Source organism: Fistularia commersonii, chromosome 26 (genome assembly GCF_037954325.1).
Source record: "Fistularia commersonii isolate RoL2024-O1a breed Wild chromosome 26, RoL_Fcom_v1.0, whole genome shotgun sequence".
In the NCBI taxonomy this organism is placed as follows: domain Eukaryota; kingdom Metazoa; phylum Chordata; class Actinopteri; order Syngnathiformes; family Fistulariidae; genus Fistularia; species Fistularia commersonii.
Genome location: NC_141309.1, coordinates 14057325 through 14179220, shown reverse-complemented (window position 1 = coordinate 14179220; position 121896 = coordinate 14057325). Strand labels below are relative to the sequence as shown.

Below are 121896 nucleotides of genomic sequence, written 5' to 3'. Positions count from 1 at the left end.
TACCACAATTTTACATTCAACTGCATCAACATCTTGAAGAAAAGTGAAAAGATTATGTTTATAATGTTTTTTTCTTCTTATGGCATAAAATCATAGTCTTCCTCTCCGTGATGGGAAGAAGAATGATCACGTACTTGACAGAGAACAACTATATTCATACCGGGTGCCAGAAAGCCAGGATTCAAGGATTACCTGCCTATCCTGATCCCATGATTTGGGAACAGATCCAGACCACTTATAAGAGGAAGAAAAATCTGCACATCATAAGGCTGGACCTTGTCAATACCTATGGGTCAGTACCACATCAGCTCATAGCTTACATCTTGGAATTTTTCTACATTCCAGCCAACATCAGGGCCAGGATCATGAACTACCTCTGGAAAAATGCACAAGTTGCCATTAAGGTCACCTCTGGATGGCAACAACCAAAGGCTGGGGTCACAATGGGATGCTCCATTTCCTTCATCCTCTTTGTGGATCTTTTGAGGTCATCCTGATCGGGGCAAGGCAGGTAGTAGGTGAGGTCCGGCTGCAGGCTAGAGAATCCCACCCCTAAGGAGCTATATGGATTACATCTGTCTGTTACAAACTGCCCATGCACATCCAGGCTGTTTAAGAGAGTGGATGAACTGGTAACATGGGCCAGGATGAAGCTCAAGCTGCACGAGTCAAGGAGCTCAAATTAAACAAATGCCCTGCTATTTAATAAAAATCTTTTCTGCTACACTTTTTAGTTTCCTTCATTTTTGTTTTCTACAGAGACATTTTTACAAGGCAACAAACATGTTAAAATGAAAGAACATCTAGTTTGATGAGATTGAATAATCTCTTTCTATTTCAAATCTTTCTATTACACCAAAAAAACAAGTAATTGTCAAGCATCCATGTCAGACACTTTGTCTGAAGGATATTTGGTTGCTGCTTCTCATGTAATTCATCATCTTCTTTATTTCCAAAATGGAGGATTACATAGCTGAACTGAAAGAATTTTCTAAACTGGACTTTCAGTCGAAGCAGGAGATAATAAGTAAGGGAACACCGACGCCGGCACTAACGGATTTGCTTCAGACTAGGAGACGGAAGACTCGGTCCTTTCAAATGGAGTGGTACACTCAAAAAGGCTGGCTGTGTGGATGTCCAGTAGGAAGTTTTCTGCTTTTCCTGCATTCTTTTCTCAACTTCTGACAATCAAACATGAGCGGTTGGCCACTCACATTCAAAGTCAAATCGCGCTTAAAACATTCTGGATGTCCAGGATAGATTTGGCTTAGAATGAACAGCAAAGACTCAACATCAGCATCCACAATGCTAAGGTAAAGGAAAACCGCTCAGCGGGCATGGACTTCATTTATAAGTAAAGGCAGAAGATAATAACGTTTTTTTATGTGCTTTTTTCTATGCTACAGTTTGTATATGTAAAGAATGCTGATATAATATTTTAAACAAAACACGTTAACTGCTGTCAATAAAATGGTGAATAAGCTACTCAGTAGGGTTCATATGTTTGTAAATCTGACTAATGATGTCAGTGCTTCACCAGCCATGAACCTCACTGCACGTCACTGATCTGCGGTATGTCAGGTAAGCAATGATAAAATTTGCATTGATGAAATGGTCAAATATAAAGCGGCACTTCGAACAAAACCATGCAGCACCAGAGATCGCATTAAAAGTAAGACATATTTAGTTTATTGTATGTTGAAAATACGATATGGCTCTTAATGAAATATATTTCGACATATCTGGATTTTATGGCTCTCCCAGTCAAAAAGGTTCCTGATCCCTGCCTTACAGTATTCAAAGATAACTGATCATTTATTTTATTCATTTATTACACACTTTTTTAGTACAGCTTATAACACCTTCATTATGCTTTCCCAATATGAGGACCATGTAGATGTTTTAACACATAATATATATGTAATATATATATTCAATACTTGTAGGTCAAGCCCCCCCCGCTGACACCAATTTCCCTAAACAGTTAACCCATGGGAACTCTGTTAGTCACAAAACACCTCTGTGCCTGACCCCTCTAACCCACATTCATCAGCTACAGTGTTAAAGCGACAAATCCCTCCTTAACATGACTCACTTCAGCTTTAGTATTCTGAATAATTTTGGATTGAATACATACGTCCCCTAATTAAACCTGATAGTAGGGGATATAGATTTGATTAGATATGCAATGATAGATACCTAGTCAGGGAGAAAATTAGGAGAAGAATACAGAATATCTGCATGCCCTGAATAGCCTTCTGTGAGAGAGATTTAATGAGTAAAGCAAGCTAAAATTGATGGAACAACCCACGTTTTTACACCTGGCTCTTGTGCTCCCCCAAATGCCCCAGCCTGTGCATACAAAGACATAAGACGGATTACAGAGAAACAGAGAACTAGCCCTTAAAACTATGAATCACATTGATCCAATTCAGCTTATGGTGACTATCTAGTTTGTTTATTTTCTTCATAAACTGTAATTATGGGGACAGCTGAATAAGAGGTCTGTATCTGTTTTGATCCCCACTGACAGTGTCTATGTTGAGTTATTTGAGCTCATCTCCCAGGATACACGGCAATAGGCTGTAACATTAGCTGTCTCCTGCATACAGCTCATTGGGATGCAAGGGCAGTGCTGGCAGAGTAAACTGCGCCTTGGCAGGGATGCTGAGCAGTGGTTGTGCTGCTGCTGCAGCGACATGACAGCTAAAGTCTTCACAGCTATAAATCCCCCCACTCTCTTCAGGCCATACAACTACACCTGTGTATTAGGACTGAAAGACTGCTAAACTCAATTTGACCCATCAAACCATGTCAGTGGCCAGCGTTGGTCTAGTGTGTGACATTTCTGCTGTTTCATTAACACTGGTTATTTGTATTTTTTCTTTTTTCCTCCAATGTGTTAAATGGGAGTTGGGAGTCAACCATTCAAAACAGAATGTGAAAGCAATCTCTTTTCCCTTCTCCCACCAAACAGTGGTTGCTTGAGCCAATCCACTCACCTTTCCTGGCAATGTCTCTCACTGTTGCAGTTTTTAAGCGTGTGACATTTTGATAACTTGTAAAGAATTTAATGTTTTTTTTCTCTCATAGATTGTTTCAAAAGAATAAAAAAACAACATTAAATTTAGTCTCTGATTTTATGTCACCTGTTGGCACCAGCTAGGGCCAAGTGTGAGGGCAAGAGGTTCACAGCATCATTCAGCTGCTACAGTATATCACTTCTTCACCCTGCTCATCAGTTCAGTGTGACTTGCAATTTACTCAGCTACCACTATCTATCTGCCATCTTCACATCTCATATGGACCTTCTCTTAGATCTGAAAGGATTGCCTAGCAACCTATTTCCTCAATTGAAATACCATTCTGTGCACTTGGTGGTGTTACACAGGGATAAATGTTATTACTATGCAAAAGAGACCAGTAATTGAACATTAACATTTACAGTTTATAAATGCAGATATATACAAAACTACATGTATTTACATTGATTGTAGAGCTAAATCTGATTAAAATTAACAACATTTATAGAGCTGATGGAGCTGAATGCCACAGGAATCTCGAAATGAGTGCGTGCTTGATATTGGTAGAACTGAGCATACAGGTGTTCAGCTGTTTATATGGACTGGGTAGTATGGTGTCAGCTTAACTACAGCTCTATTTACCATAATTGATTTGTATTTCAAACAATGAATATGGTATTAAGGGAGATGGATTTTAAACTAAAAATAGCTGCAATTGACTATGGAATATTATCTCAACTTCTGGGTCTCAGCCTTGAGTGGAGACAGTGGATGAAACTAATGCAGTTACAGTCGAGGGGCTGAAGCATAATTTCCCCATTTCCTTGTATGTTTCAAGGATATAATTCACTTGCACTTCCTAGCACTTTCATTCAAACATCATATTGTATTTACCCTATTTTTGTGCTTTGACATGTCTGTGGAAAAACCTATAGATTCAAGGCAATAGCAGTGTAGCATTCTGAGTTGAATATTAAATCTCTCTCCAATAATGACAATGACCACAATCAATTGTTATAATTTCAAGTGATGGAAATGTATTTTGTGAGAAATGTTTGTGTAAATGACAATACGTAATTGTAAGGATTAAACAAAGCTTGGCTCCTCACTGCTATATTTTAGTGAATATGGGATTTCTTGATGCTTGGGTGCATTTTTTTCACTTGAAAGTAATATAATAATACATAATACATAATACATAATAAATACATTGATTTGCTTCCTATGAGAGAGGTAGGTGAGAACATCTGTGCAACTTAATCTCTTTTGCCTGACGTTTGTTAGAGTTGGATTCTATAAGAATATAAGTGCACTAAGGTGCTATTTAAATGACAAACCAAGATGAAGTGCCCTCGGGGGCAGGAATTTGTCCTTGACTCATGGCTTAAACCTGCCAGGGACTCCATGCCTTTACTATCTCCTTTCTTGTATGTTTATTTTACTTCTTAGTTGTTGTTTTGGCTTTTGAAATTAGTTTTAAGACAAATTTAGAGAATTTTGAACATTTCTTCAGGCTTAATTTTTGTCAAAGATATATTATTTCACAACTCTTTCAATTAAATTTAAGAAAACATGAAGTTGATTACAATCTTCACTCATTTATCATCTACCACTTATCCTGCACTCAGGGGTGCAGAGAGCTGCCGAATCCTACACCAGAGGTCATTGGGAGAGAGATGAAGCACATCCTGGAGTGGTCCCCAGTTGTTCACGGGGCCACATAAAGAGAGAACCAACCATTCACTGTCTCCTTCACAGGTTTGGGCAATTTTCAAAATGAATAGAATCTTGAAAACTAATAAAAACAAAAACTTATTTATCCCAACCTTCACAGGACAATATTTTCATACCCTTAAAAGTTATTGTTTTATGAAAACCATTTCTAGACCCCTCATTAGTATCTAGGAACATTACGCCTAGTTCATAGACCCTTATGAGACTACAAAGCTGTGAATTGAGTTTGAAAAAATGTAAAAAATCGATCCCAAAAGTTATCGAGGAAAGCAGTCAATTGCCTAGCAAACTGAGAGACAGATTTAAAATAAAACTGCGAACCCCAGTTTTATACAGGGTCTATGAGATGTAGAGTCAAAGCAGCCCTACAACTCTCAGGGGAATTCTAGAATTTTCACAGTTGCCCTACCTAACAGGAGTTGCGGTTCAACATTTAACTGACAAAGACATACAAGAACTTGACCTTGACCTCAAATAAAATGTTACTCCACTGCTTGCGGGATGGAGTTGGTTTTTAATAAGATTCTACTCTTGTAGCCAACCCTGATAGCATATATCCCCTTGCACTTCAAGTGCAACAAACTGGTCTGCTGTGAAAAATACATATCTACTTTGTAATATGGCAGCTCTACTTATATGAGAGAATTATGGGTCAGAAAATGCTGCAAGAAGAAACATCTCCTAAGATCTTGTTAGATTTACAAGAAATATGAAGGGAGATTTTTTTCAATCAACCAGATATATATCCAAAGGAGCACAAAAAGAAACAAAACAGCAGTAAATACCTCAGCTTCCTTAGCATTTATCAGGAAATGTAGTGTAGACTCTTGATGATCCTGAATCCCAAAGAAATAAGATCACCAGATTAAATCAGAGGAACAAAATTTGGGGATTTAGCACCATATGATTTAAAATGTTCTGTTGTCTTGCTTACGTTGACATTTTTGGTGAGGAAGAAAACAGCCTGTGGCTGTTTTCCAAGAAAGTGCCAAGATTGTCAAAGGGACTAACATGGTTTTCACATAGATAAAATGCCAACTGAGTAAGAAGCCAAGACAAAAATAAAAATAAATAAATAAATGAAATAAATGAATAAAAATTGCCATGAGCTTTCCTTTCTGAAAATCAAGGTCATGAATAAAAATCAAACAGATCCAACCCTCAGCCTCAAATAGCAAGATGTGCCTTTCATTGCAAGTAAAAATACAGCTCATTTAAAAATATTGAGCTCAGTGTCCATTTCCAACGTGACAATTTTTATTTCATTGTATTTCACTTGATAGTGTATGAATTTATCTTATTTTTTTCCAGACAACGTCCCTTCTCAGTTTGAAATATTTTTTTGCATCCCCGAATGACCCTTTGATCCATAAAATCATCTGTCAACCCTTCCTGCTTTAGACAATCTCCTGAGGGGAAATATCTTGTACTTCTCTTGCGTCTGAGTCATTCGCTTGCTTTAACACATACATTGGGTTGTAATCATTTTTTTACTTTCTGGGTGAAGTTATAGAGTCGCATTGGTGCCAGAAGTGCTTATTGATTGAAGTATCATGAGTCATCAGGCTATTAGTATAAATGCATTTGAACACAAGTCTGAGTGCAGATGTTGCATCTTCCATTCCTCTCTGTCCTGGTTCCCTCATTCAACGCTATTCTGAACACTTGAAGTGACTGCAGAATGCAATTTATCAGGGTCGTTAAACTGTTTGGTGTGTGCGGCTGGAGAACAGTAAATCCTCCAACAGCATGAATCTCACAAAGTGTTGTCATGAGCAGATATGTCTTCTGCACAGCCTATTTTTAACCTCATTTACAGACAAAACCAGGCAAAGCACTTGCCAAATGTCTGTTAATGAGGACTCATTGAAAAAGTGGAGAAAAAGTGTGAACTGCTTGAAGATATTAGGTGGTGAAATGGCTGTAAATTGTTACTATATGGATTATGAGCTTGATATAATATGAGCGATATGATCAATATTGGTGCATTAATGAACAAATTAATAAATCAATAATTATGATTATTATTCCTTAAGCACTTCTATAAACAATTTTATTCATGTTATACTTTGAAAATCAACCATCCCCCATGAATCCATCCTTTGTGTCAAGCAATTTTTTAAACTCTTTTGTTTTAGCAGCTAAAACATCCACCTCCCTGACAGCATACTTTTCTCTGACTGGTTGTCTTCCAGCAGCCGTTTGATGGGGCCGTATTGCTAGCTGTCAAGCTGAGTGTACAGCAGATTTGTGATAAACTGATGAGAATAGAGAAAAAAATCATTCGAAACATGCTGTTCACAGTATTATTGAAAGCAAGCTTTGTGATCACATTATTGACTTTTATATTTTTATTTAAAACTTTGGTCACATTTACTCTGGACATCAGACATTGAAAAAAAAATAAAAAGCATAATAGGTCCCATTTAAACAGTCTTGCCATCACAACTGTGCTCTTCAGATTTCAGTGTTCACCTACATCAGTTATTTAGGTTGATCTCTCAGAGCTTGATCTTGAAAAACACAGTTTCAGGTCATTCACCATACTTTATTATAATTTGTAACATCTTGTAAAGAGTACACACATATGGAATGTATGACATCAGATAATTGGTTCAAGAACACATTTTAGAAACAAAAAAAATAAAACGAGATAAAAGAGTGATTAAAATAAATGATAAAAGTAGGCTAAATATGTGAATGTCAAATATCTGTACTTGTTTATCTATGGTCTGTTTATTTCTCACATTATAAATTATAATGTGATCGACATTACAACTCATTAAGGAAATCAAAAAAAAATGTACTTACTGCAGACAAGATGTGTCCCTCTACATATTAGGTGACAATTATTCTCTGTTATTATCCTGTCTTGTTTGAATTTTTCTGTGCATCGTGTATTTGCAAGTGTATTTGCAATCCCTATGTCCTCTATTGTAAGTTGCTTTGGATAAAAGCGTCTGCCAAATGCAATGTAATGTAATGTAATGTAATGAATTTGGTAATTTTGTTGTGATGGGTTAATTTCTTGTTGTGGGAATTCCAAAGACTTCAGTTAGAGACAGAACCGTCTGGATAGGAGCACAGTCAGAAATAGCAACAGACAAAACACAGCTTTGATGATCTTTGAGTTGATGTGGCTCACTCTTGCTTGCCACACTGCTCTCATGTTCTGTTCTGCATGTGGTATTTTATTACCTTACCTGACATAGCAGATGTTCCTAGATGAGGAGAAATCAAGGCAAAATCTTATAATACGATTAACAAATCATAGAGCCGTTATCCACACAACACCTCAAGAGGCAGAGGAGAAAGTAAATACTCAAACTGCTGTTCTTTAAGGTGAATAGTGAACATTGTCGGTCAAGTGGGTTAGAAGCTCACCAATTAATATGGCTGCACCCCTTTATTTCCACAGAGAAATACTTTTATTTTCATTATCCTGGGTCTGGGAATGCTCTGTAGTAAATTAATTGTCTCCTTTGCTTCTACACCAGTGCCAATTCCCTCCCATACAATATGGTATAATATATGGTCACAATATATGGTTCATATGGTCTTACAATCACTCACTGGTGAAGGGAGTGGGTCTGGGGGAATGACACTGCAGGCTCAGAGAAGGGGGTAGTCTTTAGGCCCGGGTGGTACCTGGCTAGTATTGTACCTCCCAACTTCTGAGTAGCTGGTTCCATACCCACATTGAGGTGCAGTGACAGGTGAGCATGGCAGTAATCCAATGCTGACTGCTCACACCTGTACAATGCCAGAGCACTCAGCTGCCGTGGAACCTAGTGAAAGGAAAGAGAGCAGAAATAGAGAGCCATATATAACCTTTTAAATTAGCCAAAAAGCCTCAATTTCAATATTTCATCCGCTCTCAGAATATTTGGAATTGGCGTAATTTGCTCATGGCACAGCACAGTTATTAATAGTCTTGGCTGGTGATACAGTGTACGCCTCAAGACCTGTAATCTGTGGTGCTCAAACACCAACTTTCAGCTGGAGTGATTTATATAGAAGTTGCAAGCCTTGAGCAAGAACGTGCAAATATATTTTGCCCTCTTAAATGGAATCAAGGCCCCATTTCCAAGAGAGTGCTTATCACATTATTAGTCCTTCGCTGATTCAGATCCCCCTCTTACATTTGTGTGCCAGCGTGGTTTAGGTTATATGAATTCAATGGGCAAAAGCTGCATCATGCTTCTTGAAGCGTGACTATTAACATTTTAAAACTGATCAAAAGGTATACTTGAGCATCTTGAAATTGAAAAGAAGTTACAGATTTTATAATATGTAGACAATATGTTTATGAAACGTCAGAGAACAGAAATACATTTGATACTCACCTCTTCAGAGAGACATCTGGTGATTTTAAATTTTCAATTCAATACAGGACATACAGTAGCTGCACACATTTATTCAGCAAAGTTCAGTCAACATGCCATGTGACCTATGTGAGTACAATCTTTAAGGAAATGATTTTGATAATCCAAAGCAGATGATTAAATGTCAGCACTTTCACCAAAAGTAGCAAAATGCACATTTCAATAGAAAAGAAAATTAAAACATGGGATATTTGATATACATTCATGATATACACACCTCACTCTCCAGCAAAAAAGTAGTAGCTATGAATTTCACATACAGTATAGTCTCCACAGTTTTTTCCATAGTTTGATAGCAGATCAGCTGTAAGCCCTAACTGTACTTTCTGATTGTGCACCTTCCATTTTCCATTAATTAAATTATTTTTATCTTAATCTTTCAAGAGCTGACTTCATCTTTCTTTTACTGGCGGCACTGTTCCACATTGGTTAGCACTTTGGCCTCACAGTAGAAGGACCCTGGTTTGATTCCGACAAGGGGACCTTTCTCTTTTCTGTGTGGAGTTTGCATATTCTCCCAGTGTCTGTGTGAGTTTCCTCCCACAGTCCAAAAACATGCAGGTTAATTGGAAAACATGGGAAAATTGCCCTGAATGAGTGAGTGAGTGAGTGAGTGAGTGAGTGAGTGAGTGAGTGAGTGAGTGAGTGAGTGAGTGAGTGAGTGAGTGAGTGAGTGAATGGTTGTTTGTCTGTATATGTGGCCCTGCGATTGACTGGCAATCAGTCCAGGGTGTACTATGCCTCTCACCTGATGACAGCTGGGATAGGCTCAAGCATCCCCCGTTACCCTGAGTGCAAGATAAGCAGCAGAAGATGGATAGATGGATTTCTTTTACCCATTATGTCTCAAATACACACAACAAATCCAAAATCAGCTCCCTCCAGAGCCATAGTTTAGTTTCAAGAATCATATTTCAAAGAGTCATTATTCGAAGTTAAGTATTCAAGTACCACTCCTTGAGCCACCACCTTATTGTAGTTGAGGGGTTTGCGTGTCCCAGTGATCCGATTCCAAGGAGCTATGTTGTTTGGGACTTTATGCCCCTGGTAGAGGGCACCCAAGGAAAACTGGTCCTGGGTGAAGGACCTTACAAAAGATGGCTCAAGAGCACCCTAAATGAGGGAAAAGATGAACAGACGTAGTTTTCCCTTGCCTGGAATTTGGTAACCAGGGCCCCTCCCTGGAGCCAAGCCCAGGGATGGGGCCTGGTGGCCAGGTCTGCACCAGTGGGGCTCAATTGGGCTCCAAAAGGGCAACAAGGGCCCCCTTCCCTTGGGCTTACTACTGATAGAAGGGGCCATGGGGTTTGGGTGACATGTGAGTTGGGTGGCGGTCCAATCCACATTCGCAGAAGCTGGCTCTGGAAGTATGCAACATTACTTCTCTAGCAGGGAAGGAGCCAGAGCTAGTGTGGGAGCAAAGGATTTTCCGGATAGATGCAGTCGGACTCACCTTGACGCACAGCTTGGGCTCTGGAACCAGGCCTCTTGAGAGGGTTTTGGAGTCTTTCCCACTTTGGAGTTGCCCCTGGTGAGAGCAGGTCTGGGCGTATTAATTGCCCCCCATCTTGGTGCATTCATGTTGGGATTCGACCCAATGGATGAGAGGGCAACCTCCCACTGCCTTCAGGTTAGGGGATGGGTTCTGACTGTTGTGCGTGCCTATGCATTCAACAGCAGTTCAGACTACCCATCCTTTTGGGGTCCTTAGAGGGTTGCTAGAAAGCACTCTTGTCTCATCTTATTGGGAGACTTCAATGCACAATTGGAAAGGTGTGATTGGGAGGAATGGTCCACCTGATCTGAACCCAAGTGATGTTCTGTTCCTGGACTTCTGTGCCTTTCATGGATTGTCAATAATAAACATCATGTTCAGGCATAATGGTGTCCATATGGACTCCCTTGAAAAAGAGGTTTTTAATCTCAATGGGACTTTCCTTGTTAAATAAAGGAGAAATGAAAATATGTGCACCTGCCACCAGCACACCTTCGGTCCCAGTTCAATGATCGACTTTGGGGTCCTGTCATCTGACATGAGGTCGCATGTTCTTGAAACTCGAGTGAAGATCGGGCAGAACTGTCAACTGATCACCATCTGGTGATGAACTGGCTCCGATGGTGGGGGAGGGACGCCTGTCAGACCTGGCAGACCCAAATGCATTGTGAGGGTCTCTAAGGAACATCTGGCAGAGTCCCCGGTCAGAAAGAGTTTTAACACTCACCCCCTGCAGAGCTTCAACCACATTGTGGGGGACGTGGGGGACAGTAAGAGTAGGACATGCTTGTGTCTCCATTGTCCAGGGCTTTGGCCGTAAGGTGGTCGGCGCCTGTCAAGGCAGTAAACACCCAAACCTGTTGGTGAACCCCAGCAGGGATGGGGGTTGGTTGGCAGTGGGACTGGAAGAGATCCACCCTGAGTTCCTCAACCTCTGGATGTTGTGGGGCTGTGGGGCTGACATGCCTCTGTAGCATCGCGTTGAAGGCAGGGGCAGTGCCAGTGGATTGGCAAACTGGGTTAGTGATTCCCCTCTTTAAAAAGGGAGATTGGAGGGGGCTCTGCAACTAAAGGGAGATCACACTCCTCAGCCTCTTGGAAAAGTCTACTCAGGGATGCTAGAGGAGAGTCTCTGACAAGAGTCCGACAGCTCTCCCTTAGAGATAGAGTGAGGAGCTGTGTCCTTTGTCTTTGGTAATACCTGTACATAAAGAGTACCGATCTGTTGTGTAGGACTAGTTGTTGTTATCCCTCAATAAAAGCATACTTTGGGCACCGATGAAACTCTGTGTGGTTCAAGTGAGCGTTGGCCTCCTTCAGGTTGTCAAGTGTCTGGATGTTTCGCAGTAATTTATTTATGGAAAGAAGACATTCTGTTACTGTGCTGTTTGGGTTCATTTAACCAAAATTACAAATTTAAACTGATTGAATAAAGAAATTTCACTTCTAGATATGACAGTGGTCTTTAAAAATACATTTGGAAATGTGTGGTTTTTAATCGACCAAGAACACTAGTAAAAACTGATAACATGTGAAAGTCACCTGCTGTGGCTGTTGTATATGTCTTTGACCTTACATGTTTGTTGTGCCTCAAGCACAGACTTTTAACTCAGATTTATTTCTGTTATTCAACCACCAAATGTGGAACACAAAGGGGATCAAATCCTTTGTTTTAAGGATCAAACCCCATGCTGCAATAAACTCATCCTCACCTTTCAGGTACACATTCCTGAGGCAAGTGATAACAGGAGAGGCCGCTTACTGCGGTGGGGGTGTGGGGGGTCCCAGCACCCTCATCCATTGGACTACTACAAGGTACACAATGTGATGTTACCAACCCGTATATAACAATGCGTTTTGAACTGAAACGACACTCTAACAGCTACTCTTTAGTATACAAGAGGTGGCTTACGCAAAGACATCTTTCTTCCTGTCTACCCGGATGCTCGACGTCCCGACCCAACTTCTGGTACTGCAGACCACACCCAAAAACCTTCAAGAGACAGCCATGGTTCAAGATCACCAGCAGTCTCTCATACCTGGTGATTGATCCAGAGGACGCCTCACTTCTGTCGGCAACCACAAATCAACCGACGCAACCGTCATCGAAACATCCTTCTGTCCTCGGAACATCACATCACTGATAAACTCATTGCAAGATGCTAGTCATTGATCAGTGTTATGTTCATGTTGTGATCGCTGTTTTCCTGTCGTGCCTTGGGGAATCACTGTATTCCCATGCCATCGCTATTGTTACCTTGTTAACTGTTGCTGCTCTTTGAATCCTCTCTCTTCTTTCCTTTTGTTTCCTAGCACAAACACACCTCCATGTACATTTACACAGGACATTATCCATTGGCATCCCATTCATTCCTTTGTACCTTCCGGCCACATCACATGGTTGCACAAGGTGGCTGCCTTTTGACTACAACTGTCGCTATTTTGGCAGTTTGCTTTAAAGCTGCCATTTTGGTAGTTTTTCCGAGTCCGTCTCCGTTTTTGGGGTCCTTTTGAACATGCCCATGCATACACACACACACATGCACACAGACACGCACACATACATGTAAATTTAATACCAGTTTCCTGGTTTTATGAGTATACATATTGTGACAAGACTGAGACTGAGACTGAGACTGGGTCAGTGCTTGATACCTTACTATTTGATACTTTACTATATTTATTGTTTAATATTGACATTTTCAAAAACCTTTTCTTGAGACTGTATTTCACAAATTAATTATTATATTCCAACTTTGCAGGTGGTGCTCCAAACAAAGGTCAATATCAGTATTGGGTCAATGATACTCTGATAAATGTAATTAATAATTAATAATCATCATTGATAATTGTTAGTTATTTCTAATAACTGATTCTAGCCTCAACCATCGCACCACCAATGGTGCCCCATTTGAGGCTAGAGTAGAACAGTGCACAACACGTTGTTCTGACATTCAATTTTAGTCAGACAGCATGGATATTGCTTTCCCAAAAATCCTTAAATTTTTCAAAACATTCTGTCTTCCTCAATGGAAATGATCATGCCATTTTTGTACAATGCTTTAATAACTGTTAGTCCAAAATAACTGTCTAATTCAACTGATGAACTTTGCACACTCTTTCCAAAGAGTTCATGAAAAATGCGTGAACAACAATGTTCAGAATACAAAATAAGCTATTTTTGCAAGTGTGTGCATATGTATGTGTTCTGAGGCGGTCTATATCTGGGAGTATTTCATACAAATAGTCAGGAGTAGAGGTGGACTTATTTTCTCCATTATTACAGTAGTAAAAGTCAGACTTTCAGTACTAAAGTCAATATTAATTGGGCTGGTGTACCAGCCATTCTTGCTCTCTGTACAGCTGTGGCTGTAGCACTTACAACCTCTGTTTCCTCAACATTTCTTGCTTCAGCTGTTTAACTTCCATAAGGCTAGTTCATCCTTTGCAGTTCCAAAGGTGTCATACAATAAACTGAGCTCTAGTTACAGAGACAATAAATGTTTTTCTTTGCCCATCACCAGTGAGCTCTAGGGACTTTTACGGATCTGTAAATACATAAATACAACTGTCTAAAATATATTTTACGATTATTTCAATGATGTGATCACTGGACAGTTCAAAATACTTAAAATAGATTTTTTTTTAATTTAATTATCACTTAAATTGTTATGGGAGATTGTTTTTGTTTTTCTTCTTTGCTGTTTTATGGATCTCTGCCACATGCACTATTAAATGTGACTTTGACCAAGTTGAGTTGATGTAAGGGGTGCAAATCTGGGACTGTCATATCTTTTCTGATAGCCGTCATCGTATGGCTTCATTTCATGTTTCTTTTCAATCTAAGGATAACATATAAACATCAAGATCTTTGCTGCTGCTTACTAGTGGACTGTTGATATAATAAGAGTTGCTCCTTGCAAAATCAAATTATGGATACTTTTCAAATTGGGATGTCAATATTTTAATAAAATGTATCTGTAAATATGATGAAAAATGGACATGAATGATGAATCATTGTGAATTACAGGGACGTTGCTTTTGACCTTCAAATACTGAATTAGAGATATCTACAATTCATATTTCCAGCCTGTCAAAAAAGCAAGAAACAAGAACATTCACTACTCTATTTTTTGATTCAGAATTGAATATTTGAGGAATCTCCATTTTTTTCTTTTCCTTTTGGCTTTGCCCCTCACAGGTCACCACAGCGAGTCAACGTTCACCATCTTACACTATTCTCTGTATTCTCCTCTCTCACACCAACTAAGTTTAAGGCATGTTGACCCTTAGTACTTGAAATCCTCCAACTTCTTGATCTCCACTCCCTGTAAGCCTCACTGTTCCACCAAGGTTCCTCTCATTCACACATATTCATTCTATTAGCATCCTCAAAGAAAAGCTAATACTGCATAGTACTCGTTCTAGGCATGACGCCATACTGTTGCTTACGAATGCTGACTTCTGCTGTCAGTCTAGTTTCCACTACTCTTTCCCATAACTTCATTGTATGGCTCATCAACTTTATCCTTCTATAGTTGCCGCAATTCTGCACATCCCCCTTCTTCTTAAAAATGGGCACCATCACACTTTGTCTCCATTCTTCAGGCATCTTCTCACTCTAAGATCCTATTGAATTATCTAGCCAGAAACTGTGCTGCTGCCTGTCCTAGACACTTCCATACGTCCACATTATATCATTGTTAGAGTTTTTTCTCTATATTCATAGCTATGTTATTTCGACTACTCACATGAAGACAGCCAGACGTGTGAGCACAAATGGCCTTCGTCCTTAAACAGGAATCTACCCCCGTGATCATAAATTCAAATAAGCATAAAGGTGTTGCAGCTCAGTGGTAGAGCACATGCATGAGGTCCTGGGTTCAATCCCCGGCACCTCCACTGTAAGTCGCTTTGGATGAAAGAGTCTGCCAAATGACTGCAAAGCAATTCGGAACCTACCCCCTGATAAGGAACCTACCCCCCTGAATGTAAACAGGAATTACTCTCTTCCTGTATATGATCTTGTCAACAACACCAATACACTTTCACACAATAAAAGGCCGAGCAAGGAGGAACCAGGGGGGATTCTCTGGATCTCTTGTCTGTGTTATTTCTTGTGATAACCTCGGTCTCCTCTTTACAGGGTTCAACTTAGGCCAGCATGAATTAGAATTACTATCCAACAATCGTCAGGACCAACTGCCTTCCCACTCTTCTTCCTCTTCAATGCCTTCCTCAATTCACTTTCATTAATCTTTGCTGCTCTTAACCTAATGCCAGGGGTGGGCAAACTTTTTGGCTCAGGGGCCCATTGACTTTTAAAATTTGACGGACGGGCTGGGTACAAGATACTTCTTCTTCTTCTTCTTCTTTTGGCTTTTCCCTTCAGGGGTCGCAAAAGGGAATCAACTTTCTCCATCTAACCCCATTCTCTGTATCCTCCTCTCTCACAGCAACTACCTTCATATTCTCTCTTACTACATTCATATATCTTCTCTTTGGTCTTCCTTGAGACATCTTGCCTGGCAGCTCCAATTAAAGCATCCGTCTACCAATACACTCACTAGCCCTTCTTTTTATATGACGGAACCATCTCAGTCTGGCTTCTCTGACCTTCTCGACAAAACATCGAACATGTGCTGTTCCCCTGATAAACTCATTCCTGATCCTATCCATCCTGGTCACTCCCAAAGAGAACCTTGGCATTTTCATCTCTGCGACCTCTAGATCTGCCTCCTGTCTTTTTGTCATTGTAACTGTTTCTAGGCCATACAGCATTGTTGTTCTCACCACTGTCTTCTACACCTTTCATTTCATTCTGGCCAATAGTCTTCAATCACATAGTACCCCTGACACTTTTCTCCACCCATTTCAACCTGCTTGGACCCGTCTGTTCACGTCTTTTCCACACTCTCCGTTGCTCTGGACTGTTGACCCCAAGTACCTGAAATTCTCCAGCTTCTTGATCTCCACTCCCTGTAGCCTCACTGTTCCAGTCGAGTTCCTCTCATTCCCACACATATACTCTCTCTTGCTGCTCCTAACTTTCATTACTCTTCTTTCCAGCGCATACCTCCACCTCTCTAGATTTTCCTAAATTTGTCCTCTGCTCTCACTACAGATCACAATGTCATCTGCAAAGATCATGGTCCATGGAGATTCCTATCTAACCTCATCTGTCAGCCTGTCCATCACCACTGCAAAGAAGAAGGGGCTCAGAGCTGACCCTTGATGGAGTCCCACCTCCACCTTGAACTTCTCTGTAACCCCTACAGCACACTGCACCACTGTCTCACAGCTAACATACATATACTGCACCAGTCTAACATACTTCTCTGCAACTCCAGATTTCCCCATACAATACCAGAGCTCTTCTCTTGGCACCCTGTCATATGCTTTTTCTAGGTCTACAAAAACACAATACAGCTCCCTCTGGCCTTCTCTGTACTTCTCCATTAGCATTCTCAAAGCAAAAACTGCATCTGGGGTACTCTTCCAAGGCATGAAGTCTAACTGCTCTTCACAAATGCTGACTTCTGCTCTCAGTCTAGTTTCCACTACTTTCCATAACTTCATTGTATGGCTCATCAACTTTATCCCTCTATAGTTGCCGCAATTCTGCATATCCCCCCTTATTCGTAAAAATAGGAACCATCACACTTTGACTCCATTCTACAGGCATCTTCTCACTCCTGTTGAATAGATCCTAAGATCCTGTTGAATAATTGAGTCAGAAATTCTACCGCTGCCTCTCCTAGACACTCCACACCTCCACGGGTATATCATCAGGACCAACTGTCTTTCCACTCTTCATCCTCTTCAATGCCTTCCTCACTTCACTTTTACTAATCTTTCCTCCTTTACGGTCTACAATAGTCACCTCTTCTACCCTTGCCTCTCTTTCATTTCCCTCACTCATCAGCTCTTCAAGGAACTCTTTCCATCTTCCCATCACTCTTCTAGCATCAGTCAATACATTCCCCTCTCTATTCTTAATCACCCGGACCTGTTGTACATCCTTTCCATCTTTATCTCTCTGTTTCGCCAACCTGTATAGATCATTCTCACCCTCCTTACTATCCAACCGAGCATACAAGTCATCGTACGCCCTTTGTTTTGCCTTTACCACCTCTATTTTTACCTTACACTGTATCTCCCTGTACTCTGTCTGTTCTCTTCAGTCCTCTCAGTGTCCCACTTCTTCTCTGCTACCCCTGCTACCTGATTTCTCTGTATGTACTCCTGCACTTCCTCATTCCACCACCAAGTCTCCTCATTGACTTTCCTTCCAGATGACACACCAAATACTCTCCTACCTGTTTCCCTGATAGTACTAGCTGTAGTTGGTCAATCATCTTGAAGCTCACCCTGACAACCCAGCCTTTCTCAACTCCTCCCTGAAAACCATATAACACTCCTCCCTTTTCATCATTTACCATATTGTCCTCTGCTCTGCCTTTGTCCTCTTGATCTTCCATGTCACCAGTCATCCTACAAACCACCATCCTATGCTGTTTGGCTACACTCACCTTGGACTACTATGCAGTCAATGATCCTGTTCAGTTTACCTCGTCTTTACAAGATGTAATCTACCTATGTGCTCTTACCTGCGCTCTTTTGAGTTACCCTATCTTCCTGTCTTTTCTGGAAAAAAGTGTTCACTACAGCCATTTCCAGCCTTTTTGCAAAATCTACCACCGTCTGTCCCTCTGCGTTTTATGCCAAATCTACCTATCACTTCTTCATCCCCTCTTTTGCCTTCACCAACATGCCCTTTGACCTCTGCACCAATTACCACTCTCTCATCTCTGGGGATATTTTGCATCACTTCATCAAGCTCATTCCAGAACTTCTCCTTCTCCTCTAACTCACAACCCACCTGCGGAGCATAGCCAAGAATAACATTAAGAATCACACCTTCAATTTCCAGTTTCAGACTTATAAGTCTATCTGACATTCTTTTCACCTCCAGAATGTTCCTAACAAACTCCTCCTTCAAGATAACTCCTATTCCATTTCTCTTCTTGTCAGTACCATAATAGTTCAACTTAAAGCCTGCTCCTAAGCTTCTAGCCTTACTCCCTTTCCACCTGGTCTTCTGGACACACAGTACATTCACTTTCCTTCTCTGCATCATGTCGACCAACTGTCTACCTTTTCCTGTCATAGTCCCAATATTCAAAGTCCCTCCTCTCAGTCCCAGACTCTTGCCTTTTCTCTTCTCTCTGCTTCCAAACACCCCTTCCTCCTCTCCATCTCTGACCTACATTAGCCCAGTTTAAATTGGTTCTCTGAAGGTCATTGGTATCAATGGTGGTTGTTGTTAACCCAGGCCTCGACCGATCCGGTTTGATTTGGTTATTATGACTGATTCGCATTTTTGGTTTTGGCACAAACCGTTTTTTCCCTTGAAGATTCATGTCCAGCTCATTCATGAGTGTCATTATGTCCACAGTAAAGGCTAAATCACAAGGCCAATCTATGTCATTCAGCTCAGGAAAATTCTCAAGTAGCTCCAAAAATGAAATCATCCCCACCATCCTATGCTGTCTGATCACTCTCTCACTGTTAAAACGCCTTCCTCCTCTCCCTCTTCGATCCACAGTAACCAACTTTCCCCTGATAGCCTGTAGGTTATAAGCTCCAAAGGCTGTTGTTGTTAACCCGATCCTCGACCGATCCGGTATGGAATTCGTTGATTTGATTGGCATACCTGTATTTGCTTTTGGCACAAGGTTTACACCAGATGCACTTCCTGACACACTTCTGAATATATCCAGGCTTGGGAGGGTTCAGGAAGACTCTTGCCTTTGCTCCCCTGAGGCTGCATTGGACTTGTAGATATGCATTGCTTAAACAGAAAGGTCTAAATTTCTGCTAGTCTTGATAAACCAATACCACCATATGATATGTTTAAAATCAACACAAACCCCGGGTTCTGTCCCTGAGGCTTGAACATGGAGGGTTGAAGGTCGTCTATTTATCTCTTGGCATACTTTTCAATGTAGAATGGGTTTTTTAATCAACATCTTGATATGCTAATAAACATAGCTATGTATACCAAGACTGAAAGAATAATGTGTTTGCAACATTATTTCAACTTGTCAGCGTGTTAACTGTGGTATTCATGGGTACGAGTGATCATTTCCTCTGGATGTAAAAAGAAATTGAGCACACTGTAAGTTTGCTTTTTCAATTGCTATTTGTGAAATTAAATCTCAAGGAGCACTGCACTAAAGTGGCCAACAGACACAAATGCTCACTACTCAATTGGAAGGTCATACGGCACACAACATTGAGTGTATGCCCTATGTCAACATGTGGAATGATTTATGGGTCTATGATTTACAGTTTATCCGGCAAGAGTACTTGTGTAATGACGAAAAGAGCAAATGCAGTGCAAACGCAGTATTTCAATAAGCTGGTTGTGGATGTTTCAATTCTTTTGGTCAAAAAGCAGAATAACAACAAATGCAAAACTAATGGTTCAAAGAAACAATAGGTGTTAAACTTGCAGCAGACTCGGTGCAGCAGACTCGGTACAACAAAGAAATATGAATATGGCAGACAACGACATTCTATAAGGTGTATCGGCAAGACAATCAGTAATGCTAGTAAAACGAGAAAAATATTGATTTAAGAAAAAGATGAGCAAATAGACAACATTAGCCATATGAAAAATGGCCAAAAAGGCATACCAGAGGGAAAGCTTGTGTTCTACCTGTTCTTTGTGTTTCTGTCTCCTCCTCAGCAAAAGAACATAAGAATGTGGGCCCAATGTGTGCCCAATTATCCTATTTGTGTCTTGTGTATGATGTTACTAACATCCAATATGAATTATTGATTTATGTTATTTTACACATTAGAAAGTCCACACACATTTGTTTGCATATAATTTCAATTTTACACACAGTTTCAAACATGTAAACCTTTGGGCCCTAAGTGTTAAAGCATATTTAAAGCACAAGAACATTTAAATTGTACTTGAGATTCACTGCTCAGATATGCACTTCCTGCAAGTTCTCAGTGGCAGGGTTGATGACAAATATGTGCATTTCTAAGTCATTAAAGTTGGAGGATGTCCTAACATAAAATATAATAATAAGAGGCTTTTTGGCCAACTAAGCAGTGTCCATTAAGCTTTAATAAGGAGAATATGGGGAATGGTGGCTGTAATAGTTGGAGCTCTTTGAGAGGTGAGTCATTGGTTAGCATTGCTTGGACAGCTGCCAGCAGTGCTGCTTAGGACTGAGTGCTGCATACTGTTGATTTTTCCCCTAGTGTGATCAACAATTTTACCATAATGGTTGATGTCTTTTGCAGCCTCCTGTGCGCCACAGAACCCTATATTTATGCATTACAGACTTGGCCTCCTGATTACAATAGCTACTGACGAATATCTTTCCATTTGACAACTGTAAATCTTTTTCAGCAAGTCCTGGGCCAATTGCCAAGGTAATAAAGCAGGCATCTGGCACCAGCCCCATCTCAACTTTCTTTTATGTTAACTGTTTAAACTATTTACTCAGAAGTGAATTGAGATGTCCTGTACAAAGGATGTCATGTTAGTTGTGGATGCATTGTCAGAGTGTCTAATGTGTAGTATGTAGCTCAGTGAGAACTTAGCAATCTTTCGTAGATAGCGCAGTGGTGGCGGGCATGTTTTGCATGTATAGGATCCTGGGTTCAATCCCTTCCATCCCCACTCTAAGTGCTTTGGATAAAAAGTGTCTGCCAAATGAGTGTAATATATGTAAGTGCCTCTGATTATTAATATTTTGTGTTATGTTTATTATCCAAATAGATGATGTATTTCTTTACTTACTTTCATTCTATTCTCACTTATCTTCCATCTTATCATTGAAATCAACAGCTGACCAAAAAATTAGCATCTCGGTTATCCACATTGGCTGTTGTTTCATGCATTTAAAGGGTTCACTTATTAATTCAAATATCAAGCCTTCAACTGTAATATATTGGTATTGGTATTGGAAATATTAAATAAATAACAAACATGTCAAGACTGAACAATGCTTTGATAAGGACTAAGGTTAAACTTCTATTTTTATTTAGGCCAAAAAAAATGAAATAGATAGATAATAAAAAATAAATAATAATAATAACAACATTTCCTTAAAGGCATTTAAAAAAACTAAATATTCCCTTTTCACCGAGAGTCACATTTTTTATGCTGTTAAAATAATCTTTTTTCTGATCTGTTGACACAGTTTTCAGAGGGAGGAGACAACTAATGACTGATTCATTTTGTAGAGGAAAATTGAGAAGACAAGGACAAAATTGTGAACGCCACAACAGATGCACAAACACATTCTGATTTGAGATTTTTGATTTGGCTGGCGGGGTGTCATAAAAATCAGTTTAAAACTTGAACATCACCTACAAAACTGCATCTAAAGGAAACTGCATTTTCCTTTGCATGAAAAATGCTAGCTAGTAACAGTTGATTAACTCTTGGTTGAAGTTTTTTCAAGTTTGCAGTCACTAAAATTTAATCCTGCCAAGTAACAAAGTAATAAAGGGTTATAATGCTATGACTGATTACTAAGGGAATGTGAGATGTGCAATTATATTATAACTGAAAGGTCCAGCCATACCTGTGAGACTTGATATAATTTTCAAGGAAGTTGTAAGTTTTAGTACTCAATTTTACACATTACAGTACGGTCATCTCGGATTTCTGGCAGAGGTTGCTTGGGCGAAAAAATGTGTAAAATGGAAGGCTGCTCAGTCTAGATGTTTTTTATTTTTATTCCAAGATTCTTTGATAAATTGATGTACTCTTCATTAAGGGGGATCGTACAAGGCAAAAGTAAGCAGAAACTATTAAAAAATTAAGAAAAAAAAAAAGTCTAATTCGAGACAGAAATGAACTTTGACATAAGATTGGGTTTCTGTCTGAGTATCCAACTGGGGGACATGAGCCAGTGTCTCCCTGAGCTGGTCACAAGCCTGGATAAATGCAGAGGATTGCATCACAAAGTGCATCTGGCATTTAACTAGTGCCAAAACCAATGGAAATTGAATCTAAGAATCCTCACACTGGATCAATAGGGGCCCGAGTTAACAACAACTGCCATTGGTACTGATAACCTACAGGGTACCAGTGAAAATTGGGCTTCTGTGAGTCGAAGAAGGAGAGGAGGAAGCTGTATTTGGAAGCAGAGAGAGAAGAGGAAAGGCAAGAGTCTGGGACTGAGAAAAGGGATTTTCAATATTGGGACAATGACAGGACAGGGTAGACAGTTGGTTGACATGATGCAGAAAAGGAAGGTGGATATACTATGTGTCAAGGAGACCAGACGAAATAGTAGTAAGACTAAAAGATTAGGAGCAGGTTTTGAGTTGTGCTATCATGGTACTGACAGGAAAAGAAATGATGTAGGAGTTATCTGGAAGGACGGGTTTGTGAGGAATGTTCTGGAGGTGAAAGGAATGTCAGATAGACTTAGGAGTCTGCAATTGGAAACTGAAGATGTGATGCTCAATGTTGTTAGTGGCTATGACCCATAGGTGGGTTGTGAGTTAGAGATGGATACGTTCTGGAATGAGTTAGATGAAGTGATGCAGAATATCCCCAGAGATAAGAGAGTGGTAATTGGTGCAGACTTAAATGGCAACAGACATGTTGGTGCAGGAAATAGAGGTGATGGGCAGGTTTGGCATCCAGGATAAGAACACAGAAGGACAGATGGCAGCAGATTCTGCAAAAAGGATGGAAGTGGCTGTAGTGAACACTTTTTTCCAGAAAAAACAGAAACATAGGGTACCTTATAAGAGAGGAGGTAGGAGCACGCAGGTAGACTACATCTTGTATAGACGAGGTAACAGGTAGGAGAATACTTGGTGTGTCATCTGGAAGGAGAGTAGATAAGGAGACTTAGTGATGGAATGAGGACGTGCAGGAGTTTTTACAGAGAAAGCAGTTAGCAAAGAAGGAGTGGGACACTAAGGGGAGTGAAGAGAATAGACAGGCATACAGGGAGATAACGTGTAATGTAAAGATCGAGGTAGAGAAGATGGAACAAAGGGCGTACAATGACCTGCATGCTTGGCTGGGCAGTAAGGAGGGAGAAAATGACTTATACAGTTTAGCAAAACAGAGAGATAGAGATAGAAAGGATATATAACATGTCCGGGTGATTAAGGATAGAGAGGCAAATGTATTGACAGATGCTAGAAGAGTGATGGGAAGATGGAAAGAGTACTTTGAAGAGCTGATGAATGTGGAAAATGAAAGAGAGCCAAGGGTAGAAGAGGGGACTGTTGTAGACCACAAAGTAACAGAGATTAGTCAAAAGTGAAAAGAGGAAGGCATTGAAGAGGATGAAGAGTGGGAAGGCAGTTGGTCCTGATGATATACCTGTGGAGGTATGGAAGTGTCTAGGAGAGGCAGTGGAAGAGTTTCTGTGTAGATTATTCAATAGGATCTTAGTGAGAACTTGAGGCAAGTGAGAACTTGCCTGGTGAGTGTGATGGTGCCCATTTTTAAGAATGAGGGTAATGTGCAGAATTGAAGTAACCTCTCCTTTTGGCTTTTCCCTTCAGTTGCCACAGCAAATCAACCCTCTCCATCTAACACTGTTCTCTGTATCCTCCTCTTTCACACCAACTACCTTCATATTCTCTCTTATTACATCCATAAATTTTCTCTTTGGTCTTCCATGAGACCTCCTGCCTGGCAGCTCCAATTCCAGTATCTGTTTACCAATATATTCACTATCCCTCCTTTGTACATGACCGAACCATCTCAGTCTGGCTTCTCCGACCTTCTCTCCAAAACATCGAACATTTGCTATTCCTCTGATAGACTCATTCCTATCCTATACATCCTGGTCACTCCCAAAGAGAACCTTAGCATCTTCATCTCTGCGACCTGTAGCGCAGCCTCCTGCCATCTGTCTCTCGGCCATACGGCGCTGTGGTCTTACCACTGTCTTGTTCACCTTTCCTTTCATTCTGGCTGAGAGTCTTCTATTGCTTAGTACCCCTGACACTTTTCTCCCTCCATTACAAACTACTTCAATCCATCTCTTCACCTCTTTTCAACACTTTCATATATATACTCTGTCTTGCTGCAACTAACTTTCATTCCTCTCCTTTCCAGTGCATACCTCCACCTCACCTGCATACACAGCTAGCATACATGTTCTGCACCAGTCTAACATACTTTTCTGCCACTCCAGATTTCCACATACAATACCAGAGCTCTTCTCTTGGCACCCTGTCATATGCTTTTTCTCGGTCTACAGAAACACAATGCAGCTCCCTCTGGCCTTCTTTGAACTTCTTTATTCTATTAGTATCTATTAGCATTCTCAAAGCATGTACTTCTCCATTAGCGTTCTCAAAGTAAATACTGCATCTATAGTACCGGTACTCTGTTGAGGCATGGAGCCTCAACAAATGCTGACTTCTGCTCTCAGTCTAGTTTGTGCTACTCTTTCCAATAACCTCATTGTATGGCTTGTCAATTCTATCCCTCTGTTGTTGCCGTGATTCTGCACATCTCCCTTATTCTTAAAAGTGGGAACCATAACACTTCGTCTCCATTTTTCAGACATCTTCTCAATCTCTAAGATCCTGTTGAATGATGTACTCAGAAACTCTACCGCTGCCTCTCGTAGACACTTCCACACCTCCACAGGTATATCATCAGGACCAACTGGCTTTCCGCTCTTCATCCTCTTCAATGCCTTCCTCACTTCACTTTTACTAATCTCTGCTACTTTACGGTCTACAATAGTCACCTTTTCTACCCTTGCCTCTCTTTCATTTTCCTCATTCTTCATCTCCTCAAAGTACTCTTTCCATCTTCCCATCAGTCTTCTAGCCTCTGTCAATATATTTCCCTCTCTATCCTTAATCACCCGGACCTGTTAGACCTCCTTTCCGTCTTCATCGCTCTGTTTCACCAACCTGTATAGATCGTTTCCCCCCTCTTTACAGTCAAACCGATCATGCAAGTCATCGTATGCTCTTTGTTTTGTCTTTGCTACCTTTATCTTTGCCTTACTTGGTATCTTCCTGTACTCCTGTCTGTTCTCTTCAGTTCTCTCAATGTCCCACTTCTTTTTTGCTAACTGCTTTCTCTGTAAAAACTCCTGCACTTCCTCACTCCACCACTAAGTCTCCTCATCTACTTTCTTTCCAGATGATACACCAAGCACTCCCCCAACTGTCTCCCTGATAACACTAGATGTAGCTCTCCAATCATCTGGAAGCTCTCCCTGACTACCCAGAACCTTTCTCAATTCCCCCCTCAAAACCATACAACACTCCTCTCTTTTCAGTTTCCACCATGTTTTCCCATGCTTTGCATTTGTCCTCTTATTCTTCCTCGTCACCAGAGTCATCCTACAAACCACCATTCTATGCTGTCTGGCTACACTACACACTACACACCTACAGCTACTTTGTAGTCACTAATCTTTTTCAGGTTACCTCATCTATACAAGATGTATTTGTTCCATTCTTTTTGCAATATCTACCACCATCTGTCCCTCTGCATTCCTATCCTGTTTACCAAACCTGCCCATCACTTCTTCATCCCCTCTATTGCCTGTCTCCACCAATTACCACTCTCTCATCTCTCTCTCTGCATCACTTCATCTAGCTCATTCCAGAACTTCTCCTTCTCCTCAAACTCACATCCCACCTTTTTGGGCATGGCCACTAAAAACATTGAGCATCACACCTTCAATTTCCATTTTCAGATTCATAAGTCTATCTGACATTCCTTTCACCTCCAGGTCATTCCTACAAACTCCTCCTTCAAGATAACTCTTACTCTATTTTTTCCTCTCACAAATTCCTGTACAACCTGCTCCTAAGCTTCTAGCCATACTACCTTTCCATCTGGTCTCTTGGACACAAAGTATATCCACCGTCCCTCTCTGCATACTGTCGACCAACTCTCTACTTTTTCCTGTCATAGTCCTGATATTCAAGGTCCCTACTCTCAGTCCCAGACTCTTGCCTTTTCTCTTCTCTCTCTGCTTCGGAACGTACCTTCCTCCTCTCCTTCTTTGACTTACAGTGACCCAGTTCCATTGGTACCCTGGAGGTCATCAGTACCAATGGTGGTCGTTTGTTAACCTGGGCCTCAACCTATCCGGTATGATCTGGTTATTAGGTTTGATTCGCATGTTTGGTTTTGGCAAAAGTTTTATGCTGGATTCCCTTCCTGACGCAACCCTCTGCATTCATCCAGGCTTGGGACCGGCTCAGGGAGACACCGGCCGGTGCCCCCCAAGGCTGGCTCAGGGAGACACTGGCCCATGTTGGCCTGAGTCTGCATTATATAGAGACCAACATAACACAGCATTTTTAAAAGCATCACATACACTTTAAATGTCTAATCATTCATGATTCACCTCCCATGATCGGACTTCACATTAAAATGGAAACTCAAAATGATTTTCCATTTTAATAAGAGGACAAAAAAAAAACCTATTAGCACCAACACACAGTTGTTCAGTAGTTAACCTTTCTCAATGGACCAGCAGGAAAATGTTCAAAGCTTTTTGTAAATTTAATACAGAAAATCCATATTTAATTTATCCATCCATCCATCCAACCATCTATCTTCTGCTGTTTATCCTGCACTCAGGGTTGCGGGGGATGTGCAAGAGGCGGGGTACACCCTGGACTGCACGCCAGTCAATTGCAGGGCCACATATAGATACCGACAACTCATTCAGGGCAATTTTCCCAATTTTTTCCAAATTACTTGCTGTGGGAGGAATCCCCATACAGACATGGGGATAACATGCAAACTCCACACAGGAAGGTCCCCTTGTCAGAATCGAAAGCGCACCTTTGTGCTGTGAGGTTGAAGTGCTCACCACTGTGCAACTTTGAAATAACTGTCATTTAATAAAAAGGCAATAAATCCCTGAACATAACCATAACTCAACATAACCATAACATTAACAAACTAGTATTGCAGCAGAACTGAATTGGGAGGCCCCACCCACATCCACACAACAAGTTATTTTAAATATATCATTGGAGTGGCCACTGCATTTTATGTAGACTACAATTCTGTACAAAAGGTGCTTTCAGCAAGTCACTAGTATCTATCATTTACAATTCTTGTTCTATTTCATACAATGTAAACTATATCCTTTTCGATAAATGTCATGAGAAGCATTTAGTAAAATGTCATATACAGAATATATTTAGCTATTTCTGCCCAACTGAATGGGACCAATATTCCTGATTTATCTGTTTAGTTCAGTGTTTTATAGTAAATGTCACAGGTCTTCAATGACCCACTCTACAGCACTTTACTTCAGATGGTGAAGAGTCTGGTTTGAGACAAGTGCCCACAGCTTTCAATTCTAATTGCAGTGCTTTTAGTTGTAGATTGCTGATAAAAATTCACAAAGGTGGTTGCCCCATTGCACAGCTCCCAGTCTAGGTCAAGCTGTAGCTTAAATAGATGATTTGCATTTAAGTGATAGGTCCCCGGATCACTGAGTACAGCTTGTAGTAGTGAGGAGGCCAGACTTATGTTAGAAACACAACAACATCCTGGGAATGATCCACAGCGATGCCTCCTGTCAGCTGGATAATTCACTCAGTTGCCTTGGCTGTTGTGAGAGAGTCCAGCAGGCATTATCATCACTGTCTATTGGATGACACACCCATGGCTGATGAGGTCAATCGTAATAGGTACAATATCTCCTTACTTAATTGCTTTGTATGAATAAATGATTGGAGCACAGACATATAGTTGATCAGTACGTAGAGCATTCACTCAAATACGTCTGTACAGAAAGTGTGAAACCCCCACAGTGGAATTTACTCATCTAGTAATGTACAATTAAAAAAATAGAATCCATTTTTAAACAGTTGCTTTCCATTTTCAACTCAATGTAACAGATTGCTGATACATTTTGTTTAATGTATAGCTGTACTTAAAGTGACATTCAAATTATACTTATTTTCATATATTCCAAGAATTCACAAAGAATTCCAAAACTCTATGAAAATTTCAAACGCAATTACATTTAATAAGGTATTGATTATAATTTTAATAAGGTTACCTATATAGTTGGAAACATCATCTGATTTTGTCAGTTGTACTTGTTGATTTTTCAAACTATTGATTTACTGAAGTTTTTAAAATTGCAGTAGGTATCTGAACTGCCGAAAATGGTCTGAGTCAGTAAACTTGTCACCTGTAACTATTCAGAGTGTCAGAACTCATAAGATTGGTATGATATCTGGCCAGAGTGAACAAGGTCAAAAGTGTTATTGAAGCTTCCTTGCCTTGGAGAATCAACATCCATCCTAATCAACTCAAAGGTTGTCTTTAGGTAAAAGACCAGACGAGACTGAGCCATATAACCCTGTGAGATGCACAAATCAAGAGAGACATTTACATTGGCTGAATAATCTTAAGGCAGACCATGGTGCCTGTATTGATGCTGTGATTTTCTAATACAATCTTTTTCTATAATCAAGACGGTGTTGACGGAATCTATTTCATCATCATCTACTTCATCTCTTTTTGGTAAACTACACAAGCATTTTAGATTATATTTACAGAATAGCACCATAGCATTGGGATCTGCTTGTATGCATCTAAAAGGAGCCTAAAAGTTGTACATTGTAAAAGCACAGGAGCTGGAATTCAAACAAGATCATCTTTTGCTGACTTACATATTCACCATGTAATTACATATCTATTTGAAAAGCACTCTGCAGTTTTCAAAATACCCATAATCCTTCAGATGTGGGGATTTATCATCTCCTAATGCTGCTCATCCTATTTTCCGCTCATCAACGTTTGCAACGCGAGCTGAGATTTACTGTTATTTACTGGATGGACAATTTATGAGTCACGACTTTTCTGATGTTTGTAGATAGCAGAAACCTGATTTTTTGATGCCAAGTAAGATATATGCATCGATTCATCCATATTTGGTGTGAGACATAGAATATGAAGACGTACCTACAGAGCACTGTTTGGTTCATTCTGCCTCTCTGACAGTTCCCCTCTCTTTACACTCTCACAAACATTTTTGAAATAATTAAGATAGGTGCTGACACACCTTGTCTAAACACCTAAAATACCTCAATTTCTTTTGAGATTGCATGTGTTTGTGTTAATCATTTTAATTTTAATTCAGATCTGCAGTGTAAAACTGTTAAAACAGAATCACAAGACTTAATCACTGATTTCAGTGTGTTTTATGTAGGACCAAATTCAGCTGTCCTCAATTCCATTCCAATCATATTTATGGAAAGGAAAATAAATCTACTCAATCTTTTTTTATTTGGCCAGGGATATAAAATAATCCAGTTTAATAACATGCCAGATGCTACACTGACATGCCAACAGGTTCAAAACATACATCTTGAACTTGGAGCTGTGTTCTTTACATGGAGTGACTTCAAATTTGGGTTAGATACGCTGATTTATAATCATCCCCTAAGCTCAAGTGCTTGACTCATTTGTGTCATTGAGTTTTGTGAGCAGGTGAGTGGGTGAATTTTTGATTTTCTATTCATGACAATTGGTTTTCTTTATTACTTAGGTAAGTATTTACTGATTGTTTTGATTGGTTCCTTTTTGAACTGTGCAAGTGTGGGTGATTTACTGTAAAACAAGGCTGAAAAAAACATTTACCGGTACATTTTTGAGATGACTAAAATTCAGCAAGATGCAAAAAATGAAGACCCTGAAATCAAAGATATTACAAATGAGAAATGTTGAGTTGTGTAAAATAGATTTAAAAATCATCCATTATCTACTGCTTATCATATTTAGGGTTGGGGAGGATGCTGGAGCCTGTCCCAGCTGCCATCAGGCAAGAGGCAGGGTACAACCTGGACTGGGCACCAGTCAATTACAGGGACACATATACAGATAACTACTCACATTCTCATTTACACAAATGCAATTTTTTCCCAACTCCACCTAGAAAGATTCCTGTCACAATTGGACCAGGGTCCTTCATGCTGTCAAGTAGGCACAATCACTACTGCGCAGCCCCATTCCCAGACCACTGAGAAATTAGATAAAGGCATAGCCAAGATGAAAAAGTTCCATTTCATTTAATTAAAAAGGTCAGCAAAGAGGAAAAAAAAGAAAATAGTTAAATTACTGTCCACTTTTCAGTGGAGACTTAAAAAAACAAACAAAAAAAGCAAACATCCTGTTTTGCTAGTTTACAAAAAAATAACCATTCTGTAGGCAGCACAGTGCTTTGCTGCGAGAAGGTAGTTTGACTTACAAGATTGTGTGTCATATTTTCTGCAAATGCAAGAACACTCAAGGAGGTAAGGCGTTTTAACCCTCATATTACGTTTAGGGTCAATTTGACCTATTGACCCAATGGGTCAAATTGACCCTTAACATAATATGAGGGTTAAGAGGTTTATTACAAATGAGGTGAACAGATGACTGTGCTGGATCCTGGTTGGCACTGGGATTGCGTCACAGGAACTTGTGAGGGAAGACTTAGAGGCTGGCAGCAGCCTCCTTAAGAGTTCAGCCTGAGGATCTACAGGTTCACTGCACCCCTGCTGGAGTCCACCCTCCTGCTGCTTAAAGAGGCTCTCTGGTGAAGAATTGCAAAGACTGATAACCCCAGATCCCAACAATCCCCCCAGAGCGACAACTGGACACAAAATGAAACAGATTGTCCCAGGCAGGTGAAGGGGGCTCGGAAGCAGGCGCAAAGTAATAGCAACGATGGGTTTCTGGACATGTACTGTATGTAGCTGGATTGTCATCCGTTCTGTCATGTTTTTTAGCTAATGCAAGAACACTCTTAAGGCAGCAAGGCATTATTACTTAGGAGTATCAGGAACTTGCGAGGAAAAGAGAGTTGTTGAATTCTGGAACGAGGGACTCGTGAGGAAAGGCAAGATCAAATTCTGGAACAAGGGACTCGCAAGATGTCAAATTCTGGAACAATTTAGAACTTATTTTCAAAGGCCCAATTTGTTTGCTAGACAATGGCAAGTCAGTTTAAACTGGGTAAACAACCGTGGGTAAACAACCTCACAAGCAAACCGAGGTGATGGTGAAATCAAAATAGCTGCAAAATAAATGCTACATTTTTAGTGAGTTCAGCTGATAGTGATTCAGAGGGCTTCTTGTCGAAATCTTGTCTTGGCAACTGGACTTTAATTTCTTCACTTGAGTACTGTCACGAGGCGCTGGGGCGGACTCCAGCAGGTAACTACACTTCAGAGCAGGGATGGGTTGAAAGCGCTTTTATTGCATTGAAATGGCAGGACGGGTTGCAGACGGAACTGCGGACGGGACAGGTTGCAGATGGGACGGGTTGCAGGCGGGACTGCAGAGGCTGGGTCTCACCAGGACGGGTTGCAGGCAGGACAGGTTGCAGACGGGGTGGCAGGCAGGTGCAGACTGGCGGGGTGGCAGAGGTTACACCGGCCGACTGGGTCCGGTCGTAACGAGGGAGGGGACAGAGGTTACACCTGGGGTCCTGCCGTGGCAGGGATGGGGTCTGGTCGTAATGAGGGAGGGGACAGAGGGCTGGGCTGGGCTGGGCTGGGCTGGGCTGGGCTGGGCTGGGCTGGGCTGGGCTGGGCTGGGCTGGGCTGGGCTGGGCTGGGCTGGGCTCTGAGAGCCGCAATCCCCCGGCACCATGCAGAGCGTGCCACTGCCCTTTATAGGGATCTTCATTAGCGGCATCTGCTGCAGCTGGTGCCGATTGTAAATTGGGATCAGGTGTGAACCCTGGCAAGTACATTTCAGCCCAGATCCGAGAGGCTTCTTCAGTTTTGAACTGAAGAAGCCTCTCGGATCTTTGCAGTTCTTCACCAGGCAGCTGTGCAGGAGGATGGACTCCAGCAGGCGTGCTATGCTCATCTGTGGATGATCAGGCCTCGTCAGGATGAGCTTAAGAGGAGACTGCCAGCTCTCTGTTGCCAGAATGTAAACCTACAATGGCTACCCCCAAATGGACTCATTCTCCTGGATTCTGGTCATGCTTTCCTGGTGCAGTATAATCTGCACAGTCCATGTTGCACAATTTAAGGTCTTGCTTTTCGTTGCTTGTCCCATGTTCCAGAATTTGAGGTCTGAGGAAAGGTGTACAAGACAGTGGGGTGAGACCGGCAATGCTGTATGGCCTAGAAACTGTTACAATGACGAAAAGATGGGAGGCAGAGCTAGAGGTTGCAGAATTGAGGATGCTAAGGTTCTCTTTGGGAGTGACCAAGATGGATAGGATCAGGAATGAATCTATCAGAGGAACAGCACATATTCTATGTTTTAGAGAGAAGGTCAGAAAATGGGATGGTTCGGTATGTACAAAGGAGAGGTAGTCAATATATATTGGTAGATGGATGCTGGAATTGGAGCTGCCAGGCAGGAGGTCTCAAGGAAGACCAAAGAGAGGATTTATGGATGTAGTAAGAGAGGATATGAAGTGCAATGGTGTTAGCGAGGACGATGCAGAGAATGTAAGATGGAAAAGTTTGATTCGCTGTGGCAAACTCTGAAGGGAAAAGCAGAAAGGAGCAGAAGAAGTTGTAGTAGCATTAATAGTACCCTTTTTTTCCCCAGCAGCAGAGTTCATAATTATACATTAACCAAAGTTCTTCCATAAAGTAAGAAATAATTGAGGTCTCTTATGAGCTACTCACAAATCTTTAACAATGACAGAAACCAGTATCAGGTTAAGAAGACACGGTCATCTGGCTCTACCTTTCTCCCCTTCGTTCAAAATTAACATCTTTTTCAGTAATGAGTATAGAGACAGTAGAATAAAAAAAAAAATGAGCAAAATTATGGAAAATGCTCAGCAACCTCAAAAAGCAAGCCATGTCAACTATTGCCACTTAGTTTTGGACCATGGACATTTCACACAACCCTGCATTTATCTGATGAAATGTGAAAACTGTTTTACTTTCTGTTTCTTCTATGTCACATTGAGAAAGTATTGTTTTAATCAATTTTATTCTTGAATCCAACTGCAGCCTTCATATAAAAAAAACATAAGAATATGATTTTGAACAGCTACACAGCACTATGGCCTTTCATTGTCTCTTTTTTGTGCCCAAACTATGACAGTTCCTGTTAGACTTTGCATTTAGATTATACATTCAAGCTCCCGAAGGGGCCACTTTCAGAAAAACAACTGGTGAGCAACAACATTGCTGCAAGTATTGAGCAAAACTGCAGCAATGCATTCGAGAATGATACCTTCTGAAGTTCACGTCTCTGCTCTGTTCCTTGGTGAATCTTGTTAAGCTAGCTGTGATCTTGTAATACCTGGTTGTATCATAGGTAAAAAATTCACAGCACCTAAATACTCCATTGTGTTTCAAGTGGAAAAATGTAGCTGCAGACAATTAGTCTTATCTAATTATAGTAATAAAAGACATTCACAATCACTGGCTGCTTATACTTTGTTGTTAAGATATGTGGAAAAAGAGAAACAAGTTATGTGGGCAACAAAGAAGAAAAAAAGATCCATATGCTTTGCTCTTCAGGGGAACTGTAGATCAAGCCATAGGCTGTACTAGATTTATCATACAGTATAAATGTCACCAAGGAGAACCAAGAATGTTGAAATGCCATTCCTCTTTGCACACCATGGTGCAGGCTTTTCACTCCTGTCCAGTTTCCATGGTGATAACTCAAAAGAATGGGCTGTATGTCTAACTCTTAATGTTGAGGATGATTGTGTGTCTGTTACTGTGTGTGTCTGTGTGCGCGGGTGTGCGTGCTGCATGATACTTTATTTGCTCTGCCATTATGTGAGTATTCCATTTAGCTCTAGTCTGACATTAAATCTTTAAGCACCTTGACTAGAAAGTACAAACACATAAAGACACACACATACAATGTCCCTGCTCTAGACTAGATATCACTCATCTGATCTCTGATTAGTTGAAGAAATAACATATTTACCTGGAAAAAATGTCACAAAATGGATGAACTTCAAGAGAGGGAAAAAAATCCAATTGTGTTAATCCAATTTGTATTTGTGGAGGTCCTGAAAGAGTGACAATTAAGTTGCTCCTGAACATAAAAACACCACATTACAACACTCGGTTATGAGATGTATTTTGGCATTTATGCAGAGGCCATCAAGCCCAGGTCAATTCACAGATTGATATGCACTTTGGTGGATAAAAAGGACATCTGTTCAGACAAGAAGCAGATTTTACAGAAAACTTTTTGATGTGGCCATATACAACCTTGTCACAGCTCTAACATGGTAAGATAAAACTAATGTCCCACTTGCTCTTATCCTCTTGTCTCAAATTGTCATCTACAACACTGGTAGGGTTCTGGACTGGTTGCTACTCAATCATATGGCCATATATATGGGGCATATAACCATTTACTCTGTGGTAGTCGAAGTACCCAGAGAGAATCTGTGCTGATGATAGGAGAACATGTAAACTCTTTACTGACTGGCCCAACTTTTAAAAAACTTTCTGCAAACACCTTTGGGTATTTTTAAACAGCCCCATTGATACTGTCCCATTTTTGTTAGGACATGGGTGCACACATACTTTTGTTTATACCTAAGTTTTTTAGTATATGTAACAGCCTGTCATGGTGTGTCTTAGTTTTACTTTGCTCTGAATGTATTTCCTGTTTTACTTTGTAAATCTGCTCCCCATGTAACCCAGCTCATTCTTCATCCTGTCTAACTGTCAGTTTATTTGTCCTTGAGTCTGTCAGGTTCACACCTGATCCCAATTGTAATCTGCGCCAGCTGCAGCAGATGCCGCTAATCAAGATCCCTATAAAGGGCAGCGGCACGCTCTACCTGGTGCTGGGGGATTGTGGCTCTCAGATCACTGTAGAGCCTTGCCACGACCGGACCCCATCCTTGCCATGACCGGACCCCAGTTGTAACCTCTGTCCCCTCCCTCGTTACGACCGGATCCAGTCGGCCGGTGTAACCTCCGTCCCAGTCTGCAAACCGTCCCGTCTGCAACCCGTCCTGGTGAGACCCAGCTTCTGCAGTCCCGCCTGCAACCCGTCCCGTCTGCAACCCGTCCTGCCATTTCAGCGCAATAAAAGCGCTTTCAACCCATCCCTGCTCTGAAGTGCGGTTCCCTACTCGAGTGCGCCCCGTGACAGTCAGACCTCTACCTGCCTTTTCTGTCCTTGTCAGATCCTTTGTTTTTTCCACTGTAACATGGTCTTTTTAAATGTTGATTTAGATTTCAGTGTAGTTTTGTAAGATTGTTTAATCAAACTTTTTTGGGTGGTTTCCTATTTCCATTGATAAAACTTGTAGAGCTTTTAGATAGTAAGATAGAAGTAGATAAGCTCAGAAGAACATTGGTATTTTACAATCATGTGATAAAATGCATTGGGGTATACTTAATAGAATTTTCTTGTTAATCAAAAGCAAACTGATCTGCTCAGCTGAGGCACACAGAGACACAAACACACATGGGCATGTGCAAAAAACAAAATTGAAAGAAAAATTCAGTCATCCTGAGGACTGAAGGATTTCTTTACTATCGAATGAAATCCATCCATTGTCTGCTGCTTATCCAGCTCTCAGGATCACAGGGGACGCTTGAACCTATCCCAGCTGTCATCGGGCAAGATGCTGCGTCCACCCCAGACTAGTCACCAGTCAATTGCAGGGCCACATATACAGACAAACAATCATTCATTCATTCACTCACTCATTCATGGCAATTTTTCAATTTTTTTCCAATTAACCTGCGACATGTTTTTGGACTGTGGTAGGAAACCGGAGACACGGGGAGAACATGCAAACTCCACACAAAAAGATCCCCTCCTCGGAATTGAACCCAGGTCCTCTTCGTGTTGTCAATCCAAAGCGCTAACCAGTGTGCACTGTGTCTCCGTGCATTATATATATATATACGCACACACAGATATAAATTATTATTGTGTTATGTGCTGTAAATTTCCAAATAAGCTTTTCCTTAAGATATCGCAATAGGTATAATGGTTTTGTTGTCTTCAGAAAAATGATAGTGGGAAGAGAACATTGTGTTTACAGCTAAGTTTCATTTCCCTTGGCACTGTCTGCCTCTCTCCTCTCCATCTCCTTGCATTTCTGTCTGTGTCTAACGAGCATATCTGCAGCCACATCAGTTTGATGGTTCATTTTATTAAGACAAATGACTCCTTCATTTTACTGCAGAACGGCCCCTGTGCGCTCATCGTAGGTCCTCAGCTGTCACCTTGGGCAGCTTGACAGGATCTCCTCTGGGTCACCTTGGGTATTTAAGTTCACAGTACCAGTGAAAATGCTTCGTTACCCTGACAAAAAGCGCTGCAGGATGACTCAGTGGCACTGTTTGTCTGCTGATCAAGGAACAATAAACCCAGTAGTACATACAGTGATAAATCACAAGAAAAAAACAAGTATAAAGGGAGCAAGGGATACGAGGTCAGCAACCTAAATGTTTTTTTGAAGAACAAACATTTAAATTCACTTGTATGACAAGGGATCTTGAGCCAAGGCTGCGTCAGTGGGGTCTTTGTATTCTCTGCAGTGAAATAAAACAATATCCTTTTTCTCTGCAGCCAACTTGCATATCTACACTAAAAGCTCTGCAGGAGAAAAATCAATGCTTTATATGTCAACTGTCTGATCAGTTTGTTGCATATGCAGTACATCCCCGGCAGACCCTAGCTGGCCACCCGTGTTGTTCGGTTGTCAATATTTGATTCACACTGTAAAGACAATTTTAGTAAGTCAGATAGCAAGTACTTTTTTTAGATTCTGGTGACAGAGACATAAGACAGTAAAAAGCAGAATCACGGCAGCACTTTGTTAATTTGCCTAACTTGCTATAAAATCACAAGTATAAAGAAGTGTAAGGTTAATCAAGAGTTCACGGTCATTTTTAACACCATGGGAACTCTTTTCGATAGATGCATATTGGGAAATGTTTTCTTTTCTTTCGCTTGACTTTGACTTGTTCTACAGTTACCTGATGTGGTTCATGCTGCTGTTTTCAGCACAGACAATGTGATTCTGTTACAGTGAAATTCATAAATAAGAACCTGTTTGCTAAATCAGTTTTCCCCACAGTAAAGTAAGATAATAATATGCCATGTGCCTAGAAAATATAGTTTGTATAACTGCACTATCTTGCCTGCAAAGTTAAATAATGCATCTGTAAGTCTAAATTGCACTGAGGTTAAGCAGATAAACCGATTTAGGTCCCTGTAGCACAACCATCAAACCAAACTTTGCATTTCATGCTCACTGGCTGATAGATTCTGAAAAGATTTTTCACCTTCTTGTTATCCTCTGAATGATAGAATGACTGCCCTTTAAAAATTGGGACAAAAGTGAACTTTACTATCCTGCTCTTAAAATTGTATGTAAATGATATTAACTAAAGAAGTATAATGCCAGTTTTTCATGGAAAAGCTCATGGACTGCCACAAATTAATCAGTAAGAGTGAAGTCTCAATCTCAATAGATACAGCTGAACAATTCATGGAGGTTTAGTCTAGCTATGGATAAGGTGACTATGCTTTTAAATGACAATTAAACATTGCTTCCTGTGTTTATATTGACTACAATAATCTGACAGTAATCAGTTTGAAAGCCTGAACTAATTTAGGATGTATCATATTGGATGTATATTAAAAAAAAAAAAGCTATCGGTGATGGGGAAAATAAAACTTTTCGTTTGAATTGATCAGAAGAGAAATTATACCATGTGGACAATTAAATTTGAATGTGGGGAATTTGCCTCAAACTGTATGTCATGAGAAAGATATGATTGAAGGAATGTAAAAATCAAATGAATTAAATAATATTAGTTCAGAGGAGGGACACATGGAATTCTGGTTTTTGGTTACATGGGATGAATGATGAGTACCTAACATTTGCACCCAGATAGATTAGGCAGGGAGATCTGAGGGAGGATGAGGAGGATGATATTGTGGTGTTTAAACGATGAAATAAGGGCGGAGGCGAAGAGGAGTTTGACTCTTTAATTTGAAACACCAACAAAATACAACTGGAACTTGAAGATCCGGGATCATCTAAATATACCCGCTTAACCACGCGCCCCGACCGTTAGTCCTGTGGGATGAGAGACCACCCCCCTTTGTGTCCGCCATACAGCCCCCTCGAACACCCAGAAGGGACTCAGGAAACACAACTAGCCCCGCACGGGAGTCCTGATGAGTCTGCCGAAACGGCTCCGACGTCCCTCAGGCCCAACAACAGGCGGCGCCAGACGTTGGGTTTGCAGGGGCGTTGCCGCAGGCTTGGACCAGGGGTGGCCCCGGCAGGGTACGTGGAAAGGGGACACATCTTCACCTGCCACCTGGTATGCCGGTTTCAACCAATCTAGCATGACGTGCTCCCTACGCTCGCCCATGTCTAAAACAAAACTCTTGGTGCCTGCCTCAAGCACGCGGAACAGCCCATCATATGGGGGTTGCAGTGGCAAGCGGTGAGAGCAGTGGTGGGCCGTCAGGGCCTGCAAGGCCTTCTCTGCTGCCTAAAAAGTATCTGAATCACAGATGTTATTAATATTTTGTCCATGAATACTTATCAAATAATTCCGAATAGTCTGTTCACTTCCTTCATAGCTTTTCCCCTGGCCGTGCCGCTTCCAAACATGTATTTTCATATTAAAGCATTTAACCAAACACATTTTAGCCATCATCTGTTGTCAGGCAGGATCAAAGTCAAAGAACTCTGCCTTGGGGGGGGGGCTGCACAATCGGTTCTGCAAGCCCTTTATGCAAAAAATAAGTGTTGATGGCATTGGTTAAACCAATCAGGTTTTGAGTTGGCGACATCAAAGCCTTCATGCAGGCTTCAGCAACGTCAGCATATTCACACTCTCTGATTGCATAGTCAGAGAGTGGACAAGTGTATTAGCGAGGAGAAGCTTACTAGCGAGCTGCAAACAGAAATATAGTTGTGTTTGTTTAATATCGGTATTGTCAACCCACAATGGCTGCAGGAGAAGAAACGGACTTAGTTGCTAATACATTGTTAAAGCCATTTTCTAGATGGAGTTTTGAAGAAAAGCTGGACATAGTAAAGAATGGTAGGGCAACTCCTAAGCTAGCGAACCTTACACAACCAGGAAAAGGATTTGTCTGACATTTTCAAGCCACGAACTACGACCGGTACCCCTGGCTCACAGGCTCCGAGGTACACTGCAAATTGTATTGCTGGGAGTGCTTGGAGACGAAGCGCACGGATAATCTATACCACAGAATAATAGAACTCTATTTGAGGAAAGGAAGGAGGATAGATTTTGTCTACAAATGATCAGATTTTGGTGAGTAAAATGCTGCTATTTTCCTTAATAATACTGAAAGTTTATGAGAGATGAGATGAGATGGTAACAACTTTATTAATCCCGAAGCAAATTGTTGTGCCAGAGTTTCAAGTAAAAAACATAACCGTAATAGATAATAGAAGAAAGGAGGAAGAATAAGAAATACAATGAAATATGAATTGTCTTAACTGTTAGCAGTAACTGCAAAAATTGAAGATTCCCTGCGGCTGAGGGAAGAGGAATTAAAAAGTCTGATAGCCTCAGGTAGGAAAGACCTCCTGTGGTGTTCAGTGGTATTGGTGGTATCAGTCTACGACTGAAAGAGCTCTGACAGGACATCAACATGGCATGCAGGGGGTGATGGATGTTGTCCATGATGCTGTGGAGCTTCCTCATCATCCTCCTCTCTGAAACCTGCACAGCAGACTCCAGCTCTACTCCCAGGACAGATCCAGCTCTCCTGATGAGCTTGTTGAGTCTGTTGGTGTCAGCTGTCTTGAGCCTGCTGCCCCAGCACACAACAGCGTAGAAGATGGCGCTAGACACCACCGAGTGGTAAAACATCTGCAGCATAGTCCTGCAGACGTTGAAAGATCTGAGCCTCCTGAGGAAGAACAGGCGGCTCTGACCCTTCTTGATGATGGCATTGGTGTTAAAGGTCCAGTCCAGTTTATTGTCCAAGTGGACACCCAGGTATTTATGGGTGTCCATAATGTCCACATCAGTACCCCTGATGGTGACCGGATTCAGGTGGGTCCTTTGTTTCCTGAAATCCACCACCAGCTCCTTTGTCTGAGACACACTGAGCTGCAGGTGGTTCAGTCCACACCACTCCACAAACCTGTCCATCACGCTCCTGTACTCCTCCTCCTGGCCTCCGTTGATGCAGCCCACGATGGCAGTCATCTGAGAATTTCTGCAGGTGGCAGGACTGCGAGGAGAACCTGAGGTCTGAGGTGTAGAGCGTGAACAGGAAGGGAGACAGGACCGTCCCCTGTGGCGCCCCCGTGCTGCTCACAATGGTGTCAGACGTGATGTTCCCCAGCCTTACGTACTGCGGCCGACCTGTGAGGTAGTTGTTGATCCAGGTCGCGAGTAGAGCATCCACCTGCATGTCCAGGAGCTTCCTGTTCAGCAGGGCAGGTCGAATGGTGTTGAAAGCACTGGAGACGTCAAAGAACATGACTCTCACAATGCTTCCTGCCTCCTCAAGGTGGGTGTATACTCTGTGCAGCAGGAAGATGATGGCGTCTTCCACTCCAATCCGGGGCTGGTAAGCAAACTGCAGGGGGTCCAGCGAAGGTCCAACAACATTACGAAGTTGCCTCAGAATGAGCCTTTCCAGCGACTTCATGACGTGTGATGTCAGGGCCACTGGTCTGTAGTCGCTGTGTGTGCTGGGATTCTTCTTCTTGGGCACTGGGACCAGACATGAGGTTTTCCACCGATCAGGGACAACCATCTGGATTAGGCTCAGGTTAAAGAGGTATGTGAAGATCCCACACAGCTGAGAGGCACATCCTTTCAGCACTCTGGGGCTAAGTCCGTCAGGGCCGGCGGCTTTCCTGGGATGAAGGCGATTGAACTCTCTCCTCACCTCCTCAGCGGTGAAGGTGACAGGAGGGGATGGAGAGAGTCCCATTGGGGGGCAGGAGAGCTGAGGTGTTAACGAGACATCATACAGGGAAGCAGAAGAGGTGCATGGGGGAGGGGTAAAAGTCTTAGAGGTGAGGGGTGAGGGCACAGGGGGAGGAAAGTCCTGAGCGGAGCTGGGGGGAGGGTGGGCAGAGGTTTCTTCATCAAATCTGTTGAAAAACAGGTTTAATTCGTTGGCCTCATGCAGGTCTCCAACCATCATCTGGCTTCCTTGTTTTCGATGGCCAGTGATGGTTTTCAGCCCACTCCACACCTCCCTCATGTTGTTCTGCTGGAGTTTGCTCTCCAGCTTTCTCGTATAACTGTCCTTGCCCTCTGCAATCTTCTCCCTCAGCTCAGTCTGCACCTTCTTCAGCTCCTCTTTGTCTCTGCTCCTGAATGCCGCCTTCTTCCTGTTCAGCGTGGCCTTAATGTCCTTAGTCACCCAGGGTTTGTTATTTGTGAAACAGCGCACTGTCTTGGTGGGGATGATGTTGTCCGTGCAGAAGTTCACATAGTCCGTAATGCAGGCAGAGAGTATTTCAATGTCCTCTCCCTGATCTTCGCAGAGCACATCCCAGTCAGTCGTCTCAAAGCATCCCTGAAGAGTCAGTTCTGCCTCCTGAAACCAACTTCGGACAGTTCTGGTGATCACAGGTTGCCACTGGACTTCAGGCACATAGCGAGGCTTTAGATGGACCATGTTGTGGTCTGCCCTGCCCAGGGCAGGGAGAGCTGTGCAGTTGTATGCATCTTTGGCATTTGCATACAGCAGGTCCAGGGTTTTATTGTCTCTTGTCTTGCAGTCCACAAACTGTTTGAAAGTGGGCAGAGAAGATGACAATGTGGCGTGGTTGAAATCCCCAGAGATGGCAATGAAGGCACTGGGGTGCTGAGTCTGGAGTCTTGCGACTGTTGAGCTGATGACGTCATTAGCCCGCGGTGCAACAGCAGATGGTGGGATATAAACCGTTAAGATGATGGCGTGGGAAAACTCTCTGGGCAAATAGTACGGCCCACAGCCAACAGTTCGATGTCCAGGCTGCACACACGCTCCTTTACCGTGATGTGTCCGGGGTTGCACCACTTGTTTACAAACACAACGACACCTCCTCCTTTCTTCTTGCCGCTGCCGGCACAACTCCGGTCCCCTTGCACCACCTGAAAGCCGGGTAAACTCACCACAGAGTCCAGAAAGTTGCTGTTTAGCCAAGTCTCTGTGAAGCACAACACTGAGGCCTCACGAAACATACCGTCGCTCCGTGTGAGTACTGTTAACTCCACCAACTTGTTGCCCAGCAATCTCACGTTTCCCATTACAATGGAGGGGAGATACGGTCTGTATCTCCTCTTCCTCAGCTCCCATCTCCTCCCCGTTCGGCAGCCCCGGTATTTCCTCCGTAGCTCCTTAGGGATTTTGTGCCTTTCCCCCATCCCGCCGCTGCATCTCAGCTCCATCAGCTGATCCCAGGTGTAAACAATGGAGCCGTTGCGCTGCTCCGCCAGGACCGGGATGTGGCTCGAAAAAAGTGCTCCAAGCACCGCGAAAACAAGAAATAGCGAATGGAGCGACATCTCTTGTTTTGGTAAATTCAATTAACTTGATAGTTACTAAAGCAAGAAGAAGTAATAGAAAAATAGAAATAGAGAATTTAGGAAAAAGAGACACTAAGGTGAAGAGAAACTCTGGCAGGCAGCTGCCCGAGACAGTGCCGGAAGTAGTGTGAGGTAATTATTGGTGTTTTTTATGTGTCGCAGCTGTTTGGTATAAAAGCATTTATTGTGGCTACTGTCCGGTTTTGTGGCTCCCGCCACGGGGTGTCAACACGTCGCCGGTCTATATAAAGTGGCTTCTCATTAACCAAAAAGCTGCAGCACTCAGGCGGGGTGGGGGTGGGGGGTTGATTCGGACCACTACTGAAGGCCTTGGTGTAAAATGCATGGCCCACCACTGGGTGAGCATCATGCCTAACGAACACAAAACGAGCCGACATGAGCTCCACTGGCACAAAAGACCACGGGAAACAGTGGTGGGCCGGGCCCAGAAAACGCGAACCTTGGGGTGCAAACGGCCGGGAAACTGGAGCAGACCTCTCAGGCAAACACTCTCCTGGGACATGTAATGGTTGACCGAGCACCAGCTCAGCGGGGGATGCATCGAGGTCATCCTTAGGAGCTGAACGTAACCCTAGCAAGACCCACGGCAAACAGTCCACCCAATTGTCGCCTGAGAGCGCAGCCCGCAATGCCGCCTTCATGGGCCGGTGAAACCGCTCGCACAAGCTGTTGCCTGAGGGTGGTACGCCTTCGTACGGTGCACAGTTGTTCCCAAAGACGCAGCCAACGCCGACCAGAGCAACGACACGAACTGCAAACCCCTGTCTGAAGATATATCTGATGGGGTACCAAAACGGGCAACCCAAGAAGACAGAAATGCCTGAGACACGTCCGCATACAGTGGCCGAAGGAGGTGAGCAGCCCGAGGGAGGAAACGGTTGTAAAAATTGACCATGCCTAAGAACTCCTGCAGCGCTTTGACTGACGCCAGACGCGGGAAATCTGTCACAGCCTGCACCTTCAATGGCAACGAAACTGCGGTGAAATACGGTGCCCTAAGAAATCAATCGACGAAAGACCAAACTGACACTCAGCCGGGTTGATAATTTAAGCCATGCTTGGCTAGGCGGCGGAAAACAGGAGCTAGGTGCTCCAGGTGCACATTAGCTGATGGGCTGGCTACCAGAATATTGTCAAGGTACACGAAAACGAACGGGAGATAAGGCAGCAACGAGTCCATGAGCCGTTGAAAAGTCTGGGCGGCCCCCTCCAACCCGAAGGCCATACGAAGAAATTTGAACAGACCAAACGGGGTGATCACCTGGCTCTTGGGCATATCCTCCGCGTGTACGGGTACCTGGTGATAACCACGCACCAGGTCGACCTTGGAAAAGATGGTTGCACCAGACAACCGTACGGAGAAATCCTGGATGTGGGGAATGGGTTAACGGTCGCCAGGTCACGTTGTTCAACCTGCGATAGTTGCCACACGGACGCCAAGATCCATCGGCCTTGGGCACCATGTGAAGTGGGGAGGCCAACGGACTGTTAGACCGCCTCATGATCCCCAAATGCTCCATGGAAGCAAACTCTCCCCGAGCTGTCGCTTGTTTGGCAACGTCCAGGCGCATAGCCCATGTAAAAACCAGCAGCCCTGCAGTGGGGATAAAATGCTCCTCTCTGTGTCTCAATGAACCGATGGAAAATGTGGGAAAATCCGCCAACAACCGATGATAAACATCCTCTGAAACCAAAAAATTGGCATGTGCATGTGGCCCAAACCACTCTGTCTCGCAGGGATAGGTGGCAATAAGGCGTCATAAGGCGGCGGTTTGCGACGTCCACTAACAGGCTGTTGGCGGACAGAAAGTCGGTGCCGATAATGGGGGTCGTAATTGCGGCGATCACTAACTCCCACTCAAAATGGCTGCCATCAAAGCAAACTGACAACGACCATGAACCAAGGGTGTGTATGGCGGACCCGTTAGCAGCACTCAGCAGCAGTCCACTGCCTCTGGCCCACATGTCCCCCTTGTCGATGGAATCAGGCTCTTCTGCTATCCAGAGTCATCCAGGAACCTGAGCCCGGACCTGGAGTCCTTAACGAACAACAGCTATGTGCAACCGCCGGCGCCCACAGCTGCTACTGAGTGCCGGCTCCGCCATTTCCCGGCTTGGCGAATGAGCAGGGCGGGACACACCGGCGTGCTCTACTGCCGAATCGTTGGTGGAAAACAGAAGCCCGTATTAAGTCTTCTCCGCGCGGATGCTTCGGCTACGACGGTTGCGTTCTCGTCTTCACGCGCCGTCCGCGAGGGCTCCGGAGTCGCACTCTGGACAACGAATGTTCTGGAAGTTAGCAAGATGCGGTCAGCCTCCTCCCCCAAGCCACGATAGTCGCCGGTGGCTTAACATCAGGAGTTAGCCAGGATCGCGGGCGCAGGAGCTGGCAGTTGCCACAGAAAAACATGTAGAAAAAGGAACCTGCCGTCGTCAGATCCCAGCAGCGATAACATGTTCTCCATAAGATCCACGGCAGACCTGTCTCCCAAGTCAGACATGGAAAGTAGCCTGTCCGCCCGCTCCGAAGCGGACAGCTCGTACCTCCGGAGTGAACTCCTTTAACGCAGCATACCTGCCGCACCGCAGAGGGTCGTGCAACAGCTCCATGGTCCGTTTCGTGGTCTAATGGTCCAGTGCTACGATGACCAAGAAATACCTGGCGTCCTCTGACAAAACTCCCCGCAGTTGGAAAATGGCCTCCGCGTGTTGGAACCAAGCGGCCAGGGCGCTCTGCCAAAACTCCGGCAGCCAGACGGCCGTGATAGTCGGGTCTGGCTGAGCTGGATTGGGCGCCGTAGATGAGGTAGAATCACAAACTTCACCTGATTCAGACATGCCCAGTTCGGGGTCACCAATGTGGTATTTCAACGATGAAATAAGGGCGGAGGCGTAGATGAGTTTGGTTCTTTAATTTGAAACACCAACAAAATACAACTGGACCTTGAACATCCGGGATCATCTAAATATACCCGCTTGACCGCTATATTTTAAAGCAATATGTGAATGCCAATTTTTATTCCAAATTAAAGATTATAAATTCAAATATCACAAATTATTATAGACTCAATATTAAAGTAAAAGTGAAAGTAAAATTATTGGATTCCATCATAATTCACTTAATTTCTTCTTATTACAGAGAAATATGTGACGCAGTATTATTTAAAGTAATAATTTTTCTAATAAAGACTTATCATGCAGCACATTTGTATGATTATTATTATTTTTTGAGAATAAGTGACAATTAATTTGGTAAGAAACTCTTGAAAAAGATCAACAAGAAATGGTCAGGTTGAAAAGACAATGATTATGGCAGGCTGTTTCTTCTCTCTCATCTCATCTCTCTAATAAAAGAGAGATGACTGAGTCAAAAAGAGTCTTTTTTATTTCTAGATTCAGGAGCCTGGCTGGAGTAGGCAGGATACACCAGAGTATCAACCTCTTCTTTTTTAAGAGCTTCATGTTTGGCATGTAGTGATTTAAAAGTCTTACAAAAGTATTCTGACTACTGTATTTTTCGGACTATATGTCGCTCTGGATTATAAGTCGCACCAGACAAAAATGCATAATAAAGAACGAAAAAAAAAACATATATAAGTCGCACTGGAGTATAAGTCGCATTTTTGGGGGAAATGTATTTGATAGAATCCAACACCAAGAATAGACATTTCATCTTGAAAGGCAATGTAAAATAAAAATAGAATAGAGAACAACAGGCTGAATGAGTATAGCCTAGTATAGTCTATGATCCATAAACAACAAACTGAGAACGTGCCTGGTAGGCTATGTTAACGTTACATATTACAGTAAGAGTCATTCAAATAACTATAGCATATAGCACATGCTACAACCAAACAATCAGTGTCACTCGTAATCACTAAATCCAATGAAATCTTCTCTTTCGGTATCACTTCTGAACAACTCTGCCAACTCCGAAGGTAAACAATGTGTCACTTGCAGTTCCAATTATTCCAGCCTTTCTGATCCCGACAGGATGGTGTCCTTGCTCTGATAGAGAGGCGATTGCATTGCATGAAGCGGTAACGCCAGGAAGGCCCTCCCGCAAAGTCATTTATATTCATCTCCTTGGCAACTACCTGGGTGTGAATACGCAACTGTACTGTTTACAAGCCTTTCCCGGCAGCACGTTGTTCAGACACCCATGTGTGAACTCGTTCCTCTAGCTGTGGCCAGCTAGCTTTAAGCCCGCGATTAGCTTTTTTACTTTTCTTTATTTCAGTAAGAGTCACCTCCCCTTTTCGCCAGTCCCTTACAAGTTTCTCACTAACTTCAAACTTTCTTTCTGCTGCTCGATTGCTGTTTTCGGCTGCATATTTCACTACTTCCGGCTTGTAACCTGCAGAATATGATTTTCTTTTCGGTGCCATTTTTGTTCAGCCCTTCTCAGTTGTTTTTATAAGGTACCGCGAAAGTTGAAATGATCAATTTTCATAGGTACAGAAGTCGCTGGTAGCACCTTTTTTCGAAACGCACTTCTGCCATGACCCGCCCCCACTGAATTTTGATTGGTTGATCGCTGATATATTAAAGACACATGTAGACACAGACAGACAGACACATCATCGCAAGAGAGCTCAATAATTTCACACATAAGTCGCTCCAGAGTATAAGTTGCACCCCCGGCCAAACTATGAAAAAAACTGGGACTTATAGTCCAAAAAATATGGTAAATTTAAAATGCAAAAAGAAAAAAACAGAATTGATTTTCCATAAATAATCTGTAATCAGAATGAGATTCTGTGAGGAAAGGCAATTTTAAAGCTAGTTTCTTTGAAAAAAGTAAGCCACACAAATATTTAACAATTTCATTCTGATAAAGCCGCTTTCAAGAAGAGTTGGATGCAAACCGTGTAATCTGCAATTTACTGTTTCATGATAAGTGGGATAACTGAACATCTTGCCCATGGATAGGACATGCCAGACAGGTGGCTATTGTCTTCAAAAGTGAAAGAGATACAGCTTGGTGTAAATAAGGGTACTGGTCTCATTTTACAGTGCAATGAAATGATTAGTGTGTAGCTCGATAATGTAGGACATTCAGCCATAAATGCATGCCTCTGTAAAACCTGACTTAAGTTAACCTGACATGCAAATATGAAAACCATGGAACAAGCATGGAAGAAAACTGATCATGCAATGAAAATATTTTTGAAATACCCCATCAGCACTACAATCACAAAAAACACTTTCTGCATAGCAACTATTTCTGTTAATTTTAAACATTGCAGCAGAAAATTAAAGTAATGAAGTATCACACCAAGGCAAATCAATTGCATTAATATTTGATCATTAATTTGCTATCATTATTCTCTCTGCTTAAGTAAACATTTTGGTCGGTTTTGTGTGTTTACTAAATGAAGTTACATTTAATATTAGTGACATAGTATATGTGTTGGCAGCGGGGGGGGGGGGTGATGTTAATCGCACTCAGTCTATTGTCTGATAAAATTATATACATTGGTGTAAAATGAAAATATTACATCAGACTTATCATATATGCAGTATTTTTGCTTTGTATTGTTTGCACAGTTGACTGTATATCTTAAAATGCAAGATCAAAAACCCTCACATGACTGTTATTCATAATTTAAGAATTCCTGTTATATGTTAACCAATTCGGATATACAGCCACATGCATTATTATAGAAAAAGCCACCTGTCAAAGTCAAAGAACTCTAATACTCAAGAATAAAACATCGATAATGAAAAATTACTCATAAAACACTGCTAAAAGCTTTATGGTTTATGAGTCACAGGCTCTACTCATTAAGAATGTCTGTTCAAGTTTGGTATCAATCACTCCCAAAGCTAATTAGCCATGAGGGCTTAGCTCTGATCAGCAAAGGTAAAAAAAAGTACAGAAGTTGTGAACTGACTTATCTCTCTAAATGTATGCCCACAAGCCCAAGAAATTTCTGATCTTTAAATAACTACACACTTGTCCAGTGTTGTCACACATTTTCTGACACATATGCTTGAATGCTTTTTCAAACATTATCAGCTTCAATACAGAGTATGCAAAATCATTTGCAGGATATAAATGTAAGATTATAAAACAGTCCATGGTGTTGTACAGCCCTCTCAAGCTGCTGTGGCTATAGAACAATTTTTTTTATTATTTTAAACAGATTACCAGCAAAGTTATATGATTTATATGTTGTTTTACATGGCGGAGAGACTGGACAGCTTCCAGGAACAGTTGAGTAAGTTTTTTATTTTTTAATTTTTTTTCCTGTCTCCTTTTTTCCCCACATATTTGTCTAAAGTGATCTCTGGTAGTGTTAGATAATTAGATGTAAAGGATTGACAGAACACACTATGGTGCCCTGTAGACAAAGCTGTTTGACCACCATCGATAATAGCCTTTTGTAGTCACAAGTTGTTCAATCCTTGTTGTTCAAGTTGTTCAAAGACACCTCAGTATCATTCCAAGCCAGTAATATTTTCCTTACCTAATCAAATAGCTTGGTTGCGCAAAGTTGAACGATATCTAGCAGTTTTCTTCCTTGGAGCACAATTCATAACCTCATATTGCCTTTCAGAGTAACAGTCTAAAGATTGTAGTACTGAAACTATTCTGACAAACTAATAGAGGGAAGTTACAATTAAGATTGTCACAGCATCTTCAAAAATCTTAATTACTTTGGGGATCCTTAAAGTTAATAATAGCATCAGTATTTAGGGGACGTTTTACTTCATTTAATGGTTTTATTTTTGTCTCAATACTAATATAAACATCATTGACAAACATATTGTTTTGGTAGGGTAAAAGGCAAAATTAAATGCTAAAAGATCATGACAGGTCTGCACAATATCAGGTCATTGTCTGTTTTAAACTGTAATCATCTTCAAGGCTTAGATGCTAACCTCTTGACACACGATGAAGGTCAATTTGGTCAGTATGCATCTTTCCAAAAAGGAAAGAGAAAATTAGGTGCATGAGGCCACATGCACAAAAGACATAAAACCCACTATGTCTTTCTGAAGGTTTCATAGAGCAGCCTGGCCAAGCAATTCTGAGGGGAAATCTTTGCAATTTTCAGAAAAGGATAGTGTCACTAAAGCTCTTTTTCAGGCAACCAATCATATGTTCCAATTTTTTTTTTCTTTGTTGCAGAGCTTGCTCTCTGAAATGATATGCTTGACAGAAAATACAATGTTAAAGGCTGAGGAAACTGTTTTTAGAAGCACACCAGCGGAACACTGAATGTTGCACTTCAATTCACTGCACTGATTCCTCAGACATATCCAATCGCTGCATCTTCAGTGCTTTGCTGCTTCCAGATCAAGTGCTTCATCTCAGTTATCTGCCAGAGGCGTTCAGTAAACAAATAATGTGAAATAGGCCTTAGAGGGAAATTATTATTGTCATTATAGTATTCCAATCAAAAATGCATATGCAAATGACCTACAGGGTACTAATGGAAACTGGGCTACTGTAGGTAAAAGAAGGACAGGAGGAAGGTGTGTTTAGAAGCTACCAAAATATTTTCACTATACATGTACATGACTGTATTTCTGATCTAATTTCTGATCCTATCCAACCACATCACTTCCAAAGAGAAAGTCAACATCTTCATCTCTGCTTCCTCCAGCTCTGCTTACTGTCTTTTCTTCAATGTCCCTGTCTCTAAACCATACAACAACAAACTGTCTTGTACATCTTTCCCTCCATTGTGGCTGTTACCCTTCTATCACACATTACCTCTGACACTTTTCTCAAGCCATTCCATCCTGCTTGAACCCGTTTCTTCACTTCTTTTCCACACTCTCTGTTGCTCTGGAATGTTGACCCTAACTACTTGGAATTCTCCACCTTTTATCGCCACTCCCTATAGCCTCACCGCTCCAGTGTATGTAATGTATGAAGTTACACAATTTTCCTGAGAAATTCACTTGACACAAACATGTCTGAAGTTTCTGTGGGGTTTTCCTGTTTATGGCTGACAGAATTGTGGCAATGTACTTGATAATACATGATTGATCAGATTAATAGTGCTTTAGTACTTTATTAATCCCTTGTGGGAAATTCCTCTCTGCATTTAACCCATCATGGATGGACCATGCGCAGTTGGCGGCCATCTTGCGCCACCAGGGCAGAAGTTAGGGGTTCAGTGTTCGACACACTAAGAGGAAATCGAACCAGAAATGTTCAGTTCCAAGGACGACCATTCTACTTCCTATGCCAACCCTATCTGAGTTGGAGGTTTCCAACTACATTGTCTTTGTATAATTTATCTTTGGGAGTCCAAAACTGCAAGAGATGTCTTCTCCTGGGTAAAGACAACTGTAAAGTTGCCTAGTCCTTTTTCATTTGATGTTAGCACCTAATTATCTTCCTATAGTTGCTGGTAGGATAATTTCTCAGTTTTGTAGGTGGCTAATAACAAAAGCCGCATCATCAATAGGTATGGAAAACACAGATGAGCAGAATCATTCACACACGGATAATTACTGTTTTTAGTTGGACCACACTGACCCTCTGCATCATTAGGCAAAGCATGAACCCACAAACACTGACATAAAGGAAAAGGCACAAACATAAATCAAGAATGTTCTAAACCCCGTGGTTACACTGATTGAGTTTTCATTAAAAATGCAAGGACAAAACATAAAAAGTATCAAAGCATTTGAAGGAGACAGTGAAAAATGACACACAACACAACTGCCACACATTGCTGGTGCTTTGGGAAAACTTAGGAGATTCTTTCAAGAAAATAGACTCTGCAGGTTTCAACCCTGGTAACATCCTAAAGCACAAGCTTTTGCACCAAGAGTCAAACTTGAGAATGTGGTTTATGCCATCCAGTGTTCCTGTATAGTGAACAAACAAGACAATCATTTCACAGATTGATGGCCCAATAGAGGATAGTCAGCTCTAAGGTCAAAGCTCAGCTGTTCATCTAAATTCTAAAGACAAACAACATTATTTGAAGACAAGAACCTGTTGGCAAGGGAAGACAGATGTTTTAAGTGAGAGGTCAAAGATTCCATCCGACCCATCCTCCCCTCAAGGGTTAATCTCCAGATACCTGTACATTGCCAGTTTGATCTGAAAAACCTGCTTGATGAAAGATGACAGGTCAGCAAGTAATTCAGCAAGTCAATTGCATCATTAAAGCTTCTCTGTAAATCATCAAAATGCATTTTGAAAACAAACCAGATTAATAACCAAAATGTTATAATGATCCAACAGTAAGCTCTGTCGGTTAATGGCCACCATTGGCGATAACATTAGCAGGTAGTTCATTTGCTGCAACACACAAAGGTTTAAGAAATATTCTGTTTTTACCACAATTATCAACAAGCATAATATCAATATTGATTATTTCAAAAAAATATTTGCCAGTACAACAAATACTTCTGTAAGACTTTAAATAATTCCATACTATATCAAGTGTAATGCATAATTCTAACAAGAAATTAGACAACCATAGTTGTAAAGTCTTTGTAGTTTGATAGCTGCTACTGAATGTTTAAGACTCCACAGTTTCATAGAAAACACAGAATATCTAATTTGTTCAGATTTTCTGGGGGAAACTGGTTGCATAAGAGGACGCATATCAGGGAGGCATAATCTGCTGGGAGACATGATATTTATAAGAATGTATGCAAATCAATCCATCAGTTGAATTCAGGCTAAGGAAAAGAGAACAGGCAATAGAAAGCCGCAAGCAGAGGCGCAGTGAAACAGCTCTATTCTTTAAATGCATCCAACTTTAAATAAATTGTTCAGTTAAATTACTGATCCATTTCACAGCCCTCTCTTTGACTCAATGAATTTAATGCTGTTAGGGTCACACTTAGTTTCTGTGTGTAAATTGACAATCAATGCTATGGAGATGTATTATTATTTGCTGGCATATAATTTACAGTGACATGTACTAGACCCAGGTGGGGGGATGGGAGTGATTTACTTTTGGTTTCCCCTCTTGGGTGTCAATGAATTCTCTTCAAGTCACACAAATGGAGGAGTCCTTTTGTTGCAGGAAAATTTACAATTTGAAATGCATAAAATACATTCTGATCAGTGTGGCGCATTGTAAATGTTCTGACTGTGTAGACATCAGGCAAATGCTAACCCTAAATTTCACAGAAAAATAAACTGACAATAAATGTGGTCATTCATTGAAGATAAACATCCCCGTCAACTCTATTGATTGTGAGGGGGATCAACCAAGTAGGATTATGTGTTCCATGACCAAGCAGAATATAAACAGACCTCTGTTTTCAGGCTGTCTCCATTGCTGTGCTACTCCCACCTGAGATTTTAACATAAGCACAGTCAGTAAACAAACCAGCACATACCGCTCTGGTGAAAAGCACCAGGTAAAAGTCACAATAGCCTGTGTGCTTTCGAGTGATTGATTAGTATACCTAGGAAAAAACCCAGTGTTTATCAAAAATGGAAAAATATTGAACACATTCAAACTTCCACTTCCCTAAATTTCTTCCTCTACAATTAAATCCTACAGTTAGACTATAGATATGAGTGTGTCGAAATAGTGTTTTGAATAACATTGCTTCTTGTAGCACATAACTGGTTTTGCATTTGATAATAATAATAATAATAATTCATAATAGTTTATTCTTTATTAATCCCTCTTGGAGAATTCTATTCACAGCATGGATGATCCATGAGCAGTAGGCTGACGTCCGCCAGTGCCAGAGGAGCAGTTAGGGGTTCAGTGTCTTTTTTGCAAAGATGGAATTTTGCAAGGAAGTAGATTTATTCATTCTTATATGTCAACTTTATTGAACTCCATTTCCTATGATGTGCCTTGTTTTAGTCAGCACAATAATGGTTTCGAACAAGTAAATCTTAATTGGTGGAAATCATAATGGAGTAGTAAATAGATTAACATTCAATGGAGAAGCAAAAACAGCTAATTTTCTCAGAGATGAGCCAATTTTTCAGGCAAAGCTATTGCAAATTAACTTGAGTATAATTTATTGATGTAAGAACTCTTTTTTTTCGACTGTTGATGGATGCTGGAAATTATATTGAGAATAATAAGTGGAAAGGGAACTTCATCTAAGGTGAAAAACAATTAATTTATGTCACTTGTTTTTTGTCATTGAATAGATGGCAAAAATACCTTAAAATCAGGTTTCATCCTTTAAAGTTATTGCAAATTTGCTCTACCTACTAATTAAAAAAAAAAAAAATTCTGAAATGATTTTTGAAGCTTCTACACAGAGATGTAAAATGAAGTTATGTGACTTTGATATACAGCAAACATTTATAATACAGCCAGATAAAAATCATAAAGCAGTCAGAAAGTAACATGTTAATAGAATTGACCTATGAATTTTTTAAGACTTTAGCCTTTTCCCATAAAATATTTGAAAGTGGAATCAAGCCTGAAGTAATGATTATGCTATCAGTGTCAGCTCAATTGCTTGTGCGTATGAGCTGCTGACAAAGGATCAAATAACTGAAAAAATAAAAAAAAATGAGCCTAAATTTGTCTGGACCACATACTTTGGGACAAACTTCAGGGATTTCCTTGGGATTTACAAAAGACTGACTTGTTTGTTTTTAGCCCCACATCATCTTTACGAAAGAAAGTCATTGGAAGATGTTCTCAAATCACGAGAAAAATATACTTGTTTTAAAATCAGTTTTCTTTTTTTAATAACATAGTTTATCTAGACCAGACAGAATGAACAGTAAATGCTACATGGGTAGTCTCTGTTGAGTAGTCACACACACACAATTTTATGCCTTGTTCAACAGTCCTTCAGCAATTTATGTAGAAGAGAAAAGTTGAATGAATGAATTCAGTCAACATTCCAACATAAGAAATGCATAAGAGTAGAGAAAAGGTGTAGAATGCAGAACAACACAAGGATGCTGCATGCTCGACACAACATTCCTGGCAGAGATAAATCCGTTAGTCAGATTATCCCTGGAGCCAGGAGGAGAGGCATTTCATCAATTAGAGATCAGTACTTGGTATTGATTTTGGAACTCATGCATGTTTGACATTGCCTGCCTGCCTGCCTGCCTGCCTGCCTGCCTGCCTGCCTGCCTGCCTGCCTGCCTGCCTGCCTGCCTGTCTGCCTGTCTGCCTGTCTGTCTGTCTGTCTGTCTGTCTGTCTATAAATATAGTTTATGAAATTATTATTTTGGATGTCTTGGTAAAGATGTTATAGCGCTGATGGAACCTTTTTGCACCTGCAGTGGATTTTATTGTTAGCAACATATTCTCAACAGAGTTTACTCTCTTAGTTTACTCTGAAGCAGAACACGAGGTAGATGATGAACACGATGATGAATCGCCATGTGCAGCAACATTTAGTTTTGCATGCCTTGACTTTACCCCCCCCCCCCCCCCCCCCTTTCGCTCTCACTCTCAAGAATCAAGAGTCAGATACAGGCATAATAGCAATATTAAAACAACATATGAATACATATTTTTTTGCTTTTATTGTGCAACAAATGACTACATCCTTCATCATGAATAAGAGCAGTTTGGAAATGAGACAGCTGGAGGCTTTTTCCACATCTGTGACAAATAATTCAACATATAGTGGTTTGAGATACAACCTTGTATCTTGACAAACAACTCATACTACTGAAAATATAACAGAATGGGGGTCATTTTAGATCAGACGGCAGACCAGGTCTTTTTATTATTTAAACTCCTTTCAGCGCTGGTTTACTGGTTCAAACTTTTTTTTTCCTATAGCATATTTCTTTATTAGAGTTTGTGTTGAGAATTTTACTGTTGAGATTGTAAAATTACTATAAAATCCTTTACATGAATATCCCTCCACTGCACTTTGACAAGCTGGCAATAATATATTAATATTAAAATGGCTTTGCATTTGAATCAGTTTGAGTTGCTGTTTATGGTCTTCCTGACTACATGTGATGTTGATACTCTTTAACATATATGGTGCAGCATTTTGATGAATAAAGGACACTATGATATCATTTAGGTTTACTGCTAAAAATCACTTAAATTCAAGCCTCTCCAAACTTCAAATTAACACCCCTGTGAATATATTGCTTTTTCATAGCTTTTTCCCCCAGGCCATTTATGCAGTTGTTTATCATGACGGCTCTGTTCGGGATACATTGACTTCTTCCAACCCTGAGTTCTCAAAAGAAGATGAAACATTGTGAGAAATCTACAATGTGTACACGTATTAATTAACTGTAGCTTGTGGTCCTCATGTGTTTCTGTGCCTTCCAGCAGTAGTCAAAATACAACACATCAGAAGATGCCAGGTGATCCTGATACAAAAATGACCAAATTCCAAAAAGTTAACTTTTCTGGTTTGACATTTTGCAAAACAAAACCCTTTTTCGTCTAGAAATGGTTGTAGTTGAATGATGAATTAAACCAGCAATGATGCTGCAATTTCAGAAAAAAACACCATTCAGTTGAATGGAACCTAACCATGTAGCACTAAATAGTGTTAAACTATTACCCACATATGATGGTATTTTTTTTCCAGAGAGGCCCAACATAATTTTAAATAACCAACACTAAGTACATGTACATATATCCGTGTACTGGACATACAGAGGAATGTAGAAAATGGTTCTCATAATACCATGGTGACATTAGATCAACAGAACAATATTACATTAAATATGGACATATATATATGTTTATATGTGTATATATATATATATATATATATATATATATATGTACTGAGGAACAAAGGGTGGCAAATTGCCCCCCTCTGTTTCTCAGTGTCTCTGTTTAAACTTCCTTGCATCTTTAAATGACTTTTATTAATCATTGCTTATATAGAGGCCAACAACCATGGGCCCTATTTACAGGAATGACTGATGCAAGATAGAAGGTTCCTGAAAAACCAGAGCTGTCCTTCTCAACATGGTAGAGCAGCAGCAAGACATTGGACTCTCCACTCTGATCATTGAACTTCTTACCCTATTATGCAAAGTACACCCAGTCGCTCTGCAGAGGAATCTCATTTGACTGCTTGTACCAGTAATGACTGTGATTTTGTCCCATTTTGCAGAGGGCTAGGAAACTCATCAAGCTCTAAATCTATTTTTTAGACTAACTATCACATCACAGTTTCCCTAAATCATTGTGGTATTCTTGATACTAAGTGCGGTTGAGTAATAGGTAAAATCAATAGAGCAGGCCTGTTATGACAGTAAGGTATAAGAATATTTTATCAGGCATGGAAAACAGTCAATGAAAGTCGGGGGTTCCAGCACTACCTCGACACTAAATGCAGGAGCACGGTAGATAATCGATGAAAGGATGGATGGACTGAATTATAAATTCTTTTTTTTTAATGGAAGAAATAGGTGTTTCATATAGAAAAAATAGTGCAGAATTTTCAAACATAAAACAAAATCAATATTTATATCATATTTCGAAGTAACCTCATAAAGTTGCATTTTCAAAACTGAATTAACCTGAAATTCTGTTTCACTGATAAGATATATTGAGTATATTGATATAAAGTACAATAGTCCAGCCTCCTTCCTTACTAGACTAATGATAACAATAGTTACTCAATTTACATTAATATATAAAAATATATCAATATTGTCAAAGATTTCAGATTTAACTTTTAGTTTTTCAGTCCATGCATGGTACAAGTGAAATATCCTATTCTTAGGAAGTTTGAGAAGTTGTTAATTGTTTTACAAAGTGGTACTTCATGCAGATTTTAACTCCAGTGGAAAGGAAAACGAACCCTGTCACCCATTTATGTATTTGCTGGGCTTTTACCAATTAAATTAGATTTATGAAGCATATATATATATATATATATATATATATATATATATATATATATATATATATATACAGCCTTGTTTAACACATTAAGATATTATCAAAATGGTCTTTCAGGTTTTTTAAGATCATATCATATTTTGAGATCATATCATGCCCTTTTACAGCTATATCAGCCAAGGCTGTATTTTAAATGTATTAAATTCTTGATAAATTTTTCATGCATTACTTTTGAAAATGTTTATAGAACAGTTAAGCTAAATCATGTCAGAACATGAGGCTCAGTGCAAACATAAATTGTGTTACAATGAAAATTATATATATATATATATATATATATATACATATATATTTCAGCAAACAGCCGTCTACACAAATCCAGTAGAATCCAAGCCACTAATTTCCTCTACAAGATTCTATAACGCTAACATTTTTGAGGCAGTTATAGCAAAAGGTATACATTTTTCTTTTTATAATACCTTGTCTTTTCTCTCTGCTAAAACATACAACACGCAAACATTGTCTCGTTGGTATCTCCACTTTTAACCTCTTTTTGTTTCTACGAGGCCCAGTGCAATAGGTATAAGCCATTCAATTAATGGTACATTGTTTTTTGCTTTGGAATAGCATTGTTTCATGTGAGACTCATGTCAAGCCGGCAGAGCAGTTCATACCCCATCATTCAACTCAGATAAGCGGTAGTTGGGCTCATTGAGCAAAATAAAATAAAAAGAAATTAAAAGATGTAACTGACAGTTATTTTTGATAGGCTAATTAAAAAGCTTGCATCTCCTAGTTTGATTCTGTGTCTCTATATGTCATTGCTGTCCATGAAGATCGCAGAAAATCGTCACTAAATAATATGGGAAAAATCAGAGTGGCGGGCCGTGCATTTTACACCTAGGCCTTCAGTGGTGCTCCGAATCGATCAACCACCCACCAGTTAGTTTATGGCTATACAAAAAAACATTTTGTTATACAGAAATGCTGTATGAATAGAGGTACATCGCAGATAGACAACTCGTGTAGTGTCAAAATTCGCCCGCGGGAGCGCATCACGTGACGACAAAGGGATGCCCAACTCTGTATTCTTCCACTGACGCTGCCCGGCACCCCAAGTGCCCAAATTCCAAGTCTGTGTAAAACAACTACTTATTAGGAAATAAAATGACCACGCCTCCTCGGCTCGGGGTCAGAACCTCCTCACCTGCACATCCGCTGGACGCGTCTCAGCGGGTGTCCAGAGAGGGTGAACCATCCTCTCGTGGTGACATTCACTCTAGCCCGGGATATCTCATAAGTGTATTTTCTGACTTTGATAAAACATTCATGTTTGATCAGTTCCTGACCATTATGACGGTTTTCCCTGAATGAAATCTGAACACACCGAGGCCAAGTCCGGTCCCGTGGCGGGAGCCACAAAAACGGACAGAAGCCACAATAAATGCCTTTATAGCAAACAGCTGCGACACATAAAAAATACCAATAATAACCTTACAAACTTTCAGTATTATTAAGGAAAATAGCAGCATTTTACTCACCAAAATTCTGATCATTTGTAGACAAAATCCATCCTCCTTTTTTTCCTATAATAGTTCTATTATTCTTTCAAGCAGATTATCCGTGCGCTTCCTCTCCAAGCACTCCCAGTAATAATAATAATTTAATAATTTAATAATTTAATAATAATAGTAAATAATTTGCAGTGTACCTCGGATCCTGTGACCCAGGGGTACCGGTCGTAGTTTGTGGCTTGATAATGTCTGACAAATCCTTTTCCTGGTTGTGACAGGTTCGCTAGCTTAGGAGTTACCCGACCTTTCTTTACTGTGTCCAGCTTTTCTTCAAAACTCCATCAAGAAAACGGCTTTAACAATGTATTAGCAACTAAATCCGTTTCTTCTCCTGCTGCAGCCATTGTGAGTTGACAATACCAATATTAAGCAAACACAACTATATTTCTGTTTGCATCTTGCTAGTACGCTTCTCCTCGCTATTACACTTGTCCACGCTGACAATTCAATCAGAGGGTGTGAATACGCTGTAGCCTGCTAGAAGGCTTTGATGTCGCCAACTCAAAATCTGATTGGTTTAAGCAACAGGGTCATCAACACTTATTATTTGCGTAAAGGGCTTGCAGCCCCCCCCCCCCCCCCCCCCCCCCCCCCCGCAAGATTTCTTTGACTTTGACACTGCCTGGCAACAGATGGCAACAGATTATGGCTGAAATGTGATTGGTTAATATGAAAATGCATGTCTGGAAATGGCACAATCTGGAGAAAAGCTTTGAAAGGAAGTGAACGGACCATTTGGAATTATTTAATAAGTATTCATGGACAAAATCAAATTACCGTTTGTGATTCAGATATTTTTTTAGGCCAGCAGAGAAGGCCTTGCAGGCCCTGACAGCCCACCACTGGAAAAATCTCACCCAACACGCGTCTCTAATCATGCACATTTATGCAGACATGCAAATTCAACCTGACAAACATTACACAATAACCCAAGTAAAAGATGGCACAGACGCTGGATCATTCTATTTTTTTTTTTTTTCTAACTGACTTGGCACGTTATCCTATCAGGCAGACTCAAAGACTGCAGTGACATGATGAAGAACTTTTAGTTTTAGGAAAAATAACAAAAAGCATTGTTGTGGTAGACTGCAGTGTGAAATAAATTCAATAAATCAGCTACAGGGTGGAGTTATAATGTAGATCTTGTTGGAGATTCACATTTCCATCCTTTTATTTATAGGACATGTAATGATGAGCCAAGTTAACAATGGCTAGAACATACATCAGTATACACTGAATGCCAGTATGCTTTCTTTATTTTACCCATTAAAAAGAGTGATATTGTTTTATTAGAGTAAGTTCTAAATTAAGGTTTATTGTATGATTGTCAGAAAAGAAAATCTGCAAATTCTATCTAAAAAAAAGGAGCCTGAAAATTACAACTGAATCAAGAAATACCAAGGAAATCCCCAAGACTGCTTACAAAGTAATTTTAAATAAAGACATTTCCAAAACTGCTAGAAATTAATGAAAAGTCCAATTAGTCCACTCTCATTCTATAAATGTATTTGTGGATCTTGTAGTGATTTTCAATGATAGTTCTTCTTTTCAATATTTTCCAGAAGTCAAAACTACCAACTTTATGGTATATGGTATATGGTATTAGGTGATGTATTTAACTGTGGGAGCACTGGGCGGATACTGTGGGTATGAATAATTCTACATTCTGTAGTTGTGCAAAGATTAGATTAGACAATCCTCATCTTGTCAGTGTATTCTTTCATTTTGCATTGGCTTCTAAGATATTTAGCATTGAAATAAGATATAACATTGTGCAGGATTATTGAGATAATGTGTGTGAGAGTCTGCACATCACAATATCATCAATTTAATAATCCTAATTAAGCCTATCACAGTAAAATGACGGGCTAAATCTGCACCAGCTCCTACAAACTGTGTTGAAAAATTAAAGAGAATGCTGTGACTATAAAACAGCAGGAAATGTCCTAACATTTCCATGCTATATTATTCACTCGTGACTTTTCAGAAGTAGTAGATGTACTGTCAAATCCCATAAAAGCAGAAGTATCAGGGATTGAGTGTGAAGAAGCTTGAACTTAAATTATCCAGAGCTCATGATTAGTGATTGATAGATATGCCTTTATAATGGGACAATCGGTTTAAGTAATTAGATATTTACAGATATGTGCAAATAATTTATTTAAGGAAACTTGACTTTCTCAGAATTCAAATGTGTCTTTTGTTCTTGCCCTCAGACTCAGAAGACTTCATTGAAAAATCCACACATGGATAAACTGATGTTCTTCCATGTCATCAATCTGTGATGCTCAGTATGTGCTGGCAGTGATGTAGCATTTAGATGATAGAACAATTTTTGAGGAGGGAGCACCAAACTTACTTAGCTTGTCACATCTGCTACAATGCCAGTTAGTGATTTCTTGCATCACCATAAAATGCATTTCAACAACTGCCAGAACAAAGCGTGTGCTCTGCTCATTGACAGGAGGATAGTAATAAACCCAGTGTGGTGAAAATGTGAGAGCCACAAAGTCACAAACTACACTCAAACGCTGAAACTGCATTTCAGTTTACTCTATTGAGGCTGCTGTCAGTGGTGGTATTGGTGTCACTGCCTCTTCTATTATGCATTTCTCTTTCATGATTGATTGCTGAATTCTGTCAGAAAATTGTGGGGCCATCTTTCAGAGTGTCTGACACTCAAACAAGATATTCCTGCCTGCAGTTATAGCCAGCTGAAACATTACAGACCTCTTTTTCAATGGGAGGAGGTAAATGCTCTAAAACTCAAGCGCAACTGAGACATGAACAATCCATCGAAATTAGCTAAACCACAGATGCACCTGGATGCAAAGCCAGACCCTTTGTACATGTTGTAAGTGGCCTTTATATTAATCACAGGTGCGCTTCGAGTGTGGATTAAATTAAATGGTCTGTGTCATTTGCCTGGAGATGAAAGGTGCACCTGAGTACCTCGCTACATAAATGGAAGGGCTGCATTTCAGAGAGTCTCCATAGCACTACTTGCATCAAAAGCTTAACCTCAGGCTGTTACTTTTCCTTCAAGCTGTTTCCCACATCTTGTCATGCTTTCAGGTTTGCCTTTAAAGAAATTTTTGAAAAGTTATTTTGTATTGATTAGCAAAGTATTTTATGCATCCTTTTGCACTTTTACCCATATTAGGCCAGTTTTCACATTGACTTTTATGACCTAGTGGTAAAAGTCCAAAAGAAATCCCATATTGAGGACAATTGTTCTGTTAATGGAACATGGGTGCTCAAATGTTCTCGAGCGGATCTCATGATGAATTGCTGTTTATTCCCAGAAAAGCAGATGGCCTTGACCTCTACCAAAGAGGATGTGAATTTGTGAGACATTATGGCTGGACGTTATGATTTTTCTTTAGAAATATAATTTGATTTGAGGTATCATCTGTATTAGTTCTGGGAAACAATGAATCTCCCTGAAATGCCACAGGAGAAGGAAAATCTACTGTACTTTGATTAAATTGTCTTGATTTTTTTCAAATATTTTAGTGACCATTCTGATTTATTTCATTATGTTTTTACAAAATGTGTTTTTGACAGTTGTGTGTGACACACTCTAGGAAACATAATCCATCTGCATTCAGATCAGGGACATTAAATAGGAATAATACAATGCGAAAATGAGACAAATAGACAACACACATGGCTCAATTTAATTCCTATGCAAAAAATTTAATTAATACTACCTCACCAATATGTACAGCATATTTTAGCCAAACACCATTAAAACTATCGCAATTGATAACCCCAAATAACAACGTACCTCACTAGTTTCCATTGTAGGTAAAGTTTATCAAAAGCTGTTGTTCATTTCTTTAGACAGATCTACCTAAAAAGCTTTTAGAGAACCGAAAAGACACAAACACAAACAACAAAACAGAAAAATACAGCTGAGATTCAGATTCCCTGAAAAATTGAACATTTATTTCAGAGAAACAACTTGCTTCTTCCTCACTCTGTCCTCTGTGATAAATATAATAAACAAGCTAAAAGTTTAATCGTGTTTCCTCTGGATAATGTCATCTGTCCTGTCAAGTTTACAACTACAATCTATTTCAGTTGCAAAAATGTCCTATGATATGAGCTGCAGCAATGTTACAGCATGAAAAGAGACTTTTAAACATACCTAAATGCAACCACTCTAATCTTTAAATTAATTACAAAAGACACAACAGTGAGCCTCAATAAACACACTAAATAAATCACATGAAAGGTTGCAATAGTGATGATAAATAGTGGATTATTATGGACTCTCAAGTCGTTGCTGAGTAAGACTAATCTACGAAAAGAAAGTATTGCATAAAAAGCAGTGGTCTTTAACTTGCAGGGGTGTTTTTGTAACTGAACTTAAATTACCTCAAGCAAGGTTAAGAAAGATGGATATCAATTTTTTGGGAAATCATAAATAATAATAATCCATTAATCATGATTATTCCATGATTAATCCATGATTATTCGGGACATCAGACTTCACTGTTGAACTTTCATTGTATGACATGGCTTTTCATTACTGGTGCTAGTTAATTGTCAATTGTCAGAGAAATCTCACCTTGAAATTTTGGGTGGGACTAATTGGCAGACCCATATGATTTGTTTATAAACAGGCAGGTTAATTTGATCTTCGGTCTAAGTAAAAGACTAGAAAATCACATAATATCACTTGCATTTTGAATTTAATGATGTTGTCAATCAATACTGCCCTCAATTTTAAATGGAGGTGGGAGGTTAAAAAAGCAATGACGTTCATTTCTTTATTCTTCTGCAGCATGATGTCCTTTCTAATCACCATCACTTTTCTGTCCAGCTCTATCATGATCTGTCAGACCCAACACAGGAGGTGGTCATTATATCTTGTGAAAAAAAAAAAAAAACCAAGAGCTGGGAAAATTATACATTAAATTATCAAATACAATGATGTGCATGGAATGTTTTAAAACTCCCATATCTTGTGTTTTATGTACTGTGTATTTTTAACAAAATAGAATGGAAATTGAGAGAAAGATCATAGACTGGATACAATTTTGGTTTGGGATATGTTTTTGACAATTATCTTGTCAATTATCTTATCTATCTAACTAAAAAAATGTTGGTTATTTTCATTCTTATTACATTTAGGCCTGCTTGATTTCTTTAGTCATTGAAAATGTAAGTTGGTGATTCTTGATAATCAGCAAGACATTACTCAAAACTTTCCAAGATTTGACTTCAAAAAACAATGAAACATCCAATTGATCAAAAACTCAAAATCAGTAGGCTGATATATTGCTAGAGGAGAATGGCCAGGAACTTATACATCATGAACCTAATTTAATTTGATAATTGAGGACATGCTTCTTTATTCATTTGCACAAGTCATCCCAGTCAGGAACTCAGACTGTGTGCCTCTGCAATCTGCGAGGCTACGTTTGTTAAACAAATTCTACCTCCCTGGAATAGCAGACATTACACCCTCAGATGGAACATCTGTCGTAAATCTGAATCCTACATCTCTCCCAGCATGTTTGTCTGGGGGAGATTTCACCCTGCGCACACATTCAGCCAGAGAGGTGATTTCTACAATGGAAAGGTTCAGGTCTGAGTGTAAGATAAGATGAGATAAGATGAGATAAGATAAGATAAGATAAGATAAGATAAGATCTACTTTATTTTGATCCTCATTGGGGAAATTCTTTTGTCACAGCAGCACAACAATAACAGTATCAATAAATTAGTATAAATATAAATAGAGACAATTAAAAGATAGCAAAAGACATCCACAAATAGATAGCAAAGTGAACAACAACAAGGATAAGAATATACAACAGAATGAAAGAAAAAAAAAGACAGCAAGGGTGAGAATGGATTACCAAAATGAAAACAAGACCAAGGATAAGAACAGAAACAGAGTGACAACAACAATGACAAAAATAATTATGATGCGAGTGGAGTGACACCAATAAGGTGTGTGCATTTTTAGCAATGTTTTACATATGCCTTAATTTGGAATTCACTTATGAATTTAGACATTTGACTGCCTATTCTATATCAATAAATTATCTCTTCTATGTAAACAATGAGATTATTTGAATACTAGTATGAAGGCAGAGATTTCTCAAATAAAAAAACAGAAATAAATCTTCATTATGTATATGTATTTTTATCAATTTGTAGAAGAGAACAGATGACATTTCTGTTTTTTTTTAATCGGGTGCCTCGTGTCTCAACGCACGTTGTTTTTGTTCGACATGCTTGATCACATAGGAATCTCTTATAGGCAGCTATTTCATATCCCAACTTACAAAACAACAACAGGCACACATAAATGAAAAATTGTTGTGTAACTGCTATGACATAGAGCCCAGGCAGATGAGAATTAGGCCTAAGCCAATTCACTTAAGAGGATATTTCTTCCAGCATTTTGATGAAGCTCAAAACAAATTGTCCAACGCCACCAGGTCCCCAGGGACTATTGAAGCTAAGTAGTACCTCTGTGTGCCCATGAATCTTAGCCCTGCAGTTTTGCGTGTATTAGCAGTGTTTGAGTATTAATGTGTGTCTGATGCCAAACTAGGAGGTAAATTAAACAATGAGTAAATTAATAGTACAGGAAGTGAAAAAATCAAAAAACTACTGTATCAATATATGTAAATAATACTTATTATTGATTTTTTTTTTTTATCCTAGAAGTGTGTTGAGCTGTCATCAACATTGAGGAAATTTTTCCCCAACAACATTTCAATGATTGAAATCGGTCTTTGTCTACTTTTTCACTGATTATGTAGGTCACTTAGATGAGTCATGACAATATGTGTAGTTTATCTGTTGTTCTTTTTTCCCTTTTTTTCCTCAACATTCTACAAACAGTTGGAACTTATAATTACATGACTACAAGATCAATAAATGTTTGCTGAATAAAATGTATGCACAATAGCAAGATTTAGCCGCAGCATATACTCCTTACATCACACACACAAAGACATTGAATTTAAATATAATCAGGAAGGCAAAAGGGAGTACAAGTGCAGAGGTTTTATGGTTGTAATCTGATCTTTTTGGAGGTCTAAGATAACAAACATAAGTTACACAGATAAAAAGTGAGTGAGAGAGAGAGAGAGAGAGAGAGAGAAATAGATTTCCCCTCAACCAAAGAGCCCCTGTACAAGCAACTATTTTACTACGTATGTTGTGTTTAACCTTAATCTGCAATATTAACTATGCCGATGCAGGCACACGGCTGGGGTGCAGTTCCAACAGCACAACTAACACTGGTGTCCATTGTTTGATTTACTTCTATCAAGTATTTTTTAGAGATACATAAATCCACAATGATAACTTCACTCAGAAATGAAATTTCAGACATTATCAACTCACCTTCATGTTTAGACTGGGTTAGTAACCTTTTTAGGTTCACAAAAGCAGCTTTCTCCTGTGTAACCACAGGTAATGTGGGAGGAAAGCATAAAATGGACAGCATCCTACAAATTTGTTGCAATCACAAATTAAGGCTGTGAGTGTGTTCTCACAAAATAAAAGTGAGCTAGATGCACAAGATTACACTTTCAATGGGAACTTGCACTGTTTTCTACAGGTGTAAGGCGCAAGGAAAAAGATTACAGTGGACATTTTCTGCATAAATTTCATTTCTTTACGTTTTTGAGTTCGTTTCACTTGCCCCGAGACTTGGATTACCCTTACAAGCAATACGACAAGCTTTTTATTGTTTTGTTTTTTTTTTACTATGTTTTAAACCGGGGTTGTTAAGTTTTTTGTTAGAAAGCAGCATTGCATTTTCCTGTAACGTATAAGAAACATTGCATAGGCACATTGGTGGCTTCTCAATTTTGGCTAAATTCTTCCATAAAGGGATCCCCAGTTACCAAGACATTATTATCCTCTTTGATCAATATTTGTACCAGCTACTTAAAAAGAATAATCTCTCAAAATATGTTAGTTTGCATTAAATTTGAAAAAAAAAAAAAACTTTTCACCCCTCAACTTTTACCTCCACTGTTGCTTCTATCACAGTGCTGTCAGACTAGTGACATAATGAGGTTGCTCTAGACTCACTCCAATTCATTTTATCCTATGGTGCAAAAACATGGCATCTGTGAAACCCTTCCAATTTGAACCCGAGAGAGATGTGAGCGAGGAGGATAACAATGAAGACAGGAGTCAAAATGAGCTTCAATATGAAGACGAACAGAGACACGAAGAGGCAACAGTTGGCCAAAGTTGCTGGTGTGTGTGAAGCAACTGCATTGCTATGCCACCAGAATCTGTTGCACGAAGCTCCATCTTTTGTCATCAGCTGTTCATCGTAGACTTACGGTCTGCTGTGTTGATTGACCGAGTGACTCGACTTCAGCTTCTTCCGTTATAGCGCTGGTGCCCAGTCCTTCATTATCATATGCTACTTTAGCAGTAGCGGGTTGTTGACATCATCGCAGGAGAACGTCCAGCATCAACTGTCTGTACTGTTTATTTGAGCAAGCTTCAGTTGTTTCCCAAAGACATTTTGTATGCTTGTGAAAGAAAACTGTAGGCACGGCGTTTGACTTTAGTCTCTGTTTAAAACTAGCAGCACCCATGAGGTCTTTCAGCAGATGAGGTTGGCTGAGGTTGCGTCAAATGCATCCGGAGAGAACTGTCGGGAACACAGCTGCAGGGCCTAAGGAAGTTCTGTACGTCGACAGACAATTTTCCACTCCTTTCTGCTCTACCTGTCTCTGAAAGCTGTGTAGACTAACACTCCTTTTTTTTCTTTGGACTGGAAATTGCATCAAAAGCAGCACAATGTGGCATTATTACTGTACATACTATAGTGTATTGAGCGAAAGTTAACACTAACGGAAAGCCAAGGTTAATACAATGCAACCTGTTAATGTCATCAACCCAGCATGCACTGAGTTAGAAAAGCAATGGCTTCGCCAGTAGGCTAAAATATGTGTTATAAATTGCGATTTTTAAAGAAATAACAATTTTTCATGCTTTGTTTAACAACACATTCTAGTATGATGCCAATTGGTCCTCACAGGCAGGGTTTCCCTTAGGACTGATATGTAATATCTATACGACTATACGGTTGGGATAGATTTATAAGCATAAAACAGAGAAGTGACACTGATGACTAAGGCCTGATATGGTCTAAATTTCTGCTAATGTCTTAGCTGACCTCTTAAATAGACCTCTGTTTTTCAAATTCTATTTACATCTTACAGCTCAATGTATGTGCTGTTGTAAATCTGCCTTTGTTTTCTAACCCTGACCCCTGCCCTCTCAATCTGCTTTGATTATCTGTGAGTATGACCTCCTCACTTTGTTAATGCTTGCAAACTGTACCCATAAACAAAGATTGCTTCGCTAAGGCAGCAGGCCTGTCACCCTTTTACCTGAGCTAACTTTCCAGGGTTTGATCTTTGATTGTATGTCGAAGACTGTAGCTACTCTACGAGCACCGAAATGGATGTGCCTTAATCAAAATTCACATTTTTACTTTGCAGCATGGAGGCCAAATGCTGAGCTGTGCTGGAGGAAATCTATAGGAACAAATTAATTATGAGGATGTTGGTATGGGTATGTGCAAAAGGTAGCGGGCTTCAATTACAAACCCCTTTCTCCTAATTAAAAGCAAAGCTAATGGCTTAAGTGCTTGCTATTTGGTAAAGCTAAAATATTGCACCCTTAAGTTGTTCCTTCTGATACACCATTTCTTTTCCTTTCCTAAAGTCCATGATACAAACAGATATAATGGCTCCCTAACAATCTTCTAGGAGGAGTGAATTTTCTGATATCCCAACAACTCCCATGAAAAGCTAGGAATGAAATACTTTTGTCCTGAACATTTCTCTACAGTCATGCCACATTTATTTCCTCATTACTGAACCCATGACCATGCACTCTTTGTGAAGCCTAATCGGAAATCTCACAACATGAAACTCGAATTGTTTAAAATAATTCACATCCATCCATCCATCCATCCATCCATCCATCCATCCATCCATCCATCCATCCATCTTCTGCCGCTTATCCTCCACTCAGGGTCGCAGGGGATGCTGGAGACTATCGCAGCTGTTATCGGGCGAGAGGCAGGTACATCCTGGACTGGTCGCCAGTCAATCGCAGGGCCACATACAAAGACAACATTTCACTAATTTGGGGCAATTTTCCCAATTTTTTCCAGTGAGCCCACTGCATGTTTTTGGAAACGAGAGAACCTGAAGGAAACCCATGCAGCACTAACTACTGCACCAGCGTGCCACCCATAATTTACATGTCTTTGTCATTTTTTTGCAGAACAAGAATTCTGAGAGTACGAACCAAAAGAATTGTTAATTCTTGGAACTTCTTCTCAGTTAACTGTAATGAATACTTAAGTTTACGACAACATATTGAAATCACTTTTGAATGCATTTTTTTTTTTTCAAAGTTTGATTTTTGTTTTCGTTTTTGTGCTTGATAGATTTTATATGACACTTGACACATTTCTAAACAACTTAGGGTAAAAACACATCATTTTTGAAATATATTAAATGAATTGCAAGGGTAGTTTTAAAAAGTTTTGACACTATTACCAACCAATTCCTAGGATATAAAAATGTCTTCCCCAATGTTTTTGAGTGGGGATCTTTTTTTACTGAGCTACTATCTCCTTACTCTGTTCAGACTCTATTCAGCGCAACATGTCTGAAGCTCTAGGACATTCTAACAGTGTAGGCACCAGTATTTGCACATAATCAAAGAGACAGTGCCAACCAAAATAGATTAATACAAAAGGGAATAATAAAATGAATGAAATATATATATGAGATAGAGTAAAAATCATTCTAGGCTGTGCAACTGATTATCCCTATGAGTTGAGTAGTTATTTTTTCAAGAAAGGGGCAGTGATCTTTTCCCTTGACTGACAATAGGACTGACTAGAGTTTCTTTAAATGTAAAAAAAAAAAAAAAAATCAAAATTAACATTCGCATTAGGCCATGTTCATTTGGAGAGCGATATTGCTGCTAAGCTTTCAAATGCAATTTCTTAGGCAAATCCATTTGTTCCAATTGCATTCGAGAGATGGCAGACATCCCTAAAGTTATCATCAACATTTAGCAACAGAGGATATGAATGTTCAGCTGTTCTGAGACCAGTGACATGAAACATTCTGTTGTCTTGCTTTCAGCAAGCTATAATATATTTGTGTGATTGTAATCAATGTGCCTCTGAGTGATCCTTCTCAAAATAAATATTAATTTGGAAATGAATTTATGAAATAGTATCCCCCTGTTTAAGGCGCTAATTAGTGCACTTGCAAAGCATAATATTAATGTGATGTTAAGGGATCTCTCTGGAGACTGCACACGGGGAGAGAGCTCAGATGCAGAAGATCTTTATCATAAGACAACAACTTCACTTTCACAATAAATCAGTATTGTACTTTAGATAACAAGCCAGGGATGAAATAATTAGTGGTATAGAAAGAATGGGCAATGTTCATCATATACTATACATTATTTAACTGTGATATTCTTCCTATGTTCCTCCTGCATGAAAATTCCAGTTCACATCATTTTATGTATGTTGGACTTATATTTATATATATCTGACACATACATTTGCTGTCTGGGCCATAGACATGGAAAAAATGTGTGGCAAAATATCTTTGCTGAAAACTAGTGGGAAATAAAAACAAGAGTAAATCAACTAAAAACAAATCTGCAAGAAATGTGCAATAAATCATGAAAATATCATTTAGAGTACCAGACAGGTAAAATAACATTCCAAATTATTAAATTAGCATATTCAAAGGTGGTATATGATGCTTGTTCAGTTTTCCTCCAGTTTAAGACTCATGAATAAATTTCACTATTCCTTATTATAATGGGGACAGATGTGACTCTCAGTATAGAAAACAAAAATCTTAACATGCAAAAGCTCTTTGTTGAAATTACATCAAATCACTTTTTTTAAGTTCCCCTTTTTTTAAAGTTATTGTCACCTATTATTCAAGTTACATAATCATTTCAAAGCAGACTTTGACTATTGTAGAACCATTGGTCTGTCCCAGCCAAGGCTTGGACCAATTCTGCATCCGTCTTGGCTGCCTCCGCTGTGCGAAATTCAATAAAGGTTAAATACCCTTTCCATAAGAATAGTTTTTCAGCCTTTGAGAAGCATTATTGCAAAGTGTATTTTCCATGGTGTAAGTTAAACAGCTTAGCATGTAATACTTCTTTATCTACTTGTTTGGATAGAATTTAATAATGCAGCGTTGTGACATGAAAGCAGTAGCTTAAATGCACATGCACATAAACTGTCGCCGAGTGAGACAGTTGCCCACTGTTTTATGTTTACCGACTTTGCATTGCTGTGTTTGACACAAATCCACACAGAATAATCCCATCACATTTTTAACAACCTGGGCTGCTCCCTTGAGCTTTAAAGGGCAGGGAATAACAAAGCTGAGGGACATTGTGGCTCCTTAGCTCTGATGGGCTATTAGTTATTCAAACTAGCAGTAGCCCCATTAGATCTGCCATTTAATGGCCTCACACCACAGTCATGTGAGAGCTTCAAGATTGATTGGCTGGCCACTTCACCTCGAGCACCCACTGTATTTCAGAAATTCTTTGCTACAGATAACCTGAAAAAGACGATTGAGCTGCCTGTCCATCCCGTGCAATGTGATTTTGCTGGAAACATGGGGGAAAATGTGTGTAAGACTATGCAGAGACATCAATAAACTCATAATGAGAATGTAAGCAGTGCCAAAGTGCAATCAAGAATACATTGCTGTACATACATATTCAAAAATTATATATAGCTTCCATGTAAAATAAAAGAAATGAGCTGTGTGGCAGTGCAAGATAAAACTTCATCTCTGAGCTGTGCTGACAGATACTATTGAGGAGAAAGATGTCTCCTGTCCGCTACGACATGTCTGGTGAGCTCACCAAATGGCCCAGCTACAATTCCAGCTTCATTCCATTTTTCCCAGCACAACATGTCCGTTAATCAAATTCAACCATTCTGCCACATGATAAAAAGCTACAGGACAAAAGATTATAAATGAGGAGTATTAGGGTAGAGGAAGACGACACATGCAAAAAGAAAAAAACTGTCTAATTAACTGTGAGCAAATAGATGAGTCTGCTAAGGCTCTGTTTCAATCCCGCTGTGCCATACAGTGGCTCAGAGACAGACATAAAGAAGTTTAGCTTTAGCAAATGGATTTTCATTTACTCTCTGGACAAAAGTTTCAACTAGTACAGGCAACTTCAAGCTGGTGTTTAAGAGGAAAAGCATATGACAGCATAATGCACAAAAGTATTTATTAATCTTTAATTGTGTCAGGGGCTGTAATAGAGTTTGGATGATAGTAGGTAGTGAATGAACTTTATAAATAAAGGCAATGGGTAAAGTATTAAGTGCATGATTACTGAAAGCGAAAAAGGGAGATGTACATACTGTCTAGAGTATTTACATACACAACACAGAAGAATTCAAATACCACAACTCACAAAATCCATTGTATTTGGCAATACAACTTTCTTAGCAAACACACAGGATAGGAGAGGAGCACCTGCACAGTGACTTGAACTAGTACATTTTTATCATATCACTGTGGACAGCAAGCCATTTATGAATAAAAAGCAGGCTGGCTGGTAAGACAAAGATTCATCAGTGGTCTCTTTTATATCCAGAGAAAAGAATTAGCCTACTTTTTTGTATATAACGTACCTGTACATGTATCATGTATGCTTTGTACTTAATCTTTGTGTGAGTAAAATGGAGATACCCAAACTGCAACTGCCCATTTAGCTGATGTGGATTGTATTTTAATGAAGAAAATGCATAACATATAAGAGCCGCTTGATCATCTTTAAATGGACATATTATAAAACAAGTCACCATGCATTGACCTTAACCCCAGTATCCCAAAGCACACATAATCAGGGGTGAAAGAAAAATATATATATTTACTTCACAGGCTGTGTATTTAATTTACCTCTCATGTCTTGCTGTGGAAATGGATTTTTGGAGGGCAATGGTCATACCTCGCATTCCCTGGAGCCTGAGATGGTGTAAGTGTAAGGTCCTGTTCCATTAACCAGCACATCCATAGTCTCTGAGTGTGAGGGCTTGTAGTCCACATAGTACTCTTGCAGTGGTGAGTTTAATGAGCGTTCCATATCCCGTGTCTTTTTTTGGCGCTTCTTAACAGCAGAGCGCTGCTGAAGCTGTTTGATGCTGCTTGGATAATGCTTCCAGGAGACAAAGATAACCAGTAGAATTATAGCCACAGATAAGATGAGGGCCACGCTACCAGCAATGATCTTGTGGAAGGACACATATTCAATGACTTGCAAAGGCATTGTTGGGGAGGCCTCAGTTGGAGTAGGGGAGCCTGTCCTGTTCCAGACTGGCTTCTTATCTGCCACAGGTTGAGTGGGAGGGGGCAGCATCTCAGACTGAAATGCTGAAGTAAGGGGCAGTGATGTTAAGGGAATGGGGCTCAGTGTTGCTGTGCAGATGTTATAGGTCTCTACCACATCAATCACTTTCTCTCCTTGTGCCTCCTTAGGGGTGGCACAAATCATAGTGGACTCCTTGTTTCCCTTAAAAGCCTTCAGCCAGTCCACCAGGGGACATAGGTTTGGGTTGCAGTACCATAGATTACCAGCCAGACTGATGGTGGTGAGGGAGAGCCAAGCCCCCAGTGTCTGTTGCGACACGTTGTTGAGTTTATTTGAGTCCAGATTAAGCGTCTGGAGATTAGGGAGGCACTGAAATGTATTTGGATCCAAAGTCTGAAGTTCATTTCCTGACAGATCAAGCTTCTGCAAAGAAGTCCACATCCAGGGCAGGCCCTGAGTCAGCAGTCTGATACGATTCCACTGCAAATACAGGGCCCTCAGGTTAGCCAGGCGAGGGAAATGAGCAAAATTTATCTTTGAAAACTGGTTGTGCTCCAAATGAAGCTCAATGAGCTTAAAAAGTCCAGCAAAAACATTACGTGTGAGGCTCCGTAGCCTGTTGTAGCCAATATCAAGAAATTCCAGATTGCGGCATTCAAGGAAAACGCGCATCGGAACAGTTTTTAAAGAATTTGATCTCAAGTGTAAACTGAGTAATTTCCGCAGCCCAACAAACTGATTAGGCTGAAGAACCTGAAGTTTATTGTAGGAAAGGTCGAGGTTGCGTAGATTGGGAACATCATGGAAAGTGTTGTTTTTAAGCAGTGTAATCTTGTTGGAGCTAAGAATCAGTTCTTTCAGCCGCCGAATCCCATAAAAAGCTTGTCCGTCCACAGAGTTGATGTAATTGTGGTCGAGGTAGAGCCAAACTAGCTGACTCAGGCCTGCAAACTGGTGGGCTCGGAGGTTCATCAAGCTGTTGTAGCGCAAGGACAAGCCCTGTGTTCCCACAGACACATTATTTGGCACGTCTCGAAAGGCATTTGATTCACAGTATATTATTTTCCCATCACATCTGCAGCTTTGGGGGCAGGCCCGCTCACGGATGCTACTTGGAGCAGCAAGCAGCCAGGTGGGCACCGCCACTATGACTACAAGCCATCTAAAAATCACAGGCAGACCTGTAGACACACAAAAGTGACAGAGCATACAGTAAACTGATTTAAGAACGCCACAAAAAAAGATAATAAAAACTGTCAAATATGTTCAATTGTCAGCTTTCTCCACAGATGGGAATTGCTTTGCATTAGAATATCATAGCCAAACGCATTTTCCTGGGACATGGGAATGTGCATGATTATCAGCTCTATCAAGTGGAACCTGTGTAACTGTTACTGAGGGAGTAAGCTAGACTGCAGTCATCGTTTATGAGCTGCAGGGGCCAAATACTCCACCAATGGATGGGAGTGAATTGCTATTAAAACGACTAAAGTCTTTGCGCATTAATACAATAAGAATCTGGGAGAGAAGCACACATACCCATACTTCTGCGATATCGGCTCCTCCACATTTTCAGCGCTCTCTGTTGCATCCGTCCCAGGTCCACATGTTAGACGCACTCGTTCAAATAGTGGCACAGTGGTCCGTAAAGAAAATGCACGCACTTTGCGGCACGGTCAAATCCTTTTTGCGCTCAAACGTACACCTGTCGGAGATGCGAGCTGCTCCAAAAGGTGAACATCAACCAAGGGCTGATGTTTCCAACGTTACCGCACAGCATCAGCCTGATGATGCATATTTCAGAAAACCACCTTACAAGCACTCGGATCGGTCGCCTCTGGAGAGTCTGCAAGGAGAAATACGTTACGAACGACAATTGTTGAGTCTGGGTCAAGTGGGAAAAAAAATAAAAAGAAAGAAGCTGGGGACGCGTTCAAACGGAGGCGTGATAAACTGATGGCCAAACCCGACAAGTTGTAACCTGATTCGGGCGCAAGAGCAGCGACGACAGCATGAGACCGGTTAACCGCGAAGACAAAAACGGTTGAATAGCAACAGGACGGATGGTGGTGGCCGTCTCCACTGCTGCGTTCAAGGACCTGAGATGCCCTCTCCTGGTCAACTAGTGACTCTCCGCAGTCCACATCCAAAAAGGGGCTCATTTTCCTCCAGAACAGAGACTGTTTATCCATTCCAGCCGAGGGATGGGACAAACCTTGTTTCCATGCAGACAGACGATTGAGAGGATGCAGTGCCAGTCAAGGGCTGTGAGCAACCTGCTCCTTAATATTTTACAAGAATTATACCATCAACAAACGTGAACCTACTCTGGAACCATGTCATAAACGATATATATATGCATTTGTGTATATGCAGGCATATATTTTACATAGATTATAGATTAATCTATATAAAATATGTATCACAATGTAGTATGTTTAGTCACAAGTGAAAGATTTGACATCCCCAATCTCTGTGTTTGGCATTGTTTCAAGTGAAGAAGAAATGCCTACCTTTATTCATTTATCGATGGACTTGCATCATCAAATCATGTGCCACATATATATCTTGTCACCACAGCCTCAATCCAGTATCAAAAATAAAATTCTCAACAAATGGAATTTGAGCTTTGCCATTCTAAACAAGATACACTATTAAAGAACAATAGTATATAACTACAGTTACATTTACCATGAGCATACAGTATGTAATTCGACTTCAGGTACAAAAAAAAAATTTAAAGGCACATTTGTTTTTATGTTCTTTTTAAAGCACTGAATTTATCCTTCTGTTTATTTTCCCTTAAACTCACTCGCTGCCTTTTTTGACAAATCATCAATATAGTCTGACAGTTCTATGCATCTTGCATAAACAGAGGGCACCATAAAGGCCTCAAAATGGGATTTCTAGTCTGAGTCAAAGTCTTCCCTTCTAATGGGTTCCTTAATCCCTGCACTTAATGGGAAATGGAATGGAATAATTAGCAGTAATGGACATAAACGTACTCATAACATTAGCATTTAACCTCATTTTGCATATACTGCAGATCATAACCAAAAAGAACTGTTGAAAGAAGTATGAAACAGTACATGTCCAGTACAGTACAACAGAGAGGGGTAATGATTTAATTCTCATTGTTGGAATAAATTTCCTCAGCGGAGGTGAGGGATTAGACAACTTAAAAAGTGCCATTCACAGTGATGTCTTATCATATTGCTTGTTGCATACTTTGTTATTTATGCTAACATCCTAAATGTACATATAAAAGATGGTAGTGATGTTCAAAATCGCAAAAGAACATCCACAAATAAATAGACAGCAGAGAGAACAACAAAAGAAACAACATCAAGGATAAGAATGGACAACTGAATGAGAAAAAAGACAGTAAGGGTGAAAAAAAGACAACCAAAACTAAACAACAACATAAACAGAGTGACAGTAGCAATGACAAGAATAAAATGAATAAACAAAAATTGGCAGGACGTGAGTTGAACGCATTCAATATTTGAGGACTGGCATTTCAATATTTGAGGACTGGTTTAACAAGACATTTAAAACATTTAAACACGTGATTCACTATTATCAGTATGTAAGAAATCATGGAAATAATACAAATAATTTGACAAATAATCTGAACACAATCATTCTATTTGTCTATCTTAAAATGAAATTCTTAGTTCAGTGAGTTGTAGAATCTGTGCTGCCAAAGACAAATCGGGGCAGGGGGTACCTGGGACTCTCAAACATGGTAAGAAACATTTGAGCTTCCCTTTGAAGAGCAGTGCTTATAACGATTCAAGATATGAAAACGTCTGCCACTCTATGCCTCATGAGGAGACATCTCAGGGAGTTTTTGATTCTAATGTTCCTCCATTGTTTTTTTTTTACACCAGTGCAAGTGGGATGTGACAGCTGGCCTGTGTGTGGGCGTGTTGTAACATAATATAAGCCAATTAATGCAGTATTACTTAATCTACAACTGCAGCCTCTCTGTGTAAATTCTGTTCAAATTTTCCTTGAAGACATTTCACCTCTGATCGAGAGGCTTCTTCTTCTATGGACTGAAGAGGCCTCTCAGATCTTCATGGAAAGAAAAAACAAGTCCAGTTGCCACAATAAGACGATTTTGACAAGAATTAACCATGATGTGGATGATTGGGAACCTATACAGTCAATTCAATATGGCAGTATGAAATGGTAATGAAATGAATACTTGCATCAGAATTTGTTGCAGAATTGATATTGTGTCATCACTCCCAGTCTTCTTAATAACGATGAGCGCCTTTCTATTTTGTTACTACTGTCTTCATTATTGGAACTTACTATTATGCTCTGTATGGGTGCCTTAATGACCTCCTTGGATTTTGCTCACTGAAGTTCAGTTTGTGACACAAAGGAATACTGAACTCATAAAAGCACAGAGGATCCTACCATGACAAACAAAGGTATAGTACCATCGTATGCACTTACCTCACTTGCAAATAACTCAGCTACCCAATTGCTTCCCATGGAACTTTAATGAATGTCTGTGAGTGACTGAGCCTTGAATAATAACGCAAAGGAAGGATCTGCTTTTCTTTGGCATAATGAATCCCAGTGAAACAGTGTAGAAATATATAAACAGTGAAATAGTTTGACGAAAGCCCAACTTAAAGCAGCGCTGAAGTGGGCCCTATTTACTCTTGTCCTGTCTTCTGGGTAACTTTGATTAGTGTATAAATGGCACTTACAAATTAAAGCTGCAAGCCGTGACATTTCTGACCATGTCTTCCAGTGCTGCCAGCAGATTGCTTTATGCACTGAGTACAATTTTGTCAATACACCATCAGAAAAGGCTCATGAAATTACAATGGACACAAAAACAGACAAATCACAAACAGCTGAAAGCAGATTTTGCACTGAGCCTAAGAGGTATTTTAGTAAACAACTGAGTTGTATTTTATGTGTGTAATGAAAATGAAAAGATTACTGCAAACATTCATTAAAAATATGTCAGTTACGAAAGTTTGAAGTTTTTGGTCACATCAAAAGTTTAATCTAGTCTGGAATCAGTGGTAAACCAGTGTTAACGCTACCCAGTGTTAAAAAGTAGTTAGAAATATTGTGCATTTATGTAAAAGAGCATCACCTAAAAATTGGAAGAAACAAAGAAAAATGCAATCTGCAGTTTCTATATTTAGTGTCTACAGATCATGCAGCAATTGATTTATGACTAGGGGTTCGTGGAATATCCAGAGAAATGTAGATGTTGGAGCTTCAATCAAGTAATACATAATTGTAACTGTCAAATAATTTATCTCTAATCTGCAAAAAATATTTACAGACTTTGAGTTCCCTTTGAACCCTTAATTAAATGTAATTTTTCAAAAAAACAAGCAAAAAAAAGAAAAACAGTATCACTGCCTTCCATTGAACTAATTAGAATAAGGATAACATATTTGTAACGTTACACATCACAAAGACTGAGATATCTTGTGACGGTCACAAGGTTGGGATTTCTTTGAAAAAAGTGTAAGTGGAAAAATCAGTTGACTCAGTTTTTGCTAAATTGATACAAATCTTGTAAAAATTATTTCTAATTTTAATTAAGGTAGCAACCTATTTTTAAACACTATTGCGTAAGACATGCCATACATGTAAAGTACCAGGGATGAGGATGAGGATGAGGTTGCTGTCTGACACCATTCGTCACTCATGTTTTAAATTTTCATAGAAATATCCCTAAGTAAGGTCTAGCCCTCAAACATCTGTAGTTCTGTGCCCTGCAGCTCCTCCAGAAAAGTGCATAGATAGATATGCTTTAATTTTCCCACAATTAAACCTTTAAGTCTTCTAAGTAAAACCTTTAGAATTTCAGTTGAGACTAAAGTCTCAGAATAGTAATATTGGTGCTTTCTGATGACTGAAACATTAAAAGTTGATCTGTCTTGGTTTAATATTGTGCTCTATTTTAGAAAACATTTTCAGAGTCTGATAATCATTTGATGTCTTTGAATTGAAGTAATGTGTTGAAACAACAGGGGAGATTCTCACAGCGTCAATGAGCAAAAGGTGACTGAAAAACCTGGTGAGAAGCATTAATCTTTAAGGTTAAACCAGTTTCCTCTTCTTTCTCTGACAAAAAAAGGATAGGTCGAGGCAGGACTACAAACACCTACCTTTTCAAATACTGCCCTCTTGTATAAGAAAACACACTCAACCCTGTGAGAATCAGATGGGAATGCATTATAGAGATGATGATAATGTTCCTTTGCATTTAAATTCTAAGTGATGTAACTGATATTTGATTCATTGCCAGCTATTTGACAGTTTTCTGCTTGCATATGTATACTTACAGTATATTGCAATTAGAGCTTTATTTTTCATGATAGCATGATAACTTATTTAGACTGCACTGCAAATACCATAGTTCTGTGTACAGGAAATATGTATTTTTAAAAATTGTTTAACGTTTGCCCCTGCTTTGGCCGCCACCTTATCTTGGTGGAGGGGTTTGCATGTCTCAGTGATCCTAGAAACTAAGTTGTCGGGGGCTTTTACACGCCAGATAAGGTCACTCCAAGGCAAACACCCAGGGAGGAGCTTCCTGCTCCAGAGGGGTTAGGGTTAGGGTTAGGGTTAGGGTTAGGGTTAGGGTACCAGACCCTGTAATACTGCTGTCTCGTTGTTCATTCCGTGAATAATCTGTGTCACAGCATGGTCTGCATTGCCGGTTGTAAGTCAGATTCATTTCCGGTGTGGAAGGAACTCAGCCCTTTGTCACTGATTCTGATGATGGTGGTTGTGTTGGGTTCATCGGACTGAAATCTGCAGCTCTTGAAGGAGCAATTTGCAGCCGAACATGATGAAGACTGGATGAGGATCTGCACGGCCAAATCTAGGACCATGGTTCTCAACCAGAAACAGGTGGAGTATTCACTCAGGTTCAGGGAGGAGGTCCTGCCTCAAGAGGAGATCTTCAAATACCTCGGGGTCTTGTTCATAAGTGGGGGAAGGATGGAACAGGAGCTGCCCCCATTAACTGACCCCAGATAAGTGGTTGGATGGATAGTACTGTTTTAGGATTCTGTTCTAATCCAGAAAAAAAAGGATAGAACAAAAAAGTATATCTTGCATTTATAGTCTGAGGCATGGCATGAAGCCCATCTTGTGAGTGAGGAGGAGTAATAAGGCAGACACAAGTGACAACAACATAAACAAGACTGGTTCATTGATTATTTTCAGCCAAGGTAAATCAACTTTACAGTGAGATTCCAGTAGGAGAGGCAGAGGATCTTTTCTAGCGCTCTTCTCTTTCCTCTTTTCAGTAATTTGGTAATAAAAAAAGTCAATCTACCCACACCTGTGACCACAGTACAGTCCTAATGTAAACAGAAAAAAAATAAAACCTTAGAAAATATAATATACTGTATTAAAAAACAGTAGTGACTTAATATAGTTATATCTATCTAAACAATTTTTTGATTGTTATATATATTTATATATAGTTTTTCGCCTGCTTTTTCACAACTTTTGCAAATCTTTGTTCTTTATCTGCAAATGAAAAGTTAACACAGGTTTGAGTTAGAGTCCCCTATCTGAATGAATGATGGGATGTTCTGAAAAGCCTGTAAAGAGCGGCTGTCTCAAAATGATTCTCAGGTAATCACTTTAATTCTAGTACCTTTAATTGGAGTACCTTGGCTCAAGGAGGAGAACAAACAATAAAAAAACACATTAGAAAAAATCCTACATACAGGAAAAAATGTGCGGTAGCTATCCAACAATGACTTTTGCTTTGGAAATGTACTTTAGAAATAAAAACATGGATTACAGAAAAGAAGAAGAAAATAAGTGCTTAGGCCCCACACCTTAGAAATAAAAACATGGATTACAGAAAAGAAGAAGAAAATAAGTGCTTAGGCCCCACACCTTCTGCAGTGAATTGAGTTGAAGATTAAAAATGTTTAATAAAATTCAGTTAAACCCCTACATTTTGTTTTTGCTATATTTTTAATGAAAGCGTAACGTCTTTTGTGTTTTCTTTTACTTTCTGTCGCTTTCAGATACTCTGTTGCCTATCTTTTACAGCATCTTTAAGATTATAGAAATTAATTGCTTATAGAGTTGGTAACGAAATATTGCACGCACGAGTTATTCAGATGTACAGTCTGCTCTGTTGCTGGATGAGTGATAATGAAAAACTCCCTGTCTCTGAAATGAAAGCAACAGAAAACTAAATGTGAAATAAGTTACAAAAACTACGCTTAAATAATAAGTTGCACATGTTAGATGTTTCTGAGAGAAGGTCAGAGAAGCCAGACTGAGATGGTTCGGTCATGTACAGAGGAGGGATAGTGAGTATATTGGTAGACAGATGCTGGAATTGGAGCTGCCAGACATTAGGTTTTGAGGAGGACCAAGGAGAAGATTTATGGATATAGTGTGAGAGGACATGAAAGTAGTTGGTGTGAGAGAGGAGGATACAGAGAATAGGGTTAGATGGAGAAGGTTGATTCACTGCGGTGACCCCTGAAGGGAAAAGCCAAAAGAAGAAGAAGATTCTTAAAAACCAAGTTGACAAAATTGAATTTACAGAAAGTCTACATTTTTTTTCCACTTTGTAACTTTTGGACCATTCACCAAATAGTGAAGGTGTATTCACTTTTTAATGAGGGTGAAACAGGTAAATTGTGCTACAAATCAAAGACCTATGATGCATTTTCCATACTTTTGCTCTGCCTTCTACTATTGGCAGTTTTAGATAGCAACTATAACCTCTCTGAAGATGATTGCATTGTCCAGTTCCCACTGGTTTGCACTCATGTAGTTCATTGGTAAGAAAGATAAAATCCTTCCAAAGAACTGAACTGGAGGGTTTTAATGCTACAACAGACAGTTAAGTTGCAAAATAGTCTCTTCTTGGTTGAGTAACTCATTTTCCAACATTTAAGGTACTTTTGTTGGAATCACATGTGATCCTGTAGGGCACGTGTGAGACAGCACTCTCTTTGACATTCAATATCTGCCACGAGTCCTCCACCTGGATTGCTCATCATGTTCATTCCTCCAAAAGGGTAACCCCTGCTGTAGCACTCATGAAAAGCAGAGTTCCTAACTAGACTGATCCAATTCAATCTTCAGGCATCAAAGGATATCCTGTTTGACCAAGAACACTAGTCTATTATGTCTCACATGGAGAATGATGACATGCATTAATATTTTTTTTCCCTGATGAATGTGTGATCTCGCGTCAGAATCCTCCTCTTTGCTCATGCCACAAGAGAGCACCAGCGAACAGCTGTTGAAGCAAGACATTCCCCTTCGTGTGCACAAGGGGTTGCTGTTAACCTGCATTCAATTGCATTCTATGCTATTCAGCCTTCCGTTGCTGTGCAAAGCTGCTGAATCCAACCAGATGAATCAAGGCAGAACATGAGCCAACCATGGAAATTCCCTTTATGTGCCCTACTCACCAATATGGAGACAGGTAAATCCCTTTGTTGGTAGCTCTCAAACTCCAGTTGTTGCAGGTGGATCAACATTACATTTAAGCTGCCACTACACCATTTCAAAGCCAGTTATTTGGGTGAGGATGACACCTTAGATGAAGAAGTCAAAACATTAGATTGAATCATTTATGTATTCTATTTGTTAGTATCTCTCATTTAACAAATTCAACAGTGTGCTCTAAACAGATCTTACTAATTGTAATTGTTGCACAGATTGTAATATATATACACCTTATATATATATATATATATATATAAATATATATATACACCTTATATATACACCTTCACCTGTTCAGGCTATATATAATTATATATAAAATTTATAAGGCAGTTGTATACCAATGTACTAAACATGCTAGGTATTTATAGCCCCACACATTTAAACTGATATATTTGTGCTCGAAAGACGCCTACACTTCTCGAGGGTGGGGGCAGACAGGGAGAGAAAGCACGAGAGAGAGAGAGAGAGAGAGAGAGAGAGAGAGAGAGAGAGAGAGATTAAAGTCCGCATGGGGAGGAGGACGGAGGGGTTGTACATCCGTCTCTTGGCGCTCAATTGGGATGTGGCGCATACACGGAGCAGGTTGGACTAACGGACTAGAAGTGGCAAGTGCGAATGCGCCCTATATCTGACCGTCATACCGGAATTCGGGTTCTGCACCACCGCTGAAACTTGCTTCCATTAAATGTTCTCCAATTGTAGATAAAAGTGATGCTCAAGTGTGTGGATCGACTCTGATCCCATATGAAGTGCGTGTCTTCTCATATGTGGGCAATTTGATGTGCTCTTCATCCACTGATCGCAGCCTATTATTCATCTCTGTAACGACGGGTAAGTCTTAATCCTCTACGCAATTAGGAGGTATAGTTTCCCTCTCATTATATAAAACAGTGTTGAGCTCCATGGACACATTTAGGTTGCATGATAGTTTAAATTCCATACGAAGCATAGTTTGGTATTTTTTGTCTGTTTATCTTCCCCATGATTCTACAGATGAACATCCTCATACCTTAAAAGTACCCACCTTGCCACCGTTATAAATTCTTCATGAAGCAAGTCTGCTTGTCTGGTGCATCAGACCCCTAGCTGCTCCTCACCACATACTGTATATATATTAGTCATTGAAGAAGGAAATGTTATCCTTAATTTAGCCCTACTGAAATGTATTTTAGATAAGATAAGATAAGATACGATACGATACGATACGATACGATAAGATAAGATGAACTTTATTGATTCCCATAGGGGAAATTCCATGTGTTAGCATGCATTCTCTAAAGCTGTCATCCTTTTGATCCCCACTTCCTCACTCCTACCCCCAACAGGGTCTGTGATGTTACACTGGAGATTCCCATGTTTTCTTCTGCAGGCAGCTTTGCTGCTGCTCAGCAGTGGGGAACGGATGTGCCCTGCTAGTTGTCGCTGCGAAGGAAAGATTGTCTATTGCGAATCCGGCATCTTCCAAGATATCCCGCCAAACATTACCACAGGATGCCAAGGTTTGTCTTTGCGTAACAACAACTTCCTGATTCTGTTGCCGTACCAGTTTGCTCATCTCAATCAGCTGATCTGGCTTTATCTGGACCACAACTCCATCAGTGCTATTGATGCTTTAGCTTTCCATGGTGTGCGCAGGCTCAAAGAACTGATACTCAGCTCCAACAAGATAACGCATCTCCACAATAACACATTCATTGCCATTCCAAACCTGCGAAATCTGGACTTATCATATAACCAGCTGCAGTCCTTGCAGCCAGGACACTTTTATGGACTGCGTAAGCTACAAAACCTCCACCTCCGGTCAAATGGGCTGAGACAGATTTTTGTTCGCACATTTCTGGAGTGCCGCAGCCTGGAGTTTCTAGACTTGGGTTATAATCGTTTGCGCAGCCTCACCCGTACAACATTCCTCGGCCTGTTCAGGCTGAAAGAACTTCATTTAGAGCACAATCAATTTTCAAGGATTCATTTCTTCATTTTCCCTCGCCTTTACAACCTCCAGGCTCTTTATTTGCAATGGAACCGTATACGATCCATCAATCAAGGTGTACCCTGGACCTGGCTCAAACTACAGAGATTGGACCTTTCGGGGAATGAAATCCAATTCTTGGACCCACTTGTGTTCCAGTGTATGCCAAACTTGCAAATACTCAATCTTGAATCAAACAAACTCAGTAGTGTGCCAGTGCAAGCTGTGGCTGCGTGGACTTCTCTGACTACCATCAGCTTGGCTGGTAACTCCTGGGACTGCAGCCCCAGCATCTGCCCGCTCATGGGCTGGCTCCGAACCTTCAGAGATGCCAAAGACATCAACATGATTTGCAGTGGCCCCAAGTCTGTGCAGGGGGAAAGGGTTGTTGACGTTGTTGGGAATCACTCCATTTGTGTATCAAGTGTGTTTCCAACTACCGCTATAGTTATTTTGGCTTCAACCCCATTTGTGAATGTCACAACTCCCCTCTCTACCCCTGGTGTCAGAGAATTGGCCATGACTGACTTATCAACACATACCACAACTCCTTCATCTGTCCATTCTAGTGGGACTAACAGAAAAATAACAGAAGCCATGAGCTTCACATCACCCATTTCCCCTGAACCCCCGACACCCTTTATTCCAGAGCTGCCATTTGAACATATGGCTTTCCATAAAATCATAGCGGGCAGCGTCGCCCTGTTTTTATCCGTGTCATTGATCCTACTTGTTATTTATGTCTCATGGAGGCACTACCCCAACACCATGAGGCAGCTGCAGCAGCACTCTGTGAACCATAAACGTCGGAAAAAGGCTCGCAAGCAGGAGCAGGGCCTGAACTCTCACTTGCAAGAGTATTATTTGAGTTACCACTCAAATTCAGAGACAATGGACTCTTTGGTTAATGAAGCAAGGCCCTGCACATGCACCATATCAGGATCCATTGAATGTGAAGTTTGAGGGGTCCAGTTGTAGGTGGTGATCATGGGAAGTGGGTTTTCCAGAACTGAGGGAAGTCAAAAGTGGCATGTTAAAAAAGAATGGAATAAAGAATCATATGCACAGTAAGGAAGACCTCTTTGGAGAGAGATTATTACCAGCCTGATGAACAGGAGCACAGCAGCAGTCAGCAAGATTAGGTGTGTGTCATCCAATGTATGGACTCGAGATTTGCGACAACTGTTCAGTTGTAGAGTGACTGTATTCTTTGGCAAACAAGGACACAAGAACAAACAGTGGATCTTTTTACTCCCTAGTTTCATCTCTTCTTTTTTTAAATCATGTAACTTGTTAGATATAAGAGTGTGTGGGTACATCTTTGAGTGTGTACTTTTGTTTGAGTGTGTGTTTGTGCATATGTGCCACGGGGGTTAATCAATAATCCTGGTTACTGACAAGTTTCATTGTTGCACCTTATTCTTACAGATGCTGTTTGTGCAATTATTCTATTTTGCATTTGGCATTTTAATACAGCAATTACAAGTAGCATAACCACAGAGAATCAGAGAAAATCCATAGCTGGAGCATTTGGTTCTCAAGTATTTTTGCATGATTCCCAGTGTGAGACAGTCCTAATGAATGAATTCGAATTGATGATAAAACTGTAATAAGTTCAATATGGTTTGATCTTCACAAATGTAAAACTTACAGTTCAAATCTCAGGACTGACACTTCTGATCTGTGCAAGCTGTTTTGTCCAATGAAGAACTTTATTTGTCAAAGAAACAATATGGCTTTTCATTGCAAATTTCAATTGCTCCAATCATTATGGTTATGTGAAGGTTGTGTAAAGACATACCAATATGGGTGACAGGAATTCTATGTGATTATGACTGTAAAATTAAACTGATTACGAAAAAAAGCATGTGGTGCTGGGAATATGGCTGTTATTTGGCACACTGTGATGAGAAAGGTTGCTCTAAATCCATGCATTGTGCAATGTTACACATTCATAGGATCTGCTACTGCATGTGAAAGGCACTGACATATTTCCCACCACACGTCTTGTTTTGTGGTTGCCTTCTATCCTTTCTTGGTATTTGTTATTGACAACACTATAGACTGACTGAATCTGGGCAACACATCCCTCAAACCCAAGGAGGCTGGGGAATGGGGAGGGGGGGGTCACTTACTGGAAAATGAACTGTGTACACAGGTTTGCTTTTAGTGTAAGTGTCGCCCAAGAAGGAAAGAGTATTTTTTTGTATCTTCATATGGGAAAAAATGACTGTTCCTGATAACAAAAAAAAAAAAACAGATTTGGAAGATCTTGTTTATGTAACAGTGTATTCTCTATCAGAGTGGAATGATGGCTCTGGCTTGGCTGTGTCGTGTGAGAGGAAAGAGAACAGATGCAGGCTACAGAGGGACAGTGTTGCAAGTTAAGTCAATGTTACTGAAATGATCACACTCTCTTCCCCATCTTCCCTCCGTCACTGTTGATTCCAACAGCCTGCAGACTCAGGAAAAATAAATTAACCTGCACCAGAGGGCAGTGAATGTGGTAAAGCAGAAGCAGACAGGATTAGGATGTGTGGGTGTAGTCATATATTCAAAAAGTTGTTTTTTTGTGTGAGAGGCTGAATTGAAAACAATAATCCTCTTCTTACCTTAGTCAGCAGCAAACACCTCAACACCAGCTGTTAGTTGATTTATCGGGCTCTTCACCTTCTTACCAGTTTTCACAGGTTGTGTGTGATTGTTTATGATGTTATCCTTTGGTCAAGAGGTTATGAAGATAAGGATTTATGAAGCTCTGTGATTCATATTCTAAACATGACTCAGGGTTTCTGTAGCCTGGAGGCTGGCACAGCAGCTCCCTGCCAGCAAAACCAATTGGGTAGCTATATATTGTATTTCCAACAAATGCACATATAATGAATTCCTGTAAAGGGGGAAATCTGGGAAGCCATACAAACAAAATGTAATATGGTCAGCATAAATGATTTGTTGGTCTATTTTTGGAATATATTGTAATTGGTGTTTGATTTGTTATGTTATGGCTGATGAAAAGCAACTCCCTTACGTTTTGAAATCTTTTTGTGTTGTATGGCCAAGAGAAGAATGCTGATTACACAGACATAGTCTGCATTTTGCAGATCATTATACTTGTTTGGATGAAAAATTGTGGCAGCACACAGTATTGACTTAGCATTAATACAAACACATTCCAGCAGTAAATTCAGGAGGAAAAATGCAGCCTACATGTTCACAGAAATCTAAAATGGGAAAGTCATTTTTAGTCAATCAAAGGTAACTGATAACTGAATTTACTGCAAGCAGATGATCATGGTCAGAGACAGAATAGTTAAAACATTTCTACAAACATCCATAAATACAGTTTTCTTTTTGGGTCCTGTTTCAGCCCTCACTGGCAACTGTGAAATGCTGATAGCCTTCTCTCGCATGGGTCTTTTGTAAGGAAAATTTTGTAAAATTCTGTTTAAGTTTGCTGAAGTGTTTGGGCAGTACAGGCAGGGCAGCAGTTCATCCAGTCAACTTCCCCTTTTACAGTTTTGGAAAACACAGAAAAGAACAAAAAAAAAAAATTCATTTTGGAAAAATTTTGTTTTTCTACCAGAAAAGTGCAAAACAGATAAAGACAAAGACCATTTTTATATCTTGATATAAATGTCAGCTTTTATTTCTATGAAGAAAAGGAGTTATCCCACCATTTTCTGAGTTTATTTTTATTCAATGGTATTTATTTAGTATGACTTCTATGTGGAATTTTATCTGCTTGATTCATCAATCAATGGAGTGATAACAGAATATTGAGTTCTTTTCATTTTATAATTCATTCTTGAACTTGTAAATGAATTCAAAGATTCGAAACTTTATTCCCCTTAAGCTACCTACTCAAAATAATGAGTTCCAGGCTGTTGAATTCAAATGATTAATGTCAGCCTGAAATAGAGTCACTGAAGCATGAAAGGGTTCTAAAACAGTTGTCACAGTTTAGGATAAAAACGTTTCCCGTCCCCTGCTCTTTGTAGCGGAGATGCTGGTTTTCCCACCTTTTTAGCATCTTACGTAACCTGTAAAATTAATTTAGATACTGATGCTTTACAGTCTCTGTTAAATGTTCTGACAGATCCATGAAGAATGGAAGGATTCATTCATTTTCTCCTTATCTTTGTGTGTGAGTATAGTGGACATAGACCAGTCAGAAGGACATAAATGCAAATGTTCATGTTATAAAATTTGCCATCAGCTGGATTCATCCTCCAGGTTTCTACCATGTTACATTTTATCTCTAATCTTCTGTAATTCATTGCTGACTTGAAACTTGTCATTTTGAACTTTCCTGCTCTTTTCTATGATGCCCTATTTATTTAAGTTTTATTGTTTTTTTTTGTGTTTTTTGTTTGTTTACTTTTTGATTATTTTAATTCCTATAAATTTTCATTGATTAAAACTGTTTTTCAAGTTTAATAGCTTTGTGAATGATAATTTTTGCAATACAGTTTGAAAACAATATCTGCCAGTGGGTTTTCTGCTGATACAATGTAATCTATTACATTTTATGAGTTAGATTACCATCTATAATTGGTGCCAGTTATTGTCTGATTAGAAAAGCAGACCAATCAGAGCTTGAGAGATTTTTTTTTCTGTTGCTAAGTATCTCTTGCGCATTTAGATCTTGTTTCTGCAAACCAAGACCAACTTGTTTTAGCACACTCTATATGCAGATATGATGCCACAGTAACACAATATTTTCTTTTGAGGTGCTTCTTTTGAGATGCTTCCTCATTGTTCCTCATTTTTCTTTGATTTATTTCCCTTGATTCTCATACAGCTTTCTCTCCTACATGAGGGAAATCAGCCAAAAGGCAATAACAATTAATGTATAAGATTTATAAGCAGGGCATCTAATCATATTGCTGCTTCCTAATACATTACTGTGGTACCTATAATGAAGACTGAGTGGCAAGGTCTGCAGGGGGGATCCACTTTGAGTTTAAAAAAATATCATTTAGTAGAAGAGTAAAAAAAAACATAATAACCATGACAACCTCACTGACATAAAGCACATACTCAACCTGAGTCCCCTTTATAGAGTTTTGTGAATTGGCAGCAAAAATATTATGGACAAATGAGCTGACTTGGCTTGACAAAACTGGAATAGGGAAATAACGACAATTAAAAACATATATGGGGGTGGAGTGGGGGCAGATATTTCTCTCCAAATCCTCCCCAGTTTTGTTCCCACATATGCTACAAGAAGGGGCTGAAGTGCAATGCAATCTGATTAATGATGTCAAAGTAGATCAGCGATGAACACCTATTTAACGGCAATATCACTGGTTTCATTCCAACAAATTCTGTATAGTAGGAAAACCAACTAGTCTGCAATTGCAAATGTACATAAAATATTTTGACTGAATAAACATGCTGACTCTGTAGTGTAGATCTTTACATTCATTGTTCTGAGCTTCCCTGCTTCCAGGTGGGTGATGGCAGAATTAGAGACACTGGGGCAAACAGGGCCAACGTGCAAATACAGATAAAGGTATCTAACCTGTCTTTATCACCACCATTGAGGTTGTTAAAGAGCTGAAAAACAAGATCAAGTAGGTATTGGAGGTCCTCTCAAATACAAAGGTTGAACAGTTTGGGACTATTTTCAAAAACGTTAGCCTATGGCGGCTTGCATATCCTCAAGGGCTTCCTCGTTTCCATACAGCACATTCTCCTTCAAGTGGTGCTCACTAATCTGATAATTCCTGGTTCCATATGGCCAATCAAAGAACACTTACAACATTTGCATCAGTATGATGGCTGATTTTTTTTTTTTTTTCAGTAGTGAAAATAAACTCTAAAAAAAATAACATTAATCACAAAATCTTACATGTTGATACTGTCACTGTAAATTGGTTTCCTGATGATTTATTGTGAAACTGAAATAGAAATATATATATATATATATACCCATATGAAAGAAATTCTGTATAGTTTAGATGTATAAATCTATGAAAATTAATGAAAATGAAAAGTCACTATGTAATTCTAACCGGCATATGTCTTTGTCACAGATAATCCAGATTTCTCTTATGCCACACTTCCTTCAAAATAGTATGAACCAAAAATATTACATCAAAACAGTATCTAAGTAAAAAGTATTTTATGAGCCTTAATCAAAATACAGTGTTCATCCCTATACATTTCCTGAAAAACCACAGTCTCAGCAGTCTCTAATCACACAACCTTGAGGGAGGTAATAAAACCCTCTTATTTGAACTTGTATTGTAATTAAAGCAAATGTCTATCACCAGACGTTCAGGGAAAAATGTCATTGTAATGTGGCTTTGCTGTCAAATGTATTTTGCCTTTACAATTTGTGAGCCTGACCCAAATGCAAGGACACTCAGGAGATAGGGCATCTTAAGGGGTTTATTTGACAATGATGGTGAATGGAGAGCTATGCTGCTATGTTGTTTCCTGGGGGGTGCCACATGAGCCTCAGGAACTGGCAAGAAGAGGCATCAGGAATCACAGGAACTACGATGGAAGTGTACAACAACAAAAGCTGGGGGGGGACTTGTTCACCTGTTCAATCAGGCTCACTGGTTTGGAGGGAGCTGCACCCAGAGCCCGAGCCCCGGATCCCAACAGAATCAAATTTGTTTCATAAGAATTTCAATTACCTAGAAGTCCTCAGTGAACATGGAATTCTAGGTCATTGTCTAAAAGATTCAAACATATTTTCTAATTCAGATTTTTCATTTTTTTCAACTTCACGTACACCTCCATTCAATTCAACCAGAGTGGCCATAAACACTCCATACAGTATATCATTGATATGTGCCTACATTTAAAAATCGAAAGACAATGGTTTCATTACATTTAACACTTTTCTCCAATGTAAACAACAATGGTTAAAAGACAGTTATTTCAAAAACGCCTTAGCAAAAAAATGTGTTTCAATTGACCATGTGCACTGAATTCTGACATGGCAAGGTCATGAGATGAGGGTCAGAGAGGTAAATGTGATGGAGTGATGGGAAGATAAAAAGAGCACTGTGAAGAGCTGATTAATGGGGGAAATGAGAGAGAGCAAAGGGTAGAAGAGGTGAGAGTACAAGAGATGCAGTATTTACTTCAAGAATGTTGATAGAGAAGTATTGAGGTCAGGGTAGGTTGCACTGTTTCTTTGTAGATCTGGAAAAGTAGCGTACAAGGTGCCAAGAGAGGAACTCTGGAACTATGTGAGAGGTCTTTTGTGGCAGAGAGGCATGTCAGGACATATGCAGGACATGTATGAGAACTGTGAAATAGTGGTGAGGTGTGCTGTAAGTGTGACAGAGAAATTCAAGTTGGAGGCAGGTCTAAATCAGGGAATAAGTCTTAGTCATTCTTGTCCATTTGTAGGAATCTCCTTAGAGGAGAGGGAATAATGTTTGCAGGTGACACTATGATCTCTACTGAGAGGAGGTAAGCGAATATCTCAAGAGGTGGAGGTATGCCCTGGAAAGAAGAGGGATAAAGGGTAGCCACAGCAAGCCAGAATTCATGTGTATGTACTGTATGAGAAAGACCCCAGTGAAACTAAGGGTAAAGGTTGAGATGAAGAAGGTGGAGGATTTCATGTTCATAGGGTCAACAGTCCACAGCAATGGAGAGTATGGAAAGATGTGAGAAATTGTCTTCACTCTCGTTGGAACACATGAAGAAAAGTGTTAGAGCTTATGTGCAATGAAAAAGGATCAGCCAGAATGAAAGGATATTTAGTGACAACAGGGATCCTCCATAGCTGGTCACCAGTCCGTTTCTTGAAAAGTGATTTGTAAAATGCATTAGCAGAATCTTGTTCATTTTCAGAATGTGGCAGTATATTTTGACTCATAACTAAAATAAGCTATATGTAATCCAAACTCCATTTTCATTTTTCTTGAGGTTGCACATTTTACGACACAATTAAAAAGAAAACGAAAAGGATACTGTTTTCTCATTTTCTGTCCTGATGCGCAAAAAACTATTATAATTCCATTTGGATTCACAATCCCATCTGCTCAGGAGAGTTACGTCAGAGGCCGATTTTCTTCTACGTGTCTTGTTTGGGCTCTAGAATACGGCACAAATTCAGCTGTTTACCTGCTAGCTGATCGCTGATACTTGTTAGCATGACATTTCTATGATACTCCCTCCCTTCCAAACAATTATGAACCGGATCCCCATGGATCTCACACCACGGGACTAGGGGCTCGGGGAGGCATGGTTAAGCCCGGTGTATAGTTGCTGTTGGTGTCTGATGTAGTTAGAACTTAGAACTTACCTTCATCTCTGCTATCCTTCCTTCTCACACCACATTGTGTGACCCCGTTCTGGACATCTGACTCAAACCAAGCTTGCAACCACACATCAGTCACATTGCCCCAACTTCAGGGTCTCGCTGCAGCTTTGGCTCTCCTAGAGTTCTGGCAGAGGGACCCAGCTTCCTGGTTCAAGCATAGTGAGGCGCTTTTACACCTGCATGGAATTCTCTTGAATGACACCAGGTACTTCTTTGTTGTCACTGCGCTGGACCATCAGCCCACAAGGCATGTTTTGCAGCTGTTGGGTGAGCCACCGTGACACAGTAAATACGCCGCCCTGAAACACCTTCTGCCGCAGAGCGGGCGGACAGACTGTACTGTATCTGTCCTTGTCCCAGTACAGTTTGGCCGATGGGACTGCTGTGGACCTGATGAACAACATACTGTCGCTGTGCGAATCGATGAAGGCTGTTTCTTTTTCCCGCAGATCTTCCTGTGCCAGCTCCTGCTTCTAGAGTGTGGCTAACTCCCAGTGTCTGGCTGCTGGTGACTACCACTGTCACTTCCCTTGTAAAATAACCCCCTTAAAACGCCTTACCTCCTGGGTCAGGCAATTGCTGAAAATCACGACAGGTACATGACGAGATCTGACCGCGTCCGGCAAGCAACCAGGCGGCCAGCCGTCCAGAGCATGATGTTGAAACCCCCGCAGACAGTGCCAGGGAACATGGATCCAGCCGCGGTGGCTGGAGTGACCATCCAGAGGTGATGCAGGACCAGCCTCTGCTTTTTCCACCAGCGCTTTGGCAGCAAGGCACAGAGGAGATGGCAGCCGTGGACGCCAGCGGACACATCGAGCTGCTGTTCATCAGGGACTTGAGGTCAAAAACATGATGGACTCTGGTTCGCAGAAATCCTGCTCCCTCCCACATGAGCAGACTTACAGGCCAGAGGGGGCGCCCCACTGCTAAGCACTGCTAACGGTTCATCAATTGTGACATTTGGCTCAAGGTCAGTGTCTTTTTTTTTTCATGCCCACCATTTTGAGTAGGATTTTGTGATCGCCTCTATCACGGTCCCCATAACCGCGTGGACTTTCTGTGTGCATCTGCTCGTGGGTGTTATGACCCACCTTTTAATTGACGCTGTATCTTTCGCCACGTTACCGTTTGTGACAAGGTGAGTTGGACCGCCAGCTCATGCTAACTTTTCACCCATCCCACACCCATGGCTCTCATTGCATTGATGACCAATGTGTCTGACATTGCCATGAAAACAGCTGGCAACGAATCCGTGGCAGCCCCTTGCATTCTCTTGCCATTCTTCACATGGGACTAGGGGCTGTGGGGCATGGTTAGGCCTGGGATATATTATCGGCTCCCTAAATTCACAGTTAATTGTTGTTGGTGTTTGATGAATAAAGTTAGAACTCATCTTCGTCTCCACAATCCTTCCTTCCCACACCACAATCTGAAATTTAAATTGATTGAAATTTGCTAACAATTTGTTGAGTTATGAAAATCAAATCTTAAATGTATTTTGCTTTTTAATTGGGATTAAGTACCAGGATGAGCAGTTTGGAAGAACAAAATGAAAATGTGGTTTGGATTACTTATTACTCATTTTAGTTATGAGTCAAAATGTCCTGCCACATTCAGAAAATGAATAAGCCTTCTGCTAATGCATTTTAATTTGAATTATGATACCTATATGCTTCCATATTTGTGCTCGTCAGCGCTCCCATCAGACCTGTTGTGGAGCTGCAGCTCAATCCGGCCCAGCACTGCAAACTAGTAGCTTTATTAGCAGCCAGTGCGGAGAGACAATTCTTTCTGGTCTGTGACATTCTATCAGACCACTGGACTGAAAAACACTGTGATAAAAACTAGATAACTCATTTAACTTTAATAATCTATAATCAGTTAAAAACAGAGCATCATCCAGTGCCAGGTTGTTAACTGATTAACTGTTTGAACTGCACACCATGTTTATTAGTGTGTATCTCTTGAACGGGGGGTTTCCAGGGAGAAAGTATAGACCGGACAGTTGACAACCCTGTTGCACACTTCCAAACCCCTAAAACCCTAAACACCCTGAAAGGAGCACACAAGCACACAACCATCCTTTATCCCTATTGAGAGCACACTCTCAATGGTACCAGACAACATCTGGACCTTAATGATGAGACAAGCACTGAACCCAAACTTAGCCATAGTCTTCCAAAGGAAGCATTGTTCAATGCAGTCAAATGTCTTTTCTTGACTTCCCAAATAAGAAAGACAATATCTATCACAGTAGGTCTGGTCTTTCAGCCGTATGGCTAAGGCTTTGGACAGGAATGGCGCCATTTCTTTATCTCTTGTAGGTCATTTTCTCCTCTTCTTTCTTCACTATCTTAGCAAGACAGCAATGATGGCCATCATGTATGACAGTGGTATTGAATTCACAGCAGGACTTTCATTAAAAAAAAAATCTGAACTGTTCTCAGCTAAAATGTCCCAATACGCTTTATAAAATTCAACCATCAGCTCATCAGTGCTCGGTACCTTGAGGCCCTGCATACAGTAGAGAGCAGAATGTAAGTCTTCTGCACTCAGCAAGGATCCTAGTTTGAATATGAGTCCTACGGATTCCTCCACAGGAATTCTCAAGCAACTCCTCGTTTTTAATTGATTCACTTGTGTAGAAGGATGAGTAAATCTAAACTGCCCTCTTTCTGATCTGGCCTGTTCACTAAGCACCCAGCCTGTGCCTGAGAGTAGTGAGTGAATTAGCTTTGTCCTCTTGTGTTTCCTCTCCAAGCCAAAGGAGAAGCTAGAGGGAGCGTCCATCTTTGCAGTATCCTTGATTCGGGATTGGCCAGCACACTCCGTACTTTTGTGTCTAGCAGGTTGGCCAAGGTCATTCTTTAATTTTTGAGGCTTTCAATGTGCCCTCATTTATCAGTAGACTAAGACCCTAGACTCTAAGTGTGCTTCAGACATAATAGTCACATTTGAACCTTCCAATGGTCCCAGCATTGCCTTAAAAAGGTAATATTGTAGTTCTTTTGTTAAAAACTAGTTCGGAAATGATCAAGCAAGTCTTTAAAATTTTGATTGTGAATTAAAACTGAATGCAAATGCCAGCAGGCACTTTTAGGCAAGATTCTGAGAAATACTTTACTCAAAAGCAATGAATGATCAGTAAAATCTGCAGTTAAAATCCTACAAGATTGAAGATGCTAAAATGATGCTTAGAAACATAAAAATGGGTTGTGTTCTTGAATGCTGTTATGTGAGTGTCACTAGGAGGTTTTACTGAGTAATAGACACGTGGGTGTGTGCAAGTAAGAGAGAAGAAGTTGTGATGTTGTATTGACTGTTGAGAATAAGCCAAATAAAGGTTATTATAAGTTGTAAGGTTGTCCTTACTACTGACTCACCAAGGATTTTGATTTTTTTCCGACAAGATTGTGAATGCTCCTGTAGCTGCTTTTCTTGTGTTGTCTGAGACAACCATCCATGCCATTCAACATTTGGCACTGTATCTGTCATGATTTTCAGCAATTGCCTGACCCAGGAGGTAAGGCGTTTTAAGGGGGTTATTTTACAAGGGAAGTGAACGGATGACTGTGCTGAATCCGGGTTTCCTCTGGGGTCATGTCACAGGAATCTCAGGAATTTGTGAGGAAAGGAGATCAGAGTTGCAGGAGTTTCAGTAGTCTTAGGAACTTGGAACTTACGAGGATATGTGGTCGGAGTCTCAGGAACTAGGCACTTGCGCGTAAAGGCGAGACGTAGAAGGCGAGATATAGAATTGTGGACTCGGGAACGAGGAGCTTGCGAGGAAAGGTCAGACGTGGAGTTTTGGGCTTTAGAGAAGCCTGATAAGGGACAGGTGGTGAGCATACGCCAATTGGGGGGAGAAGCCAGGTCAGAGACAGGCAGTTAGCATACGCCAATGGGGGAAGAAGCCCAATCAGGGACAGGCAGCTAGCATATGCCAACATGGGAAGAAGCGCGGTCAGGAACGGGCGGCTAGCATACGCTGACATGGGAAGAAGCCTGGTCGGGAACGGGCAGCTAGCATGTACCACCATGGGAAGAAGCCTGGTCGTAGACAGGCGGCTAGCACACACAGTCACGGGCAGTAAGCATACAACGATGGGGAGAACTTGGGAACAATAAGGAAATAAGGGCCCCAAAGGGCAGGCAGCAGGCTCCTCTTAACCTCATACACTGCACACCTGCTGGAGTCCACCCTCTTGCATGGCTGCTGCTTGACAAGAGCCTCTGGTGGAGAACTACAAAGACTGATAACCCTGTATTCCAACAGTGTCAACATCTATTTGAAAGTGATAAATACAACAGAGAACTCATAGCCAACAGCCCACAAGAGAGCTACTTTACTTCAGTGCCTCAGCGCTGAGAGGCAGAGGATTTTATTTTTGTTGCCAGATGCTGGTACAACTTTTGAGGATGCTGTGACAGCGCTAGAGAAACACTTCTCCGAATTTAACGTCATAGTAGAGCAACACACTTTCCGACAACGAACACAACTGCCGCAGCTGCCCTCCAGGCTCTTCCTCTTAAATGCACACTCCATGCTAATGCAGACAAAATGATTCAAGACCAGTTGCTGGAATGACTGCACAATAACAAAATGAGGGAGAGACTGTTCCAAAACCTGAATTGACATTGGAGAAGGCTACAACATTTGCAATGCAGATGGAAGCTGCTGCAGAGCAGGCCAAAACAATTAAGTCAGATGCTACTGCATCACAGGCTATACAATCTAAGCCACATAATGTGAAATACAAAAAGAACTCTTGTCCATTTGCTTCAGCTATAATTTTGCATTTAGCCAATGCAGTACCCTGCAACAAAAGTGCAGTGTAATCATGACAGAAAAAAAAAAAGAATGTTCATCTAGTGATATTTATGAAGTGCAGTTACCAGATGTTATCATTCCACACATGCCCAAATGAGACTCTTTGGTGATGTAATAATTCCGTTGACACCCTATTTTTCATGACGATAATGAGGTGGTTGTCACGAGGTGCACTCGAGCAGGGAACCACACTTCAGAGCAGGGATGGGTTGAAAGCGCTTTTATTGCGTTGAAATGGCAGGACGGGTTGCAGGCGGGACGGGTTGCAGGCGGGACTGCAGAGGCTGGGTCTCACCAGGACGGGTTGCAGACGGGACGGGATGCAGACGGGACGGGCCCCAGGCAGGGTGGCAGACTGGACGGGGTGCAGACGGGGTCAGAGGTTACACCGGCCGACTGGGTCCGGTCGTAACGAGGGAGGGGACAGAGGTTACACCTGGGGTCCGGTTGTGGCAGGGATGGGGTCCGGTCGTGGCAGGGCTTTGCAGTGATCTGAGAGCCACAATGGCAGGGATGGGGCCCGGTCGTGGCAGGGCTCTGCGAGCCACAATCCCCCGGCCCCAGGGGGAGCGTGTCGCTACCCTTTATAGGGATATTGATTAGCGGCATCTGCTGCAGCTGGCGCCGATTACAATTGGGATCAGGTGTGAACCCTGACAGTGGTGACAAGTTAAATGTGGATCTTTGATGACTGAAACATGACAAGACGTGTGAGTTTTTGTAGATGAGACAAGAATGGACGTAAATATTAGCTGTTGCTCTATAGGCGGTTCAAGATGCATGACATTGCTCCATATTTTGCTGATAATCTGTAAATTAAATCCGAAAAGTATCTGCAACGCCGCTGCATCCTATCCTTATATAGACACCCCCTCATCTGGTATGCAGTGCACATTCTGCTCAACAGACCTACGGTCCCTTGGCACACACATTGGCCCACCAGGGCAGAGTGAACCAAGGGGCTTAGGAGTCAGTAACGAGAAGATATGTGGACGTATTTGGAATACAATCCAGCAGGAAAAAAAAAAAACAACTGAAAGCAACGTAAAGGGAGATAGTGGCCACAAAGTACGTGGAAAGAACCCCAAGTGGCACCTGAAGGTTCACCGTGCAATTATTATTTCGAAGGTAAGTCACAAGTCCAGTTAACATTTGATATCCATACAATCCTCCTCTTCTTCTTCTTTCGGCTTTTACCTTCAGGGGTCGCCACAGCAAATCAACCTTCTCCATCTACTCGTATTCTTTGTCTCCTCTCACACCAACGACCTTCATATCCTCTCTCACTACACCCATTATTTTTTCTTTTGTATTCCTCAAGATCTCCTGTCTGGCGGCTCCGATTCCAGCATCCGTCGACCAATATATTGTCTATCCCTCCTCTGTACATGACTGAACCGGTCTGGCTCCATCTCAGTCTGGCTTCTCTGATCGTCTCTCCAAAACATCTAACATGTGCTGTTCCTCTGAGACTCATTCCTGATCCTATCCATCCTGGTCACACCCAAAAAGAACCTCAGCATCTTCATCTCTGCGACCTCTAGCTCTTCCTCCTGTCTTTTTGTAATTGTAACTGTTTCTAGGCCACACAGGATCGTTGGTCTCACCACTGTCTTGTACGCCTTTCTTTTCATTCTGGCCGATAGTCTTCTATGACATTGTACCCCTGACACTTTTCTCCAACCATTCCAGCATGCTTGAACCCATCTCTTCACCTCTTTTCCACTCTCTCCATTGCTCCGTTGACGTCTTGCTGCAACTAACTGTTATTCCTCTCCTTTCCTCTGCATACCTCCACCTCTTCAGATTTTCCTCAACCTGTTCCATGCCCTCACTACAGATCCCAATGTCATCTGCAAACATCATGGTCCATGGAGATTCCAGTCTAACCTCATCTGTCAGCCTGTCCATCACCACTACAAACAAGGAGGGGCTCAGAGCTGATCTGTGATGGAATCCCACCTCCACCTTGAACTTCTGTTACCCCTACAGCACACCTCACCACTGTAATCAAAGAAAATCTGCTCTTTTGTCCCAATGAATGACTTCCCATTAGCTTACCAACCCCCTTAGACCTAGTTTCTCCCAATCAATACTTACAACCTACCATAACTAACACTGCCCAAAACCCTGGCAGTCATATTCGGAAACTCACAACATCTTATTAGAACTGAAGAAGCCTTTCAGATGGAGGGCTTCAGTACAGGGTGTATTAATAAGTTATGTATTTTTCTTTTCATTGTTTGATTGTCAAGACCATTTTAGTTTGTAATGCATAATCCTTAGACGGTATTTGCTGTTGGGTAGAAACCATGGATGACCAAACGTATTCGCTCACACATCCAAATAATCGGAATCCGGTGTTCCAATCACTTCCACGGGTGTGTAAAATCAAGCACCTGGGCATGCAAACTGTTTTTACAAACATTTGTAAAAGAATGGGTGGCTCTCGGGGGGGCACAATAAATTCCAGCATGGAACTGTGACAGGATGCCACCTGTACAACAAATCCAGTCATGAAATATCCTTGCTCCTAAATATTCCATAATCAACTGTCAGCTGTATTAAAAGAAAAATGGAAGTGTTTGGGAGTGACAGCAACTCAGCCGTGAAGCAGCAGGCCATGTAAACTGACAAAGCGGTGTCAGCAGATGCTGAGGCACATAGTGGGAACAGGTCGCCAACTTTCTGCTGAGTCAATCTCTATAGACCTCTAACCTTCATGTGGCCTTCAAATTAGCTCAACAGCAGTGCGCAGAGAGTTTCATAGAATGGGTTTCCATGACCGAGCAACAGCATCCAAGCCACAAGTCCAATGCAAAGTATTGGATGCAGTGGTGTAAAACACACCACCATTGGACTCCAGAGAAGTGGAGACGCTTTCTCTGGAGTGACAAATGACACTTCTCCATATGGCAATCTGATTGATTGGTCTGGGTTTGGCGGTTGCCAGGAGAATGGTAATTATCTGACTACATTGTCAAGTGAGAAGGTTGGAGGGGGGGATTTTGGTGTGGGGTTGTTTTTCCAGGAGCTGGGCATGGCCCCTCAGTTCCAGTGAAAGGAACTCTGAAAGCTTCAGCTTACCAAGACACTTTGGACAATCTATGCTCCCAACTTTGTGGGAACAGTTTGGAACTGGCCCCTTTTCCAACATGACTGCACCAGTGCACAAAGTAAGGTCCATAAAGACATGGATGACAGCGTCTGGTGCGGATGAACTTGACTGGCCTTGCACAGAGTCCTGACCTCAACCCAACAGAGCACTTTCGGAATGAATTAGAGAGGAGACCAAGAGCTAAGCCTTCTTGTCCAACATCAGTGTGTGACCGCACAAATGTTCATCTGGAAGAATGGTCAAAAATTCTCATAAACATACTCCCTAACCTTGTGGACAGCCTTCCCAGAAGAGTTGTAGCTGTTAAAGCAGCAAAGGGTGGACCAACATCATATTGAACCCCATGGATTAGGACTGGGATGTCACTTAATTTCATATGAGTTAAGGCAGGTGAGCGAATACATTTGGCCATTGTTACGGTTTCCCCCAGGAGCACAGTCACAGGCAAGTAGGAATGCAGGTGGGTTTAATGTGTCTCAATCTGGAATGTCGCTATGCAAAGATGAGTTGGAGAAAAGATAAGCTTCTTCTAACGAGACTAGACGACGACTAAAACCTTTATACTCTGGCTTGATTGTTTCCTGATGAGGTGTGGTATCCAGGTGCGGAAGATAATTGCAGTGATTGCTGTTCAGCTGGCCCGGGGACCCGAGGAGTCGTGACAGTGCCCCCCCTCCCCCCCAGCCTCCTCCATGGACGAGGGTGTACGGTGAGGGGGACGACAGCGGGGACGTGGAGCAGGCTGACCAGGATGGGCGCTATGGAACTCCTCCAGCAGCACTGGGTCCAGGATGTTCTTGCAGTGGACCCAGGAGCATTCCTCTGGCCCGTACCCATCCCAGTCTGCCAGGTACTCAAGTTGACCCTGGCGGCGTCGAGATTGCAGGATCTGGCGGACTGTGTAGATGGGACCCTCTTCCAGGAGGGGAGGCGGTGGAGGAGCCACAGCAACCCCAGAGGCTGCAGCAGATGAAGAGTCAGATGAGTAGCAAGGTTTAAAAAGGGACACACTGGGGGAATTTTAAACTCAGGTGGGAGCTGAAGGCGAAAGGTAATCGGATTGATCTGGTGGGAGATCATGAAGGGACCGATATATCTCGGCCTGAGTTTTCTTGCAGGGGTGTTTCATCCGTCGGTCCCGTGTCGAGAGCCACACTTTCTGCCCCACGGCAGCGGAGAGCCCTTTGCAAATGTTGCTGGGCTCTGGCCCACACTCTCTCTCTCCCTGAACCACTGATTGACTGCTGGAACTTCTGACGATTCTCCTGTCCAGGGACACATGGGTGGTTGGTAGCCGAGCACGCACTGGAAAGGTGTCAGCCCGGTGGTTGGCTGCTGGAGGGAATTCTGAGCATATTCTGCCCGGGGAAGAAATTTACTCCAGTTTGCAGGGTGGCGCTGGCAGTAAGTTCTGAGGTAGCAACATACCTTTTGAATCTTGCGTTCTGCTTGTCCATTGGTCTGGGGATGGTAACCAGACGACAAGCTCACGGTCACCCCCAGTAGGCGAAGGAAGGCTCGCCAAAACCGGGATATGAACTGTGGTTCTCGGTCAGAAACGATATCCTCCAGCAGTCCAAAGTTCCGGAAGACCTGGGTGAAGAGGGTCTGTCTCCGGTGCTGTAGGAACCCCTCTCATGGGGATCAACTTGCATGCCTTTGAGAAGCGATCGACGACCACTTGAGAGCTCGTGTATCCCTTGGAGGGGGGAAGGTCTGTGGCATAATCAATGCCGAGATGGTACCAGGGTCTATTTGGGATTGGTAAGGGTTCTAGCTTCCCTGCTGGTAGGTGACAAGTTTTCGCCATGGACCAATTGGGGCATTGGCTGACAAATCCGACGTCTCGACATACCTGGCCACCAGTATTTGTCTCGGAGAATGTTCAGCATGGCACTTCTCACCTCTGCACACTCAACACCAGGTACAGGGCATTCAGGAAGGAGAGAGTCCCGGATGGTTTGTGGTACGTAGGTACGATTGGCTGGAGTGGTGCTGGGTTGGACACTGACGCGTCCGGGATTTCCTCATCCAGGCTCCACCGGATGGGGCTCACGAGCACACTGTCAGGCAGAATTTTTTCTGTTTTTTCAGGGGCCTTTTCAGGTGAGTGAATACATGAAAGAGCATCTGCACGACCATTGAGTGTACCAGGGCGATATTGGATGGAGAACTGAAATCTGGTGAAGAAGAGAGCCCATCTGGCCTGGCGGGGGTTCAACCTCTTTGCGTAGGTGTTGTAAGTTCTTGTGGTCAGTGTGCACAGTGAAGGGATATTTCGCTCCCTTAAGCCAGTGGCGCCACTCTTCTAAAGCCAACTTGATGGCCAGGAGCTCTCTATTCCTGATATAGTTGCTCTCAGCTGAAGTCTTCTTTGGAAAAAAAAGCACAGGGCTGGAGACGGGCCGGCTTTCCATGTGGTTGGGAAAGGATAGCTCCCCCACCAGTAGTCGAAGCGTCGACTTACACCGTGAAGGGAAGACCTGGGTCAGGGTGGCACAGCAGAGGAGCGGTCATGAAGGCCTTCTTGCACTCTGTGAAGGCTTGTATAGCGGCTGGGTTCCATTGGAGGTGTTTAGGTTTTCCGCGCAACAGGGAGGTGAGCAGCGTAGCTAGTCGGCTTAAGTCATCCATGAACCATGGGTAGAAGTTGGCAAACCCCAGAAACCTCTGGAGTTGCTTGACGGTCTGGGGTTGAGGCCATTAGTGGACGGCTCTGACCTTGTCTCCATCCATACTCACTCCCTGAGGATGGAGGTTGTAGCCAAGGAACTGGTGAAACAGGCATTTCTCTACCTTGAGAAACAGCTAGTGTACGCAAAGCCTGGTGAGGACCTGGGTGACGTGGCGAATGTGGCTGGACAGATCTGGGGAGTGGATCAGGAGGTCATCAATGTAAACGACCACAAATTTCTAGAAGAAGTCCCGGAATATCTCATTCATGAAGCCTTGGAACACGGAGGGGGCATTGGCTAGGCCATATGGCATGACCTTGTACTCCCAGTGACCAGTGGGGGTTACGAAGGCCGTTTTCCACTCTCCTCTTCTGATGCGCACCAGGTTATAGGCGCTCCAGAGGTCCAGTTTGGAGAATATTTTGGAACCCCAGAGGGACTCCAAGGCAGCTGGCACTAAAGGCAGAGGATAACGGAACTTGATGGTGGCCTTGTTCAGGATTCGATAGTCCACACAGGGTCTTAAACCTCCTTCCTTCTTTGCGAAGAATGGCGGGGATTTCGACGGTTGGATATAGTCTTGGCGCAGGGATTCCTTTTATATATAGGTCACCATGGACGCGTGTTCTGGGAGAGAGAGGGTAGATCTTTCCGTTTGGCAGAGGATGGCCTGGAAGTAGATCTATCGCACAATCCCAGGGACGATGTGGAGGCAGCGCAGTGGCCCGTCATGGACTGAAGACATCCTGAAAGCCAGCATACAGAGAAGGAATCTGGGCATGGTGGTCTTGCTTGGGGCTTTCCACTGACGTGGCATAGAGAGGCACTACTCGATTTGGAGGGAGCTGGGGGAAACTTGCTCCTTGCAGGTCTCACCCCAGCGCAGAATTTCCCCAGAGGCCCAGGAAACTGCAGGCTCATGCACCATCAGCCAAGGTCTGCCTAACACCAGATCTGTCTGTGAGTCCTCCAGGACATGAAACAAAATGTTTTCAACATGTAGAACCGCTATTCTAAGCTGAAGGGAGGAGGTCTGTGAGTTGATTCGCCTGGGAGAGAGAGGTTTCCCCATCACTGATCCGGGGAATTTGCAGCTGCTGGCAGAGTGCCCCGGAGATGAAGTTCCCCGCCGAGCCGGAGTCTAGGAGTGCATGCACGAGGTGGGTAGAGTCCGACACATAAAGTTGGGCTGAGATAGTCAACGGTTTTAAATGGATGTCAGGGGAAGTCACTGCACTCACCGTGGGTCTTGGAGGTCTTGTGGACAGCGTGAGATCATGTTACCCCTCTCTCCACAGTAGAGGCAGAGGTGGTTGTCCATGCGTCCGCGTCTCTCTGTGGGTGACAATCGAATGGTATCCACCTCCATGGCCTCATCTGCTTGATCCGGCTGGCTCAGGGATGGCCCTGTGGCGGTGGTAGACCTTTCAGGGCCATCCCTGAAGCAGGTCTCTCTCCGGTGCGAGACTCGAATTGCCAGTTGGACAAACCTCTCCAACCCAATGGTGTCATCATGCGCCACCAAGTGGAGTTGCAAGGAGGGGTTGAGGCCTTGTCAAAACACTGCCATGAGGGCCGGTTTGTTCCATCTACTGGCGGCTGCCAGCGTCCTGAACTGCAAGGCAAACTCAGTGATGGGCTGTTTCCCCTGGCGGAGGGTGCAAAGCCGGGCCTGAAGGGACAAATCCCCATCAGGAAGGCTGAAGACTTCCTTGAAATGCTCCATGAAGCTCTGAGCTGTGGCCTTCACCGTGCCCAGGGAATTCCAGATTGCCTCAGCCCACTGGAGTGCTTTGCCCGACAGGAGGGAGATGATGTACGCAATATTTGACTTGACTTCTCAGTGGGGAACCAAGCGGGCTACATCTCAAACAGAGAACATTAGTGCAGAAAGCCCTTACAGCTTTCTGGGGAGCTGGAGTAAGTGGCCGGGCTGGCCATCGGGGCAGCATGGATGACCTGAGGTGGCTGAGGTGCTGGAGAGCTTGTGGCCTCCATACTTGGTCTGGTCTACTGTTACGGTTTCCCCCAGGAGCACAAACACAGGCAAGTAGGAATCCAGGTGGGTTTAATGTGTTCTCAATCTGGAACATCGCCATGCAAAGCCGAGTTGAAGACACCATAAGCTTCTTCTTCCAACGAGACCAGACAACGACTGAAATCTTGGGTCCGGCTTTATACTCTGGCTTGATTGTTTCCTGGTGAGGCGTGGCCTCCAGGTAATTGCAGTGATTGCTGTTCAGCTGGCCCGGGGACCCAAGGAGTTGTGACAGCCATATAGTGCATGTCTAAGACCATTCCTTTATTAATGTAATACCAGTGAAATTGCCAATCTAAAAGCTCAACTTATGTGTGACATTCCTGTATGACAAAGTAGGTCATCAGTTCATGAAAATCAATTGTAACAAGACTAAAAATATTACATATAGCAATGACTAAAATATGACTAAAACTAATGAAAAATTGATTCAATAAGACTAAAATCAAAATAGTGGCCAAAAACAACACTACTGCTGCCACATTCTTCATAGGGGAAAATGGATAGTACTGTTACGTATGTACTTATTTGCTGCCCTGGACCTGTGCCTCAGTGGTGATACTGTCCTCTCCTCAGCCAAAGATCTAGGCACACTACAACCGCTACAACGCCTACTGCTTCAGATATATTGGGTGTGTAAAGAACTTTGAGCATAAAGGGAAACTTGACCCTACCATCACACAGGTGCGTCAGACTCTTCAGCGCTTGCCTTCAGCAATCAGACATAGTCTCTGCTGAGCTGGATCGCTTGCTAAAAGCTGGTGTCATAGAGAAGATAGATGCTTCTGTCTGGGTTTTTCCCATTGTGGTCACCACTGAGAAAAGTGGTGGAATCCAGACGCATCCTGATCTACAGAAACCAAACAAAGCAGTGGTCACTGACAGCTACCCACTGCCTGTCATGGATGAAACCATGTGAATTGTCTTAACTTTGGGTCCTTCTCTATACATCAGTCCACCAGGAACAGACAAGCTGCCTCAGAGTGCGCTGAGAGACTGAATGAGGCTCTGTGTAGTTGCGATCTTAAAATTAATTCTCTGTACAATTGAAATCACAGCCTAAGCAACCGTACTCACATGACCTAGAGACTTTTAATTGCTCAATGACTATCAAATAAGAATTTTCTCTCTGTACCAGTGCTTGGGGCATACATATTGAACAATATTAGAATAATAGTAATGTGATCAAAGGCCACTTTGACTAACAGGCAACTTGACTGAACCACACGCTCAATGTTGAAGGTGTTGGCTCTTTTAGAGAAGAGGAAGCCCACTCCCACACTAGATGAAATCCAATCACTCAAAAAGACCCTCCCTCTCCACTGTCAGTCCAACTTGCTGCCTTGGTCACTGTGGGTTTCTTGTATAAATAAGGAATCAATGTTTTGTACCAACTGTTTCTTCTTCTTCTTTCGGCTTTTCCCTTCAGGGGTCACCACAGCGAGTCAACTTTCTCCATCTAACCCTATTCTCTGTATCCTCCTCTCTCACACCAACGACCTTCATATCCTCTCTCTCTACGTCCATAAATCTTCTCTTTGGTCTTCCTCGAGACCTCTTGCCTGGCAACTCCAATTCCAGCATCCGTCCACCAATATATTCTCTATCCCTCCTCCATCCATGACCCAACCATCTCAGTCTGGCTTCTCTGATCTTCTCTCCAAAACATTTAACATGTGCTGTTCCTCTGACAGACTCATTCCTGATCCTATCCATCCTGGTCACTCCCAAAGAGAACCTCAACATCTTCATCTCTGCGACCTCTAGTTCTGCGTGCTGTCTTTTGGTCATTGTAACAGTTTCTAGTCCATACATCATCGCTGGTCTCACTACTGTCTTGAACACCTTTCCTTTTAATCTGGCCGATAGTCTTCTATCACATAGTACCCCTGACATTTTTCTCCACCCATTCCAACCTGCTTGGACCCGTCTCTTCACCTCTTTTCCACACTCTTCGTTGCTCTGGACTGTTGACCCTAAGTACCTGAAATACTCCAGCTTCTTGATCTCCACTCCCTGTAGCCTCACCGTTCCACCCGAGTTCCTCTCATTCACACATATATATTCTGTCTTGCTGCGAATAACTTTCATTCCTCTCCTTTCCAGAGCATACCTCCACCTCTCTAAATTTTCCTCTACCTGTTGTCTGCTCTCACTACAGATCACAATGTCATCCGCAAACATCATGGTCCATGGAGATTCCTGTCTAACCTCATCTGTCAGCCTATCCATCACCATTGCGAACAAGACGGGGCTCAGAGCTGATCCCTGATGGAGTCCCACCTCCACCTTGAACTTCTCTGTTACCCCTACAGCACACCGTACCAGTGTCTCACAGCTAGCATACATGTCCCGCACCAGTCTAACATACTTCTCTGCCACTCCAGACTTCCTCATACAATACCAGAGCTCCTCTCTTGGCACCCTGTCATTTGCTTTTTCTAGGTCTACAAAAACGCAATGCAACTCCCTCTGACCTTCTCTGTACTTTTCTATTAGCATTCTCAACGCAAATACTGCATCTGTAGTACACTTCCTAGGCATGAAGCCTGCTCTCAGTCTAGTTTCCACTACTCTTTCCCATAACTTCATTGTATGGCTCATCAACTTTATCCCTCTATAGTTGCCACAATTCTGCACGTCCCCTTTATTCTTAAAAATAGGCACCATCACACTTTGTCTCCATTCTTCAGGCATCTTCTCACTCTCTAACATCCTGTTGAATAATCTAGTCAGAAAATCTACCGCTGCCTCTCCTCGACACTTCCACAGGTATATCATCAAGACCAACTGCTTTTCCACTCTTCATCCTCTTCTATGCCTTCCTCACTTCACTTTTACTAATTCGTGCTACTTTGTGGTCTACAATAGTCCCCTCCTCTACCCTTGCCTCTCTTTCATTTTTCACATTCATCCGCTCTTCAAAGTACTCTTTCCATCTTCCCATCACTCATTCCCTCTCCTTAATCACCCGGACCTGTTGTACATCCTTTCCATCTTTATCTCTCTGTTTCGCCAACCTGTATAGATCATTCTCACCCTCCTTACTATCCAACCGAGCATACAAGTCATCGCACGCCCTTTGTTTTGCCTTTGCTACCTATATCTTTACCTTTTGCCGCATCTCCCTGAACTCCTGTCTGTTCTCTTCAGTCCTCTCAGTATCCCACTTCTTCTTTGCTAACCTCTTTCTCTGTATACACTCCTGCACTTCCTCATTCCACCACCAAGTCTCCTTATCTACTTTCCTTCCAGATGACACACCAAGTACTCTTCTACCTGTCTCCCTGATAACACTAGCTGTAGTTGTCCAATCATCTGGAAGCTCACCCTGACCACCCGGACCCTTTCAAAACTCCTCCCTGAAAACCATGCAACACTCCTCCCTTTTCAGCTTCCACCACTTTGTTCTCTGCTCCGCCTTTGTCCTCTTCATCTTCCTTGTCACCAGAGTCATCCTACAAACCACCATCCTATGCTGTCTGGCTACACTCTCACCTACAACTACTTTGCAGTCACTGATCTCTCTACATCTTGTTACCTCGTCTATACAAGATGTAGTGTACCTGTGTGCTCCTACCTCCGCTCTTATAAGTTAGCCTATGTTCCTGTTTTTTCTGGAAAAAGGTATTCACTACAGCCATTTCCATCCTTTTTGCAAAATCTACCACCACCTGTCCCTCTGCATTCCTATCCTGGATACCAAATCTGCCCATCACTTCTTCATCCCCTCTATTGCCTTCACCAACATGTCCATTGAAATCTGCACCAATTACCACACTCTCATCTCTGGGGATATTCTGCATCATTTCATCTAACTTATTCCAGAACTTCTCCTTCTCTTCAGATTCACATCCCACCTGCAGGGCATAGCCACTAACAACATAGAGCATCACACCTTCAATTTCCAGTTTCAGACTCATAAGTCTATCTGACATTCTTTTCACCTCTAGGACATTCCTAACAAACTCCTCCTTCAAGATATCTCCAACTCCATTTCTCTTCCTGTCAGTACCATGATAGTACAACTTATAGCCTGCTCCTAAGCTTCTAACCTTACTACCTTTCCACCTGGTCTCCTGGGCACACAGTATATCCACCTTCCTTCTCTGCATCATGTCGACCAACTCTCTACCTTTTCCTGTCATATTCCCAATATTCAAAGTCCCACGCTCTTTCCTCCTCTCTCTCCGCTTCCCAACACGCACTCCTCCTCTTCTTCTTGTTCTTGTTTTTCGACCCACAGTAGCCCAATTTCCATTAGTACCCTGTAGGTCATCAGTACCAATCGTGGTCGTTGTTAACCCGGTCCACGACCGATCCGGTATGGTATAGTTTTGGTTGACTCGCATGTTTGGTTTTGGCAAAAGTTTTACACCGGATGCCCTTCCTGACGCAACCCCCTGCAATTATCCGGGCTTGGGACCGGCACAGGGAGAAACTGCTCCGTGCCCCCCCAAGGCAGGCTTGGAGAGACATGGGCCAGTGCCGCCCTGAGGCTGCATTTTTTTTGTACCAACTGTTTAAGATGCAAAATTCTTTTCTTCTCCTTTTTGGTCTGTTCAGGTTCAAAGTTCCAATGTTAAAGTAGCCATGTAAGGGGGAGAGTTTTAAGAACTATACTAAAATCAGCCAAAAAGAAAATAAAGTGCAGAACAGGCTCTGTCCCACAACACATCAATATATCCTGTTTTCTGATGAAACCTGATTTAGTCTGTACACATTTAGGTCAGTTAAGACAGATACTCCGTCGGATTTGATATGATTCCTAGACAAATGAGAAAACACCGTGAGGTCCAGTAAATAGCGTTCTAATTCATTACTTTTCATGCACTTGGGTGGCCGAAGATAGTTCTTCAGCAGTGTAGTGGGTTATAAGTTGGTAGATTGTGTGTGTGTGTGGGAGGGGGCATTACTGTAGTCAGAACACCAGCTCTCACTGTTGCTGCTGTTCGAGACAACTCGCTGTGGACACATCCTGATAAGTTTCTCTCTATCGCATCCAAAACAAGTCATGTGTGAGGAGGTCGCATATAATATATACCGTATTTTTCGGACTATACGTCGCACCAGCCAAAAATGCATAATAAAGAAGGAAAAAAAAAAAAACCATACATAAGTCGCACTGGAGTATAAGTCGCATTTTTTTGGGGGGGGGGAATTTATTTAATAAAAACAAGAACAGACATGTCATTTAAAATTTTAATGACAAACAATTTAAAATAAAAATAGAATAGAGGCAACAACAGGCTGAACGATATGCTTACATTACATGACACAACTGAGAAAGTGCGTGGTATGTTAATATAACATACTAACAGTTATTCCGATAACTCTAGCATAAATAACATAAGAAGTTTACCAAAACCATCAGTGTCACTCCAAATACCCGGTAACTAAAATCCCATGAAATCTTCATCCTCGGAGTCACTTCTCATCAACTCCGCTAACTCCGGAGGTAGAAGATGCGGCGCTTCCTCTTCTACGTCAGACTCATCGTCACTTCCAGTTCCAACTATTCCAGCCTTTCTGAATCCTGCCAGAATGGCTTCGGTTGTCACGAAGCCCATGCTTTTTCGATCCATTCAATAACTTCCACGAAAGTTGCACGGCGCATTCGTTTCTCTAGCTGTGGCCACCTTGCTTTTAGCCCGCGATTGGCTTTTATTGTTGTCTTCATTTCAGTCAGAGTTACCTCCGCTTTTCGCCAGTCTCTTACAAGCTTCTCGCTAACTCCAAACTTTCTCTCTGCAGCTCGATTATTGTTTTCGGCTGCATATTTTACGACTTGCAGCTTGTAATCAGAATACGATTTCCTTTTCGGTGCCGTTTTTGTTAAGTTCTTCGCTAATGTTGAAATTAGTATCACAGGCCTATAGCGCCCTCTTGCGGTTCAATGTGAAAATAAAATGTGAAATGATATACCGGTAGCTGTAATAATGTGTTAAAAATTTCACACATAAGTCGCTCCAGAGTATAAGTTGCACCCCCCACCAAACTATGAAAAAAAACGCGACTTATAGTCCGGAAAATACGGTAAGTCATCCAACTTGATGTGTGAGCAAATGTTGAGCTCCTCGTCATGCTTATGCTCATGCGATGGAATCCCAAAAATAACCTGCCATCCCCCCCCAGCACAGCCCCCCCATTCATCTCCTTTGTCAAATAAACCCCTTACCTCCTGAGTGTACTTGCATTTGGGTCTGGCAAACCCTCCAAAAGCATGGAACAATCTGGCCTTTCTGACCCAGCGGATGCCCTCAGGAGAGCCCTATCTGGACAGAATTCTCTTATCCACTCTCATGATGCTGTTCTTTGGTCTCTTCGTTGACAACAAGATAGCGCTAACCAGTGCATGGATCAGCTGACTCAGCTGCTTCTGAGTCTTCAGTCTAATCCATCTCCTCCTCCTACAGAGGTTCCCACTGCTCTGGCAGTCTCCCAGGCCCTCGCCAACTCCTGAGGTGTTCACTCACCCATTCCAGATATATTCTCAGGAGAGGTAGGCTGAGAATATAGAAACCATACCCCTGTCCACTGCATTGAATGTCTCTGGCCTGACCGGTAGAGCCTTGCCTCAGATCAGCTACAAGACCACGCCCTTAGTTAATCATTTCTGGAAATCAAGTATCTTTCTTTATCTTCCCCACACCTCATTCATCCATTGTCCTTGGATTTGACTGGCTCCAACGCCACAATCCACAAATTGTCAGGGCCCAGGATCGAGTCGTGGTCCTCTAACTGCCTTTCTCACTGCCAACAGAGTGCCGTCCCCCAAGATGCTGACCTGGTTGATTTGTCCAGCATCCCTGAAGAATACCATTAGCTCAACCTAGTCTTTAGTAAACACATGGCCCTTTCTTTACCACCCCACCGTCTCTATGATTGCGCAACCAATCTCCTCCCTGGGGCACCACTACCCTCCAGTAAACTTTAGAATATTTCCCATCCGGAGAGGGAGGCTATGGAGCACTACATCCATGAGTCACTCTCGGCAGGTATCCTTTGCCATTCATCGTCTCCCTTCGGGGCAAGCTTCTTTTTCGTCAGCAATAAAGACGGCTCGAATCAACCTTGCATCTAATACAGAGTACTAGACCAAATCTGTCAAGAATAAAGATCCTCTCCTTTCTTCAGCCTTTGACCCTGCTCAAGGAGACACATTCTTTTTCCAAGCCCATAACACCTACATCTTGCTCGGATCCAGCAGAGAGATGAATGGGCAACAGCCTTTAAGACCCCCATTGGACACTTTGAGTGCGTAGTCATGCCCTTTGGACTTTGCAATGCCCCAGACAGGTTTCAAGCTCTGGCAAACGAACTCCATGACTTTCTGACCATTTTTGTTCACCTGGATGACACTTATTTACTCCAAGACCCTCGCTGACCACAAGAAACATTTCCCCTGGTCCTCCAACAACTCTTAGAGAATAGTCTCCACATCAAGGCCAAGAAATATGAATTCCACCAGCCATCAGTCTCCTTTCTTGGTTCCATACTCGACAGCCTGAGAAAATTAAAGCGGTCCAGGATTGGCCAGTCCCACAGATGTGCAAACAGCGCCATGTTACGGGTGGTTCAAAGACTCAGGTGCGGAGCAACAAGACACGAGCAGGACTCAGAAATTAGTAATAAATATTTAATGATAGCCAAAATACAAACAGAAATGGAGCCAAACAAGAACTGAATAAGGGACAAAGGACGACTAGCAACACTAGTGAACAGGTCAACTAAAGGCGACTAGAAAATCTAGTGAACAGGCCAACAAACTGAGGGCAACTAGCTTTAACGCTAGTGAACAGACCTAAGTGGCGATGCAAACAAATGTTATCAATTATCGAACGGGCTACGAACAAACGAACTAGCAAATCTAGTAAGGCAAGGATTCCTAATCTAAACAAACCTACGGTACTCAACTGGTGGGAAAGCAGTGAGTCAAGCTGGGGGTTCCAGGCAGGCAGTGCACAGTGTGTGGCGGTGGAGTTGGATGATGGTGTAGCAGACCGGTGGAATGATCCAGGGGTTCTGGCAGACAGAGGCTGAGCTGGCGAGGGGGAACTAACAAATCTGGTAGGCAAACAGTCCAGGTGGCTGCATGTGTGGCCCAGTGGTCATAGCTGTGGAATGTAACAATCCAGCGACTAGACATCCGGTTTGTGCGGCTTTTAAGCTGCACAAGAAGGGTGTGGCCAATCAGCTGCGCCTTGTTTGCTGATTGTCAGTTGCTTCCACCTGTCTGCCTCACCGCCACACAACGTCACAGGCCCACCTGGAATCAGAGAAGGGAGGGAGAGAGGAACAGGGAAAACACAACAGACGTTGCTTCTAGCAAACATTCCTAGTGGACGTAACACGCCAGAAGTTCTTGGGTTTTGCCAACTTCTACCGCAGATTCATACAAAATTACAGTCAGGCGGCTTCTCCACTTATCGCCCTCACCTCCACCAAGACCATCTTCTCATAGTGTCCTGAAGCCAACTCAGCCTTCCTAAACCTGAAGAACAGGTTCTCCCAAACACCCATCCCCATCCAGCCAACCCCCACAAGCAATTTGTTCTTGGGGTTGACGCCTCTCAAACAGGGATTGGTGTGGTCCTATCACAACACACAGACTCTGATGGAAAACTTCTCCCTTGTTGTCCCCTGTAGGGAATCGGAAACTCCTAGCCATCAAACTTGCTTTGGAGGCGTGGTGGCATTGGCAAACGTTTCAACTCGCGTCAATCCTATTGGTCTCTTCTTTTCATGGTTCAACCTCTTCATCTCATATTGCCTAGGTTAGGGGTGTCAAACTCAATTGCACAGGGGGCCAAAATTTAAAACACACTTTGGGTCGCAGGATAAAAATTTATTAAAAACACAAAAACTAAATGTTTTCGGAATATAAATATGAATAAAAACAGACATAAATATTATTCTGGAATAATCTTAAACAAAAAAAACTTGTATTTAATATTTTATTCTCCATAAAAATATATCTTGTCAAATTATACAAGTTAGAAATATTAACAACTAAACATCAAAATAACATTCAAATTCCTTTGCTTCTATGTCAGTGTATATAAACACATCCCAAAGATTTTGCTCTCGATAAAAATATCTCATGTCAAAATTATACAACTGAGAAATATGAACATGCAACAAAACCTTGGAATACACATAAGATGTGTGCTTTCAGAATTAACAAATCAAATCATTCAGTTTTCTTTGCTTTTATGTCATCTGATCGCACCCACACACCTGGCATCTTTTTTTGGAAACAAGTGGCTTATGTTTGGTGTGAGGTCCTGTGTTGTGGAGATTGCCAGGAGGGACTGCAGGTTCTCATCAGTGAGACAACTCCTATGTGCTGTTTTGTTAATCTTTATCACTGAGAAGAGCTTCTCACACAGATATGTGCTACCGAACATGCACGAGACGCATGTAAACATAGCTGGGGCATATCTGCGGGGATGGAGTGAAATAACTGTGTGCCCCGCAGTTTTGTATTTTGCCTTCGGTGTCCCATTACACTGCAGCTCAATCAGTTCAATCTGAATCTGCACAGGTGCAGTTTCCACATTGACGGCAAATTGGTTGCAAAGCAACTAAAAACTCTTTTATTGTGCTTCAAAGTCACTAAAGCTTCGTGCAAACTCAGTGCAAAGTGCGCTCGGTTTGTCGGGAAAGTGCGTTTTTGGGAACACCGTTGTGCCGACTTGGTTCAACATTACTTGACAAAAGGGAAAGTGAGGCAAGTTGCACTGTTGCATTTGTGTCTCCCACACAAGCAGCTTCACTTGAAATGCCTTCATCGCGTCATACATGTCAGTGATCACGTCCCTGGAGCTGCAGATTTAACGCGTTAAGATGAGCTGTTATGTCAGACAGAAACGCCAAGTCGCACTTCCACTTTTCATCCCTCAAAATGGTTGAGTCTTTTCCTTTACTGTCCATGAACTGACAGATTTCGTTTCTGAGCTTAAAAACTCTGTTGAGAACTTTTCCCTGACTGAGCCAACACATCTCTGTATGATAAGGAATGAGGGGAAACTCTGAATCTATCTCCTGCATAAAAGACCGAAACTGCCGGTGATTTTACCCTCTAGCTCGGATAAAGTTTACGGTTTGCGTTACAACGCTCATTACAAGATCCATCTTCAGGACTTTGCCACATAGTGCTTCCTGGTGTATGATAAAGTGATATGCATATTATTAACTCACCAGTACAGTTCTCCTGCATCTTCACTCGGATCCTTCCCACTAGTCCACTTTTTCCACTGCACATAGCCGGTGCTCCATCAGTAATAAGTCCAATAAGTTTGTTCCAGGGTAGTTTCATGTCGGTTACACTTTGACATAGGTTTTCAAAAATGTCTTTTCCTGTCGTTGTCTCGTGCATCGATTTAATGTCCATTATTTCCTTTGTTTTCAGAATCAACTTTTCTCTTCGGCATCGTGAGGGGCTATCTTCACAATAACTTAAAACAACAAATGCTAGACTTGATTGACGCGGGAAAAGCATGGCAAGGCAGCTGAGGCGTTGCATTATGGGATATTTAGTATTGTGTTATCAGAGCTTCATATCAACAGGCCATTAATTACAATTATGTACCATTGTGACGAATATAGGCATATTCTCTTTAGATGGTTACTAAGGTGGACCAGCTCTATACCATCAGCAGGGTCTTTGAGGGGCCATGGGAGTTTGCCCAACCAGTCTACATATGTCTACATGTGTTTTGTGGACCTGGAGAAGAAATTCGACTGCGTCCCCCGGGCAATCGTGTAAGGGGTGCTCCGGGAGCATGGGATACCCAACCCCATTATACGGGATGTTCGGTCTCTGTATGATCGTGTCGGAGCCATTTCTGGTGAGAGTTGGACTCCACCTGTCACAACTCCTCAGGCAAGCTGCACAGCAATCACGGCAATTATCCTCCACACCTGGTGGCCACGCTACACCAGGAAACAATTCCACTAACCAGGTCAGAGTATAAAGGCGGACCCAAGGCTTCAGACATCATCTGATCATGTTAGAATGAGAAGTTTGTGGTGTCTTCAACTTGACTTGTGTGTACACCATCCCAGACTGATAACCCATTAAACCACCTGCAATTCTACGTACCTGTGTCTGCTCTCCTGGGAGTAAACCGTAACACCACCAGGGCTTCCCTTTTTCACTGATTCTGTTCATAACTTTTACGCACAGAATTTCTAGGCACAGCCAAGGCATTAGTGGATCTGGTGGCCACAGGGTCGAGTCCCTATGTTTTGCAGATGATGTGGTTCTGTTGGCTTCATCAGGCCATGATCCCCAGCTCTCGCTGGAGTGGTTCGCAGCTGAGTGTGAAGTAGCCGGCATGAGGATCAGCACTTCCAAATCCGAGACCATGGTATTCGATTGGAAATGGGTGGCGTGCCCACTCCAGGTTGAGGAAGAGGTCCTGCCCCAAGTGGAGGAGTTCAATTATCTCAGGGTCTTGTTCACAGTAAAGGAAGGATTGAGCTGGAGATCGGCAGGTGGTGAGGTGTCTGCAGTGATGGAGACTCTGTACCGGTCTGTTGTAGTGAATAGGGTTTATTTTTAAAATTTACCGGTTGATCTACGTTCCCACTCTTACCTATGGTCACAAGCTGTGGGTAATAACGAGATCGTGGATACAAGGGGCTGAAATGAGATTTTCTCCGCAGGTTGGATGGACTCTCCCTTAGAGATAGGGTGAGAGCTTGGATTAGCTTGGAGTAGAGCCGCAGCTCCTCTGCATAGAGGAGTCAGTTGAGGTGGCTCGGGCATCTTGTCAGGATGCCTCTTGGACACTTCCCAGGGGAGGTATTCTGGGCTTGTCCATGTGGGAGGCAAACACAGGGAAGATCCAGGACACAATGGAGAGATTATGTCTCCAGGCGGGCCTGGGAACGCCTTGGGGTCCCCCCAGAGGAGGTGGACCATGTGGTGGGGGGGATGGAGATCTGCACCTTGCTACTCCAGCTGCTGCCATCACGACCCGCCTCTGGATAAGCGGGGAAAGACAGATGGATGGAAAATAACAGTGTAGGGTAATATCTTTTTAACCTCCACCATTGTGATGAATGCATGCATATTATCTTGAGATGATTACCAAGGTCACAAGCAACCGTGAGGAACACACATTAAAGTGGTTGACTTCTTAACAATAAATGCTGGTTTATTTTGTTGAGTTGTGAAGTATTTTTGATAATCTTCTGAGAGAATTTACCATTTGCTTCTCACCCACCCATTTGTTTTTCACCAGTTTAGAAGCAGAGTGCTGCTGAACAGCATTGCACCCAAGAACCATCCCCACGTGTTCTGGAAGAACCTTATTCAATTGCTAATCAGGACAAATTACTCCACTTTCCTGTCTTAGAAGGGAACGTTTTTTACTTTTCAATCAATTGGACATTGTGTGCCCCTTTGCTTTAAATGTATGACCATGGAATTGTGCTGACTGACGATCAAAACTTTTCACCAAAAAACATTAATATGTTTGATCATTTTATTCTTCTACTAGTTGAAAATTGTACCCATGGCACTACAAATAAAGAAAACTTACAGTTTCAGGATAATGATATGCAAGCCACTTGCTGATCTTGACTTAATACTTAGCTTTTACCACTTCAGACTTTCTTAGCAAAACATGTCGGTCCATTGCCAAGGTAAAACATTTGTTTCTCTATTAAAAGGTGTATTAATTCAATCAAAATAATATTAACATCTCAATCTTATAAGAAAAACAAACTATAGTTTGAGAACCAAAACTGGTTAGTATAAAACACTTACAAAAGTATAATTATATAAATTGAAATACGGTAGTTATGCATGGAGATAATAATGAAGTTTAATTATGAACTCTGCAACTTTCAAAAGTTACCAAACATACCCTTGAAATTACTGCATACTTTTTTTTTGCGCTTTTGTGTGTGTTCATCAATTTGTGCATCACAAAAGTGAATAAATCCATCTGCATACAGGAATCTTTTAAAAGTTCATCAGTCACAGCTCCACATTCAACACTGATCATATGACCTAAGAATTAAAGGCTGATGGTGACATCATCACTAGCATTGATCACTAATGTGTTGCTCATTTTGAGCTGTAGGAGGATAAAAATCACATTTATTGACAATCATTAGAGTTGACAAATGGTGCAGTCTCATATTTATGCAACACCATTCCAAGATGTGACATCTGAAAGACTCTGAGCTGCAATTTATCACAAAAGACCTGCCTACTCACAGCAAAAATTAACTGCCAATCTTTGTTAAACAGCCAACATTGATGGTTGCCCCGCAATTCAATGCTGCATTCTCATTCAGCTCAGTTGGAATGATAATTACTGTATATTTCTACTCTCTAATCTAAGTTATGTAGAAATATTGTTGGCGTGTGCTTTTAAAGTAATCTTCTGCATTATGAATACTGTCATTAGTGAAATCTCATTAATGAACCACTAATGGATAGAAATGAGATTCTTTTTTTACATCATAGTTCTGATTGCTCTTGAAATAAAAAGTCAAAAAAGCCCCTGACACAGGTGTGGACTTTTTCTTTGGTTAAGCAGATATAACTCCTCGGCAGAGGTATAAATAACCGTACACAATAATTCATAGTGTAAAAATTATTTTTGAATATCTTATGCAATATGTAAAAAGTTCACTGAAATAAAAATATTCATGTGCTCCATCCATAATTTGGTCATCTCTCAAGTGTTATGATAATTTGTTTAGTCATGCTCAACAAAGATTGTCATAACCAATTAAATAATTTGAAAGAAATAGCATGGACATTTTGGACGTATTGGTCAATTATTTGTGTTTCTCTATATTCATTTGATTTAATGTACAAATTCATTCATCAGAAATAGTTTTTGTTTGGGCCTTGTGTTCCTGGTTGGAATGTGTGTCCTCCTGACACTAACATTTGCAAGACCACCAAAGGTTGTGACAGGAAAGCACAAAATGCAGTAATTTGTTATTATTATATCTACAAATTATGTATTGAATTTGCATTTTTAGACAACTAAAATGAGTGCACAAGCATTATGTGGTGAAGGAATATGTACTGCATAGGCACCAGCACTGATTTGCATCAGTTTCTCAGTTAATTCTTACAACTCCAGCCAAAGAATGTGGTTTACAATAAAGTTGTAATTTTCACCAAATCCTACTTCCCTTCATATTTTTCGCTTTCATTTCTTCCATCCTCAATGAAAATATGATAAGTAGCAAGAAGGCAGAATAACCGACTATGTTTATTCAAATGCTTCTTAAAGAAAAATATAAAAATGCTTGTGGTGACATTTTTTTGCGTTTGGAATTTGGACGGATAAAAAAAGCGTGAGGCAGCAGTTTGACTCATTGTGTTTTAAACCTTTGTAGCTCAACAGTGGAGGCCTGGCATTAATGGGTAATTACTGTTTCAGTCACACAGACCAAATATGATAAAGGAATGCTCCTCGGTCAAACACTCTACAATGACATCAAATTACAAATAGTTTCTTGAAATTAGCAAATGCCATATTCCCACTTAGAAAGTATGGCTGTTGTTGTATTGCAGAGAAAATAGTAAGTAAATAGAGCAACACTAAAAAAATCATATCTGTCAGCATCTTCCTAAAACTGGCAAATCCCTACCCATTGGATAAAAAGAAATGTTACTGTCTGACAAAACATATCACACTTTTGAGGAAGTCAACAACAGGTAAAACTACAAGGATCAGGAATTAATAATAATCATGCATTACTCCTGCTTTTTCATCCTCCTGCTGTTTTTGTGTCTGGTTTTCTCTGATGATTTTCTTTTCTCCTCTCCATGTCGTTTCTTAGTGTGGGCTCCTTAAACATTAATGTTGGGAGGGACAGAAATAAGAGAGAATTTCTGATATTCGTTGCCAGAAAAAGCTGTATGTGTTCTTTTCTACAAGAAACACAGTTCAGCGGGACAAGGTGAATTAGGGCTTATGGTTAACGGGTCACTTAATACCATCAATTCAACAGTAAACTCCTACAAGACAGGTCTCTGCCAAAAGTTGTTTGATTTTTGGCAAGAATAGGGAAAAAACATAACCTCTTTTACTCCTTCAGTTTATGCTGGGAGCTCAGCAAGGCACAGACTTGGTTGTCTTGCCAGCAGTATATAGCCAAGTCTGTGGCCAAAACAAAAAAGGTAATAGGAAATCTTGAAATTCAAAAACATTGAAGAAGGGCTGGGTGGAGATGCAGGTGTCACAACTGAGTCTCTGTTGAAAGAGAACAGACTCAAACTTGGCACACTCCTCCAGGAGAGGGTAAAAAGAACTCTGGTCAAGTCCCAGTTTCTCCAACTCAAGGATATGGATACTCCAAGATCCTGTTTTTTAACTTCATAAGATCAACCACTCAGCGAAAGCTAAGGCTTTGTTTTATTTTACATGAAAGCAGAGACCCCATCACTCCTACAGAAATGACGGCTCATGCATTCAGTTTCTATACGGATCTATTAAGAGCCATGGACTGTGAAAACGGGAGTCAGGAGGATCTACTCAAGGACCTCCCTCAACTCTGCCCAG

General features: G+C 41.3%; 2 protein-coding genes and 1 pseudogene across 3 annotated transcripts; 1 reads left to right on the top strand and 2 right to left on the bottom strand.

The window, feature by feature from the left end:
• Positions 1–7204: 7204 nt before the first annotated feature.
• Positions 7205–75939, bottom strand: LOC147218703 (leucine-rich repeat transmembrane neuronal protein 4). 2 transcript variants are annotated; one of them, XM_086173562.1, is made up of 3 exons: positions 75463–75939; positions 73564–75104; positions 7205–8545 (listed from the first exon to the last, which is right to left on the bottom strand). In XM_086173562.1, exons 1-3 carry the CDS (start codon positions 75512–75514, stop codon positions 8327–8329), a joined length of 1812 nt encoding a protein of 603 aa, XP_086029688.1. In that variant the 5' UTR covers positions 75515–75939; the 3' UTR covers positions 7205–8326. The 2 variants fall into 2 exon arrangements, with proteins under 2 accessions (XP_086029688.1, XP_086029689.1); XM_086173563.1 differs by having other exon boundaries at positions 8412–8545; positions 73515–75104.
• Positions 16026–26014, bottom strand: LOC147218704 (uncharacterized; annotated as a pseudogene).
• An 8019-nt stretch (positions 75940–83958) lies between the features above and the next one.
• Positions 83959–89992, top strand: LOC147218702 (leucine-rich repeat transmembrane neuronal protein 4-like). The gene is made up of 2 exons (XM_086174222.1): positions 83959–84249; positions 84744–89992. The coding sequence occupies exons 1-2, from the start codon at positions 84198–84200 to the stop codon at positions 86348–86350; spliced, it is 1659 nt and encodes a 552-aa protein (XP_086030348.1). The 5' UTR covers positions 83959–84197; the 3' UTR covers positions 86351–89992.
• The last annotated feature ends 31904 nt before the right edge of the window (positions 89993–121896 follow it).

Coding starts and splice junctions, on each gene's coding strand:
- LOC147218702 (XM_086174222.1), top strand. CDS start 84,198: ATGTGCTCTTCATCCACTGATCGCAGCCTATTATTCATCTCTGTAACG. Junction 84,250..84,743: donor ATTCATCTCTGTAACGACGG/GTAAGTCTTAAT, acceptor TACCCCCAACAG/GGTCTGTGATGTTACACTGG.
- LOC147218703 (XM_086173562.1), bottom strand. CDS start 75,514: ATGCAACAGAGAGCGCTGAAAATGTGGAGGAGCCGATATCGCAGAAGT. Junction 75,105..75,462: donor CCGATATCGCAGAAGTATGG/GTATGTGTGCTT, acceptor GTGTGTCTACAG/GTCTGCCTGTGATTTTTAGA. Junction 8,546..73,563: donor CAGGCTCCAGGGAATGCGAG/GTATGACCATTG, acceptor TCCTTTCACTAG/GTTCCACGGCAGCTGAGTGC.